The sequence below is a fragment of the Cygnus olor genome, chromosome 4 (assembly GCF_009769625.2).
Source record: "Cygnus olor isolate bCygOlo1 chromosome 4, bCygOlo1.pri.v2, whole genome shotgun sequence".
Classification (NCBI taxonomy): Eukaryota; Metazoa; Chordata; class Aves; order Anseriformes; family Anatidae; genus Cygnus; species Cygnus olor.
This window is the reverse complement of record NC_049172.1, coordinates 62,264,438-62,408,616: the sequence shown is the minus strand read 5'-3', so window position 1 is coordinate 62,408,616 and position 144,179 is coordinate 62,264,438. Positions and strand designations below refer to the sequence as shown.

The window sequence follows — 144,179 nt, the reverse complement described above, 5'->3', positions numbered from 1 at the left end:
CACATTGCACCAGATGACAGAGAGAAGAAAGAAATAAACAAAAACTGAAAAAAATAATAGCCGTTAGCATTTCTGTTTTAAGCAACAAAGTATAGAAAAAAAGAGCATCTTTATTTCTCAAAATTACAATTTCCAACAAGAAAAATCTCAAAAGAAAAATTCAGTTACATCTACTTCTTCCCTAGCTGTTTTTTTTGCACTTTGCTGACTCTAATCTTCTTCTATCACATGTCCATCTTAAATTGTAGTATGCCTATAGCAGCGATTTGCTTTGTCCTAAATGTCCTACAGACACAAAGCTGAATATAAAAATATACAGCAATAACAGCTTGGTGACCACGTGTGTTATGAAATGTCATCACTTTGACTGAGACAGAAGGGAGGACCAGAAATGAAAGATCATCATAGAAGGCAAAGCCCTGAGTCTAGGAAAACTGAAGGTCCAGTGTAGATTTAAGATATCAAACAATATGGGTTTGTTTGTTTGTTTGTTTTTATTGGTGGTTGGTTGTTGTTTTTTTTTGTTTGTTTGTTTGTTCCAGCAAGCCAGAGGTATTCACATAGTTTTGCATCATTAAGTCAGACCTTTCAGAGCCAAAATAACTCGTAAAGGACTTAAAGGCCACAATTTTGCTTGATGAATTCTCAGCAAGGAGAGCAAAGGTCAAAAACATACAGTTTGCTTTGCTGCTCTTGTTGCTTTTTTTGATGACAGAACTGAAAAGTCCTGTTGAATTTCATGATTGAATGAATACATAAGTCAATGTAATACTATATTCCAATGAAATACTATATGCAGCTGAAAGCAAAATAAGTGCCAATGTCAAGCTCATCTCTGGCCTCCCTCCCCTCTGCTTCCTAAGAGAAGTCATTGCCTAGTGTTTATTTACAAGATTGGGGAAAAAAAATCTTGAAAAAATAAAGGCTTTCTGCTCAGATTTCAGGCATGAAATGCTGTCCCACTGTGTCATTTTGGATTTGCCATTTAAAAGCTCAGTGTGTTTTCTTGAACAGTCCCTTTTTTTAAGAAAATGAATTTAGTTCTTTGGAATCTGACAGTCTCAAAAGGGCTGCTCAGATGTTTTTATTAATTAGTTAATATTTGTTCAATGCTTAAAGTATCAAGCACTATATAAATGTTAAGCTATTGAATTTGGTCCTACAATTAAATAGCAATTATAAACAATGAAAAATTCATATTTATATATTTGCTAGGAGTTTACATGGGCATGACATATTTGATAGCTTAGCAGAAATCTCCTAATCTATCCAAAGCCATATAAAGTTTAGGGATATGGCCAACAGTCTATTTAAATAACAAAGAAAAAGTCATATTTTCCCCTGTGTTTCCATGTTAGTCTTTACGGCTCCAATTGAAAGCAATTTAAGAACAGAACTTTCACATCTGATTTTCCCATGCATTTGCCATCTACTAGACCTCTTACATGCACAAAATACGGATTTGGCCCTGAAATCACATTGTGTGCAAATTCTCCCCAAAATTGTTCATGTTCAGCTTCAGCTTAAAGCCTACAGCCCTGAAAGCTTCCAGCTCTTCTGTTGACATTAGAAAAGATAAAAGTGCCAGAGCAACAACAGAAAATGCTGAGTGCCTTGTTACTTTTCCTGGCTTTTTCTTCTACATATGAATGTCAGACTGTTAATGAAAAGACTCTTAATGAATCAACACTCTCAAAACAGTGTCACTAATGAACTACTGGTAGCTGGAAATGGAGACTAAAAATACTATGGCTCCCTTTAGAGAACAGTTATCTTATCAATATGCTGTAGCCAGAACTGTAAGGCTGAAAAATGCATTTACTTAAGAAAATAACATCATGAGGCAGAACCACGGTAACAACAATACTTCTGTTGCCAGAACACGCTTGTAGTTGGTGGGTGGCTTGTATAACTTGAGCAGTTAATTAAGTGTATTTTTCCAATAAATACATTGTAGGACATTAATTTTTACTGATGGCTAAATATCTGCTAAGTAGCTACCCTGTCTCTTAGGCAACCAGGCTGGATTTTAATAACTTGCAGGACAAAAGAGCAACAGGCACACAGAGTCTGGTGAGGATGTCAGCATTTCCATTATAAACCCCATTTTAGCACTGGGGAGGGTACTCTAATTTGAACATTAAAACATGCTGGGGATAGCTTTTTTTCCAGAGTGATTTTCTGTTTTCCTAATAAGCACCATTTGCATCCATTTGGACGCATCTTAAATGTGTAGAGCTTGCAGAGAGGGAAAAAAAAGCCTAAACAAAGAAAGAAAAAAAAAAAAAAAAAAGAAAAGAAAGCTCTAAAACAGAATAAGTATAAAGGTGTAAACGCAATATATTGAGAATGTTTGAAGCAGCGAGACTGATCAGGGAAGATGCAAGGAACTTTCAGGACATGTGTCAGTGCTCCATAATCTGGTGATGCTGATTGACAGCGATGCCACTGTTAAGCTGGAAAACAAGAAGCACAACATGCTACTTATGTGATGGTGGGTAAAGATGATCCTTTGGAAAAAGAAAATTAAACCAAATCCCTGGACAGACTTTAAATTTAAGGATACAATGTACTTTCTTCAGAGAATTTTGTGTGTTAAGTTCCATTGTTGTAGGCACTTTCTAATTCCAACTCCCCATAAATTTAAAATAGCCTTCACTTCCTTTCCTAAATATATTTTCAGGAGTTTTATGTGTTCTGAATCAACTCCACATAAGAGTGTTTCAGGTATGGATGAACGTGGTCCTCATATATTCAGTAGTTTGATATATATTTTAGTCTTGTAAAGTTGTTTGCAACAAAAGCTGTTTTATAACTAAACTACATTGTTACTATGAACCAGGCCAATAATACATGTTTTAAAACTATCTGGATACAAGTTTACATCAGTGGCTCAGTCAACATCCACATCTGTAAAAAATAAAACAATAAAATATAAATAATGCATATAGGAACTGTTGTCAAAATTCATTTGGGTAGTTCCATTTTATACACAATTCATTTCCTGTGTTTTAAATACTGAAATATTGATTTATGTTGCCAAGGCATCCTCAACTTACATACAAAATAGGCTTCAGAGACCTTATAGACTTTTAAATAACTTTAAAATAGTGCAGATATAGTGGCTTTTATCCAGAGGTTCTTATTCTCAGCCTTTTTTTCCTTTTTTTTTTTTTCTTTTTTTTGGACTAACCTATCCTTCTAGCTTTTTCTACATCGTCTCTGTCATGCTGCCCCAGGCACTCTGTATTCCTTCGGAAGTGAAGCAGATAGGAGTCGCTTCTGAAGTTACAAGGCCAAGCAGTTGCTTGTCAACCAATCTCCTGTGCTCAGAGAGGGCACAAGAAAGAACTATCCACAAAATATAAAAAGATGCTCTCCTGCAGAGGGACTGTTTACAGACCTTGTAGTCACAAATATGGGCCCCAGCACTTACAGAAAGTCTAGTCATTTGCCAGTAGTAAAAACCGTGGGACACAACAAAACAGGAACTGAAAATTAGAGATTTCTAAGTAATGTTTCTCCAAAATTTCCTACACTTTATCAGAAAGAAAGACTGAAGGCAAGAAAACGAGAGGAAATATTGCAACCAGCAGGTTCTTGCAGTCCTCAGCAAGTCCACCCATTGCCTCCTGTAGATGATGTGTCCTTGCTGCACCTACCTACCTTCAACTTCATTTACAGCTGGGGCTCAGCAGCAGAACGTGTGCAATGGTTCAGAAAACATTATGTCTTTATTATCATATGTTGCTGGAGAACAGAGTCATATTATTCTCATTTTAGACAAGAGGAGCAGAGGTGCAGGGGCTATCCATCACCACAGACGGCACTGCCGGTGGCCAGAGGACTGGCAATTGCTCAGCAGGACTGTATCTCTGGAAGACTAACCTCAGCCAAAACAGCCTTGCAGACTGAAAAGCAGAGAGAGCCACTGGGGAGTAATATTCATCTGGTTACAACCTTAATTTTGCACTCCACTTCTAGAGCACAGTGAGCAATGCTTCCTGCAACTCAGCTGCCAATAGGTGCTGCAATGAACCCGTAGACTCATCCAAAGCTTGCTGTTCAGATACGAATCACGCAGATCTTCCCAAAAGCAGGCCTTGGCACACATGTTCACCAACTTGAGAGAAGGTTAAACACTTCCCTGGCTATTTGCTTAGTAATGAGAACTTCATGATTTGACAACAATTTTGCAGAGCATTTCCTCCTCCTCCATTTCACTAGCAGAAAGTAGTGGCCAATTATATCCTTCAACAGTGAACAGGAACACTGCTCAGCATGTATACTTCCGCTATCAGCTCCAAGATGAAATACCTTATATGTGTGTAAAGAAGTAGAGAGTAAGCTCCATCAAAAATGACACGCTGGGATTTCAGGAGGATTCAGCTTCTCAAAATGAAACTTGAACATCTGCCGGATGATATAACCTGAATAAAAGTAATTAAAAGAAAATGAGTTCTGCCCTCTTGTATCCTCCTGACTCATGCCTCATTTTCTACTTCAGGATTTAGGAAAGCAAACGTCTATTTCTGTGTCCATCACCAGAGCGACATCACAGCAAGTTAATTAGAGCACATGACAGAGAGGCACTATTTTTGCCTTCAAATAAAGATCTTTATGGTGCATATGAACATTTTTCTTTCTAAGCTAGAGGGAGAAACTTCTTAGCTACCAGGAAAGGATCCTCTCTCCCAAAGGTGTTTGAAAATTATGCTTTTTCTATGGCTTGCAAGCTTCAAGATTAGAATTGCCAAGCGTGCTGTATTAAAGAGGATACAGTCAGACTTGGCTGATCAAGCTTAATTTAGCCTTATGTTTGTGTTTCTGAAACATGGTAAACAATTTTTTAGCATGTACATGCTTACTGACTTGCAAACAAAAAACATTTTTCCTTATCTGAATAAAAATGAAATCTACAAATTCATGACCTGTGTATTAATTATGATCTTTATGATTTACATTCCAAAGTGTATCTCTTCATAGAGATGCCTTAAAACCTGTATATATTTATACTCCCTGACAAAGAATACTTCAGGCTTTTATTTCAGCTAAACACTACTGATGCTAAAAGTCACATTTCTCCCTCAGTTTGGTGTCCATGTTGTCATGTGAAAACAGCAATTTTTTATTATGGGGCGACTGCTCACAACTGCAGGATCCGGGGCAATCATCTGAGACATTTGTTTTGCAGGTTCTGACACTGTCTAAAACTGGATGCCTAAATCTGTATTTAACAATCTGAAACCTATAAATGAAAACATAATTCAAAAGCAGATGACATTAATCATAGGTCTTCGTTATCCAAGCCTCTCTTCCCCTGACCTTTACCTCCCTCTCCATCCTCAGAAAGGATGGCCAACGGCACCTGAGAAAGCAGACTTCCCAGCAGGCTAATAAAATGCCTTGGTCCATTAGGAGATTCACAGCAAACAAATAATCATCAGTAATTTATAAAAGGGAGTCGTGCATAAGCAGACACAGGACAGGCAGCCTGTTATTTTTTCTGCTAAGATAACAGCCCACACTCCTCCATCAGCTAGCATGCAGAAAGATTCAGCTCCAGCTTGTATTCTGTTGTGTTTCTTACAGCCAAGCAGAGGTACTTGGAGGAGGCCTTGAATTGTGGCTCTGTTATCTGCTTCTTGAGGTCTTAGAGACTCTAGACCACAAGCAAAAACACACATTTCTCTGGCCAGTGATCCAAAAAAACTCTAAAAAGCCTCTCCCTCTGGAAGACCCATATCAAACAAACAATATGGTCAGTGGTACAGAATATGGAGAAGTGTTGCTGTAGTACATGAGCAGAAGAGGAGGAAAACCAGAGCCATTATGATGGTTTTATGGACTTTCTGAATATATTCCTAAGTGTCACACAATTTTAGCATTCCTCTGACAGGTTAATATGTGCAACTTGCCTCCGGGGGCTAAGATTAAGTAGCAACAAAGCTGAAGGGAAAAGCTTTGGCAATAAATGGTGAGAAAATTTTTGCAAGCACTCTTTCTCCAGGGGAATACTATATTTAAGTAAAAGGGGAAAAAAAAAAAAAAACAAAAAACTGTAACATACATGTGATTAAAATCAGGCTCACAACAGGCAAAATTTAATTATTATTTAAACAATGTTACACATATCAACAATAATTTAATTTTTGGTGTTCCTTCCAAATAAGGTATTCGTCAAACAAAACTCCAGCACCTACTTGCTCCAACAGCCAATCTGTGGAGTGCATATCTTACTCCAGGTTCAGGGCTAAAAGGGCGTAGCGAGATGGGTCCACAGTCAGCAGAAAAGGAGTTCAGGGACCAGGGCCTTCAGGGAGATACTGGTGAAGAGCCCAAGACACGGGTGGAACCTGTGCTCTCACAGTGGCAGAAGGTCTTTTTGCTCCACTCCCTACGAGAGCAGCAGAGCTGGAGCCTTTTCACTAAAAATGAACAACAGAAAGGGTGAAAAGCAAGAAAAGGGCAATGTCAGGTTGGGTACCAAGTCACGGAGAAGGTGGGGGTGCTGTGAGCAAGAACCAGTGCTGAAAGGCAGGGAGAGGAACCTGAAGGGCCGCCAGGAAGGTGAGGGGCAGAGACGTGCCTACACTAACCCAAGGACCACTGGAGGTGGCAGCACAGGAGCCATCCAAGCAACTTGTCCCTTTAGAAAGCCATCACCACTGCTGTCGAACACCTCCAGCTATTCCTAAACATTACTGACAAGGGCAAGTCACTTTCATCAGCTGAGGAGGCATATTTTCCAGATTCTCCCAGTCAAGCCAGCTCATCTTTATTTCAGCCTTTGATGTACGGTCAGTGTGCTTTTAAAGACATTTCTAAAGAGGGAAAAGCCATCTTTTGGCACATGAAAGAAAGTAATGCTGAGAGCCAGCAGAGCCTGATGTGTAGCAAGAGCAGAGGGAACACAAAGGGAGCAAAAATAGAAGGCACCCCAAAGTGAAGAAAATAGTAAGAGTAGAAATCCCCAGCCAAGGATCCCAGTAAGGAGCCAGGAGACACACGGGGGTCAATGAGGGAAGTAGTAGAGAAGGACAAGTGCACCAGAAGTCACTGACCAGCCATGGGATGGTCATGCTGGCTGGAAAAAAAAAAAAAAAAAAAAACACAGTACTGCCAAAAAGAAACCTTCTGGGCTGCTGTAGGTGGGTTGGGGAGGGAAAGGTGGGCTTCTGTGGGTGTGAGGTGGGGGGGGTACACATGAAAGCTGCAGGCTCACAGGTAAGGTGGCCTGGGACAAATGACAAGTCTGAGCTGCAGTGCTGCAGGGAGTGCATTTGTAGTGCTGAATTCAGATGGGAGAGTAATGAAAAGCACAAGGAAAACATTTTAATACCATTAATTAATTGCTTTTACACAGTTTTCTATATTATATTTAAGGCTCTTGGATGTTTTTTTTTTTCAAAGTCAATTAACTCAGCTTTATGTTTTTAGTAAATAAAAATCTCCATTTAGAAGCAGTGCTTTTTACGCTGAGTGAAAGAGGAAATCAGACCCCTAATTCTGACCCCTACTTTGCAAATCACCAATTTTTTCCACAGCGAGATTAAATGCACTGTTGTTGTTCTGCCAGCCCTTAACACAAATTAATGACTTAAATTACCTTTCATCTCACCTTATAAATTCTACCTTGAAGCAGCAGAAAGCCCAAGGGCTCTCGCATAACCAGATGAAGACAAGTTCACTGCCTCGAATCCTTCCCGTCTTGCCCCACTTTACATCAATTCTTTATAAGAAGGAAGTCTCTAGGGCCAGCAAAGCAGCGGGCCAGGCAGCAGAAGGTGCCATGGGATTTCCCGAGGTAAAAGCCCATCTCGCAGTGACTTGGTGCACTCCATTAGTCCTAGGGAACACGGGGCACGTCGAAGGTGGCAGATGTGCCCTCACTTGCCAGGCTTGAGACAAACGCAATCAAATCTATTTTAATCATCTATGAAATGCAAATGTGTTCCACTTGCACGCCCACAAGATCCATTGTCTTCCTCACTGAAGCATACAATAATGCCAATTAAACATTGGCATTAACTTAATAGGTGTTCTGATTGCCTATGGGAAATCATCTTCACTTTTTTATTATTATTATTATTATTTCACATCACAGAGGTTTTTAAATGTTTTAATCATTGTTTTAGCATTTGTTTGGGTTCTCCCTTGTTCAGCTCTGCGGCCAACACCCACCCAGGCAGACTGATGAAATTGGGGCTTACACTTGGAGGAGCAGCACTGTGCTACCCCAAGTATCAAAAATCCCCTTCCCAAGTTCTTCCAAATGGGCCTGACACAGACGTGGCTGTTGCATTAATCTACTGGCAATCGCACTCACGCATGCTCACACACACACACATAGCCCCTTTGTTGCTCTGTGAGAAATGGCCAGGCAGCCGGAAAGATGTCTATTCTCAGGCCCACATGAAAAACGTTTGCAGTACGTATGTAGCCTACAAAGTCAAGAATGATAAGCACTTAAATCAGACCAGCTATGCAAAGTCAATATTTCGATATCAGAGGAATTGATTCTTGATCTAGTGCCAGCAATGTGTACTCAATGTACTGCAGAAAAATCCTCTCCCAGCCTTCCTGCCAGTGCACTGCTAGGGATGACAAGCATGCAGTTATCTGATAGAGCAGATATTTGTTCCAAAAGACGATTTTCATTTCAAAGACAAAACATGAAAAGAGCTTACTTGTGGGGAAACCAAATACTGTATTCTCCTCTTGATAAATCAAGCTTTAGAGAAATAAAGCCAAAGAGAGCAGGATTCTGAAAAGAACTTCTGTAGCTCTTTTCATGCTTTTTCAGCTATTCTGCTGGCTTAGCTCTGCCAACTAATAGTCTTGTGTTTTCCTCAGACATGTTGAGAAAGAGTTTATTTGCAAATAATTATTTAGTGATAAGGATGCGTGTCTGTTTGCTTTTAAGCAGACCCGACAAAACTAATTAGGGGGCTTATGGTAGAACAGAGAGTTCTATACGGTTTATACCTTAAGCTGCTAATTATGGGATTTTCAACAGCATCTCTTTCTGTCCCTTGCAGTGGACCAATACAGTATTACTTGACAACAAAAGCCCCATTTCAGTGAAAAAGGTGAAATTTCTTTATGTCACAGTCTTGTCGGCTGTCCTCATCACTGGATTTACATAAAAGTAACCAAGTACAAGTAATAGCAGGTGGGGTAGGGAAGCATCTTCATAGCCTTCAAGACCCAAGGACTAACACAATAGTCCTTTTATACTCTGAAAAGCTATCTTCCCTATTTGGATGCAGACGTCCAGATAAACTAATTGCAGTTAGCAAGCAGCATGCCCTTGACACAGCATGGAATGAATATAACCTGCCCTCTCAAGTGTGCCACTGTGCTCAAAGCCTACTTGGACTCCTAACACCACTAACCACATCTCACACAAAGGAACTTAACCATGCTTCTACCCGCAAAATTAAATAGTACCACATTTAATACTACTTTATTTAAGGACTAAGTTAAGAGGGACCGATCCCAAACCACTAGCATCCAACTACATTAACTAAGGGCCTTCCCAGCTCACCGATCATGCTCAGGGTGTAATAAATAATAATCTGCACACTTTATTTCACTGCCAGTCTTTTATGCAAGTGCAAACATGGAGCGTCTGTCCAGTTTCTAAGAGGAGAAGCAAAGGGTACACTGCAGAGAAAATTAATCAGAAGCATATCAGAACCTTACTGGGATGCAGCCCAATTAAATTCAATACACACATCCACTGTGGAGGCCATTAATAAGCTGCTAACAATTTCTGTATGTCCCTGCTGGGCTTTATAGAAAATATTGCCCCTATAATGAACTCTGCAGGCTTTACAGGTGGGATTTTCAGAAGTGTTCAACACTGACCCAGCTCTGCTCTCCTTGAAGTCAGCAGGAATTTTAACCGCCAGCTTCACAGGGGAGGTAGAGAAAGGTTAGCCTCCAATGCTCTTCCAAATCCCACCGCGCCAATCTGCTTAAACCCCATAGAACTCGATGGGGAGAGAGGTTTTGTTGCACTCATTGCACAGAGTAAAGAGACTCGGTATACAATGGGCATCAGATGACGTGCTGCAGAAGTACAGGGTATTTTTTCATTGTCAAAAGAACCAACCTTCAAAACAGTACATAAGCCTGCACGAATAAACAAATTGTTCCTACCCAAGGAGTAGGGAGGGTAAGTCTGTCTGCACTCATGTGTAGTCTAGAGACCCAAAATACAGCTATTGATCTAGTCCCTCAAGCAAACAAAACAAACAAACAAACAAAAAAATCAAAAAGCAGTTGTATGCAAGACTAATAGGCTATATAAAAAAAAAAAAAAAAAAAAGTAAACATTAAACAAAAAGGCCCTGAATTTTTGAAACCTCCCTGTGAGAATCAGACTCTGACAGACTGTAGGAAGACCGAGCAAGCAAAAGCAGTTCTACTAGGAGGATGTTGATTCAGGTTTCAAATTAATTATAAATTAATAATTAATCATGAAGTGCTACCCCTTGCTCTGCTTTCCAGTGGCCCGAGGAAGAGACAGATTCTCAAAAGCTCAGAGCCAATTTCTGTTTTATTTTTAGTCAGTCAATCTCACAAAAGGTCTTACCTACAACTTGGGGACTTGCTCTTTTATATTCCATCCATGTATAGGCTAATCAGCTGGTGCAGTGATCTGTGACACTTAAATAGGAAAGACACATATAAAAAGTGAAGGGAGAACAGAAGGAACCCAAATATGCTGCCAGGGCAATGGCAAGGGCAAAGCGAGAAGGGTGACCATCCTCAGCAGCCCATGGAAGGAGGTGTCAAACAGGGACAAAGGTCTGGTGCCCACCGGCAGCTCCTGATGTGCCCCACAGCATCCAGTGGGTGGAGGAGGATGTGGCAGGGGGCTGCGGAGTGGAAAGTGCCTGGACGCCAGGGTGTTCTGCATGGATGGGTGCTCAGGACCTTCTCCCTTCCCCCAGCAGAACCCACCTCACAGCTAGGGAGTGAAGGACTCATTTCCTCCATGGTGTGAACCTGACACAGGGTCAGGGACCAACAGTGGGCCAACAGCTACAGCTGGCCAGATCCTTACACCACAGACAGCACAACCCCTCACATGCACATCCCTGGCCCAATTCAAGCAGGATTCAGGTACCAGCTCTGATGAAGTCGAGACAAGGGAAGGGAAGGGCACGGCAGGAGGCATGGAGGTCACACAAGAGATGGCTACAGCTGAGTCACCTCCTGCTGCACAAGGTGAGCAGCTGGCACAGCAAGGAGCCTCCCACACTCAGGTCACTTGGAAAACTCTCCAAGGGCAGTCTCAAAATCCAGTTTTCAAATAATAAGGGAAGCCACTGTAGAAGCCTTTAATTCAGGAGGTCCACAATCCAGTAACAGCTTAATGAGACAAGAACCTTAGAAGAAAGTCTGTGGGAAGGATGCAGCACTGTCTTATGAATTGTGGATTACATTTAATAAATAGGTTTTAGGCTTGCAGTACTTCCCACCACACAGCTCTGAAACCACCAAGTTTTAGCAATCCTTTCCCATTTCATTTTATGTCATGTGCTGGTGGCCTGGTTGAGTTGTGCATCTCTGCCTGATTTCACCAGCCCTTTAGCAAGACCTTGGAGCCTTTGCAAAGCTGTTATATCCTAAAGCCAAAGCCAGCCTGGCTATGGGGGCTGCTCCCAAATTCTCTCAGCCACACTGCTTGTGCTGCAATCCCAAAGTCAGCTATCAGTCCCAGGAGTTGAATCTTCATGGGATGTTCATGGTTCTCCCCTCCTCGCCCAGCCACTGTCCTAGTAATGACAGAGTTCCTTTTGCCTCTCTCTGCTACTTCTCTGGCTCTATGAGTTTAAGACTGATCCCTATTAATCTGCTTTTTGTATGTTTTTTATTTTCTAGTCTTCCCACTACTATACATCTTGCTAAGAAGCAGTATCTGAGAGGGAAATGGGTGGGAGATGCAGCACAGCATATTGATGCGATCTTTTGTTTCAGCCATTATTGAAGAACAGAGTGGCTACAGCAGAGTTTTTGCTTACAATTACAAAATCAACGTACAGTATGTAATTAACCTTAAAAACTTTCAGTGCCTGGTAAACGTTGATCTCTAATCCATTATGTTTTTTCATTCCAAGACTGAGTGGCCTTAAATAAAACACTGTTCTGTGAATCAGTGGCCGTTTGGTGGACAGCAGGTGACAAAAAAGTATCAAACCTTGTGGCAGGCCCAGCTCAACAAACACAGTCTAGGAGTAATTCTGAAGAAAGATGAAATAGTTTGGGGAAGTGACACAGGGCTAAGTCTAAGAAAGGGGCATTCATTTGCTAGTCGTGCCAATGCTTTCTTGTGTGATCTCAAGCAAATCACTTATCTTGTTTTGATTTTCTAGTGAAGAAGGAATATATATATGGAACCTCCTTTGCTTTCTGGGTCTTCAGAGTAGAAATTGTCTCTAAACATATGCATATACAGCATGCACAGCAACACGGTCCTGGCATGGATTGGAGCCGGTAGCTGTTATGACAATAAAAATCAGTAAATAAATTATGATGTGTAAGAAAACCATTTGGCCTGAATCCAACAGCACATGACCTGAGGACGGTGATATCAAAAACTCGGGACTGATCCAAGAGCACTTATGGGTCATCTATGTTGCAGTTCCCCCAGATTGCCCCCACCTCCCTCTGTCAGTGATATGAAACCTCCACAACCGGCTGAAATCACCTTCTGAGCCAGGAGTAGGAGTAGGTAATTTAGTTTCCATGGTAATGCAGTTCTGGACCATTCTTAAGCAGAAGCTGCCAAGTATGACAAATGGTAGGTGCTGATTTTTTTATGTGAACAGCTATTCACTATGAATTGAAATGAGATTGCCAAATTCACTTTCCTTGGGACTAGAGCTAGGGTCAAAAGCTATTGTTACATTCAAGCCATAGTCCAAAACTAGCACTTTAGCCACCCATCTCCAGCTGCAATATAGAATTTTTTAAGTCATAGAATAAAAATGAATGACTCAATATCAGAGTTGTCAAATAGATGAGACAGATTTACATCAAGCAATTCTAAAATGCTCTGTAGCCATGAATTAAGGGAAACATATGACAAATGACTTGTATTCATTCCCTCACGGGGAAGAAATTCCACTTTAAACATTGCTGACTGTTGTGCAGTTCCTATTATATATATATATATGTATATAGATATATATAAAATATATATATATGTCTGAAACCCGCATTGGGATAAATATTCAAAATGGTAAGGGCTTGAATTCAGCTACTTTTTCTCTATGAGCCATTACTGTATAATAAACCATGGTCGGTTTTGCACTCTGCTAATCTCCCCAAACAGTATGCAATTGGTCTTGGAAAGCGCTGTAATACAGCAATTAGTAACATGACAAATAAAGGACGAAAAGGGCCTTTTATTTTAGCCTTGTTTTCCTTCACAATGAAAGCAGGAGGAAGACAGGTTGCCGGCTCAACTGATGTTTAACACCATCCCTGCCATAAAAGCAGGCAGAAAAGCCACTTGGTTCTGCCCAGGCTGGGGCATGGGAGCAGGAGAAGGGTCCCTGCAGGCTCTGCATGGGAAACCTATGGGAGAAGTGGCTTCTGAAAGGGATGGTCTTCCATTTGCTGTGTTACCTTTGACAAATACAAAGAAGGGAGCAAAACATTGGAAATGGGGGGGGGGGGGGGGGGTAAGAGAGAGAGAGAAAAATTCCCAAGTCTTTAGTCCCAGAAAGAGAAGAAAAACAGTGAGAAGCACCATGACAAAATAACAGTTTCTGCCTTCGTGGCACCATTCCTCATGTTCATACTCAATGCTTTTTGCAAACATTCATTGCACTACCCGGCATTTCTGGGCATTGAAGGAGTCGTTCTCCCTGACATCCCCTTTTCTTCTCTGCTTCTCCTCTGTGCGATGCCTGGAACAAAGGGTTGTTTGGATGTTTAGGCAATGATATGGCTAACAACAGCTGAAACTGAGGCAGGCACAAGGGAACTGAGGTGTTTGGGGCGAGGCTGTGTGCAGAGGCAGAAACAGAAATGCTGGGTGCCGAAGGGGCACGGCGGCTCCTCCAGGCTCCCGCTGTCAGAAAGCAACAGCGGGTCTCGTGTGGGACCTGCATCCCGATGTGGTAGAGGAGAGACATCTGCTACGACGTTATGTGGATTCCCCAAACGCAGGCTGTCGCTCTCGGCTACTGGGCAGGGAGGTGTGCTTCATCCTCACGGTGCCAAGGGGGGCAGGTGGTGGCTTTGGGTCTGCTGGGAAACCCAGACAGCTTACACAGGGATCACCCTGACCAGGAGTGGCTAAAATCTGAGGGAGGTAATATTAATTCAGAGCAAGCTGTTACTGCTATTAAGCAGCTAATGTCTGCACAGAACAGCAAGGCTTTAGCCAGCTAGGTGGCTTTTAACCAGCCACCTCCGAGTGCTGCAGAAATGGGAGGCAAGAAATACTGAGGGTTACACCACAGGCAGGGAGTTTAACCAACATACCTGAATAATAATAGATATTAAGGGATAGAGTTTCCCAGGTGCACTAGGGTCACTGCTGGTGCTCATGACTCCTTCAAGGGATGCCTGAACCTGTTAGTCACTGGCATACCGGGAAATTGCTAGGCAAGCCTGAGCCCCCAGATAAGTCATATTGATGTGGAGGGATGTGCAATCTGTAGTTTAGCTCTTTTCAGAAGTAGCGACTTTGTTTTTCTGCTAATGTTGTGGTTAAAAGCAGGATGTCTGTGCCCCTGCATGCCCCAGACAGCTATCGGTGGTGCTGAACAGGTAACGGGAAAACACTTACAGCCCACCGTGTAATTCCTCGCCTGTGCACAAAGAGGGAATATTTGTCACCCGCTGACACACAGCACTTCAGAAAGGCAGGAGAATTTGTAAAACAGTGAGCAGACACTGGAAATCTGCTTTGCCCATGAACCTTATTGACTATCACAAGTTTGTCCTCCATGAAAAGCTCTTAACAATTTCATCCACCAAAGTGGGAAACGCTGCATCTCCCTCTGCTCACCTAGGCAGTCCTGCTGCAAACAGAGAGCAGTAGGAAGCTGCATGCTGTTTTTCCTAAAAGACTTTTTCATTTAATTTAGCCACTGGGATTTATAATGCAGCCTGCCTGGGACAATGCATTAATAGTCTCATTCTTCCAGTGTGACAGAATGACAAAGAGCCCAGTATGTGCTGAAATATGCACTCCCCTTGCTAAGCCTGTAATCCTAGCTTTGATTTTTTTAATATATTTTTTTAAGTAATCAGCACAAACTTAGTGAGAATGAATCAGAAGTTGCACATTTAATTTCGGCTTCAGCTTGGCTTCCATCTTTGATCAGAGCCTGAACAGGATGGGCTGAGGGAACCGCATGGCTTCCTCCCTCAGATGATGTTAAAAGCCAGCCTGTCATACACAGTATCCTCCACAGTAATTATTTGCCTGGTCATAACCACAGAATCCCTCCTGCCTTCCCTGTAATTTCCTCTAGAAGGATACCAAAAGCACAGAGAGGTTTCCCTAATTTGGGCAGCTGCTGCCATTCTGCTCCAGAGCCACTCTGTCATCTGCTGCCACCTTTCCTCCAGCTTCACACAGGTTGCAGCCCCAGCACAGGGAAGGCAGTTGTGAGAGCTGCTGCTCAACCTGTTTCAGTGCCCTCGCCTGCAGCAGTGTCACCTCTGAGGGCCATTTCCACCTCCAGGGATGTCCTTCCTGCCATCCTCCCAGCTGGAAGGCAGCGTGCCTTCTCTCAGATGCCTGTCACTCACCTCGGGGACGCGACCAGCGCTGCAGCTGGGAGCACCCGGGCAATCCCTCCCACCCCTTTGGCAGAGCTTCAAAGAGGTGCAGGACTGTGGCTGCCATTTCCCATCCCTGGATTTTTAGAAGCTAAGTTTTTAATGAGCGTGTGATGCTGAGCACACAGTCCTCAACTTCTCTCCCTCTGCAAGACACCAGCAGACAGGCAGAAGGTCAGAGCCCCAGGGTGGCTCACCAGCACCCTTCTCTGATCCTCTGGCCAGCTCACAGCGCCCTGATTGAGTACACCGGGGCCAAGGTGAGACAATTACTGCAGAAATGGGAACAATCATGTGCAAAGGATGGCTAAGTACTGAACAGAGCCCCGCTTTAGTGCACAGTGGAGCAGAAAGGGTGGAAAAGGCAGCCCCAGAGGACTGAGGAGTGTAAATCTGAGCACTCTTCTGCTTCAGGGATGCTCATGTTGCAAGGTAAGGAGCTGCAACCAAACCCAATCTGGGCAAGCAGGCTTGCCTTCAAAGTGCCTATGAGCTTATCTCCCAGCTAAGGTCAACAGCAAATTCCCATTGATTTCATGAGAGCTTGGGTTTTCAATTAATGCAAGGCTACTGGACTTTATGTGCAATTATGCAGTATTTGTAATTATTATCTCTTCTCTGACTTCCAGTTGACTTCTGAAAGGAGATAATATATTATATCACTGCTTAAAACTGAATGTGTACTTGTACTTACTCCAAAGCACCATTCTCAGTGATAAAAGCCCATGAACTGACATACCCTATTTTTCTGGGACAGCCTTTCACATGAATAAAAACTGCATTTGAAACGTACTTAAAAAGTGTCATGAAAATAATCTTATTGGAAGCTTTAAAAAAATGATCTGTGACTTTGAGTACTTGAATTTAATCATTGTAATGTTTTACTTATTGTCAACTTAAAACCTTTTTCTTGTGTTAATACCTAACATACTTCCCAAATGCAAGGTGTAAAGAGTTGTTTTTTCCATTTCTCTAAAAATTTTGTTTTACAAGCAAGATTCAGATAGTCTGCACCTGCTGTTCCAAGAGCCTTGGGAAGTTGTGACACTCCCTGATGTGTCTCAACAAGTTGCTTTTACAGCACTGTTGAGCATTCAGAAATTAGATGTTCATCTCTTCCTCGTATTCTCTTTTAAGCCCAGGCAAAGAAAGTCTATTAAACTTAACTGAGTCAACATTTGTGCTTATGCATTCAGAGTTACAGAAGTCACGGGATGTTACAATGAAGTACAAACTGTTCTGGTGCAAAACGCCGCATACAGAGCTACAAGCAGAGAATGATTTTCTTCCCTTCTGCAATACAACACTTGATGCCAGCTACAGAAACAACAGGGATACAGAGGCTCTGTCGAAACCAGTGTGGCTCCAAAAGCAGGATTACTAGAAGCTTATTATTTTTGTTATTATGCAACGTTTTTGACGTTGAGTCATGAATACGGTCAAAGCCAGGCTGAAAAGGTGCTTGAGGGAGACAGGCTTGAAGAAGCAGTGGAGCACAAAGGCATTCACTCCAGTGTACCAGCCACGGGGGCTGGAGGTAGCTGGGGAAGGAGACGCAAGTTTGGGAGAAGAGGAGGAGTCAAAGGGAGCAGTGAGCAGTGGTGATAAGCCAAGTGATAAGCCACGCTGGCAGAACATTTGGCACTGCTGATAAGTCGAGGCGAGGAGAAGCAGAGATCAGAAAACAGCATGCCAGGAGGCTGGAAGGTGAAGTTCAGATATGAGTTTGAGTCAGAGCTGAGTCACGGGGGGAATGCGGGCAAGGTTTTGGCAACAGTGTTTTGGATCACCTCAAGGAATAAGCTGAGAAATTGGAAAGGCTAGATATGGAGTAGTCTGCAGTAGTCAAGACAAGAGGAACAGGAGCATCAGACTGCTCTTGGTCACACACAAATGAGAGGGACCAGTCTCTGAGACCACTTGGAGAAAGACCCATCAGCCTTGAGCAGTCACCGTCATGTTCAGGGGAGGAAGGGAATGTGCTCAAGCATGAAAGACAGACAAAGAGATGGTCATTTATTCAAAACTGAGTTTCCCTGCAGCATTTCTCACACAGGTATTAAGCGCTACAGAAATATAATGAACCGTTACCTCTTTTATAGATGGAACCTTCATGCATAGAAAGATGAAGCAATTTCTCCAAAGTTACCCAGCGGATCAGTGGCAGAGCTGGCAAATTAACTTAAGCATCACAAAGTCCAGTCCCATCCAGGACCTGAGCCTAGTCCTCAATTTGCTATCTGTTTAATAGAGGAAAAACAGTGATGGTTGCTTGTAATTGTCCAGAAACCATTGACACAATCATTTTTAGATGATGAGTTTTTTCCTATCATTTCTCTATGCTGGCTATTTGCTGCTGATCATTTGTGGTGTGAGGAGTCAACACTGCAGCATTATTTTCCTTTCCTGATTGGGTGGTTATATGATTGAAAAGGTAGCAGCTTAAAAAAGAATGTGCATTCCCCAAATGCATCCAAACAAATCTATATTCTGTACAGGTGCTTTTGACCAGTAATCAAGCAGCATATACAGACATGAGCCAAACACTCAGAATCCAACAATTATTTGAGATGCCTATTTGCTATGTTTAGGCTATTAGGCTGAAAGAGGAAGAAAAGGGAGAGGCTGTTCATATACTGTAATGGGGAAAATGGAAAGTGACTGGCAATCACTCTAAAATACACAGATCTTTTTCTTGTATCGTGCTAGAGTATGTAATCTCTTGAGCAATAGCCCTTCACTGTGAATAGCAACTTTAAAAGGATGTATCTTGAAACTAACACATTACCTATGCTATGCGAGAAAGCAGTTATTTAGGAAAAAAAAAAAAAAAAAAGAATATGAGGAAAAGAAAAGAAAAAGAAAACTTATCAGAACATCACATAGTAAGTGAAAGAGCAGACTGGGAGCTCAGTTCTGTGGCTAAATATGCCACATGAGATGCCCCTGTGGCATCCCAGCTGGCTTTCCATGAAGGCATAGGTACTCTCAGAGGTCTGTAGCATACCTGCTCCCTCTGCGGATATCATGGTCACCCCAGGACATCTCAAGGACCACCAGGCACTTACGTGCAGACAGTTGAATTAAGCTCTTGGTCTGATTCCCTCCATACATCAAGACAAAAGTAGGTTCAAAAAGCCAACTGAGGAAAAGGAGCTGAGAGTGAGTTGCTTGGTTTTCATGTACGTAATGCCTTATATTGCTTCTGGCACTTTAAAGGCCTGATCCAAAGCCCACTGACTTTAGTAAAAGACATTCTTTCCCAATGCCCCAAATTAGGGCCAGAATGAGCCCATTCATATGTTCTTCCTTTGCTTCACCATGAATTTCATGCATGCTCTGCCCTCCAGCTAGTCTAGAAATTACCAACTGCTGCCTGCAACATTAATATTTTGTCCACAGAACGAATGCGATCTGTCTTCATTGTCTCCCCAGAAAAAGTTTTGATACTTCCATTTCTTCCACAAACAAAATCAACATATAATTTATGTTTGTGAGCAAAGTGATTTTATGGTATTTCTCTTTGTTGACAGAATGATTGGAATAAAATTACATTCTGTTGACAAAAAATGTGATGAAATGTCGTTTGTGAACATTATGAACAAAAGACTTTGACAAAACACAGTTTGCCAACGGGATGTAGTAAAGGTTTTAACAAAATGAATTTGGTCTGTCTGCTATTTGTCCTAGGAATGACATGTGAAGTTTTACAAAATCCACTATGTCAAAATAAAAAGTAAACATTTCACCTATAAAAGGACACCATAAGAGTAAACATTGCCTTTACAGAAGCCATTCTATTTAGTGCTTTAATCCGTGTTGCTCTAGGTCACCTCTGTTTTTCTAGAATTCTTCAGCTTCTAATAGAAATAGGCTAGATTCACATCTTTCGGTACATATACATCCCAAAACCCACCATTCATTAACCATCCTAAGCTTTCACGTTTTGCTGCATTTTTGGTAAATTGATCAATGAGGTAGAACTTTGTGCTGGTATTTTCAGGCATACTAGATACGTTTAAAGATAACAGTGTCTGTTCTTGGAAGGCATCAAGCCTCCGACAGCAGCATGAGTACTCACATAATTTAATTCCTTCAGAGCCTAAGCAACAGTCTAACAGCATCTGGAAAACGTGTGCCAAGCTATTTTCTCTTTGAACTTTGATGCCTGACATCTTTACACGGACATGAGCTCATATGAGGATGGACAGAAAAGGAGGGGAATCTCTCTTTGGTGGGCTCAAGTGAATGAGCTGAGACAAGGCTGATTTACCCTTGGTGGCAGAGGGCCTTTAGGTTAAAAGAAATTTGATGGCTCTGTGGGGAGTGGGATATAAAAGCACAAGGCCCAGAACAAAGGGAATGGAGTTAATTATAGAAAGAAGTCACAATCACGAAATGGTTGAACACAAAGAAAAAAGAAAAAAAAAAAAAAGCACAACTAGGAAAGGTTAAAATGCAAGAGATCAAAAGCAAAGGTTGAACAAAAGTATCACTGCACTAACAATAAATGGAAGAAAAAAAAATAAAAATCACAGCAGCTGAAGAGGTCACACTTCTCTTTGTAGCTGGTGTGAACAGGCCCAAGGGCTGGTCCCTGGCCTCTGCCTGGGAGGCTGCCCACGCTCCTGAGATGACACCACCTCTGTGCCCCAAGGCTCCTCTGCAGCAAGGTGTGGGAGAACTCATCTTTCCATACGGACAGATGGCAATAAGAGGAAAGCATTGAAATCCCACCATCGCTTGAGGAATTCAGTCTGATTTCTGCCATACATCAGCTAGCCAGGGTGGGAAGCACCCCTATGACCATTAAATCCTCCTGTGGTTAAGTAAGGAGTTACAGCAGCACTACAGAGAGTCTCGTTAGATCCTACAACAAAAGCAGGTGTTCAAGTGTTCACAAGTTTGGGCTTTTTAAGCCACTGGGACTTCAAACAGCTGAAAGTGATAGATCTGAGTCATGAACTTTAATGGCTGTTGGTTAAAAAATCTGTGAGCTTGGGGTCACCAAAGATCTTGGACTTGCTTCTGGCACTCCAACACTGTGTAAATGATGTTTGTCTCAATGCTGCATGGGTTAAAAGTCTGAAGGAGACCACTATCTGTACAGAGATTGGCCAGTCTCGATACAAATATTAACAGAAAAGCAGTGAAATGAATTTACATTCATCAGTAAATGCTTCTTAGAGCTAAAAATACAATTAATTGCACTGCTTGCACTAAGGTTTTTGTTCTTTCCTCCCCTCCCTCTTCCCCCCCACCGGTGAGGAAGAAGAAGGGAGCTGATGTAGTAAATGGTTTTTCCCCTGATTTTTCCCTTACAAAAGAATAAATGAGATGAAAAGGTAAGAAATGTTCAAACATAATCAACACACACATACATTCTAAAGAAAATAGCAAATTAAATGCAAAGCCTATGCTAATGCATCATCCAGGTTGAGATTTTAATTGCAAAAAGTCAGGAAATGTAAAGTTATGGTTCTCGCAGTAATCATCACTCAACCCCTTGAACACAGTGTGGATTTGTATTCCAGGCAGTGTGCAGCGTTAACTCCAACACCAGCGTATATATGTGTTCTCTGCCTTCATTACAGTTGCTGGGGAAACCATAATTCTGCATTTGCTGACTTTTGCTCAATTAATTTTTTTTCCTTAATGCTGTGCTATGAGGTTCTTGCATTTAATTTCACTGTATTAAAAAAAAAAAAAAAAAAAGGTAAAACAATGAAAAGAAACTAGAACTTTCCACCATACATTAAAATTAAGAGACAATTCATTCTGTCTTTGCATCCTAAGGTTCACATAGGACCACACAATCACTTTAGAGCTCGGTTACATTAATAATAATAATAGTAATAGTTGTAGTAGCAATAATAGTAATAATAACAATATGCTTGCACCCAGAGCTTCACCTTATTATGAAGTGAGACCAAACAAATCAGGGAATTGGCACACTGTGGACATGGGCTTTTTTCAAACCAACATGGTAACAGTATTAATGGTACACTTCTTTGCACTGAAGGTAATGCTGAGGTCTCATCTTTCCATAGGCCTGGGGGGATCATGGCAGGTTTGTTCGTTCCGAGCCTGTCTCAGAAACATTTCACCACAAAAGTAAATCTTGTGCCCCACGCAACCTGCTCAGTGCTTCATTATCCTTCAGTATGATTTTGTCTGCAATCCTCCAACAATATTTGTGGTGGGATATACCTGTGGTGGAGCTCTGCCGGGCTGACCTGAAGGAGCAGCCATAGAAGTAATTCATTCTACTGGCCTGAGAAATGAGTCAGAAAGCAATGCTTAGAGCAGGTCTTTTCCCCCTCTGCAACAAGGGAGCCAGCGATCTCTGCATCACCTCTGATGTATTTTTGAAGGTACACCTGCAGACACTAAATAAGCCTCGCTGACATTAACAACATGGCCTTCTCCATGTCAGCAGAGCCCTGCACCACGGTGACCTTTCCTTTCCCACCTCTCATTGTGCTCCGGATGAGAGAGAAAATGGCTCCTGCAATGTGCCCACAAGGTTGCAATGGGTGCATCAATTTCCAGTTGGGGCTGAAAGATATAGAACAAGTGTAAGGATGAATACAGGTTCCTCTGAGAAGCCCACACAGAGCCTAAATAGCTGAGCATTTGGTCAAATCCCACTAATCCCACCTGCTTGTTATAGCTCATATGCATATAAAATCTCTTCCTAGGACAAGCCAGTGCAAAAAAATCACAATTTTTATGCAAAATGTCACACCAAGTGTTCCCTTTTCCTCTGGCAGTGGATCTGCAGGTCAGGCAAATCCATTAACCCCAGCTAGAAGAGCCTTCACCCAGAAGCTGGCATACATGTAACTATCATTAGCTGAGAAGATATCGGTTTTGTCTCTCATTGATAAATCTTGGCATTTTTTTCAGATAATTATTCCACATTTTATAGCTTTATGTTATTTAATGGGAAAATGGGAAACACAGATACTTCCTACATCTGTAAGGTCCCTTAAAAACTTTCCTCTCGCCATGGAATTTGAGTTTTGTACTGTTAGAGCCGCATAGACACAGGTGAGCCTTGACCTCTCAGTCTAAAAAGCGACCAGTCCTGCATGGTCCTGATCATGCACCACATTTGTTGAAAGTAAATATCTTTTCTTCTCTTGTAAATAATAAAATATTTTCTAAAAGTAGCTCTTGTAGGACTTGTTAAAAAGGGGGGACTCACAAATTTCTCACCGATAAAAATGCATTTCTTAAAAATGTAAGTAAATCTTGGCAGAAACTTTATGTACATTTTCCAGCATCTATGACCTCCCCCACAAAAAAAATACAAAATTAAAAAAAATAAAAAAACCTTGCTATTCAGATCTTCCCTCCTTTCTTTCACCTTTTTCCATTGTAAGAGGAGGGGAAACAAAATTGCTAAGAAAAGAGAGAAGGAGAGACAGAGTTATGGAGAAAAATTGTCATGGATTTGCAATTTTAACTATGAGCTTCCAACTTATGGACTTTTTAAAATCCAAGTTTGTTGTTTTGAGTTCTTTTTCTTGTTCCTTCAAATATGTTTATCTGGTTGACCTGTGAGTCTGTAAGCCTGTACGTCAGCATGTTCTTTGGACTTTGAATGCAAAGATGTCCAGCCAGGGGTAAGCATCCAAGGCACCTGGCAGGAACCAGCATCAGACAAAGCAGATGGCAGCTCCTGACCGTGTCAGAGATAAGAAATGGTGCTGCCAAAAGTGCAAAGAGTTCGTGCAGGTCTGTTTAGTGCTTTGTGCCAATTTTCCCTAACCACAGTCAGAAGAGTCCTAATTCTCTGCAAAGTCATGTCAAGAGGCCTACAGCTGATCCACAACATTGTGCAACTCTTTCTACTCATTTCAGTTAAAAGCTGGATGGTTACATAGTAGGGGAAAAATTGACAGAGGTCCACTGATCTGGAAGATGTAGGAGTCATGGCTTTCGGGGGTACACAATGTGTATATAAGACAGTGAGATGTAGAAATAGGTCTAACATAAGTCATAAAGAGAAACACAATTTAATCATGCAGACTTCAGACATAGGACCGTGATGAGCTCATTTCAGTGATAAGGAAACAGCTACCAAGGAACCAGGGCAGCTCCTTTGCAAAGGTCATCATTGAAAGGAACAAGTGCCACCTTCCAGCTCTCCATGCTGAGGGAAAGGAGCAGAACCAGCTACCTAAACAGGCCACCCAAACAGCAAATCCAACTCTTAAGTGGAGATGAGCAAACAAGCTTTTCTGTTCTACAGGAATCAGCTTTTAATTCCCATGGTTGTTAGTCAAGGACTACTCAACATCCTTAGGAATATTAAAGAGGAGATTCTGGAAATCAGTATTAGGTGCTACCTGGAGTATGATGTTTGTTTAGTGCATTGTGGCTCAAACGAAGGAGACAGAAAAAAAGAAATGAGCTCAGAGCTGAGAGATGTGTCAGGAGGGGAGTCTGTGGTCTCTCTTACTACTGGCTGTACCTATTTTTTAAACGGACAGTCCAATGACAGGCAGCGCATCCTGTGGGAGACAAGTTACTTTGAAACTAGCCATTTTCTGCTTCAGAACTCACTTTGAAAGTCCAACAATTTAAAAAGAAACAAAAGCATCTCATAAACTGATACCAAAGGACAAAGTTATTTTAGGAACACAATTTTAATCAGTGCAGTACCAGCATTTAAATCTGCTGCTGTACTGACATCAGTGGGGGGAAAAAATAATAATAATTAAAAATAAGGAGCCCAGAGGGACTAGGCAGTTTTGGAAATGAATCCACACCTGTGTCACCTTAACATGGGATTGCTGCAATTCACCCTCGATGCGGAAGTTGTGGGGAGAGCAAGAGCTGTCAGCTGGCTCATTAGGAAGAGTTTCACAGCTCATCCGTGACATCTCTGCTCTGTGGCGTATAATGGCTAACGACTGACTTCCATCTGACTCCCTGCATTAGGGATCCAGTAAATGAGTCACCTTAGTTTTTATTTCTACATGAGTCCATGGTGCCCAGATTACTGAGGGGAGAAGACAGATTAAATCAATAGCATCTTTGTTCCCAAACAGATTTACTACCAGAACAGAGTGGCAAAGGAGCAGAAGGGTGCAGGCAGGTGATCGCTCCCTACAGATGGGTGACACGTGCCACACGACACTCTCTGGTTACCCAGGGCCAGCAGCCCCGCTCATCTGAAGCACACTGATACTTCACCTGTGTGTCCACAGGGACAAACAACACCCCAGGCTTAGCCTCCAAACTGAGCCAGACAAGTGGCTGGGGCATCCCCTGGGTCTCCAGGCAGGAAAAAATCCCACCAAGAGCAAGCCCCACTCCACTCCCCATTCCCCAGCATCTCCCAAGGCCACTTGTGCTCATCAGGAGAAGGTTCTTGCTTCTCATCGCTACATCTTGTTAGAAGATAAATTCTTTGGTTTTGGCCTGTGGTGGTTTTACTCAGGTAGGCAGCCAAGCCACACCACAACCATTCTCCCACTCCCCCCCCACCCCCCCCCCCCCCCCCACCCCCAAAGGGAATATAAAGGGCTCAAGGGTTGAGATAAGGACAGGAAGATCACTCAATTATCGTCACGGGCAAAACAGACTCAGCATAGGGAGATTAGAGAAATTTATTAACTATTACTAACAAGCTAGAGAAGTGAGAAACAAAGAAAACAAACTAAAACACCTAATAATAGTACTGCAAAGAAACCATTTTTCCACCCTGTTTTTCAGCTGGGCCATCACTCAACCCTAGGATATGGTTATATTTCCTCCAGGGCATAAAAGAGCTGAGCTGTATCCACTAGGAGCAAGGCAGCAAAGTAAAACCATCTCTGTGAGTGAAACAAGCTGTGACCGTAGAAGTGTAGCTTGAGCAGCATAATATCAGCCTTAAAACCTCCTGCCAGCAGAGCTGCATTGCTTTGGGTGTCCCCCCAGGCCCTGGCACATAGCAGACTGGACACCACCTCTCATCCCCTGGCAAGGGCAGGCAGTGATGAGCAACCAGGACGAGGCACTGCTGCAGCTGATAGAGCAACAGCCCATCTACACGGGTTTTATTTCAGTGCTCCTGGGCCTGAAGGCTTCTGTTGGCTGGGGAGCCAGAAGTACTCAAGCAGCGGGGACGCAGGATTTTCTCAGTTCAACAGCAAGGAGGGAAGCAAACATCTGCAAACAGAACCCAACTTTCATTGACAAAAGTATTCTTGCACAAAGCAGGTCAAAGTCCTCTTTCGCTGGTGGGAGAATTGGAAGCATTTATGTGTCTGCAGCCTCTTTGGAGAGAGAATTCTAACCCGCTTCCATGCTGCCAAGCGCAACACTGCTGTAGCCAATAAAAATACTCAGAGGATTTTTAATGGAGCTCATGATCACTTTAAACATGAATCTGTCGTCACAACACCTCTGAAGATAAAGGAAAGGTGCAGACAGAAAAGCTAAGTGTGCTCTGGGAGGTTACTGAAGCAGCCTGCAGTAAGGACTAAGGAGCTCCAAGTCCATAGCGGGGATGCCCAGCCATGCTACCATGTGCCCTGGGTGGGAGCAAGAGCAGGCCCACCAAACAGCTACAAATTATGCATAATTTGTCACACAACCACTTCTGTAAAGCAAGGAAGATCTCCACCTGCTCTGATTCTAGGGATATGATGAACTTGTGCTTGACATGTTATTTTAAATTGAACTTTGTTCAAGCTAACAGCTTCTTTGGAAAGAGCTTGCATATTTAACCACCTCATATCTATTACTTTTACACAGGTATATAAACCAAGGTTTAGCAGGAGACAGCAATCTTCTAGAAGCCTCTGGCTCTTATTGTACATGGAGGACTCAAAGAGGAGGAGACCTCAAGTTTTTCCATCACCCATTGTCCCTCCACCCACTTTCATCTCCCCAGCCTGTTCCTTGACACATCCACAGCAGCAGTAGCTGCCAGGGGAAGGCCTCTGAGGCTTTAAACCACATGTACAGACTCACATACAGACCTGTGCAAACAGTAGGACAGGGAAAAATCAAGATAGGTACCTTATTTCCACAGAAGCACATGAAGATCCACAGGGATAAAAGTCTGAGGCTCTTGCCAGCATTACTTACAACTCACAGACAGCTGCCTAGCCGTTATCAGCCTGGTTTCTTTGTGCTGGTGTCTGATGTTTTACCCAGCTGGTGCAAACTAACACATGCCATTTGAACAGAGGAGGCTGAAAAGTCAGCCCTTGGAGCTGATGAAAAGCAAATCACCGAGTCAGTTTACTACCAACGAGCTCTATTAAGTGACTGCAAGGCAGTTCTTAGCCCTGGAGTAGTCAGTATCCCTCACTAATCTAATGGTAGTATTGACAAGGATCATTTACACAGCTTCCCTTAAAGGTTACGACTATTTGTCAGGGACGCTCTGTGCACCAGACACGCACACCTTTCCCTTTCAGACCACAGGCTCGTTCATCCTCATGGCAGAGCCGTGGTCCTGGGTGGCACCACCTCCTCTCCACACAAGGTCACTCTGCTGGGCATCCACATCGCCTAAACATCTGCTAGGCAGTAATAGGAGACGGCACAAATCTGCCCTAAGGGCTGAAGGAGTGCAGAGGAATTGGTTGTTCAACAGCAGCACCATGCCACCAGGTACCAGTGAATCTGCACAAAGCCTGCCCAGCTGCTTTTGGTGGTCAGTGGACGTATTCCCGTAATGCTCTAGCCATAGCACGGAGTTGTAGTTTTATGTTGTTGATCATTAAATGTAACTACAGTTTCATTTTACATCTTCTATGTAAAAAAAAATAATAATAAAAAAAAATCACTAGGCCCTCAGGCATCATGTCTGAGCTTTAATAAGCAAGAACTGGCCTCAGGATTTTAAATGCGTGGATCTTTCTGGCTAAAATGTCTGCTTTTCAGTCCCATTCTTTCTCTGTTTTTTGACGATGATCTGAATTGCCTAAACATCGCTGCCTCTAATTAGAGGGAATCTCGTCCCTTCGACATCCAGCACTGTCCACAAAATGGAGGAAAACCACAGCAACAAAACTCTCCTGATGCAGATGAGATGAAAGACAGGAGGAGCTAATGCAGACAATGGGCACTTTACATACTGTCTGTACTTACAGCGTAAATAGATAAATCGCAGAAACTCTATTTGAGGCATAGATTGATCTTGGTCTTTTAAAAATAGCACAAATCACTAAGAAAATAAATAAATAAAGTTGTTGATATTGTACTTAACTTCCTACCTCACTTCACAGATACAGCTGGAAGCTCCAGCGTGGTGGGGGCTTCTTCTCGAGGCGGGCTCACTGCATGGAAAGATCAAAGGATCAGAGCAGTCCTTCAGATGTAATCCCCAGCAAAGAGGGATGAGATTAGAAGAGAGGCAGTGAGGGAAGGGCTCACACCTCTGCCCCTCTCCAGTCCGCCTCCATTTCTCCAAGCTTTCCAGTGGACAGATGATTTGAGGAACTGAGAGAAAGAGGCCAGACTTACCCCATGCTTGGAGGTGTTTGCTGGAGGACCTCTAAAGCCACTGTGTAACAGAACTTGCTCACCACTTTCCCGAAGCAGCTTTCATGCACCTGCCCTGGGGTCTCTCATTGCTTGTGCAGCTCCAGGTCAACAGGTAACTACCTTGTGGAGCTACCTGAGGTCTGTGGAGCTCAGTGTCCCCATCCAGTGGTCAAGTAAATGATATTAATGTGCAACTCTAGGGCCTTCAAGAATGAACAAACTGAAAACCAAAATAGTCATCTGCAGAAAATGTATGGTAAAAGAAAAATAATAATTATTATAATTAAAGGTAGAAACTGCAGTAGGCAAAAGGCAGGGAAATCAAAGTCCACAATAGCACTTAGCAATAATCTCCCTCAAAAATATCTCCCCATTTAACAAATGTGAATGAAATCCCCCAGAGGAGGCACACACAGGGAAACGAAACCTGGAACCCATTTGCTGTCACTGAGGGTAGGCACCTTGCTGGGACAAACCAGAGAGAGGAGGCTGAGACAAGATGGTTTTCACTAAAAAACATGGTCTACACATGCATGCAAGAAGGTGACCCAGCCCTTTAACACTGAGAAAGCACCTACCTGAATTCACCTGACTTCCAGGGCTTTCTACCAACCTGTCCAGTGAAAAGCACCATCTCTCCATCATAAACTCAGTGCAGGCTCAGGTTCCAGCATCTCTCAGGTTTCAGCACAGAGGACACCAAACCTGGACAAGCCTAGCAAGAGACTCCCTTGGTCCTGGGGTCTGAAGACATCTCCACTCCAAGGTAAACCCAGGTGCTTCTTCCTGACTCTTTAGCCCAGGCTTTTCTCCTGGTACAGCTCTCCGGTGTCTGTGGGGCATTTCCCTGTTTTTTGCAGTGTTTCCTGGGACACTGTTCAGCTTCTTTCAAAGGATGTCTTTGGACAAACTGGTACACAATGTGCCATGGTAGTGGTTGGTTTTAACTGGAAAGCTAAACTAAGCATTCAATATTGAGAAGCAAAGTGTTGGCATTTGTTGAAAAATATAGCCTGTGTTACTGGAGTTGAAACACCATGAAGGATTACAGTATTATTACTCTTTGTAGCAATGAGACACTCAGGTTAACAAGAAGGTGAAGTCTGTAGAGAGAAGCAATAGCTTTTATTAGGCCGATTGGAATAAGGGAAAAGAAAACAAAAAGAAGAGAAAAGATGGGTTTCCTCACCTGACAAAAAAAATAAAAAATCCAAACTGAATCTGGGTCAGGCTTAGTTCAATCTAATTATATCCGTTGATTTGTCCACTTGAGAGAAAAGCATAGTTAGTACCTGCTGAGCGGCACAGTCTGCTGGCAAAGGGAGAGGGGGAGCAGAAGAGGAAAAGGCAGGTTAGGAGCTGAAGCATGGGGACCTCAACCAGCAGGTAACACACCACAAAAGCTGTCTCTACCTCTGGCCCTCTGACTTTCCATACCCGTTAGACTTCCGAGCTGTTCTTGTAAAGACTTTTGTGTGCTGACAAGAGCTAAAAGCAGAGGACCTGAGAGCATTTTTAAAGCTTAAATCCTTTCCTGTTAGGCCACACAAACTCCACATCAGTACTACAATATCTGAAGAGTGCCCTATTGGCTGGAGACAGCAAATTTCTCTGAGCAGAGAAACTCCCCTGCCTGCCCCGGGGCTGCATGCAGTGGTAACCCCTGCTCGCAGGGGGATCTGAACCTCTCCAAATCTTCTGCCCAGCCTCAGGGGACAAACCAGGTCCTGAAAACATCCTGCATGCACCAGGGACCAGCAGCCCGTGGTGGCTCTTTCCCGATGTGGGCAGAAGGTTATTATTTTCTCATTATTTCTCTTTTTTCTCTTCCATATCACAGGCAGCCTGCAAGATCACACCAAGGAGACAGACACATCCCCACAGAAAGCTATGGAAATCCACTCAGGCCATGATACTCTAACGGGAAGCAGTCATTGCCAAGCCTGCTCCCATTGAGCAGTATATGGGAATAGCCATCAAGTTCAATAGAGCAGGACCAGACAATTAAAGGAGAAAAGATTACCTCTCTTTTCCATTTCCTTCTGCTAACACAGAAAAAGATTTAAAAAAATAATAATAAAAACTTTCTTTTCCCCATTCCCCCATTTGCATAACTCTATACTCCAATGATCAAAGCACAGACCAGTGAGCCAAGAGCTTTGGGGTCAGATCTTCACCCCGATCACACAGCTAATCAAACCTTCACAGCCCAGCATTCCCAACAAAAGAAGAGATCTTCTGCTACCACAGACTGGAGCAGCTGGTGCAGTGGTATTCCCACTCCCCTCAACAGGGAATGAGCAGAGGATGGGGTGCCCAACCTGCCCTCCCCGGCAGCAAAGTCTCTGCTCTGTAGCAGTAGCTGAGAAGCTATAGGATGCCAGATCCAGGGCTGGGAACTGCCCGCGTTTCCTTTAAGTACTGGAAGCAGGAGCTGAGCAGAGCTGAGAAGCCAGCCATTGGCCTCCTGTCACGTTATCAGCCCACACACCCTCTTCCTCCTCTGTAAAAAGAGGGTACTTGAGCACTTACCTCATGGGGTGTTTGGGCTGTTAGCTTCAGGAACACAAACACATCCACATCCCTCTCCAAATATTCTCCACTTAATCTACCAGCACGTTTATAAGTTACTGCACAATAGCACTGGTAGGACTGCCAAGTCAAACTCTCCAAAGATAGGAAACACAGAATTAAGGCTGGTCAGTCACATGCTATTTCAGTTCAAATACAATCAGTGCCTCAGCTGGTGTACCTGGAAGGAGCTGGGCTATGCACTGAATTCAGATGTTGTCTGTGGCAGGCTTCCCACATTCGCCGCAGAAACAGAGAGGGGAACAATGCGGGAGATTGCAGGAAGAAGAAGAATACTTTCATTGCTTAAAAAGAAATGTCATTTAGATATGAGTCTCTCTGAGTGTGTGCCAGGGGACCCATTCAGATACCAGACAATGTCCTGAAACTAAGTCACATGAGAATGACTGCTCAACCATGGCCTGTTCCTAGCATCGTGCCCATCAGACAGGGCTTGACCTTCTCAGCGGTGGCTATAGGTGTGGGTGAGGATGCCAGGACTTGATGCTGTGCTCTGTGAAAACCCAAGGTCTCGGTGCCTTGGAAAGGACAGTGAACTCCAGAAGATATTTTAAGCAAGCTTGTCTTTATTTCCTCAGTTGCAAAATGTGAATAATAAGATTGCCCAAACTCTCAGGGAAGCTGCCCAAATTAGTGCCCGTAAGATTTTTGGTAGCATCAGAAAAATATCAAAATAACCAAAAAAAAAAAAAAAGAAAGAAAAAAAAAAAGAAAGAAATGAAAAAACTTCACTGAGTGAAACTAGAGCCCCGTGGAAACTGTAACAGGCAGTCAAGCAACCCAGCCTGGAAAACCAGAGCACTGAGCTCCGGAGCTGGGATTGCTCCCCTGCCACGGGCCCCACATGGGCGAGCACGCTCCAGGCAGCGGGGCCATGTCCAAGCTGCACTTGGTCTGAAAGAAGGATCAAGGAAGAGCGCTAGTCTGGCCCTTTGATGAGGGCACTGACCGAGTTGCACAAGCAGATTTTAATAACAGCGTGTTCCTAACTCCCGAACGCCTGACATCGCAACCCCCACCTTCTTGAGCCTTAGGAATTTTTTTGGCCGTGACGTATACTAAGAACCACCAAGCTCAGAGCTCAAGACCGAAGCACCTAAACCTGTCCATTCATTGTCTGCAAAGTGCTGTGAAGATTAAAAATATGCAAGGGTATTATTTTGGCAGACAGCAGGATCCAAAATGCAACTCTACTTTTTCCTAGTTCATGTTGAAGCTGTTAAAATTCTCTGAATATTAAATGTCCAGCCCCACTTTCAGGGTTGACTTAAATGCGGTTTCCAAAAAATGTGCTGAATATTATTCATTTCTCAGAGAATCAAAAAGCTGGAGGCCCTTTGATGGGGTTGCTTGCATTTTTAAACCACATACACACACACTACTTAGAAGAATTTGGCAAGTTTGGTTATATACGTCGGTATCTCAGACAAAAATGCAGGATATGAACCCAAAATTCTTGTTGTTTATAATTGTTATTTATTATATTTTTCATGTCTTTGACCTGAATCTCTCATACACTACACGGCACTATACCATTGGCTGAAGGAAGGTGAAAATGAACTACAAAATCTCCAATAAGCAAAAACTGCAAAGAACTGATGTCTGCTACCTTCAATTTCCAAATTCAATTTCCATTAAACAAACAAGGAAATAACTTTTTTTCCAGTGCTAAATATAGATCTTATCTTGCCTCTGGGTGCCAGGAAAAAAGTTTCAGTGACCTTCTTGAGGAATGTTTATGCCCCAGTTTAACACCTGAGTTGGTTAAAGTGAACTGAACTTGCAGGAGCTGATGTCAAACAAACTCTGAATGAATCAGAACATTTGCTCATGGAAGCAACATACTTGAGGGTGGCAGATAAATTAGGACATAAGTCATGATACAGGTTTATGTGTTGGCGTATTTAGTCAATGTTAGGTGAGTGCCAGCACCAAAGCTGGACTGCTTGTGGCCACAGATCACCACATCTGTGACAGAGAACTTCACATATTCTGCAAGTCCCAGTGCAGGTTTTACACCAACTCAGGTCAGATTTGACTCCACAGGTCAATTGGAAGTCAAGCATCCAAAAATACAATGCATAACACTGCAGTGCCTAACACTGTGGCACCCAAATTCCTTAGAGCAAGTGGAGGATTTGGCACTAACTAATAATTGGGCTTATGCAGGTAGGTGTAGGCAGACCTGGACTCCTCTGGCTGTGCTCCTCACTGGCTGGATAGAGGCCAGTTGTGGTTCGGAGGCTGTTTAGCTACGTTAGCACTGTGTTTCGCCTCAGCAAAAGCACCCTGCCTTTCAGCTGGATGTATTGACTGAAGTGCAGCAATGCACTAACATCGTATACACCGCTGGATCACTGCTGGGTCTCATCTGACCAGCTCAGACCACAGGCAGGTTCGAAATCTCTGTCCGAGCTTGTCTTCATAGGCATCCTCCAGCTTGCACACTGAATAGGGAGCCACTTGAATTATCTCAGACAAGTCAAGGAAAGATGCAAAGTTAAAGCTCTTAAGAGAGCTAGGTGATGCCGTGCCAATGGACATTATCTCCTTCTCCTTGACCATGAATGCTCTTTTGGCATTCAACACCTAAGACAGGCCTTTCCCACAAAACACACAATGCTCCCTCCTCACCCACTCTGCCTTTTATCCTGTAATCTAGTGATTAAAGACTTCATGTGAGAGGTGGAAGAGCTCTTTTTTTGCCTGAAGGCTTTTAACAACCAGCTTCTAATTTTCAGCAGCAATCTAGCTATGAAGGCGGTGGGTGTTCAGAGGGCTCTCAGTCCCTCCTGTTAAAATTGCTTTGCTTTTTTTCAAAACAATTAGGTATCTACTGGGGTAGAGCGAAAGAGAAAGTTACTGCATAGTTAAGTGGTTACACACTCAGCTGAGGGTAGGGGCAGCTGAAGAATGTAAATATTTAGCCAAAGTTGAAAAACCTGAACGAGAGATTTGGAGAACATCTGTCCCAGAATACCCTGAAGTAAAGTAATTAGGCTTTCCTAGGATACAAACACACGTTTGAGTACCAGCCAGCAGGGAAGGGATTTGGACGCAAGTTTCTCATATTGCAGATAAGTACTTCAGAGTGATGTGCAGGTCTGGCTGGTGGGAGTCTGGGTATGGCTCTCTGCTCTTGTGCACGTGGGGAGACCTTTGGGAGTGTTTCAGGATGGGACTTAGAGGCTGGAGAGGATGCAGAGCATCTCACTTGCCATCCCAGTGAAGCCCCAGCATAAGGTGGGGCTTGGATCTGCAAAACTTTTGGGACTGACACAATGTGGGAGTCCAAGCTGCTGCTCCCCACCAGGGCTGCTGCCACCCCACAACCATCCTCTTGCCCAAATCTCTCCATCAGTGCATGCCCAAAGGTCTGATGCTGCCCTGAATGCATGAACAGGTAATGACAGAGTTGTGCTGCCCAGCATGGACTGGCCACAGTGCCTTCCAGGTGCCACCAAGCCAGCTGGGATCTGCTCCCTGCAGCAGGCTGAGGAGGCCTACGTGCCTCCTATCTCAGGGACCAACTCCTGTGGCCTCCCAGCCTGGGAGACTGCAATCCAGCACCCACACAAGACATTTTCTGGGGCAGTCTCCAGAAAAAGCAGTGTCGGTGCAGTTGGCCTGAGCACTGATACGGGGGTATTTCTCTTGCCCGCTTCTGTGCTCTCTTTTTCTTCAAACCCACAAATTTTGAACTCTGTCTGCTCAGCGTCTGTCTGAACAGCAGTAGAAGGCACAGGAGGCACCAAGAGCAGCTCTTTAATCTCTGCCCACTTCTTATCCGTCTGACACTTCCAGAGGGAATGGAGGATGCCCTTATTTTCTTTTTATCCTCTGCCCAGACATTCTCACATGAGGCTGCATCTCTCTTCTCTTGCAGAAAATATTCACAGCTTGTTTTGCTTTGTATTCCCATAGTTGACCTTTACATTAATTTTAAGGGATAATGTTTTGTCATACAATAGATTATGTCATATTCTTCATTTTTGGTAGCATCTCCTAGTCAGGTCCATAGGGTCACTCCTTGTGGAGGCTGTCTGGAGGCTTTAAGTGCTTGGTGCTCCTCCTGCCACTTCACAAGTTTTCATTTTAAGGCTCGTTTCCAAGGACATGAACAATTTGCTGGGGAACAAAAGAAACAGTGAGAAACAAAGCACTTGGCATTGACCCAGCCCTTCATTCATAATAAACCTTTTTTAAAAAGCAGCGATGACTCAGCACAGGCATAATTCACAAACCAGAAGGGCCTGCTTCCTTGCCTCACAACTGCATTGGTAGGCACTTAATCACTGCAAATAACGTAGTGGATATTTTATTTTTGAAAACATATGCTATGTTATATTCATCTCCTGAAACTGCTGTAACACATGGCCTCTCATCTAAAATAGCCCTGTCAGATATAATTGGCAAAAGTCATCAGATGAAGCTCACGTCATATAATTAGATGTATTATATTAGGCTGAACCGGTTGCTTTAATAGTAATGCGACAATGTACGCTAACAAGACATTTTAAAATACAAATGCCTTCCAGACCTTCTCGAGGCATTAACTCCGATTCTCTGTCATTTATTTATGGCAGTGAGCTATTAAAAATATGCTGGGTAACTTGTTTGGGCCCTTTTTAAGCCTCGCTGTCCCAAACACACCTGCCAGTGCTGCTCTCTACACCCACCCTGCATGACCCAACCCTCTGCTCATGCGCCTCTGCCTGCGTGGGACAAGGGGGACGGAGGCAGGGGACACGGGCCTTGGTCCAAAGGCCAGAAGAAGACTAAATTTTCCATTCAGGAGACACCATAACGAAAAAGGGCAATGGCCTGATGATGACTCACTACTTCCTGATGATATTCAGGTTTCTGAATAACAGAGTGGGTGTGGGTGTCTGTTGTGTGTGTGTGTGTGTGTGTTTTAAGTTAACGATCTAAAAAACGCCCCTCTGCTCACCCCGGGATCTTGCTGGTTTCTTATAAGTATCATGGTAGATATGATTTTTTGATGTCTTACTTGCCTCAGTTTCTTTAGCAACTGTGTTGTAATATCAATACTTGGAACTGAATGTAACTACTGAAAGGAAAAATATCAGTATCTATTTCCAGGGTTACACATTGCTGGGCTGTCTCCGCACACAGGACTTTTAGCACTATCAGCCATCTATCTACTTTGGACTCCATTTTACTAGTGCAAAGGTATTATTACTCTCCTAGTTCATTCCCCAGGAAAGAGGTGCCTGTTCTCAAGGGTAATTATTAGAGTAAACAATCACACCCCTAACTGACCTAGTTAAACTGCTAGAAAAGCCAGGGGTAATTTCTAATGCAAATCAGTGCACCTGCATACACACTGGCTCTGCTTTCTGGTGTTACGCTGAAGGTGTAGGTCCAAGGCTCTGGCTTGGGGACAAACCTGATGGCTATGGTCTGCTGAGGCTGTCTACAGGACACTGCTGGGACTCATCTATAGATACTGCACATAACGAGTTTGGGGGAAAATCCTAAGTTTTGTAAGTCTCCGTTGAAGCTGAATGTATTGCCAAAGTCTGCTTATCATGTCTTGACAACTAGACCCATACTCATACTGCATCATCACCATCTGCAGCTTGTAATCATGTAAGCAATAATATCATATAGGGTCAGAAACTTTATGTAATGTTGCCTGGCTTCAGAGAGAAAATATGTTCTTCTAAAGTCAAGCCTCCTCCCTAAGAAGTCACAAATTCCTTCTTAATACAGCCTGGCTCCCTCCTTAATGCAAATAAATCTGATTCATGTGATGGTTGTAAGAATGACACAAAATTAGGATGGTCAGTCCCACCAGGAACTCCAACTCATCCCGAACAACTTTTGTCAAATTAGTAAGCAAATCTCCAACTCCAAACTGAAAAATTGGACACAGAAATACAAAACTGGAAGGTCCCACAGTGGAAGGCGAGCTCTGCTGTACCAGTCAGCCCCTGGCTGTGGCAGCTGCAGTCGATGCTTGTGGGGGTAATGCACGGATGCCCCTGCTCCATCCGTGTGAGACTTGCACACCTCACTGATGGGCGAAGCTTGTTTGCTATGGAGAGACAAAGCTTCCCTTTTCCATTTAATACCTTTGAGACCATTTATATTCTTTATCTTCACATCACTCGGTAACAATGAATTCTACATAATTATACAGTGTGTGAAAGAGAATTTCCTTGTGTTTATATACATTTCACTCTTATTTAATAATTTCTCCTCTGAATCTGTTGGACTAAGAAAATAGCATACAATCTGCATAATTTTCTCTCTTATACCTCTAAAATCTTATAAACATTTGCAATATTCGTATCACAATACTTTATCTCTTCCAAACCAAAGAGTACTGATCTACTGTGGTTGTCTTATAGCTCTTAGCTTTTTACCTGTTGCCAATTCTGCTGTATCATTTCTTGAACAGGACCAACTGGAACTACTTCCATTACATGGGGTGGGTACACAAATTTATAGAGTTGCATTATTATATTCCTCTATCCTTTCCCCAATTATTCGTAAAGTGCTACTTACCTTTATAATCTTTCTGAACACTAATGGGAGATTTCTCTGAAAATTATCTCCATTGTCTCCAAGAAATTTTGTCTGAATGGTAATAACTAAAATAGAACTCCTCGTTATTCACTTACAATTAAGGCTATTTTATTTAAGTTCTAGTTACCTCTGTCCTAAACAACTGTGTGTGATCTGGAAAACTCGTCACCTGTCCTTTCTTGATTATTTAGGATTGTGTTTAGCGCACACCCTAGCATAAGCTGTATGAAAATTAAATAAATGGTCATTTCAAAAACGGTCCTTTCCAGGATACTGAAATGTTTCATAGTGGCATCCTTCCATGATAATCAGCTTTGTGATTTTTCTGAAATTTTATTTAGTGTTTGTGAAATTTAACCGATCCAAACCTTTGTTGTTGCAGTTCAGCTTTAAGCTGTGTCTAGCACAGTACCCCATTGCTCTGTGGTGCATGGAGTCGAGTAGCCTGACTCTTCCCAACAGGCAGCCAGCTCCCTGATGAGCACGGGGACTTTGTTTTACGACTTCTCGCTGCAAGGCTTTGCTGTTTCATGCCATTTCTGTTGTAAGCCAAGTCAAACTGTGTGGTTCTCACTCTGGGGCATAGTCAAACACAAAAAACTAAAGTGAAACTAAAAGGGTACAAAGCCATGTATAACAAAACCCACAAAAAAAGTTTTCATAGTCCCATGCAAACAGAAACCTCTTAATTCTCACATATTATGAGACATCTTACTCACCTAATTAACCCCCCCTCTTTCCTGGAGCAACCTGCCTGTGTGGAAAAAAAAAAAAAAAAGCTATCCTGACACCTTTTAATATAAGGAAACTAAGCCTTTCACATACGTAAGTTTGAAACTAGCATTGCTTCCTGAATTTAAGGGGAATTGTTTCATTTTCCAGTAACGTGAATGAACGGGAATCATGACAGAAGTCCACGACCCCATGACAAGGCACTTCTGGTCCCTTTTAGCCTTGGCTGTGATCAGCAGCTCCCTCACCACCAGGCATGGAGCCTTGCCCTAAGTGCGGAATAACCCAGGATCCCAGCCAGTATCAGACGGAGAATTAACTGTTCCCTCACCCCTTCCCCAGCCCTCACATTCCCCCTCAGCTCTGCTCTGGGATTAAACTTAAATTTAAGACTTCTTCTAACATGAGGGCAGGTGCCACAAATGCATCTCCATCCACACTAAGTGCAGGGTAGCACATATTAAATATTTACTTTTTGATTATGAGGAACTGAAGGCATTTCTGGCAAGCTCACGGCTCAGCAGCTATGGGAGGGGCACAGAAACATAATGGGGCCACAAGACGGTGCAACCTGTGGTTGTGCTGAGCCTCTGGAGTGGTGTTGGTACCAGCTGGTGAGGTTTCTTGTGTTTTTTAAAACCAAAGCTTAATATTAAGTTGATATGCAAGGGGTTGTAGGATGTGGTTCATAGCAGTAAAAACAAGTTGCAGCTGAATCACTGTGAAAGGTAACTCATTCCCAGACTACTCTCCCCACATCAGTCAGTGTTATTCCTTCTTCACGAAGAGTGTGACATTCTGACCCTGCTGAAATGAAGGCAAAACCTCCCTGTGGTTTCAGAGAGAGCAGATTTCACCTTGCCCAGATCTGGCCGAGAGTCAGTGTTAGTCCTCAAAATAAAATTCAGGAGTTCCTGGCTTTTCTTTAAAGCACATGTTATTACCCCGCTTCTCTTCCCACAGCCATCCATCGGCTCTGGACCCTGCACATCCTGCAAGTGCTCCTTAAAGGCTGCTTTTTTTGGAAGTAAACTTCTGCCTACTCATCCAGCCTCCCCACTTGGAGGATTTGAGCACCTTTAGCAGGTTTCTGTCCAACTTTGGCAGCCTCTGTTGGAAGCAACACGAGTTATTCATCTGCCAAGGAGACATTAATCACTTTTGCTGCTGCCTCCGCTAATGGGCGATGGCAGAAATTCAAGCGGTTGGCTCCCATGGCAGCAGACCACGTGCCTGCTCCACATCTCCTCTGCTGCCCTTCCTTCGCCACCTCCCTCTCCTTCTCTCCACTCGCAGCTAACCCCAGCTGATTGATACACTTGCTTTTCCCTCTCCCCTTCCTCCCAACGAGGATTTGCAGTAATCAATACGTTCATCTCTGGCTTCGCCATGATGGGACAGCCCCTTCCCAAGCAGCGTGGAGGGCGCCAGGGGGACTTCTCACTGCTGTCTCACTTATTCCCAGCCCCTTTCAAAGAAAGGGAATTTATCGACCAAATTAAGCTGCAGCAGAGACCCCATTTCTAGCTGCAACTCAGCTCGCAAAAGAGATAAAGTGCACTTGTTTGTGAGTTCAGGTGCAAGACTAGGGAGATCCAGATGTTTTACAAAGAATATTATATCTTTTTCAGAAAATGCTTTATCACCATAACCAAATGGGTCTCTGCTTTATGTCAGTGCTTTCTGACTGGTACATTGCATACCTCTGTTAGGTATGGATTTCTACCTTTTTCTAAGGGGTCTACAAGAGTATCTGGAAAAATTCCAGCTAAAAGGATTCATACTTCAGTATGAAAATTTATAGAGATGTATAAAATGAAAACGTTTGAAAAATCTTTATACATGTGCTATGTACACAAAACAAGGTAACCACATTGTGTATTTAGCATTCAAAAACTGTAATGTACTAGAACAGATGTTGCCTGTGCCATCTTAATTAAGTTTTTTCGTGTGTGTGTTTCACACAACTGTTAGTTCTATAATCACTTCCCGCCCTCCCCCCCCAAAAAAAAAAAAAAAAAAAAAAAAAAAAAAAACTGCTGCTTTAAAATTATACAAAGTTAATCAACTCTGAAGCTGAATTAAAGGTGTGTGAGGATGCTGGCTATCACTTACAGGATAATTTGTGATTTTTTTGTTGACAAAGTCAGTACATAGCAAATATTTAATGAAATTGGATTTGTGGAAATTTGGCTTTCATTGAATAGAGAGAAGGACTGGCAGAGTTCATTCTACCCCATCTTAGTAGAGATGAAATCCACTTCCCAGGTTACTTGCTGACTAGACCAGGGAACATGATGTTAATGAAAATGGGGAATTTGAAAAAGGAGGAATAGAAGTATATTTTCAGCACAAGATAAAAATATTTGGAATAAAATTAATCACATCACTGTGAGACCTGGAGGGGAGGAATTCTCCAACGGCCTCAGCACCAGTGGTCTGAGCATGGGTTTCCATATTCTAAACGTATTGTATCAGCACAAAAAGAAGTCTGTATTACACCTCAGTCTGCCACAGAATAACTGATCACGGAATAGAAATTAGCTGTTGCTTAGGGCATTTAGCAGATGTAATTATGTGCAAACAGAATTATATGCTTGGCACTGTGGAAGTTCCAAGTTCATGAAGCTAAGAATGGTTATGCACAAAATCAACCTGGAAGAATAAATTTAAAAAGAAAAATATCAATAATAGCTGGAAAGTGCTTAAGAAAATTTCTGCTGAAAAAGACCATCATAAAAAATATTTTCATGTATAAATAGTGAACTATACTATAAACACTGTATACTAGCATAATAAAGAAAAAAGTGGGATTAACGTGACAACCTGCTTTAAAAAAGGAGATTCAAAATAACCATAAGAACATGGAAAATAATCTAAAAAACTGTAAGCAGAAACTAGGGAATAAGTATCAGCTAATAGTTTAGAACTGGAGATGGGTCACCAGCAAAAGAAGAAATACTCAAGAAGAAGTTAGATCTAGGTACATAAGGTTAAATATATGGAAATGAACTAGTCCAGGTAACTTGTAGTCTCAATGTGTTAAGAGCTGTTGAAGGCCATTGGACCTCTAATGTTGTTTTTTCAGTAAAGCAGTAGTTAAGTTCCTGTTCCCTGGCAGAGGAGGGATGCTACCCCAATGACTGGAAGTGTAAATGGCCCAGCCTGCTGCTCTGACAGAGATGCCAGGAGGACAGCAGAAGAGCAGATGAAATATCTGAATAATACAGAGTTTAAGATGAGTAATAAAAGTGACAGCAAACAACAGGTTTATCAAAAGCAGATCATATCAAACAATACTGATTATTTCTTAAAATATATTAGTTTAACTGATAAAGCCAGCAGCACTGAAATAATGATCCTGAATTTTTCTATGACTTTCAACTTCGAGTCACGTAAGAAATGGGAGTGAAACCAAACCCAGCTTCACACTTTAAGTGAGAAAGTTAGTTCTTCGACAGGTTTTAAAAGATAAGTGGAAACAAACAGGCAGCAATATTTCTAGAAAATATCCTCTAGGGCTAGGTCATAGCTCTATGCTACTTAATATTTTAGCAAAATGAAAGAAAAGTAAAATAAATTCAGAGAAATTATACAGGTTTGGGAAGAGTACTGTGAAATAAAGAGGTGAAATAACTGTTCCTCTATGCAGATAAGGGTATGCATAAATAACAAATTTTAAAAGATACTACCACAGGAAAAAGAATAATCAATGGGATAAAAATGAGAGAGAACACAAGTTCAGTAAAGACAGATGAGAAGGAGTTTGAAAACATCTTCCCAGGACGAGGACTTCAAATCTTGACAGAAGTGGAAGAGAGCATTCAGTCAACAATTCACTGCTCTGGGAAATTCTCCTTCTTCCAGGCCAAAGTAGGAAGAGGCATTGAATAGACGAAGGCAAGGGGGAAAAAAACAGCTATTCAGATGGGGTCACTACAAGAGACACAAAAGAGCTGCTTAGAACTAAGTACGTGTATTTTAAAAATAAATAAAAAAAATAAAAATAAAATAAAAATCCAACCCCCCTAAAGGCAAACATTCTGGAGAGAGGTCTGATGCCAGATCCTGCTCTGATGTAGTGGTGCACCAGCAGGGTTCTGGCAGGTGCTGTTTGGAAAACCTAGTGACATTTGTACATGTTCAACACTCCCACAGGGAGACCCTGGCTCTGCAAACTCTCACTTGGCAAACACATTTTGCTTGAAAAACGCAAGGCCTTTGGAGGGTATAAAGAGGTGCATGATTTGGTAACAGAGAGAAGCATAACAGAGCTTGTGAGCAGCTTTGGGAAGAGGTGCTGGACTAAAGCTTTAAAAAAAAATCAACTCATTTTAAAAGAAATATCATCCCTCAGAGAGGAAAACAAAAAATAAACCAACACAAAATTGTGCAGAGACTGAGCACAGCAGTAATGCTGCCATCTGTAGCATACCTACCCCAAAACACGTGAGAAGGGTACAGCAATTCCACGGGCCCCTGGACTATTAAAAAAAATTCCCATACACGTACTGGCTGACTAAAGCAACAAGCTTGTGAAGTGTCCAGTGGACATGCTATAAAAGATCTTTTAAGAGCTCAAGAAAGAAAATAGAGAGCTCTAAAACTGAGCGGCTACAACAGTGGGTGGAAAACAGTTGTTCACAGATGTCCCGAAGGATGGTGTTGGCACGGTTGTCTTAAAACCACGTAGGCAAAACGAGAAACCAGAGTTCCCCGCTTCTCTGCAGGTGTTTTTAAAATAAGTTTGCACTGATACATTCATCTAGGGAAGGGGGCCGTGCACTCAGGGAGGGCACCGAAAGGTTCACATGTCGGCTGCAGCCCATGTCAACTGAAACAAACCACAACACAGTTCTGTCGTTTCTGAAGGGGCCTGGCAAACCTCGCTGCACCACAAAAACATGGAGCTTATTTTTCAGCTTCAGACGTGCAGTTTGCAAATTGAATGCAAACCTCAGGAAGACTTGGTTGCTGCATACACTCTCTAAAGAATTAGAAAAACACTATAGAGAAAAGACAAGAGCGAGATATCAGATCAAAAACAAGTACCGCTGCAGGTCATGCTTAATGAGAGCTGTGATTTCGAGAGCTGCTGCTAATGTTACAACCCTTCAGCCAGCATTTAGGAGTTTTGGCCCTATTTTCAGTTTAAGGAAATCATCTCGTAATCTGGAAAAAAAAAAAAAAAAAAAGAGAAGAGAAAAAAAAAGGAGATTATATTTAAAGTTATGAAGATGGTTAACCCTTAAACACCGTAAGAAATCATCCTATAAGGATGAACAAAGCTTCTTTGGAGAACAAGCAATCTAAGAACAGCAAGGACTTACCAAGAGAGGGATGTTCAGGTTTGTTTTGTTAAACAAGTAAAGCAAAAGAGACATTTACTGATAGCAAGAACCCTTTGTTGTTCTTCTTCCAGTCTAGGTCTACCATCTCCAATCCAACTAATCTCCTCTCCAGGTTTCCCCAGCAGCTGCCCCGCACACAGAGGGCCTGAAGTTAACATGGAGCCCCATGGAGCAGGTGGGATGGGCTCTCCAGGCACATCTCAGGTGCTCCACCAGGCCCACCTGTATGTGATTATTTGCCCACTAGCTTTGCTTAAATCTTCACCAAGTCTGTTTTGTTTTCAAAATGTTATAATTTGGCCACAACTAGAAAGATTTTTGCAGAGATAAGTCTTAGCAAGGTGCCTCCTCAAATACAGCAGCAAAAATTACCTTTTTTTTTTTTCCTCCCCACTTTCCCTCATCTTGAGAACAGTTTGGACTGAACTTTATATCCTGGAAGGCACTGATAATGACAAGCCAGAAGCACACCACCAGCACGAAAAAGGTCAGCCCAAATGGTTACGGTTCAGTTAGCTTCCTTCAAGCCAAAGCAACCTCATAGAGTAAGACGACCAATATGCTCACAAACTGAGAGTGCTACTAAGCCCACCTTGTTTTCATGGATAAACCTGTGCATGCTAAGATAGGAATACTAGATGTAAAGCACTCCCAAATTTGCACTGCTCCTGCCTAAGAAGAGTTCAGGAAACCCAGGTACGCTATCTTCTTACAGCCTGTTTGGCTTTTATGCAAGCAGTTGCAATACAAAATCAGAGCCAGTTCCCTGGGGGATATTAAGCTTTTTTTTTTTTTTTCCCTTTTCCCTTTTTTTTTTCTTTCCTTTTCTTTTCATTTAAAAAGAGAGAGAGAGAAAAAACAGATTGACTGCCGGAGTTTATTTAGGTCTATCAGTAGGTCTTTCTCAGAGGGAAGGATACTTTCTGTGCACTAAATGTTTACCTCCTTTGCAGTAGCAGCAAATTAGATGTTTACCTCTTCAAGCAGCAAAAGGAGCCAATACACCTGTTCCTTCCAGATTGTCCCTGCTTTTTTTTTGGCATAAGATACTGTGAAAATGGCTCTGGTGATCCACTGTGGAAGTGTTAGGAGGTTCTCTAGAACAGGTTGAAGCATTTGTTTCTCAAGCTAAATATATATATATAATATAATTCTCCCTTCATTGATGCATTTTATTATGTCTGGTATCAATTCCACAGAATATTGAAATGACATTAAATAGAAAAACTGAGTAAATATGCCTGGAAAATGATATTCCACATGTACTTATTAAAAAGTTGTGTATTCCATATGTCAGTACTTGTCCTCATGGGCTAAAATGACAGCTTTGAGAGAGGTTATCAATGGCTCCATCACTGCCCCATGGATCATCCCCTCCCCAGCTCCCATCCCTGGGATAGCACCAACAGCATCAGGTGTTAGGAAGATGTGCTGGTACCCATGTGTGCCTGCTGCGTCGAGGTGCGGAGCAGGCACAAGGGCCTTGAACTTGATAACTGCAACCTGATGTTTGCATCATACCAGCTGCATTAAGCTCCTGGGGGTGATCTGGGGATTGCTTGTTTTCATTGGGTGAGTGCAAAAGCCTGGTTTTGAGCATCAGGGGTCACCAGGCCACAGTGGAGCAGCAAGTGAAATTCATTATACAGAAAATCACAGCTGGATTAAAAAAATATATAATAGTCTGCATGCAAAAAAGGTGGCTGTGGAACAGTGTTTCTATCCTGAGATGAGAACCTGAGGTTTTAAGTCATGGTAGTGTGAAATATATAATCTCCTTTAGTCTATCAGTCCAAAAATGCCTTAAATATCAGAAACGGTGCTGGGGTGTGCTGGCAACCCAGAAAGTCTTCAGAGTGAAGACAGAGACTTAAAAAACAGAGTTTATGCAAAGGATGCAGACTGAAAGGTGGATTGAAATTCTCCTTTGACCCAACAGTTGTCATATGCCTCCTAATCCCTTTTATATTCAGAGTGCAAGGGGAAAAGGGCTGTTCATCCTCTAGGCACATCTCCACTTGATGTAGGTAAAGCATTTGTCCTGCAACAGCCAACACCCTGAATGGAGAAACAGCTTAGGCCAGCAAAAAAAAGTTGTTTTGCTGGTACAAATTAAACCAGTTCGTGGTACAGATTACATTATAACAACAACAAAAAGGGCTTTTGATGGCAGGACTGAACTTACAGTAGGGATTTTGCTATTGTAATTATACCATAGCCATGCCAGCAAACTTTTTAAGTACAGACCAACTCCCTGTGTTTTTATCTTTTCAGTTGAAAAGATTGCACAGAGGCAGAAGTTATGAAATGGGTTGGCAACAGGCATGGGGAACTGACCCCTTAGAAAGCACAGTGTCTTGCAGTGAAGTCTCACAGGGGTGATTTCCTAGAGACGCAGCTCTACGTCAGCTCCAGAGGTATGCTGGGGGACGGGATGTTTTGGCCCAAACGACACGTTTGCGTTGTAAAAAAAAAAAAAAAAAAAAAAAAAAAAAAAAAAAATTTGGATGAAGATTCAGGTTGTTTTATTTCAGACTGCCTATTTTGAAATGTTTCCAGCTGATGTGTTAATGAAGCTTGAGGGTTTTTAATTGTATGGAAAGGATTTTGCTGCTTACACAGTGATGAAATAGTGTGCACATGTAGATATAATCAAGCCATAATCCTTCAGGAAAATCTTGATGTTTAAGTGCTCTCCATCCTGGATGTGCCAATTCAATAGTATACATGTTTTTTACATATAATGCAATGCAAGACTACGATAGTTAAGACATTTAAAGAGGAAAAAAGGGTGGAACGCCTTGGCAATGGCTCTAATCCCTTTGAAGGCTCCGGCATCTGCTGAGTCAGGCCCTCCTTGCCTCCCTCCCTGCCCAAGCTGTAGTTTACAATCAGCCACTGAGTCACAGCAAATTCCTGACTTCCCTATTTCATGAACTACAGCAGCATATTTTTAGTTTGGGTCCCTTTAAATAACCCCTTTTTTGTTGATGTTGCCCAATAAAAAAGAAAAGAAAAAAAAAAAAGAAAAAGAAAAAAAAAGGGAAATAAAGGAATTGGAAAGGATGTATCCGATTCTCCGCTCTCAGACCAGCTGCTGGAAACCTGTCCTCCAAGACACCCTCCTCATGCTACAAAACCTACGTCACTCCTCCTGAGTGATGAGCAGGGATGTGAGGGATGGCAAAGCGCTTTGCAGAGCAGCCACAGGGTGCCCTGGGAGGCCTCTGCAAGGCACCAGACAGACCTTGCTCCCCAGCAGACTCACGAGCCGGGGTGGAGCTCTCTTCTGCCACAAATCCCCACCAGCCGCGGCACCTTCACCCTGTGCCACGCAGGCACAGTGAGGTGGCCTGCAGCCAGCTGCGTCCTGCCTCATTTCCTCATCCCAAAATTGATGATACAACCTGCCCGCCGGTAGAAACTCCCCTTGTGAAACTCGGTTTGCTGATATTTGCAAAGTATTTAAAGGTGTGCCTTAGTGGGAAAAAGGTCTGCTCTAGCCCCAGTTAGGTAATGTGAGCAAACCTATTTGTGATCCCAGAGGAGAAACAGCAGTGAACAGCATTTCACACGCGCGGAGTCAAGTTAGGGTTCCTCTTAAACTCGGGTTTCGTTCTGAGCCCTGCCAATTATTTAAATCCTATCAAGCCACAAAAGCCTCCGACTGCTGTGGTGGAGCTGTTGACTCAAGCTGTCTGGTCTGATGGGGGTTTACACCAAAACTCACGTACGTGGATGTGGAGCAGCTCCACAGGAACGCGGCGGCACATCCTCAGGCACGTCCCTGTCCCACCACAGCAAGCACCAAGACCACAGAGGGATCCCAGAAGTGTTGCCTGGGAAGAGTTAACGTGGTGGGTCGTGAGGAGCTGCTCCAGCGACCATAGGAGGTGCCACCAGAAACCTCAGCACTGCGCAGGAGCATTCAACACTGATACCAAGGCCTTCGGGCTTCCTGGAGAGGCACCGCCATCACTAGTGGGCTTGCCCAACACAAGGGGATTTGCTCGGGGCAATTCTGCACCCAAACACGCTCTGCATTAACCCAAGTCAGGAAACCGAATGTGTCTCTACTTCACAAGATTGTTATTAGAGAGGAAAATGCTAAAGAAATTCAATGTGACTATTCACGGAACAACAATTTCTTTTATTCAAAACACTTCTGAAGTTTAATATAAGCATCAACAAAATTAGTTATTAAGATTCCCTTTACTCATCAGCTTTGTTCTGTCTCTGGGCAGAACTTGATATCTGCTTACCAGTGCAGAGCAAATTTACGGGACAGCTTAAGGTAGGCAATAATGAATACCACTTCAACAACAGATAGCACAGGATAATTATGTGTAGCTACACTTTGTTACACTGAAATGCATGATAATATGTAAGTACGGAGGCTCAGTTCGTATTCGCCTGGTATTGTTTAAATAAATAGAAAAATAGGAGTTGTTCAAAAGTTGAAATAAATTCCATTAATTTTCTAAGTCACTTCCACTTCAGTGAAATTTTCTATTATGCTCTCTTTTAATGAATCTGTGTTTCTTAAAACGTATTTCTGTGGGCTTCCTTCCTGTTTTTCTTACGCATTCCTTCTGTGTGTTTTTTTTTTTTTTCTTTCTTCTTTTTCCTGTTACTTCCATGTAGATTACAGAGGATGATATCCAAGTTAGGGGTTTATTTTATCACTTCGTTTTCTTCAATTGTTCAACATTTGTCCAGGTTTGAAAATATTACAAAATATTGAATGAAAATGAAAAACATGTATATATTTAAAAATAAAAATAATTTTTAAACTTATATTTAATGCCTTTTAGCTATAGAAAAGTGTGAAAGGAAAGATCAAAATTTATAAAAGCTAATATTACACTGTCAAAGTTTTATAATTCAATGACAATCCCCCAGACCTGGGAAAGCCCAGCTTTTCATTTAAGATCTTGATCTCTAAAAATATAGGTTGTCATTGAAAAAAAATCTCAAGAGAAGCATTGAACTTGCTCTGAAAACAATGATGCATGTATCACACTTTGGACTGCTGAGGGGATGGAAATCAAATGTGGCCATGTTTACTGAGGAGCTGACTGCAAGGGGGCAAGGTCATAATTTACACATAATTACTGGTTTGCACTATCGTTTAGCCACGAGTGAGATAAATATGTTTTTCTTCCTTCCCTCTTCCTGTGCAAAAGCGAATTTCACCACACTTCTTATGCATTAGCCGTTCTTGTGCAAATCACTGTTTTCTGTGGTTTGTGATTCAATAGTAAACACTGCTGTCACAAACAGGGTCTGCAGCTGGAGATAGCCCTGTGTTTTTGATAATGTTTTAGGTTACTAGGAATGTGCCATCAGCACACATTCAGTTGTTAGATACATATTATGACAAACAAACATGGAAATATGATTGGCTCTGGTAAAACAGGAGTATTTCAAGTTCAGGGTGTGTCTGTAATTTGTGTAGTACGTCCAGTCACACCAGACTCCTGTGAACCAACTCACACATTAAATATTCAGTAAAGTATTCGGTGTTCTGGGTGAGCCTATAAATAATTATTTTTTCCAAACATTGAGAAACATACGTACTTCTTGGACAACCTCTGAAGAGTTTGAGTCAAGATTTTCAGAACTGGACAAGGCCTGTGCCCACTTTGTCAGTGGCCACTCTGGAAATGCAGGTTTTTCAGATAGAGCTGAGCAGCCCCAGAAATCAGTCCTTGACTGAAGGAGAGAAACAAAGATACCCAAACTCTCTAATCCAGTGTGGTGGTCCAGAGATCGGCAGCTTCACAGCCAAAGCCTTCCACACCTCCAAATTCATGGGGAAGGCAGTTGGCTTGGGCTGCCCAAGCTTCTTGGTTCAAAAGCCTACATTTTAATCTCTTTCCAAAACTGTATTTAAAGAGAATTTCTAGAAACTATGTGAGTCCCAAACTGAGCTGAAATAAATTCTGAGCTTCTCCACGAGACAGAACGCTATTCTCTGCCCAGCTCTGAGGAGCTCATTGTGGGAAAGCCGGTGCAGCTCTCCCATTCTTCTCCAGCTGCTGGTGCCAAGGGCAGAATACTGTGGGCGTTGTTCACACAGCGCAATGCGCTCCGGAGCATCTCCCTGCACTAGGACTGGCGAGATAGCAGCACGGCTGGTTGTCCAAATACGCCCAGGCGGTCCCTCCTGTCTTCTGGGAGAAGCAGCGTGTCCGGACCTGTGCCATCTGATGACACCTCCGTGCTGCTCACGTACAAGGTCCCCCGCAGTTGTAGTCTGGGTGTGAGTTGTGCTGCATGTGGGTAGCTAACTGGTCAGCTGCACGTGAGAAAAAAAGAAGAAACAACAAAAACAAAAAAAAACCTACATTCTCAATGCTGAAAAGCCATATGGAAAGGCTTGTGCAACCTTAATTCTAATTCTATTCTAATCTTTAATTACAAAATCACACACTGTATTTTCCATGGGACCCTGCCTCATTCAGTTCACGGAAAAGATGGTGTTCGCTTAATGAGCAGCTATTCAATATTTTATTTTCTTCTCACTCAGCGTGTTGCCCTAGGCATGATTTACTACATGTAATTCAAACCTGGCTGTGCAGCCAAAATTATTAATTTCAGCACAGCTTTTTTTCCTTTGGTACTCATCCTCACAGCACTCCCAAGTGCTACACAAACAGTAAATATTATATTCTCATAATGCCACAGTGCGGGCGTTTTCACAATACCCCAGTGTGATTAAATGGGGAGGAGGGGTGGAATTATCCTCCATTTTTCACAGGTGTATAACAGAGGCAGAAAGAGACATTAAAGTCCAAAGAATCACAAATCTGGGGCATCTCGACAATTTGAGTCCCAGTTTTTGAAACTTCTCCATATAACTTCTCCATATATAACTTCTCCATACCCTACTGAATATTCAAGGCAGGAATCCCATTGAGTTAACCTGCACCTGTCAGTGGTCAGGGATGGAGAAGACCTTCTAAGCCATAGCCTAGTCCCCTCCTATCACAGACAGCTTTTTAATAATCTTATCAAATTGGATTGAATAGGAATTGGGTTTCTTGAGTTCCTATTAAAAGCTGAGAACTCACTCCTCTGATAGTTGGAAACCATTTTCTAATTTTCAGCCTAAATGTATTCATAGCCAGATTACACTCATTTGTTCTTATGCCAACATTGTCCTTCACCTTAAATAGTTCCTCTCCCTCTCTGGCATTTGCCGCCACTGATAAATTTAAAGAGAGCAATCACATTTTTTTCTCTCTCAGCATTTGTTGTGAGGAGCTAAATGAGCTGCACTCCCAAGGCTGTCCCTCACAAATTAAGCTGCCAGGTTCCCTGCTCATCTGAGTAACCATTTTCTAGACCTGGTCTGGTCTGCCCTTATCTGCTCTGAGCGTGGCTGATCAGACTTGTGCACAGCACCAGACCTGATCCAGGTGAGGTTGAAGTGATGAAGTGGTAACTGATGGCAGCAAAATTTTGCTCCTTTTTGGTTTGTAGCAGAAATTTTCACCACCAGCTGAGGATAAAAAAAAAAAAAAAAAAAAAAAAAAAAAAAAAGTGCTCTTTGTACCACTGAATTTCACCTTGTTCTTGTCCCAGTCCTCCAGATCATCACTGAATATCTCCACTCCAGTATTACACCCCTGATCTGATAGTGATGCTGCCCACACCATGCCACTGGCTGATTTCATTAGCAGACCCGTGAATATTTATCTGTATCAGTATATGAATATGCATACATGAAGGAGCCTTTTGAATGTCTGCTCCTGGGATCAATTTTAAAGAGTCCACTAGAAAAAAAAAAAAATAGAAAAAAAAAATCCAAGCAACTATTAGGAAAGCACATGGGTCAGATGTGAAAGAATATTAGACACCTTGATTTGATACCTTTATAAAAATTGCTGTACACAGTGGTTGTCAAATGTTGGTCACCCATTTGACATGAAATAAATTATATTTTACTTTTTTTAAAAAAAAAATATATATATGTATGCTCATCATTAAAAGTAAGACTGCTTCACTTATGACATATATGCACCTTTGGGGGATACAGGTGTTTTTTCTTTAAACTGTGATTTGATATACATAGGGCTATTTATAGTCATCTTTTTCAGTAAAACATCTATCTTACATTCACATACTAAAATACCTGGTAAATAATGACCAGACAAATTGAATGCAACTGGAGAAACATAATACAAATTTGACAGCAAAAGAGAGAGCTTAGACAAGACATTCAAGGAAGGAGAATAAAAGCAAGGTAGTGAGTGTGTGACACTGTGACTTCACTGAAATAAATCATCCCTTAGTTGCACAGACTGCTCATTTTTCTGGCTGAAAATGCTTCATATTTTAGCCCGAATAAAGTGAGGAAGAGGAAGCTCCCTACCCAGGGGCCAACAACAGACCCACCCTGGGGGAACATGGTTTGAGGGTCCTACCCAGCAAACAACGCTGCCACCAGACCATGACCCAAGGCCAGTGGAGTGACCTTATCAGGTGGTGGTGGTGGTGGTCCCCACCGGACAACTGATGGCAGGACCAACAACCCTGTGACCATGCCAGAGCTTGTGTTGCCATCCTCTTTGCAGATAGTCCTAGACACGCTCAGGAGGGAGCAGAGGCACCATGGCACCTTCAGTGCCAGTACCATCTTGCAGGCATGATGACAAGTACTTTTCATTGCTTCAGACTTCTTTCAATTTATTAACTGTCACGTGGCACTGACTGGCAGTTACAACATAATCTGATTGGCAACAAACCCATTCAGGGACCCATTGCAGAAAACTTTGGCAAAGATAGCACCAATGTAGAGTTCTGTGTGAACAGGAGGGTGCAGGTCTCCTCCCAGGAGGATCAAGTAGCACGCCAGCTCCTGGGGTGACAGCTCAGGCCTTCTGAATTATAAATGAGAGCTGTGTACCTAAGTTTATGTCCTGGAGGCTTTGAAAAATCCACACATGGGACAACAAGTGGGGAGGGAAGTGTGCAAGCTTTTCCCAAGTAGTGCTGTGGGGCCTGGGGTACGTACTAGCAGAGTCAGGACTCTCTGAGGATGCTCTCGTGTGTATATTGACTACAAAATCAACACAGAGACTGTTGGAAGCAATAGGAACCTCCCAAGCATGTCCTTGTGGCCTCTAAATTGCAGGGATTTCAGGGTAACTCAGAGGGACCCTCAAGGGGGAGGAAGGAGGAGATTTGAGCTGGGACTTTGCAACAAGGCCTTGAGCATAAGCTAGGCCCCTGACCTCAGCAGGCCTCAATGCAGACATGAAAAAAAAACACCAGCAGGATTCCCTTTGGAGAATCAAAACTTAAACACATGAAGGCATAGAGCAAACAAGGAGAAATGCGTGATCTTTTCTGTAAAGAGCTGCACCTTCTCATGTGCCAGGGAAAAGAAAGGAGGAGACTTTTGCTAGCATGAAAGGGATGAAAAGTAGCAGTCAGGAGTGAAGGCTGGGTACAGCAGAGAGCAGTTGCAAGCGCGTGGGAGGAGATGAGAGAAGGCACGTAGGAAGGAGCAGTGTTGCTGTAAGTGCTGTGGGCAAGAGGATGCACGACCTGTGCTGCAGCAGGGATTTTGGAGAGGGGAGACCTCGAGGACGTGAGCTCTGTGTCCTGCACTGCTACCAGGCTGAAAGGCCCGGTCCTTGTTTACGTAAGCTAGATCATTTTGCTACCCTCACAAGCACAAACTGAACATATCCAATCAGTTCCTTTAAAAGAGGCAATTTTGTCTGCACAAAGGTTTGCAGCAGTTTGTCTGGATGAGTTTTTTTCCAAAGATTTTAGTTAAGTTACTGCTGCTGCATTGGCAGCCCACTACTACAGCAGGCGGTAACTTCTAAGGTGGCAAGGAGGAAAAACATCTGATCCTGTGTTACTCCAGTGTGTCTGATATAATATTTAGTCTCTTTCCATCAAATGATACCTATTTCAGGGCAGGAAAAAAATCTGACAAAAATCACACTTCCTATGCCACTAATTCTTCCTTGGGAAGTATCTTCAGCTGCGAATACATATATATACCCTAATGACAGTCAGCTGTCATGTCTGTAAACAGACATGTACCTCCCATTAAGGGCTATTTGCCCCTTGTTGTGACCTTTCACCAGCTTTCCATACCCTGGCCATGTGGCACAGATGGTATAATCCTGTCAGGCTAAGGCAGGTGACAGTGCTGCTCAGTGTTTAGTAATCAGTGACTGTAATTAGCCAGACTGGACGCAGACTCAGATAATAGGGCAGGCAACCAGCTGCCAGTCATGAGGCTTTTCCTGTGGACAGGAAAAAATATAAAGAGGCCATGTATTTTCCAGCATACTTTATATAAAGATGCTAATAATGTTATACATGGTGTTTGCTAATATCAAAATGTTTTCTTTTTATACCTGAGCAACTGATAAAGCATGCTTCACATCACGTGGGTGTACGGGAGCTTTCAGTTTGTTATTAAATCTGATGAAGGCGTTTGGAGAATGTTTAACCATACCAAAGTGCTTTCCTATACAGACACTGTCTTGTCCCACTTGCCATACACGTGCATGTTCACCAGCACACAAAAAGGTGCATGCATGAAGTGCCTCAGGCTCACGACTCCTACGCCAATGGGTTTAACTCAGGAAAGCAGTCTCACTAAGCTCCTAACCGCCTGCATTCAGAGGACAGGTTTTAGACAAACAAAATTAAACTTAGTTGTAGCGAAAGGAAAAGCCTAACCTAAATGAATTATGGAGCTATTGTTAGAGAAATATGTTAGGGATGTTGAAACTACTGGCATTAACAAGTTCCAGGAAGAAGAATTCTTACTGGTTTTAGTCCTTTTTAAGGACCTAAGCGATCTTCCCCATTTCTTATCTTGTGTTAAAGCGTACATTTAGCCCATAAGCTGCAAACGCCATATCTAAGAGAACGAAGCAGTGGGCTGAGCTGACCATATTTTCATGTGAGAGATGACTCATGGTCTCCCGAATGTCACAAAATTCTCCATGCCGAGCAGTTGCTTCTACTTACAGTTTGTTCATGTGAAAGAGGTTTTATTACCAAAGAGGCAACCAGGCATCTCGTGGAAAGACGGGCATTCATTGCCTAGGAGGGCTTCCTCCCCCCAATTCAATATTTCTTTCCTATTTTTAAACATGTGCCCATTATTACAAAGACACTAATAATGAAATATATTTAATTAAAAAAAAAACAAATGCACACATAACAATGAATCAACTTCCCCCAGTCTTTCATTACATACATTCCAATTACTTTTCTCCCTCTCGCCCTCCAAAATTACGCTATTTATCTGTACAGTGCAGATACCTTAATCTTTCGGGGGAAAGCAGAGAATAATTTCAATTTCCATGCATTTATGAAAAGACATTCTTAAATAGACCACAGAAAGAGATATTGCATCTATAAATAAATTATTCGGGGCCGGGCGTGGGGATGGGGTTACACATTGCCATTGTTCGAGGAGGCTGCAAAGCCTGACCCGGGAGTGCAGCTGTTGTCTTTGTGCCGGGCACTCGGTGCTTGCCATTGTTCCCGCAACTGCAGCAGGCACATCGGGGCGAGGGGAGGGCAGGCCGGGGTGAAAGGATGGCTGTGCATTGATAACACGGGGCACCATCGCTGGTGGCAACGATGGGCTCCTCAGCAGCGGTGCTATCGGGGCGTGGGGCGACTTCTGAGTCTCGCACCCCTCCCCTTGTCCCTCCCCGAACCAGCAATTTCGGGAGATGCGAATGCGCTCACCCCCTGTGTGTGCCAGCTGGATCCTACCCAGGCACAGGCTGGATTGTGTCAACAGATGGTGTAAAAGGGGACAAAAAGGACAGTATTTCCAAGCTGAATATGTAATATTAAACAGGTGTGGAGGTAAGAAAATGTTAATGAATAAAGAACGCCATGGCACAGACAGCAGTGTCCTCGCGACTCGGGCACAAATCCCTTGTATTCACCACATCCTGCTGAGCAGGAGGACAAATGGCCATGGCGTTTCTGCCACAGTTGTTTTCCGTGGTAATGTATTGAGTGGAAGGAAAGCCAGCAGGCAGCATCCAAGCTGACATAGCCTCTCGAACCCCAAAGGTGGCAACACTCATCCCCCTTCTCCAGCCAAGGCAGAGCTCAGGACATCAGGAGCGTTGGGTGTGCAATGCCTGGTCCCAGCTCCTGCTACCTGCCCACCTGGCTTGGAGGTGAGAAGCAAGCAAAGACCCAACCGTGCTGCCAAAAGGAGACATTCAAAATGTGGCCATAATGCAAGTGGAGACTCAGATTTTGCCACTTCTGTAGCAAAAGCAGAGCTGCTTGTTCTAATCTAGGAGTATGCTGTAATTGTAAATACATCAGGGACATTTGAGCCGAAGTAATTTATTATGAGCATGAAAGACATTCGCGTCATGCAAGCTTCGCAGATCCCATACCTTCCTACAACAATGTGACTGATGCCTGTGTCCTTTTGTGGGCCTGTCAGTGTCTAGGGTGGGCTGTCACTCACACCATGCCAATGAGCTTGGCCATCTGACCTTCGGAGCTGCATAGCATGCCTGGTACAGGAGCCCAGCCACAGGGGAGGGATGCTGCAGCCAGGGGAGAGGTGCCACACGCAAACAGCAGCAGGAACATTTGCTCTTGCAAGCCAGAAAAGTGGCTGCACTCTGCTCCAGCCATGGAGTCAGTCATGGACAAGCTGTCTGGCTGTTAGTACCCCAAAATGTACAACCCAGAGCATAAATTCGTGGTAAAAATTAAGCCAACTAAACTACGTAGGAGATTTTTCCCATCCTCAAACCCAGAGGAAATCCTCCTGTTCCTCATCACCACTGCTCTCTGGTCTTGCCAAGTTCCTCCTGGACTGCTAAGGAGAAGTATTCATCTCAAACCTATTTTAATTTGGTTGTTCTATCCCTGTCTGGTTTCCCCCGTTACTTCCAATTAGCGCAGGCCTCACTATCTGGCAGGGATGGAATCACACTGAGCAAAGAACTTCAGGCTGATGGGAAAGCCATGGGCACTCTTTGCATGAGGGGGTGGAAACTGAGACGTCTATTGCTGCAGGATTGGGACAAACTAACATTATTCTGCTTTGACAGCTTCAGCTGCTGTCAAACAGCGTATGGGTACTTGTAAGTTTGTTTTCACGTTGTCCTGTTGTAAGGACTGAGCTTGTTTATTCCCAAATCTTTTCTTTGGCTTATCCTGTAGTTATAAAGTGCCTATGGTATATGCATTGTGTACAAATCCACCTTACAGATATTCATATATTTAACTTGCAATATGGTATGCATCTGTTATATGTAAAAAAAAAAAAAAAAAAAAAGAGCTTCCTGCTCTCATCACTTCCAAATTATTCTCTCCAGAGCAGTGTTCAGCCAGAATTCAGCATTGCTATTTCCCTATCCTCCATGATCTGTCAAGCTGGGTTCAACACAATTAACTCTCTTCTTGCAATCTTGCCCTCACTTACCTTGCTTGGCCACCTTCTCCTTCCTCTCCTCTAAATGGGTCAGTCAGATCGTCCTGATTCCTCCTCCAGTTTTCTACAGAGGTGCCAGCAGGTTCTCACCATGCTCCCACTGACTTTTTCCACACTCACGATACCAGCCTCCACTACAGGCACATATATTCCAGTCATCTTTCTCCCACAGCCTCTCGTTTAACATCTCTCTATAGTTCAGTAATCGAATCTAAATTACTGAAGAGCCCATCTTAACCCTCTCTTCTTCCAAAATGGCAAGAGGATACTAATATATGTAAGCTGCTGGCCAACACACTGATCAATACTGCCACATATATATATATATATATAAATACAAGTTTTAACTTGTACTCTGTCACACATCCCTCTCCCATCTGACATGTGAAGTTCTGTGCTTCTACATCACAGCCAGGGCCTCTGTCCCCCATTGTCTTAATTATGGACTCTGTGTGCTGCAGATATATAAATCATGGAAATTTAATCAGGCTTATTGCATCCCTCATCTGCCAGCACAGTCTGAAATGAAAGCTGCAATGAAATAAAGGCTATCCCCAATGAGAGGGAGCAGCAATGCTACATTCTGCTCCTGAGCATTTTCTCCAGATAAAGCATCTCTGAGCGACCCTTATAAGCACCTAGGTGTGGTGTTCAGCTCAGGCTGTCATTTACAGGGTTCCCTTGCACATCCTTCCTTCCATGTCTCTTTACAAAAGAGGGGAAAAGCAACTCACCCTGCATTGAAACCAACCTCAATAAAAGCTCAGCCATGAAACAGCAAGCTGACACCTTCATAGCCAGCTCTACAAGTCAGGGCACAGTAAATATTACCTCTGGAGCAAGCGTTTAGGCAGACATGTGGGGCAACTTGTCAGGTAATTTCCATTTGCTTAATCAGACCCTGTAATAGGCGTTAAATAGTGATGTCTACTTACAGTGCTGAGAATCAGCCTTATCCACAGGCTATTTCCTACTGGCAAATTGAGGCTGATAAAGTGAACCAGCTTAGCATGAGGTACAGCTATCGAAATGACAAATAGATACCCAAATCAGGATGGAAAAATTCTCATCTTTATATGAGAATTTGGGTGAAGTGCAATAATCATTTGTTGTCTGAGGGACACTGAAGTTTTTCATCACTGTGTTTTGCCATAGCCTGCATGATTAGCAGCTATTGAAATCAATTAGTTTAATCACAGCGGTATCCTCCAGGTCTGGATGGGTTTGTAAGACAAGCCCCAAAACCGTGTCTCTACTGGGAAAATTACCCATTACTGACAATGGCTACACCCTAACAGATGCAGATGAATAAGTAAACACATTAAGCTGCTGAGGTAGGCTAGGACAAACAGCACTCAGCACTGCTTAGTAACCATTCTGCGTTACTCATCTGCCAATGTGTTAGCTGCTATTTAACTTGTTCTGTCCTGATTGACACTTTGAGCTAAACAGCGTTCAGCCTTTGTTCCTTTTGCTCGCAAGGTATGAGGTTTGAGTAACTGTGGCTTTCAAAATACCTTCTGAAGACAAAGATGAAAGAGCCATTGTAATACAGCAGAATATAAAATCAATACTTGAAAATTATTTTAACTTCAAAATGCTCCTGTAAGCATTACTGTATGGGATGGAATATAACACAGATTATAGCCAGCATTAGCAAGTAAAGATGAAAGGAGACAGAAATTGAGAGGGGAAAAAAAAAAAAAAAAAGGAAAAAAAAAGCAGATTTAAGAACTAAGACCGGCAGAACTGTCAAATGTGTTAGACAATATTCACAAGCACTCATGTGTGATATGCAGGCACAAAACATTTGTTTAGTTTGTGTAATTTTGCTATTTAGAGTACAAGTTTTTTTTTTTGTTTGTTTGTTTTTTTGTTTTTTTTTTTGAGGGGGGGCTTTTATCTGCATGCTGGAATTTAAATGTCTTATATCCTGCTAGGACTGTTTGAAGCAGTTCCAGAAGAACTGTTTTCCATTAGCAAGTGCTGACTCAACAATCTGTATTGAGTTCATCAAAAAAAAAAAAATTAAAGAAGATTATTTGTTTTTACTTCTAAAAGGTTAAATGATTTCATTAGGACTTCATTTTTTCAATCATTATATACTATAAAAGTTAACGTTTCAAATATGTTATTACTTGAAAATCACAATAATAAAGCCAAAACATACTTTTGACTTCAGTGAAATGAAATCTTTGATAATAATTCTTTTGATAACTTCCAGTAAAGCAAGTCCCAAATGCTGTTTCTCTGTAAATTTTGAAATTTCAGTTTTTTATTTTAATTTGAGAACAACAAAAACTAAGTGTTGGCATTTCTCAAGGATCATAAGCATTGAACTTGGACAAATGCTGATATGATTTTGCCCAGCAGCCCAGTGGTTTACCTGAAGTTAACAACTGTCCAGGTAGTTATATGTGATATACATGTGCATGAAGCCTGTAGAGCTGCCAGGGCAGGGCACCAGGAGCTTTTCAAGCTGCTGTAATACAATCCAAAATCATAGCTATTGTTGTTCTGTAAAATATGCAAATCTATGTTTACATGTTTTCTCACTCGGGTCAGCTGGGTAACAAGAGTCAAAAAGGCACTCTGGTTGCACCTATAGCAAAAAAAAAGCAGGAATGAGCACATTCATTGGCCTGAAGGCTCTGCAGTATGGCTATGTCCATACCTGTAACTTTCTCACCCATCAAAAGAGAGTGGTTTGAGAGCCAAGCACCGCTTGGTTATCAAGAGCAAGGGAAGGAAAGATGCCCATTGACCATGGGCTACAAGAGAGCTTGAAGACAGCAGTTATCTTAGAGTTTACTCAAGACCTTTTTTTTGCCCATGCCCCTAGTCTGTTTTCTGTTCAGCCAACCTGTAGTAATAGCTCTGAGAAGCAAAGCTCCTTCCTCTCGTTCCTTGTGCATCATCCATTCATTAGACTTAGCTCATACCAAGCATCAACATCTGAATAAATAAGCTTACCCTTCAGCCTCATACTCTTCAAACCTGAGAAGCATCAGCTGCTCTCAGTCAAACTATCAGAAAACTCCAGTTCCTCCACTGACAAATTCTTCTAATGCTGCTATGTATCATAGGAATATAGGGATGGTCGCACTGCCAAACCAAAGGTCTACCTGGCCTGGGAGCCTCTTTCCAATAGGAATCAGCAGCAGATGCCTAGGGAAGAGTATCAAAACATACAGTGATGATTTTTGCAGAATATATCTCAGCCCCCAGCAAATTTGTATTTGGGTTCTCCTGTGCCAGCAGTAATGTCATTGTGTTTAGCTGACCACAGTGAGATCTTCTTTCACGGATTTTTTTGCTTGTTATGAACTGCTTAAGTGCTGGGCTTATAGATACCTAGATCATGTTGGGAAGAAGTGAAGAACAATCATTCTCTCTATTCTATTTCCTCAAAACCGAAGACTTACAAGTCATCATTTGTGTGATGCCATTTCCACACTTTTCTTACTGCCTTTCTCTGAACCTTCTCCAGTTCTGTGCTAGCCTTTTGAAGAAGAGGGGACGTGAACTCTGTAGGGATTTATGCAGTCTCTTTTGTTCTCTATTTCTTTTCTAACAATCCCTAACATTCAATTTACATTTTTATTGCTACTGAGCATTAAAATGATGCTTTCACAAGAACTATTCATTATAATTCCAAGATCTCATTGCTAAATGGTAAAATTCAATTCAGAGCCCACCATTCTACATGGAGAGTTGACTTTTTTTTTTTCTGGGGTATCACTTATATTTAACTACATGGAATGGGTGATATCAAAATTTGCAACACGTTCAAAACTTGAAGGTCAGTGATAAATAAAAATATTAAAAAATCAAATATCTTCTGTTTTATTAGGAAATACTCATTTGAATCTATTTCACTGAGGAATTTTCCACCAATAACACCACAACAGCGGAGAGTCAAGAGAGCTCTACGCATCATTGGTACCAGTTTCTTGTGAGCAATATCACTACTTCTCTTAGTGTAATAAGGTCTCATCATGGTATCTTAGAGTTACAATTCTTAGACACAAGGGAATACAAGAAAATCCCACCTTTCATTAAAAATTAAGCACATTTCAAGCTACCACATGTGTAAAAGTTACAATTTTAAAATGTGATATAATTGCATGGTCAAGAAAAACAGTTACCAGATAATAAGGATTTAACTTTATTATAGTTTTACATCCATTTTCCCCCATCTCATGGTTTTTGAAGCACAGTTTTTAACTAGATAACAGAATTATGATGGTGAACATGGGACTCTTACATATACTTAAAGTCTATCAAATTTATTTAGAATGGTGATATGTGATATATTACTGGAATACAGCCCAGAGTTAATTGGGTTTTTCATTTTTTAAGGATTCTGGAAAAGCTGTCAAATGAATCATATCATCAAGACCATTCTAGCTGTTGAAAACATCTTGGTGAGAAAAGATTTAACACATCCAGGACAACACCAAATAGACTACAAAAAATTAATAGCAATAGGATGATTATTAAGACTCTAATGTTGGAAATTCCTATTTAAGACTTGATGGGGATATTATCTCATTACCCAAACGAGTGTTCTGACCCACGGACTCTCTGCTAGTCACAAAAGCATTGCTTACATATCTCTTTATGGAGCTGTTCCACCACCACATATAGTGACCCTGATATGAAGCAGTCTGAGTTGGAAAAACAAAGCATGAAAAATATGAGTATTAGGAAAAAAAAAAAAAAACAACACTTCAGATAAGAATTTTATAGTGTATATACACAGATACATATGACAGTTTGTCTCTGTGTTTTTGTTTTTGCTGTTGTTGTTTTCATGTAGTTAGATGTGTGAGCAAATATATATGGACCAGGAAAGTAAATACAATGGTTTAGGCATGCAGTTAGAAATTACTAAACATTCAAAACATACCTAGTTTTAACAGTCTTGAGGGCAAGTTCTACCGTCATCTAAGTATGCCTAACTAGCTAAAAAAGAAACCTCTCAGAATTAGTGGTTGTTTTACAAAACTCTTAATTTTCTTGTTTAGATTATTCTGAAGTATCAATTTTACAACTGAGCATTCCAAAATATTATTACTTTAACTTCAGGTTGAGAATAAATATTTCCTTTTCTATGTCCTCACAAACTGTAAGCATTATAAGCTAATATGTATGCACAGATCCACTGTTCAAAAAGTCTGTTATTTACATATTTTCCCTGGCACAACGTGATCTACTTTTAAATCACAACAAAGGAAAAGCTTTTTTAGGTGATCATTACATTACAGGGCATACAATAAATGTAGAACATCTTGTTTCCATTGAATATTCACATATGACATCAGAAGCAGTGGATATGATTTTATCCTGTACAAACACAAGAATTTTTATTTCAGGCCTTTTATTTCCAGATGACCTAATAAAAGGCAGATTATCTTTTACCACACTGTATTCCTCATTCTCATTTATGAAAGCAACCCTTCTTTAATCTCTCCGTCAATTTAATTATGAAGTGTGAAATTGTCACATTTTAGTACATGTTATAATCCTCTCTCTGATAGCTTCATGATTTGCACTTTTAATAGTGCATCATTGGAGAGAGGTCGATGTGAAGACCAGTAAGCCTAGGCAAAGCATTCACTCTTTGGACCCAGTGGTGGGTAATGATGTAGCTTGATAACCAAGCCAATGCAGCTTGATAATACTAGCCAAGGCAAACACCACACATCTTTTTTGTGCAGTGGGATCTGCCTACTCACCGCCCGCCTGTCTCCTGAAAGAAAACCATGGTGAGTACACAGCATGCTGTGCTGGGGCAAGGAACGAGGACTACACTCCTGCCCATACTGTGGGGCTGAAATCTCATTTTAGTGAGACTCATTGCAGGGGAAAAATACAAGTGCCCCACCCCAAGCATCCTGTCCTGTTTCTTCTCTTCTGTTTAAACACCAGTGTGTGGGGATACGTTAAAAGATTTCTGCAACCACCTTGTTTGCTAGAAATATCTTTAGCAAGTCAACCTGAAACTAGCTGCTGCAGTATTTTCATTAACTGTTTCATTGCTGGGAATTTATTGAGATTGGTTTAGTGGGTAAAGGTGAGAAAATATTTGAACTTCACTTGCCCAAGCCTCCTTATTTGTTCTTAGGTCACTCCTGGTTTACCCTCCTCACCACTGCTTCTGTGGTGGGCTAAAAAAGCACTATCAACATTCAGGCACGTATAACATACAGCATTATTTATAAAACTCTTCTCTGACTAGCCGGTGCCTCCTGCTTGCCTGCATTTCTTTGGACATCCTCCAAATTGCAATACCATTACTAGTATACTTAAGCTCATACAAAGTTCTCAGCCATTTCCTCTCAGGTTGAGAGGTTGTTTTGAGGTTGTTTGAGGTTGTTTTGAAATTGCCAGTGTTGGGCAGATAATTGTAACTGAAATGGCCCTGTATATGTTAGTGTTTGTGCTTTCTGACCCTTCCAAAATCTGCCAAGAACACCAAGTACTAAAGACTGAGAAACAAGGGAAGCTTGGAAGTGTAAAACCTCAAATATTCATTTTCACTTTGGATTTATACAGAAGTTTCAGTCATTTCATATTTTGCCAGGATCGCTTCAGTGTGTACATATTACAGATGGTCAATGTGTAAAATAAAAACTTACTTTTATTTGTAAGTCCCAACCTTGTACTGAAGATGCAAAAGCATCACTACCAGGAAAGCTGGAAAGATAATGCTTCAGATAGGACTATAACACCCTACAGCTCTGTTGATGTAAAAAAGGATTCTGGCTTTTCCATCATTAATATGTGGCAGTAAATATGAGCAGCACTGCTAGCTAGTGAGACACGTGGGAAGGGTTGCCAAGGCACTAACACTGCATATTCCTTACACTTCAGAAATCCCAAGGATTGTCACAGTGGCAATGTGTACAACCAAATTCTACAAAATATGAGTATGTTCATTTGCAGATTTTAGAGTCTTTACAGCCATATATCTCCAGGACCTATGTGATACAGATAAGTGATACAGGTACTAGTCTGTTCTAAAAGCAAGCTGGAATACTCTTCCCCTCCTTCAAAATATACTAAGCTTTCTTGTGGAGGCAAATTTGTGTTGCTGTTGAAGTGAAATTTTATTGGATTACTTGTTAGCTCAGAATGACTTAGCATTTGGCTGTTGGACTTTTTCACAAATGAATTTCTCATGTGGCTGCGAGAAGGTTTTATGCAATATAGGAAACAACTTGTATACTATTTTGACTGAAATTCCAGATCTGTGAGTGTGTCATGTTCTGCATGACACCATACAGAACAGGCAGAAAAATACTGTTGTTTTTTTTTCTATTACATATGCAAGCGTACAGTTTAAGAATGACATAAAACTACCTTTGCCTTTTGGGATGAAGGAAAGGAATTAATCATTTACTTCTCATGAGACAGTGTTACAGAGTTGAAGGGCACAGAAGTATTAATTGTGCTAGGCAAAATAACAAACTAAAAATGATGTTGTAGAATATGCATGACTTTCTGTTTTAAAACGTATCTATGTCTAACTAATACCAACACACGAGATTTTAAATCTACATATAATATAACAGAGCATGTGAGCTTTATCTGGTTGTATTTATACACAACACAAGCACAAAACTCTGTGCTACAAAAAATACATTTCTTGGAACAAGATGCCCACAATTCACTGCTTTCATATTACATGACAAAGTCAATGCTATTGAAACAAAAACACACTATCTTCAGATGGAGTATATACCATAGCCCACCTCCCATACCAGACAAAGACCAAACTCTGTCCTGGCAATTAACTATCACAAATTATTTCAGGCTTGGTGAAAGAAATGAAAGCTTCAAAATGATGGCACTTCTACTTAAATTAAAAGACTGTGCTCGAACATACTTTATACAGGGAGGGAAAAACAACTTTTGCAGTAAGCTGCTAATAAGCAAATGCCATAGGGTTTAAAACCAACTGGTAGTTAGTGCAAAAATGTAGAGCCAGCTTCTAGAAAGCAGGGTAGGAAGTAACACCTTGACCAGCAGTGAAGTCCAAAGCAATCCTACCACACACTCAGTGATGCCTGGAGCTCGCCCCAGTTGAATTGCATCAGCTGTACTTGGCATGGGGAGGGAACAAGGGCTGTATCGACACAATGAAATCACTGCAGGTTGGCTTTCCTTCCCTGATTTTGATCCCACTTCCACATTGACAAGAAGACAGCAAGATTGCAATCCCGTAGCATTCTATGTGTGTTGCCCAAAAGAAAAAAAAAATTGTCCAAAACTAATTCTGAAATTAATTTGGTGAGAACACAAACATCATGTAGAAATAGCTTAGTGGCACAAGTTTATGTTTTCAAATCCTTCATTTGGAGTTTACAATTTCTGTCCTGTTAAAACAGAGCACACTATTTCTTTCCAGCTGATGCAACCTTTACATGAGATTAAGCATAAGCAAACAAAAAGTCAACAGTGGTGGCAGTGGGAAGAGCTTTGAAGAGTGTAACACCCAGTGTGCAGCTCCCTTCACCAAGGGTAAGGCTCTCGTTTGCCAGCTCAGTCCACACTACAGAAATATTCCTGAATTCTTCAGGGCTACAGAGCTCTCACATAGCAACATCCATGAGCAATGCTCTCTCTCAGTGCTGGCTGGACCCCAAGACTCCTTGCCAGGCCAACAGACAATGATCTGACCTCAGTTATTTGAGCCTCCGCCACCTTGGCCTTGGCTAGATGATACATCTTGGGCAAGAGACCTGCAGCAGCCTGGTGGCTCCAGCTAGCCAGGAAGACAGCAGATCTCTTCCTCTGCAACAGAAGCTATCGCAAGCACAACCCACTGGTTTTAGGATTTCTCCAGCAGCTTCCCACAGAATGATGAATGCGCTAAGTTTTGCTCTGTAAGGCATTTCATGGCCTGGCACTAAGGTCAATACATTTCCAGAGAAAAGACCATGGACAAGAACTATACAATGAATGCTACACGGTAAAATTAAAACTCACTGGGGGAGCAGAGTTTAGGGCTTTCCTGAGGACCTAATCAAAAATAGAAAGTGCTTGACACCCTTTTCTCCCAAATGCAAAGCACATTTCTTCATTTATATATATATTTGCATATCACAACATATGTTATTGGACAAAAATCATTAAACAAACCCCTGATATTCTAATATGTACATTTCTTCTTCTGTAGAGTGGAATTAAAAAAAAAAAAAAAAAAAAAGGCATTTGATTAGTCATGTTTTGCTTATTACACTTACAATAAGGTTTTCAGATACAGCAGTGGTACACCTATTTTGAGTAGCAAACATTTGCTTTATTCTGTTTTCCTACAATTTCTATGCCGGATTTCTTGACACGTTAAAAGTTACACAGTTGGTTCTAGGAAGAAAAATTAGCTTCACTCAGAGACTAACTAATTCAGATATATGGCATGCAGCACCTAAAACAAAAGCCTAATATCAACAAACTCAGAAGTAGATTTTATGACTGTTAAATATGCATGTTGCAAAAGATCAGATTTACTGTTTTGCTCATATTGTGTTAGCCATTTATAACATTTGTGCACTGAGCAACATAAACTTATTTTATGGTTCTTTCATCCTTTCACAAAGGATTGTAGACTACTAGACAAGCAAATTCAATGTAGAGCTAACACAAGGTCTTTCTGGGATATAGGCACTGCACATGCAGGAGTATTATTTCTGATGGATACTGTTCTTTCAAAGCCTAATCCTGATCCATTAATTTGTGAATTACATGGCAGAGTAGAGATTGTGAAGGACTTATTTTCAGTTATATGTGTTTTTTTTTCCTCTCAAAAAAGATTTTTATCCAAAAAGTAAGTAGGACTAAAAATAGCATGTTCTCTTAGATTGACTCTGACAGGTCTGATAGAGTTTAAATGTTTTATTCTTATCAAAAGGTGAGCTGTGGGGCCCATCCCCACCTATAAACAGGAATCTTCATTCAAAAAAGAAAAATAGCAAGGAACAATTCTTAGGCTTGCTTCACTCATTACATGGTTACAAAAAGCAATGCAGTTGCTGTGGAATAAAATTTACAGTAAAGAATGAATTACAGTAAAGAATTTATGCAAACAAATTCTGCATAAAGATTAAAATAAAAAACAACACAGAAAAACTTTCTGGCAACATACTGGAAAACTGGCTTAATGGGAGCCACAATGCAAAGCCTTTTACCTCTACCTTGTTAGAAGTCACTACTGACAGATTACTTTAAAGTTGATGAGAAATTAGTCTAAAGGTCCATTTTACTCAAAAAGAGTATTGGTACTTTTGCTCATGACTCTAAGAAGAGATCAAACAGTGATGAGCAGCTTTATGAAAGTATTCTTACCCCCAACATCCAGGCATGTTTTTCACTAGATGCTGCTCCTCCCAAGGAGTGAAGTATTGGGAAATTTCCACCACCATCATAAGTCAGTTTTATAGATAATAGCTCAATGTTTAGAGCTATTATTTATCTCTCCTCTCCTCTCCCCTCCCCTCCTCTCCTCTCCTCTCCTCTCCTCTCCTCTCCTCTCCTCTCCTCTCCTCTCCTCTCCTCTCCTCTCCTCTCCTCTCCTCTCCTCTCCTCTCCTCTCCTCTCCTCTCCTCTCCTCTCCTCTCCCTTTCTCTTTTCTTAAAGCAAGGAAAAAAAATCCAACAGCCTTCAAAAATAAAGGGGAGAAACTGCTAGTAAGCTGAAAAAAATTATGACAAAATTCTGACCTCGGGAGTTTTTGGATACAAGAGGCAGCTGTGAATATTGCTACTATAAAGAATTTGGCCAAGTGCTTGCAGTACGATATTTAAAGAAATCCAGATTAGCTCCAATTAAGAGATCTGTTTATTGCTGACAGGGTGTGGCAATATGTAAGAAACTCATGGTATCCTGAGAGGGAGTTTCTTAACTTCCTTCTCATTATATCAATGGTTTCTGTTTCACAACAAAAAAGTGTGAAAAAAATGCTGACAACATTTATGTTCAAATTTGTCTTGCAAATAATACTGGTCCTCAGTATCAGCTAAAATGCAGCTAGCATGAACTCTGATATGACCATAATCTTCCTTAACTCGGAAAGAGCAGGACCCATGGAATCCTTCCATGCGTTAACCTGGAGGCATTACCTGATGAGGTGGAATTATATCTTGGTTTCTTGAAGTTTTCACAACATTTTCAGGCATTACAATTGACAGTAATGTTCTTGCCATAAGCGTAATTGTCATCAAAAGATGAGATATTAATTTAACACTAGTATAATAATTCTTTTATCTCTTTTAATAAACTTATGAAGTAAAGAGCAAGGTCTTGTTCAGAATCGAACCCAAACCAGCCTGTCTCATAGCATTGTGTTTTGACTTTCTAAAGAGACTTCTTTACTGGTCAGCAAATCTGTGACAGCTGGAGAAAACTTAAAAAGATTCATTATGAAGGTAAAATTGTCTGAAGTCCAAAAAATCATGTAATTTTCTGGAAACAAGCACACACATGAAATTGTAGGCAGAAATGGGAAAAGCTAACTAAGCATGCCTGAAAACATTTCAAATGGAAATTGTGGTTTCTATACCACCTCTGAAAAAAACAGTCATCAGTGTACAAGCAAGTCAAATGCATTGACCAAAAGTCTTATTTTATTGACAGATTGGATGGACTCATTTCCTCAATATACGTTGATATCCTAGTTTGAGGATCAGTCACAAAACTAATTTAGTACTATTTAATAACTTCCTAGACTTCATCTGAGCATAGTAACAGACTGCATGTGCACTCTCAGATCACAAGCAAACCTATGAAAATTAATTCATTTAGACCGCTGTGAAATAGAGTTGTTCGATCTAGTGATTTCTGCCTTGTGTTTATGATGGGTTGCTGGAATGCACACAGATTTTTCTCCACTGAAACGGGGTGGAGACATGATATTAAAGCACTGTAACTCAATTTCATGTCTGACTACATATAAAGAATTGAACTTACATGGCTTGAAGAGAGTTTCACATTGTCAGGAAGGCTATGACCTTCCTTAGGCAACAGATACTTTTCCAAAAGGCAGAATGTGTTCAGCATTTCTCTGCTCTAAGGCTTTGCATACACATAAGTGTTACACTGCCCATTTTAACTCTATCTGTACAGTTAAAATGCACTCATTTTAACTATCTTTGTGTAGTTAAATGGTACATCTGGTTTTGTGTATTGCGGTTATGCTGGTATTAGCATAGCCATAGTGACATGGTTACTTCTATACAGAAGAGGGACTGCTTCATCACTATCAGGCATCTTCAGCCCTGTGTAATTATATCCCCACTTGTGCATTGTAGCTGTTGTCAAAGTAGTTGGACCAGCATAAAGAAAAAACTATTTGTTAATTAAGGAAGGTCATTCTGGAACAATCGGTGGTACCTTTCAGGTGGCATGTAATCTAGCTTTCTCAGCCATAACCTGATACACTTATAAGCCTCTTTATGGGTAAGGAAAGTGCAAATGAGAAGCTGTTTCACCTGCAAGCAGCAGGCAGTATCATTCTATTACAAATGCAGGAAAAATACGTGGAAGGTAGCAGAGAAAAGACAGCTAAAAGAGAGACTTTGCTCTCCAAAATGCTGAAATGACTCACTTCCATAGAGCGCATCATTATGAGATGAACTATCTCCACAAGAAAGTGCTGACCTAGTGTGGGAAACAAAAATGTCTTTCATTTGATTCCTGAAATTCTACTTGTTTCAGGAATTATATGTTGACAGCTTAAGTTTTTGCCTGCATTGAAATAGCTGGCAGGTTTTTACTGTTCAGAAACTAAGTCCAAATATTCATTTAGATTAAAGATCTAAAACAGCTATTAACTTATTGAAAATATGTGAAAAGCAGATTCACGCTGCTGCTCTTTACTTCCAGGACAACATCTAGTGAGTTTTTTTTGTTTGTTTGTTTGAAGCCATGCATCTGTGTTTGAAGACTGTAGACCTGTGTGCTGCTGGTATAATGTATAGGATTTTTAAAATAGCGTGGTTGTCTATTGCATGCACTTGACTCTAGTGCCAAGACTAACTGGTTTTGAAGTATACCAGTGAAACAGACACTGAGACCATCAACTTTTTTCCCATTACCATACTGTAAAGGCCATTAGGATAATGACAACCATCCCAGAAGAGCACTGACAAATTTCCATGCCAACACACTTTGACCAGAAGCCTCGGGTGCACTGCTCTGAATTGCAGCAGGATCAGGCTCCCCACTGCAGTTTTATTGATGCAGCCAAATACTGACAAGCAGTGTGGTTGAGGAAGTGACTCTTTTCCAGCTTCTAGAACTTCCTCTTCTCTCCAATGAGCAGAGGAAAAATTATGAAGGAGGCACCCAAGCTCCAGAAAATCTTGTAGGTGCTTTGGGGAAGAGAAGAATCAGCTGGGGTTTCAGAGTCAAGCAAAGAGAAGGGGGTAGGGTGGTCACCAAAGAGTCCATAGACTACACGTGTGCAGATGCGAAGCTGTATCCAGTGTTCCTCTGAAAAACTGAACTTTTCTTTCCACCCCTGTGACATCTATCAGTGTACAAAGACCAAGAGAAATGGCTAGGGAGTCAGACTTACAGGTTTGAAGATACTCTGGCAGCAGGACAGGCAGCAGAAACATGATAAGAAACTGGCAGAGTCATGATAAGAAAGGGACAATGTAGATTAATGATGCTGTCTTGAGAAGGAGCCGTGTGAAGGAAGTTGAGGAAGTAGGAACCTCTCTGAACATCAGCTGATGAGGACTTCCTCTGATATTCTTCACATCTCCTTAGAGGCCAGGAAGGAAATGTCCAATAGCAACTAAAAAGCATAACAGATAAAAATGTGGCTTTATTAGGCTAACACTCAGGAACTGTCTTTCTATAAAATTTTGTAGTGTAAGTTTCAAATATGGCAGGACAGTCTGCAAAACAAGGGAGTTGGGCAAATCAGCCACTTAAAGCATATCTTCATAACTTCTGTCACTTCGTGGAAAAGAGGCGGGGCTGGGGGGAGCAGGCTGTTCATCTAGTCCGGGTGGATCATCTCGGTAGATTATTTGGTGTCTGTGATATCCAAATCATGGCCTATTTATTTTAAATTCCAATGAAGGGCTAATTAGTGCTAATTATACTAGCAGTGACGGTGACGTGGCCGTTCACACAAAGAACTTGGCAGAGACCAAACTCCACTTACACGTAGGTCAGCAAAAAGAAAGGAGAGCACTGAGCTTTGTCACATCTCATTTGGGTTGCCTTCAAAATGCTGAGCTAGAGGCAAAAGATACCACAGTTCATTTCCAATTCCCTGTCTAATCCTCTCACCCTTAATTTATTTTAAAAGTTTAATCAGAAGTTCATAAAGCTCAGATATAAATTTTTAAATTTAAAAAAAAAAAAAAATTAAGCACCTGCAGGTAAGCTTTTTAAGAACTCATGGCAAGTCCAAGTTTCATTATGAATAGGGAGTTTAGCAGTTCACTTTTCTGCAAATGTTACAGTGATAAAATGTAACTTTCATTCCCTCACTGTTGCTTCAGGGATACGTCATTTATGGAAAATAAATAGAAGACTTCTATCACAAAGAAACCATGCTACATTCGGGGTCAATGAAAATCTGTACCTCACTCTGGAGTTTCTAGCAGCATAGCAATAACTTTGCTGCAGAAATCGTCACTAACTGCTAGAAGCCTTTATACAAATAATGAAAGTACTCGTACCTATTTTTAGTACACAAATAATGTAATATTTGCAGAAGCAGAAACCTGACTAAATGTGGGGTTTACAATTTACCATGGGTTGATGTAATTGATGATATTAATATTCTTTAAATAAGTCAGCAAGCTGGTGATTGTGGATTGCTGTAATGTTCTTGGATTTCCAGAAGTCAAAGTGTTTTGACAAGTTCTCTCTCTGAAGGCTCTTAAAGAAACTATGTTATCATAAGGATGAAAATTCTTTAGTAGATTAATGATTTGTTGAAGCGTAGTAATAAATTGTTTTCACCATGGGAGAGAAGTGATCAGGGATCTGCACTTGAACTTATTCTCTTCAGTACATTCTTAAATGATCTGGAAAAGAGGATTAATAATGAGATGGCAAAGTTCGCTGATGATGCAAATTACTTAGAACAGTCAATACTTCAAACGGTGTTGTTATGCTGAACACTGAGTGATTCAGTAACAAAAAAGCACACATCGTTTAATGTCGATAGACACAAAGTAATACACATAGGGGAAAAAAAAATACCCTAATTGCACATGCACAGTGATAAATTATAAATAAATTATCACTCCAGGAAGAATCCTGGACTCCTTGTTGAGATCTCTCTGCAAATATCTGTCCAGTGCTTTCTGGCAGACAGAAAATGCAAGCAAAAGGTTACAGTCATTACAGGAGGGAAAAAAAAAAAAAAAAAAAAAGAAGAAAAAAAAAAGGCAAAACCCGAAAATATTGCACCACTGTATAAACCCAGTCTGCACCCACATCCAAAACACTGCACGTAGTTCTGATTGACCCACGTCCAAAGGTTTACTAGAAGTAGGGATAGCATATGCTGGACCACAAGGATGAACAGCAGCATAACCCTGTAACTGTATGAGGCTGGATGAAAGTTATTTTCTACTTGGGGAAAAAAAAAAAAAAAAAAAGATAACTAAGAGGAAATATAACAATGGTATATAAAATTGAGAACAGCACAGAGATAGTAAGTAAGGAACAAATTGTTCTCTGTTTCTTGTGTCATAAGACCTAAACTGCAAATAGTGCAGTTTAAATCAAACAGAAATATTTTCTTTTCACAAATTTCAGAGCCACGCTGTATAGTTTATGGCTATGAGAATGTTGTGGATAACAAAAATATAAGTGGGTTTAATAAATAATTAGAAAAATCTATAGAGAAAGGATTCAGAAAGGGCTATTAAATATATAATGCACTTAAATCTACAGTTCAAGGACTATGTGCATTGCACACAGCTGGAAATTGGGGAAAGCATCACTCCATGCTTGCACTGTTCCTATCTTCACCCCTCAGAAACAGTTAAGAGACAGTATCCTGCTCTAATTTAGCGTGCCCATTCTTATGCTATTATTTAGACCCAAAAGCCACAAGTTTTATGATCTAATTGTGTCTGCCTTCAAGAAACAGCTTAAATTTGGCTTCTATTTTCAGCACCAGGCAGAAAAGCCATTAATTCTCTTTTGCAATATGTAGGGGCTGAAAAACACTGGAAAAAGTATTAACTCCTTCCTCCAGTAAGCATATTTTGTAGTGCTGCATGCATCCTTTCTGAATGCAGAACAAACTCCACTCCCTACTTAATCTTCTTCATCTGACAGTGTATCCAATTGGTCTCTCTTTTTTTATTATATTTATTATATTTTACTTTACTGATTTTTGCATATACACGAAGCTTTTGCATTGTTAGACAACTGAAAATATATTAAATTTAATCTTAAGTCACATTGCATTGTATTTATAAATAATATATCCAACTCTTTTATGTTCTCTAGTACCATTTTATTTTCTGAAGTGAATTCTATTCACCTGTGTATATCCAAACATTTCAGAGCATGAAAGGTACAAATCATTTGCAGGTTAGGTGTCATACAAACATATTATATATTTTCAAAATCATACTCACCAAGCTATCAATATGAACAATTTTATTGATCTGTTTCATGGAAACAACAGTTTCTATGGCTATGAAAGCAATGTTTTAATCATAAAACCAGTAGATAGATTAGCACATGAAGCTGCATTTAAAAATTAGTCTAGGTGCCTAAGATAGGACTGCACCTTAGCACTAATGAGAACACAAGGTGTGCAAAACCAGCCTCGTCTGTGACTCTTCCCTAAGCAAACTTATGCACAAATTAAACTGGAGAGAGAACAAGAGTTATAGATAATGACTGAGCTTTTTAATAGAGTTTATATGCTTCACTTCCACAGCATTTTAATGAAATTTGAATGCCTAATTCTTCTGGGTTCTTCTAAAAATCCCAGTCTGCATCACCAGATGCATAAGCTATGACTGAATGCTTGCGTTTAGCATTTTCTAGTCACAGCACAGATGAACCACATTCCATATAAATTATAAGATGCATCGACAACAACTGAGTAAAGGACAGGAAGGCCTGGATTAACCCAAAATACAAGAGGTGATTTGCAAAAACTGCACTTCCTGGCTGGCCTCAGAACATAGAAAGCACGGAAATCATTCTCAGAAGGCTGGTTCTCAAAATAAGCCAAAACTCCATTTTCAGAAACTCTACAGCCTTTTATATTGACTTTACAGCGATAGGAACAGTGATGCAAAAAATGTGCATTATCCTTCTTCGTTTCTTTGTATCAATGAATCCAAAATTATTCAGCAAAGCTTGTGTACGTATGTTCTACACAGGGCAGAAGCTCTGTGAGCAGTAGAGGGTAAGAGGAACATTGAGCAGGAAGCCTTGCGGAGCAGCAGTCTTTCAGAGATGCTGAGCTCCAAGAGCTCCAGGAGCACTGACACAGGAACGTAAAAGCCAATTCAGGCTGACACAGTCTGAATAAACAACCTTAAAGATAGAGCTTCTTAGACACCTTAGAAATAAAATGCTCCTTTTAACTTCTCTATATTCTGTAGAGCTTGGGATGGGGAGGGTGATTTTTAGGATTGGAGACTGTTATTACGATGGATACAGATGCTAAACATGAATGCTACACAGTGCCCAAGTCTGATTTTTTTTTCTTTATTCTTTTCAGCAGGTCCATTTGTTGAGGGATGGATTCTGATTGTTTAAATCAACACAGTGTTAGCACGCTCTGCTTCTTCATTTTGATAATTAATGGCAAGCTTCTCAAATGGTTGCAGAAAGTATTCCTAGGTAGATTTTTTTTTTTTAGCATGGCTTCCTGAGGAAATGAAGCTTGCGTGCATTATTCTATCTCTCTGTCAAGTCTGTTCAGCTTCAACCAAATTGAATTGAGTAGACATTTTTAAAATAGTAAGAACTAAAAACAGACGTGTACGACGTTTAGCACATCACAGAATGTAGCTCCCAAAGTCATTAATTTTTGTTGCTCACAGAGGAGAAGGGCAGTCAATTAGGTTCAGCTGGAAGTGGCTGCTGACCATACTGGACATGCACCAGTTGTAGCTAGGATGCCTGCATCTCCTCCACAGCATCTGCTGGGTCATTCCTGGTCATTAGGCCAAGCTATGGTAGCTAAAATCCTTAGGGAAAACTAGGTATAACACCATGGTGAAGGAACTACAGGGATGTAAGGAATCTTACTGTGAGGACACAGAAAGATTGGAAGGTGTCATGATGGAGTGCGCTTCAATGTGAGGAACATGGGTATACCACACCTCAGGAGATAAAAAGCAAAAGCAAACCACTCCTCAGCAGTTCCACCATTCGAGGAAGTATCTGGATCTATTGGGCTTTCCCCTTCAACTCTCTCAACCTATCTATCTCCAGGTTTCCAGACAGACTTGCTTTAGCTTGCAGCTCATGTGTACAAATCCCTGCGCAAGCACAACTAGCTACAGATAGGTATTCAGCGACCTATTAGAAGGTGGGTACAGCATGAGCCAACGACATGTGGTTAACCATATATATATCATAAGCCAACGTTATATGTGATGCAAATCAATGACGTGATAAACCGTATGATAGACAAAGTAAGGCGCCTTCCTCGATAAGCCAATGCGTATATTTACACATGCAGGTGCCAATTCCACTTGCACACAACAAATAGCAATTGCAAACGCGTCCCTCCGTTGGTCCCACAAATGACAAAAGAATACGTGATGGCTCGTGTAAGACAGAGGCTGCCCTTTCTTCACAGGCTTAAGAAGAAAACATGATGTTGATGAAACTGCAGGTCTCTTTTCACAACCTAGTGGGATGATAATAGGTGTCTGCTGACAGCCTCAGCTTCCCTTATGGAAAGAAGGATATTGTGAAGCAAGCAAGTACTTTTACCCAAGCGCAACAGGGACTGGTGTAAGAGGAGAGCTGCCTGTCAGCATGCTCACCAGGCAGGACACTGACAGACCAGTCTGCCTGTCAGGAGATGATGGTGTTTGCCTGGCTTCCACTAACAGCTTGAAATCCCTCTTTCAGCTCACCACTGTTTGTAACGCAACTGAACCAAAACAATAAGAACAACTATTGCATCCTCCCTTTCCAGCATAGTGTACGACCTGTATTATTACTAAGATTTCTTATTTTTGCCTCGGAAGGACAGGGTTTTTTAAACAAAAGGCAGAGAGCACTGCAGGAAAAAAAAAAAAATCAGAACTGAGAGGCAACGCTGCTGCAAGCACAACAAACCCTTTGTTAGCTGTTCCACACTGCCAGTAAATAGGCACTTGAGCTGTGTGTGTGGCAGCCCTGCAACTCCATCAAGCATCCAGACTAGAATCAGCCAGTTTTGAAAAAAAAAAGAAAAGGAATGGTATTTGTCACCTATAACTCTTATTGCAGCAAAATGAAGCTGACAGGATCTTTATAAATCAGTTGAATTTAAAGCAGAACAGGCAACCTGCTATCTTGTATGTGATATAACACCTTGCCCATTTACCACTGTATTCTCCAGTGAGTTGGGTTATGCAAAAAACAAACAAACAAAACAAAACAAAACAAAACAAAAACCTCAGCCTTGAAGAAATTAGGCTAATATGAACACCAAAAAACCCTGTGATGCCTCTGCTCCAGGCTCTAGTAACACTAGTGGGTTGATTATATGATTACATGAGATACGCCCAAATGATCATAATTACGAACGCAGATATGCCTATATGTCATAATGAAGAGAAAAGCAAGAAGACCTCAGAGTCCTTGTTACCCTGACTTTGGGAAGAAACAGCCTTACTACTAGCAGCTCTCTAAAAGAGAGGATTCCTCTTCGCACAGAGAACTGGCCCCATCTCTCCAAGGTTTCATTACCAGCTACGCCTGTCTCCAATGCTTCAGAGCAACATGAAATTAAAAAATCCAGAATTAACCTGGGCAATCGGCCAGCTGTAGCCCTGAATCATGAGACCTTGTTTTTTAAGTCATTGTCTTGATGCAGAGCTGAGCGTGTGGGACATGTTGAGGGCAGTGAGAGCTTTCTGTTCTCTTCCACAGCTTATGAAAGAAGGGAGTGACAAAGAACAAATATAAATTTGCAGATGTACGGATTGCACAGTAGAAATGACCTCCACAGCCATCCACACAGATACTCTACACTCACAAGCCTGTTCCCAGAGTCAGATTAAAGTGTATCCAATTGGATTAAATTCCTAGCAATGGCAAGCTTACCACCTACCTACACTGGGAAATTATTCCTACATGTAATCACCCTCACTGCATCTTTATAGTGATTGAATTTTTCAAGCTTTGATTTCCAGCCATTGAATCTGTTCTGTCTCTTTCTGCAAGACTGAAATTTATACTTGATTTAGTTGTTCTTTTGTTCCTAATACATTTGTAATGTCTTCTTATTGTCTGAAGCTCTACTGGCCACTACTAATTCCTTATTGCCTTTATCTTCTCCAGAAGTCTTTTACATTTTGTAGATTTAATTTTCATTCCCAGTTATGTCCCCCTTTTCCATATTTAACATATTGATTTCTTGTTTAATTATCACCTTCTGCCTTCTTTACTAGACTAGCTTTCCTCTCCAAGGTAACTTACTTGTGTGCTCATTAAAGCATAGCCTTAAGAATACCCAGCAGGATTTCCTTGAGAAGTCTCATTTTCCATTAAAATTTCCCCTTTTAGCACTCAGTTATGGAAACAAGATGTTCCAAAGATCTGGTCGATTTTATGTTGCACATAATACTGCCTGCTGCCAAAATCTGTTTCCACAAAGCAAAGGGTACTGCAGTACCTGTGGGTACTGGTGATCAGCAGCTGACCCAGCTCTGTGCATCAGAAAGCAGCCCAATACAGATTTATCTCATGCTCAGAGCAGAAACTTCCATCTAATGATATCTTTTAGATTTTCCTAAGATCTAGAAAATTTAAGGTGTTTTGCTTCCCCATGATGTTCAGAACAAATCCTCATTTTGGATTTACTGATGGTAAGGCATATTTGCAGACAAGTCCTAAAAAGCAGTGCTCTCCGTTCTGACGGAATTGGCACCCTGCATGCCTGTAGCACATGCCCGCCAGCCATGCTTTTGGCTTTGCTGCTGGTAAAATGGAGGGGAATTTGTGCCATTTTCATGCTAAGCTACAAATTCCAAATTAATGAGTTTCATGTGAAATTTTGAAGATACATTTTTTACATTTTTCTGGAGATGATCTTAAAAATATACTATGGTCATATTATTTCCTCCAACATACTAATCAAATTAAAATTGTCTTTGTTTTTCATGTATTGATATCTGCAAGTGCAATGTAATGTGGAGAAGTCAACTGCACACGTTTTATTGTGCAAGGAAACTGCCAGCGTTAATGGTGTTGTTTGCTGTCGGTGTGTTTTTTGTTGTTGTTGTTGTTGTTTGTTTGTTTATTCTGGCACTTGGGTTCCAAAATACAACAAAAGTAGCAACAAATATTGATCAACTTTTTATTGCCCAGTACATAAAACATTATACCCAAGTAGCTTTTGTTAAAGAAGTGCAGCATTTGAAAATATTTTTAGGTACTTCCTAGCCCCACTAAGACAAAATAAATAGATTTCTTATCTCACAAAACATACTATATTGTATAGATAAAGCTATATGAGGTATGAAAATAATAAAGAGGCCCAAGTACCACTATGTTCAAAGCAAACAGTACTACAATAAGTACCTTTTTTTAATTAAATTCAGGTAGCCCCTACTTACTCACCAGCACTACCAAAATGGAAGCATTCAAGTCATGACTAATCACCTCACTCCAGGCAAGTTCATTCACATCAAAGGAAAGAAATCTAACGCAAAGACATAGTACGTCATAAAGATCACACCAGAGCTGGGCGCAGTTTATTCTCAATTGTTTGGGGGAATTTCTCTGGACTTTTGCATTTCTGAAGTAAAAAAAGAAGAAGAGAGTGCACAGGTGACAAGTAAGCAGAGGTTAACTGAGGAGGTACGACACTTGCAACTCCTCGCCTGAGAAACATCAAAAGTATATTAAACACGAATATTACCATGGCAACAGGAAAGTTTGAAGGAACCCTGGAATATGTCACGGCTTGCTCCAGCCTCCTCCCGAGGGCAGCGCTCAGGGTTGCGAGCAACATGGGTCCAACTCTTGTAAAGATGTCAGGAACTGAACCCAGGTGTCCCAAGCTGCGGGTGAGCACTGAAGTCACTGGGCTTTAGGGTAAACTAAGGAGAGCACCTCCCTTCTCTGCATGAAGTTTCGTGACCTTCTGTGCTTTGGTTTCATTATACGTGCTCAAAAGTGAAACCATATTTTGGGGGTTAAAAGGAGGTGTTCTTCTGACAGAAAATAAACCTTGCAGGAAGCTTAACAAGGACAAACATATCTAGGGCAGCATTATCCCAGGCAGTAGTGGTGGTTGGATCTGACTGGCTGGGGTGTGGGAGCAGAAATGTCCCCAGGAGTGCTGGCGGATTGCGAGCTGAACACGAGCAGGCCCCATGCTCCCGCAGCGATGAAGGTAGACCGTGCCGTGGGCTGCCTCGCTAGGCCTGCAGGAGGATGTGGCCATACCGTTCTACCCAGCACTTGCTAGGGCACATCTGTGTTCAGCCATGGTCCATCCAGTTCCAAAGAAATATTTAAAAAAATCAGACAGCCCCTCAGACGGCTGAGGGGGGAACACAGTCTTCCAACAATTAAAACGTTGTTGTAGGGAAGATGGAGATTCTGACAGAACAAGAAGCAATAGGCACAAGCTGCTTCAGGGGAAAATCCATTCAGGTATAAGGCAAAATCCTTCACCATGAGAGCAGCTGAACATTGGGACAGGTTGCCCAGAGAAGTGGGGACACCTTCCTCCCTGGCAGTCCCTGGTCTTGGCAGGCCCCTGAGCATCTCATCTAGACCCTTGGAGCAGATGACCTCCAGAGCTCCCTTCCAGCATAGGCTTTACTACGATTCTCTAACTATCAAGTTTTTGTTCCCACTAGGAAATAATAAATAAATAAATACTCATTGCTATTAGAAATATATAATTTTTAGTTAGGGCTCCAAACTGCAAAGCAGACTTGTTGTGTAGTTTTATTTCAGTTCTGTTGATGTGTTATCTCTCTCTCAATTCACTCTCACTGAGGACTTTCAAAGATATTGTTATAAACATTGTAGGCAAATGCAATTAGAGACAATTAGCTGATTTTTGATATTGTTTATGTTATGCCTCGACATGGTGATAGTGGTAGGCATTTATCCAATGCTATCCTATTTATTTACAAAGCATGTACACTATGTACTGTTTCCCTGAACACAGTAGGAAGCAAACAGCAGGAGACGGTTTCTTTGCTCACAATTTCAAGCACCTCTCATTTTTTACTCAGGGTCATGCTGCAAGTAGTCCTCAGGCTGATGGACTTCCTCATTCCCTTTTGTGTGCACTTCTGGAGTGCTTCTGCCCCTCACACAGACCCCTGCACAACCACTATAAACTCGATCCCATTATTTTCAGGACATCAAAAAATTCTTCAGATCATCTAGCTGAGGCATTACCATGACTAGCACACAGTTTGCTCAGCAGAGAACAGTTGAGGACTGGAAACTATTACTAAGTAAATGGAAATTTAAATATTTTTTTTCATTTTGCTTGCACAGCAGGCCTGAAGCAGCTTCAGAGTGACAGGATACAACTGCAAAACCATATATTTATATGCTTTTAAAGCACTTACCTAACCATTGCATGACAGTGATTACAATGTCAGCACTATGCAAAAATCTCTGTACTCTAATTACAAAACAGATAACTTACAGAGTTCTACTCATAGTCAAAATCAGACCCGTCTTTCATTTGCATTGTTTCAAGACTGAGCTCACTGGAAAGACTTTTTGGACTAATTCTATTCACAGTCTTAGGCAAATATATTGGGACATGCTTTGAAGAAAACAAAAAATCAGTGCCAGGAAATTTTACAGGTAAAAAATTGTCAAAGTAGGAAATAAAAAAGGTAAAGCCAAGCTACCCTTGTAACCTGCATCACTTTAATTCATGTCCATGTCACAAATATATATTTTATCAATGATAAAAAATTGGTTATATATGTTGGAACAAAAAGTAAACAATTTATAAATTTGGAGATTGCATTTTCAACCCACAAAGAAATTTTAGCAGATAAACTAAATATGAAGCAGGAAGGAAGCCCTACCATTGTATGCAATGCTAGCCAGGGCAAAAACAAACATTCAGGTTATCACAGCAAGATGCCACATTGGTGTGTCCCTCTAATCAGCTTGCCTTGGGAAAGCATAACATCCAATGGAATACCTTACGTGGCATTGCTCATTATAAAAGGCTTGTGACAAGACATATGAAAAATGAAAATTTTGATAGATGCAATATATTTGTCCTTATTTCTTCCTCCATGTTTCAAAAACAGAAAGAGGAGAGCACATTTTTGTTCAGTTCCTGCTGTAATTCTCTCATTAGTAATAACCGTTGTGGCCACATACAGCCCTGATGTCCTTAATTAAGAAGGTTGTTTGTAAACTTGAAAGAAACTACAGGAAAAACTGGTGATATGGAAATCTTGCCTTACGGTTAGAAACTAAAGCAGCACAATGAAATTTGCTTAACAACAAAAGAGGGCTGAGATGCCTTGATCCCAGCCTGTTAAGTATTTTCATTGAATGATGTCCAGCGCTAAAGGCTTTTTTAATCCTGGAAAGATTCAACAAAGGAATTTGAATCCAAAATCAGACCACAAATAAAACACTTCACCTGAGTAGCGAGTGCTGGTATAGATGTGGTAGACTCTTTGTTCTCTGAACTCTTTAAATATGAACCAGATATCTTTTTAATGAAGCTCACCTTGAAATAATGGTCTTCAAGGAACAATGTCAAGGCAATGCTCTGTGGTCAATATTAAGGTTGGGCTGGCTTAGGTCACCAAAATTATTGGGCTCTTCTTGTCTTAAAGTCTCTGAAACAATTACATTGAGACATGCTTGTAATTCACTCCGAGCACATTCTGTAAATAACTATTTAAGTTTTTCTACACCCCTACCAACATACTGAAAGTTATTTTCTTGTAAATGGCTAACTTTTGTAAAGAAGACTTTGAATACTGTTCTGGTACTCACATATTTAAGCAATTACAGTTTAACTGAGATGCAGGAAATATAGAAATTCAATGGCTAATCTGCTCAGCACTAGCTGCAGAAGAAGCACTAGCTGCAGAAGACCTGCAGACACTAACAAGTATTCAAGTAATTCTCCAGTGTCATATCTGCCTGAAATCCTGGTTGCTTTTTATAAGAGCTAAGAATCCATAATATTCTACCAGTGTTTAGCTACTGGGTATATTAGTTTATGAGGCTGAGCAAAAAACAGACTTTGTTTATTAATTTTCACTAAACCCCTCACAAACTCAAACACGGGTGAGAGAATAAGAACGACAATGTACATGAATATTATCATGAAACATATATATTTATTATTTTCTGATTTCCTCAGCACTTGACAGTCTACTTGATAACCATTGAATTTTCATTACTTCCATTGATTTGATCAAGTCCTTTTAGTTTGGAACATGAATAAGCTGAAAAGTGGAGAGACAAAATAAAATTCCCTTTCATAAAGCATTTGTCTTCATACAGAATTCACCAGCATAATTACACCACTCTAGTTGTGATGGTATAACTCCCCATGTGGACGCTTGTATTCTACAGGCATTCATACAAGATTAAAGTGTCCACAAGGCATAATTATATTACTGTTGTCTCTGTTTATATGGGGTAAATTTCCTCATATAAAGAAGACCTTTCAAAGTTGAAAAAAGGGGTTATTTGGAAAAAAAAAAAAAAGAAAAAAAAAGAGAAAGAAAAAGAAAAAAAGAGAGAAAGAAATAAAGACAAAGACAGAAAGAATGAAAGAATGAAAAGCCTTTTAATTTCCTGATGTATAAAATTTATCAGCTTTTTTTTCTCTTCAGTTACAACACTACATAGGCATGCACAAGAAAAGATTACAAATAGGAAAACAAAGCTTCCCTGGATGATTCACTTTGACTGACCTCCAGTCAAAGCACATTGACCCAAAATTATATCACAATTACTCAAGGAGATTTATCAAGGTTTGAGAATTTTTAAAGATCTAAGTAATTTTCCCTTTTAATATCATGGGTACAATTGATTTGTGGCATATGTGAATATCAATTCTGCAAACTGGCTCCTGTAAACTATACTTAAATAGTAAACTGTTTTGTGCCACTGCATAAAAATGGATCTGGGCTCTCAATACCATAATGACAGAGGAAATGACATAATTACAGTAGATTTTCTGTTCTCTTTATAAAAGATGAACATAATAGGTCTGACTTTTCCCTGGTCTCTTCACCTTGTAGCTATGCAGTTAGAAGGTATGACTTCCAGTGCCAGAGATAGATTAAACTTGCAAAAAATCTAAACATACACAGGTAAAGGAGTTAACAATTAAGTTACCCAAACAACCCTAATTCTTCTTAGTAAAACACAGCATAAAGGGTTAAAAATGTAGTTTGAAGAAATACATTAAATTTAACTCCACATTCCCCTCAGGTTCTCATTATAGCAGAAAATTAAGGTTTCCTGGATGACTTTATGTATTTTCTTTTTTAATATTTCATTTTATTGAAGTACATTATTTTCACTACATTTCCGAGGTTTCAATGATTCTTTTGTACTGCTAATGCACTCTAAAATATTTTAGCACAAATATTCTAATGCGTTCATCTTTTTACATATTTCTTGGCATAATTTTCCTTGGATTTCTTTTCTTTATTTTTGTAATTATTAAAAATGTTATAAATGAGACCAAGGAAAGAACCACAAGAATAATACAGTTTTATTAATCCAAATATGAAAGAGACATATTGGTTTTCTGTGTCTTTGTATCATCACAATAGCATGAATGGTAAAAAAAGATGAAGCTAAAATTGATTCAAAATTGATTAGTAGATCAGAGAGATGTAAAGTATATGAGAGGACTTGAGAGTTCTTATTTCTGAGCCCTGCTAGGGTTAGACATATTTAGGAGGAGGGAGACAGGCAGCAAAATAACTGAAAGCTTCACTATCAGTCACCCTGCACTGTTCAGAAATTCAACATAATAGCTTTAAGTAAATAAACAGATTAAAAAATGAAAAGAAAAAAAAAATCCCAGGGGGCACATTCATTTGCTGTATGGCAGAGCTGAGTTCAAGTCTCTTCCTCGGTGTGTGCAGGCCTTCCTTTTCCTCCTCCCAGAGGCATGGCCTCATCGCCCGGCCAGTCTCAACGTTAGTGCCATGGGTGCTGGAATATTTCGTAACAGACACTGCACACCCTCCATAAACAGGAAGACGAGCATCCTTCCCTCAAGTGACCCAGCAGTTCAGACTGGTTGAGCTCTGATATCGCAATGGCCAGCCTTGGAGTTGTCGACCTCACCTCAGTTACTGGATATATAGTCATAATTAGTTACAATGATACGGTTAATAGCTTTCTTAATTTCAGTCTGTATTTCTTCAATTCTAGCCTGTGCATAAAAGTTTGATTAGTCCTACAGCGAATCTGAAGGATCCGTATCGCTAATTTCTAAGATAATTCCTAATTAAAGCAGCAAATTTCTTACAGGATCCATTGAAAATATTTTTTAGTGAAACAGTGGGTGTTCTTGTAAAATTGCTGAACATCCATCTTACACTCAAAGAGGAAATAACGTCAAGTAGAAGACAATATATTTTCACATATACATCACACAGGTTGTCTTTGCTTTTAGTACAGCACAGATGCCATGGCTCAGAAGGGGAACATGCTCCCCTATCAGCTTCCAGAGGTTTAATGAGCAAACTTTGGCAAATCTTCCCCTAGAAATTTAAAGCACTGACTTTTACAGTCTGCTGAGGTGCAAACATACTCCTCCTGTTTAACAGGCTACTTGGTCTGTGCAGTCCCGCAGAGGGGCAGACCTCGCTTTCTTGATGCAGGTGATGCAGGCTACCAACAGGATGCCATTCAGCATACACGAGCTCTGTTTCAAAACCTCCCTGCTCAAAAATTTCCGGACGTCTCCTTGGGTCTCCTAGCTGGTCTCCTAAATACGGTCAGATCATGGTATGAAAGTCTTTGGAGCAGATTATTCCAATGCTGGAATCACCACGCAGTCGCTCGTAGCACGAGTTGGCTGTACCAATCTCTGGAGACCTATCCAAAGATTGTGAGATCAGGCCCTAAAGTTTCAGAGGTAACACCACAATATTCAGGCACATAAATACACACTGAACATTCATGCAATTAATAGAGCTGCCTCGTGCGTTCCTTACAGCAGATCCCAAACTTACCCCCTGAGCTGTGAACAACACCTTCATGTTTGGTAAATAGTGGCAGCTGTGTCTGAGCTGCACATAGGAAAGAAGCTGAGAAAACAGTGTTCTGACTACAGCGGAACACACGGCTGGACATGTTGTTCTTCTGCACACAGCAGAGAGGAAAAATCAGCAGTTAAACCTTAGCAATCTCCGTCCTAGGAATCATTTTGTTTTATGTCCTAGTAATACAGCCAAATTAACCGGACATATTATAAAGACTGTTAAAAATGCTATCTGATGCATGAGTGCACCAGCAACAACACAAGCTTTAAAATCCGACATGCAATTTTGAGAATTAAACAGAGATTGACAGTATCTCTGTTGTGTAGTGCCAACTTTTTGAACACTTAGCATTTGTCACGAAACATATGATGGTGTTGGCAAGTCCCCGGTTAGCACTGGTCCCCTTTGTGAGAGCCGCTGCCCAAACAAAGAACGAGATACGGTCTCATCCTCAACAAATGTGAAGTGTGTGCTTGCTCCACCGGGGAATTATTGCTCTCCTGGACAGGATGTGGAAAGCACATAGGCTTCTGCAACACAGAATATAAGCTCTTCACAGTTTTGTAGGCTGTACACATGGAGCCTTTCTATCATTTTTCAGCAACTCGAGCTTACGTTCTATCTACAGACTTGCAGTAAGATGAGATTGTCACAGTGTTTAAACCTTCAAACAATCTACGCTGCAAATCTGCCAGCCTCCTGTTCCTCAGAATGTTTCATCTCAGCTAAAAATGATCAGTTCAGAGGGATAAGAGCACCGAGGTGTGCAGCTGACTGCAATGCATTCCACCAGGCAGCCCTTATGAATTTTTTAGCTGAACTTTCTTCTGTCCTTGTTGTTCTTGCCAACCACATGCAGAACATTTTGGAGACAATAGCAGTTCCCCTGGGTTTTACATGCAGAAGCACTATTCAATTCCCAACAATTAAAAAAAATAAATCTTCCTAAGCTGAGTTTCATCTTATACTTTCCTTCATCTTAAATTAAAACTAATACCGAGAACTTGCACTGCACAGCTGAGAAGCTAGCAGAAATTGCCACATTCAATTAGGACAGCAGGAGCAGCAAACTAGAAATAGGATTTCTTTCACTTTAATTCACTAGTTGGTTGCCATAAATACTCTTCTGTAAAACACGGAATTCTGAATGCTCCACAGACATTATTTTCCTTTCATGAAGATGTTTGTTTACTTTGGCAGTGATTCTCTTGGGAGAAACTCTAATGACTTCCACTACCAAAAAAAAAAAAATCCAAAACAAAAAAGAAACAGAAACTGCCACTAGCAAGCAAGAAAATATTAGTCTAATGTGCTGGTTAAACTCTGGGGCAAAAAGGAGAAAAAACAGAGTAAATCACTGGTTTGCATTCCTGTGAACAGAACCCATATCCTTCAAGTTCAGCAGGCAGCACAGCCCTCATGGTGTAAGTAGGGCCTTGAATAATGAACAAATGCTGCCCATCTCCCACGAATTTTAAGATTTTCTGCTTTAAAAAAAAAATGTATATGTATATATGGGCATAGGAAAAACAGAACAAAGCCAACTATGTCAAACCTTGACATATTTATATTTGACTGTTATATTTCCTTGACTGTTATATTTTCTCTCTACTTTAATTTCATTCTGATATACAGTGAACAAACAACAGTTTCTTTCCCATATTTGTTATATGTGGATGATTAATTTTTTTTTTTCTTTTAAAGAAAAAAAAGCATTGGAAAAAATGTAAGCTACTGTGACTCAACAGACTGCTCATTGCTGGAAAAGACTTGTCCACCTCCTTAGTAAGAATGCATAACTATTATTTTCAGAGTTTAAAAAAATCAAGAACAGAAAAAACAGTAAACAAAACCCATTGATATAAGTCTTTAGACATCTTTTTGCTGTGAAATGTCAAACCCCATCATCTGTTTTTCTATACGAATAACCTGCGCTCCCAGACTGCTTTCCACGCTTCCATGGGAGGAAGAAGTCATTAACAAAAATCAGCTTTAAGGTAAAGAGGAAGCAGCTCTATCAGAAGTACGTTAGTCACGTATTTTCGTTACCAGTTAGAACAATGTGCTGTTCCTGGAGTGCACACGCAGGCCCATTTCAAAGCTTAAAAAGGACAGCAGACCATGCTTCCCTGCTCAGAGGTGAGAGGGAGACAGACCTGCTAGCAGAGAGCCCTTGAGAACCCAGGACAGACAGAGCTACCTAAACACACAGCTTCGGGAAAGGAGCCCAGGAATAAAACAGAGAAGATGGAGAAAGGGAGAAGAAGAGGTAAAATAGTAAAGAGAAAAAAGAAAGAAACAACAATCGATATCTAAAAAAAAAAAAAAAAAAGAGGGGGGATGTTGTTGTAGCTGCAGAGCCTTGGAAGAAGGGTCAAACAGCAGTAAATCACTGTAAGTGGTGAAAAGCCTGCAAATGTTGTGGGCTCAGGAAAGAAGAGCTTGTTGCATTACAAGCAGCCTAGGATTCTCTGTGCCGAGCCACTCCACAACAAAAAGGTTTTTTGAAGTTGGTATGAACTACCTGTAGCAATGTTTAATTTGACTATAACACACACACACACGCACACACAAAGCAGAAAGGCAGCTTTTAGTACTGGAATGAGAGCAAAGATAATTTTCATGTTAACATGTTATTTGCAGTCCATATTCAAAATCACAGCCACTGGGATCTTCCAAGCAACTAATGGAAGGGAAACAGCAGCTCCTGGCAGCACAGTTATATTCTTTTTTTACATGTTAGGCTCCTGATATTCTGGTGTTTGTGTTAATTTACAAAAAGAGGAAACACTGAAATAACGGTGCATTTACAAGAAAGTCTACATACCACAGTTAAAATTTTTGTCTGTTTCATGATTGATCATATATTCCCCAAAATTGCAACGGGCTTAGTGGTGTCTGATTAGGAAAAGGTATGGATTCTACCCCCAAGAACTTACATTTTTAAAAGAAGCTAAACCCACAGACTGCTCAAAAGAAGGCAGCATGTCAGCACAATCCCTTTCAGCATTTAAAACTGCTAAAAGTTTAGAGCGTTTTTTTTTGTTCGAGCAGAAAAAACAGAACGGTGAGCCAAAATTCTGTCTTGCATAATAATACCCTGCCTCTAACACTGGCCAATAGCAGGTGTTATTCTACTGGTTTTATGAAAAGGCAGGAACTTAAGCCGTGCATGGTAATTTCTAGAGGAGGCGATTACCACTCAGGGGTAAAATTCAGAAGTACTGCCTTGATGATGCCTTTCATGTCACCTAAATTCCAGTCAGAAGAGGTGTTTTGGAACACTAGCAGTTTATCAGCTTTGTCTTTACGCTTTGTGTTGTGTTGCTCGTTCCGTTTGGCACACAAAATTTCACGCACAGGGGATGATGCTGAACGCAGCAAGACAAAATCAGATGGTCATTGTCTGTACGGCACTGACAAACCCAGGAGGGCTGTCAGCCCCAGCTCTGCCACAGGCCTCCCAGGTGAAGTCAATGCCCGTCACGTTTGTTACGAGTACACAGGAGCAGGTTGATTAACGGCTGCAAGAAGCATAACTTAGGTATATTGCGTTTTACCGATCCGACAGCTTGTTTTGCAACACCTGTTTTTTTCCAATTTACATGGTACGTACAGTGCTGTCGCACACGGCTCGGCACTCGCTGCTCCCGACGTCTGCTGTCTACTCAAAGCTCCTCATCTGAGATAAGTGGCTCCTCTCTAGCATCCCCAGATCATTCAGGTCAGGGGCTCTGCTCTTCAGGCCCAGGTACAGGGTCGCTTTCCAGTGACAATTGGGGAACACGGTGTCCGAGCGTCCCAGCATCCCCTAAGCTCTGGAAAAGCATGTCTCACAAAACCCTGAGTAGCAAACAGTTGAGGTAACTGAAGGAAGGTTTACACATTCAGCCTATTCTTACACATTAATTTAGGCTTCTGCTTTCACACGCTTTACTCCTTTCCTACTAGACCAATCCAAAAATGATCTCAAACCTTCCCTGCAAAGAGGCAGCTAAAAAAATAAGAAAGAAAGAAGGAATCAAGTGATTATAAGGGAGAAAAAAAAATGAAAGCAACAGGGTGTGAATAGCAAATGGTCAAAAATAGGGAAGAGGAGAGGGAAAACAAAGGACAAAGCCCTTGGAAAACCAAGGACAGGGCCCATCACTTCTTGAAGGGAGTTGACCTAGTGGAGGAGAAGCTTGAATCTCTGACCCTGGCATACAGCAAGAACGAAGGGCTGCGGGGATCCTGTACCAGAGGCAGAAGGGACAGGAGCCCCAAGGACTCTTGGTTTGACTCAGCACAGCCACTCTTGTTTGTAGCAAGGTTAAGAAGCCACACAACCAAGGAGCACCTCCGAACTCCTGGGTAAGATACAGCCTCAAAATTTTTCCTCAAAATCAGCAGAGAGAGATCAGGTTTCTCTCTCTAAATGTACCTGCATTAGAGTAAGATGAATCATGCTTTGGTAGCACCTGTCTTTTGTTTGCAGATGAGCCAACTAATTCAGAGTGGATGCTTACTTTATACATGGTTAAAAAGTGATGAGATTCCCCCCATGTAAGTTGTTTTAATAAACTTGCATGATCGGAGTAGACAGCTACCATGGTAGACATAGGCTGTCATAGAAGGTATGAGTGTTCTTGTGCACCAGGGGAGGTTTAGGTTGGAAATGAGGTGACATTTCTTCTCAGAAAGAGCAGTCAGGCATTGGAATGGGTTGCCCAGGGAGGTGGTGGTGTCACCGTGCACGGGAGTGTTCAAGGAAAGGTTGGATCTGGTGCTTAGGGACAAGGTTTAGTGGGTGACATTGGTGGTAGGGGGATGGTTGGACCAGGTGATCTTGAAGGTCTCTTCCAGCCTTAATGATTCTATGATTCTATGAGTTAAAAGCTCATGGACACCTCAATAACTATTCTGAATGAAGATATTCTAGAATTTGGGCTCAAATTAAAGGTGAGGGGACAAAAACAATAGATGAACGAGTTCCTATGCACTTTCTAGCAATAGGCAGCTGGCTGCGGGAAAGAACAGCACAGCACTACTTCCACCCTGGTCAGATGCCAGCAAACGCCCCAGGTAGAGGACAGCTTCTGTTCGGGCTTGCACATAACCGAACGTCAGGCGCATGACACAGAGGCAGAGGGAAGCTGGATCCTACCAGTTCTACAGCTCCCCAGAGCCATGTTTGTGAGGACCGGGCCATGAAGCAACTCGCTATTCAGAGCGCAACCAGTATTCGGCCGGCAACATTTCCTTAGCATGCCATCATCGGCAGGGCCTCGGTCTGCACCCTACGTTTAGTTACATGGAAGACAGCTGCGGAATTACAACGGATGCCAACGTAATGAATAATGGCGGAGCATTAAGGGGAAATACAGTGAAGGAAAATATTTATAAGCTAGTCTTCTGTGCGTGGTATGTATGTATGTGTGTGGTAACCCTGCAAGGTGGCACGGATACCCTAATGTACACCCCCACACAGACCCATGTTCACGTCAGAGATGAGCACATACACAGTATTTAATCTGCATTTTATTCACATAGAACAAGCCCACACCAATTTAACAAATAAGGGATGTTTTCAATAGCCAAGGGTCCACTGGCCCAACAGAAAGCAGCCACACAGTTTCTGACGGCGACCACTAACAGATTCCTGGAGAAGAGCCCAAAAGGCCCAGCCACGACACGCCTCCAACGTTTATTTGTATTCCCTGTCCCCTCCTTTGGGCTCCCCTCGCCGCCATAACGGCCGGGCCTCGCCAACCCCTCAGCTCGTGCCGCCACGCCCCGCCCCCTCCCCACGCCTGCGTCAATGCAAATGAGGCTGGCAGGCGGCGGAACGAACCACCACACAAGCCCCCTTTGTCCCCCCCCTCCTATAAAAATGGTAGCGCCCACCCCGCCCACCGGCGCCCTGCGTCGTTGGGCGGTGCGAGCCTCCCCCCCCCGCGGGATTGGGCGGGGCTGCCGGCACTCATGCATTATTCATGAGGGGGGCGTGACCCCCCAGCCGGCTCATTACCGAGGGCGGGCGGGCGGGGCGGGGCGCGCTGTGACGTAACTATGACGAATGTTCCGGCGTTCTTAAGGGGGTTGCGGCCGGCCGGCAGCCGGTATTGGGGGCGGGGGAGGCGGCGGCAGAGGGGGGAGCGGAGCTGGGCCCCGCTTCGGCAAGGAGGCGGCGGGACGGCTGGCCTCCCGTCCGCCCCGCGCGGTGCTCGGAGCCCACTGCTCGGTGCCCGGCCCCGGAACTGTTGTGTAGCGGGAGGAGGAGGAAGAAGAAGAAGGGGAAGGGGGGGGGGGCCGGCCTGCCCTCGGGGAGGCGACCTGCCAAGGGCTCTCGGGGATGATCCAGCGGGCGGGCGCGGCTGGGAGGGGAAGGGCTGCCCTGACGGGGGTCAATAAATGAAAAGCAGGAGGGGGGGGGGGAGGAAAAAACAGCTGATAAAATAGGGTTATTTATTATCGAAACGGTCAATTTTTTAAAAAACAGTACAGCGGAGGTTAGGGCAAGGGTTTTATTGTAGGGAGCGGGTATTTTTAGGCTTACGTAGTGGTCTACGATAGTGCTCACCACCCCCCTGACCCCCGCCCCAGGTGAATTAATTAATTATCTTTGTCTCCAGCCGGGCGGGGTGTCCTCGCCCAGCGGTGCCGGGGCAGCCCCCGTCGGCCCATGGGGGACCGCAGTCTGCCGCCGGCAGCGGCCCCCAGCCGCAGCCCCAGCCCGCCGTGGGGTGTAGGAGGCGCTGGCTACGTGGGGTCCTTCCCCTCCCCGGCAGCCGCCTCTCGTTCCTCCTCCTCTTCTTCCTCCTCCTCCTGCCCCTTCTCACCCACCGCAACCGGTTCCTCCAGCGGCGGCGTGTCCGGTGTGCCGCCGCCCTCGCCGTTCCCGTCGGCGGCCGCCGCTGCGCATCCCCGCGCCATGCAGGATGAGCTGCTCCTGGGGGTGACACAGCAGCAGCGGCAGCAGCAGCCGGGCGGCGAGAGGCTGGGCAGCAGCCCCGCATCAGGACACCCCCCTCCCGGCCACCCCTCCTCTGACTTTAAACCCAGTCTCAGCCCCCACCAGGATTTAAACAAGCAGCAACCGCAGCAGCAGCCGCCGCCTCCTCAGCTGAGCCAGAAGAGGAAAGAGTTTAAGCAGCAGCAGCCGCCGCCGCTCAGCAGCCCAGCCCAGCTCGGCAGCAGCCACCCCCTGAATAACCACCACCCCCCAGACTATCATCACCACCCCCCGCAGCAGCAGCAGCAGTTCAGCCACCCCACTGACAAGTACCAGCAGCAGGAGCACAGGCAACAGCAGCAGCAGCAGCTCCAGCTCCTCGGCGGTCACCCCCCGGAGCCGCCGCCGCCGCCCGGGGACTACCCGCGCCACCGGCCCCTCAGCCCCGCCGAGCACCGGGGGGGCTCCGAGCGGCTCGCCCCTTCCTGCCCGCCGGCACCGGTGGCCGCCGACCCCAATGTGGGGGTGGCCGCCGCCTCCTCCTGCCTGAATCCGCCGCCGTCTCCTCCTCGCCTGCAGGCGAAAGCCAAGCCGCCCCCCATGGAGTCCCCCCCGAACAGCCACTTGCTGGGCAGCCCCGGGAACCTCCTGCCCGGCGGGCTGGGCTCTGGCTTCAGCAGCCTGCAGAGCCCGGAGATCCCCAGCCCCCATCACCAGAGCGGGGGCGGCTCCTCCTCGGCGGCTTCCCCTCCTCCTCCGCCGCTGCCCGGCTTCGGCACCCCCTGGTCGGTGCAGACCTCGTCGCCGCCTCCGCAGCAGACGCAGCAGCCTCCGGCGTCCAGCGGCGGCGGCGGCGGGCAGATCAGCGCCATGCCGCCGCCGAGCCCGGAGTCCGAGACCAGCTTCTACCCGGGGATCCCGTCATCGATCAACCCCGCTTTCTTCCAGAGCTTCTCGCCGGTGTCTCCTCACAACCCGTGCGCCGGGCCCTTCAGCAGCCCCTTCTCGGCCGCCGCCCCCCCGCCGCCGCCGCAGATGAATTTACCTCAGCAGCAGCAGCAGCAACAGCAGCAGCAGCAGAACCGGAGATCCCCTGTGAGCCCCCAGCTCCAGCACCAACACCAGGCGGCGGCCGCCGCCGCCGCCTTCCTGCAGCAGAGAAACTCCTACAACCACCACCAGGTACCGGGGGCGGCGGCGGGGAGCCCGGCTCCGAGCGGGGGTCGCCCGGGGACGGGCACACGAGGCGGGCAGGGAGGCGAGGGGTGGCCGCGGCAGGTGGAGCGGCTGGGGCTGACGGCCCCTCCTCGGCTCCCGCGGACCCCGTTTTGTTTTGGGGACGGGAGGGGAGGTGGTTTTTATTTTTTTCCTCGAGGCTCCTTGTCGCCTCACCCTTGTCAAACGGAGCCCGTGGTGCTCCCCGGCCCCACAGCCCCTCACGGCTTGTGGGGAGCTGTCACCCCGGCTGACATCTCCAGGCTTTTGCCCGAAATCGCTTCGATTTGTATCCAAACGCAATACAGTGTTTCAGGTTGCTGCGGTTCCGCCGCAGATTTTCCTGAAGCGCTCAAACAGTCCCCAACAGTGTTAAAATGGAAGTTGAGGACGAAGTAGGGGTTGTGAGGGATGGGAGGGCAGCCGACGGGTGCCGGTGCCTGCCAGCGCGCCGCAGCCGCCTCTTGCGCTCACCGTCCGCCCGCTCATGAAAGGCCTAGGTTAGACAGGCCTCATCTTCATTTTTCCTTAATTCAGGCATAGCCTTATGTCAGTTTTAGGTGGTGGAGCCGGCTGGGTGAAGCATTTATTTTGACGATTTCAAAACTGGAATCTCCTTTCACGCGTGCCCCTTCGAGGTCCGACTTGGAGGCGTCGTGACGGGGGAGCTGGTTGTCGTAGCACCTAATGCCCTCTTCAGAGAAATTCCAAAGCCATTCTCTAACACTGAGGTGGTAGGGAATTTTTCTCTCTGTTACAAGTCGTAGGTAAACAGAAGCGGTGCCCGTGACAGTATAACTAGCAATATTAGAGGCTTGTTAACGTTTGGCATTATCTCTGAAGGTTCATTTCACAATACGGGGCTGGCCTCTCCCAAAATTCCAACCAAAGTATTCAAGTTTTACAACATAATTATCTATAATTATATAGAATGGGATGTTTGCCTGATTACTTGACCAAAAAATGTCTTTAGTTTTTTTTGTTTGTTTTCTCGGGGAGAGCGCGTTATAATGCCTTCTTTCTGTTTTATCTACTGCATAATGTATCAACATGGTTTAAATTTTTAAGTTACTGAAATTACAAGCTGATGGCTGCTTGCAGCTAAGCTTTGAGATAAAAGTAACGAATTTAGAATATCCTCCCCTCACACGCACCCCACTTGTATGCTTGAGAAAAGGCCTTTCCAAGAACAGTCGGGTTTTAGAGCACTAAAGATAAATGTTGTTCTTCGCTGTCAGTCAGGCTCAGTGGGTCCACCTCTTGGTAGTACGGACAACCGCTGTAGGTCAGGTTTTAGCACAAGTTGTGCTTTAGGAATAAAAACTTGTCACCTTGCGAGGTTTTTGCTCTAAAGACAGTCTACATTGTGATGTTGAGGAGCGTAGTAATAGTGCGCTTGTTAAATACAGAAATGCTTTGTACTGCTTCTAAATAGGGAGATAATTTTAAAAAAAAAAAAAAAGAGTAAGCTGCAGAATGCCAGAGATAGTCCTGTTCATTACTCCACAAATGCTTGAGCCGTGGTTTCAGAATAATGCATTTTAATGTGGAAATGTTGAGATAGCTTCTTCAAACAGATTCTCTTCTTTGCTCTTGTATAGTAATACTTAGTGATACTCAGTGATACTGGGGGAAAAAATTCAATCTGCCATCTGAATTTTAATTTTTAAATACCTACTCACCAATTTCTTTTTAATAATGGTAATTTAAAAGTGACCTCCTTGAAATTTTTGTTGTTTTTTCTGGAGATCTTTCTATGTAATACGAAATAATGTATCAGTTAGGTGGTTAAGGCCTGAGCCTTTCTGTAACATGATTTTTAACCCTAGGATTGTTCTACTGTGGACTTTCAAAGTATCCTACCGGTTACTAAAAGGATAACAATCTGAATTAGTTACACAAAGGACTGTGGGAGGAGAGTGGGAATCACAATTTTTTTATGACTCTCTATTAGATTCTTTTTTTTTGCCTCGGTAATGAATTTATACAATATTAGGAAAGAGAAGATTATAGAAATCTTCTGAGCATTGACAGATTGGTGTGTTTTTTGGTGGTTTTCATTTTTTTGTGAAGGTTGAAAACATTTCAAGTATTTTCAACATAATATAAATGAATCTTTCTTTTTAGCCTCTTCTGAAGCAGTCGCCCTGGAGCAATCAAAGTAGTGGCTGGAGCACAGGAAATATATCCTGGGGAGGAATGCATGGCAGAGACCATCGCAGAACTGGAAACATGGGAATTCCAGGAACTATGAACCAGATCTCTCCTTTGAAGAAGCCCTTTTCTGGTAATGTCATAGCTCCTCCTAAATTTACTCGCTCCACTCCGTCACTGACACCAAAATCGTGGATTGAAGATAATGTTTTCCGAACTGACAACAACAGTAATACTCTCCTTCCCTTACAGGTAAGGGTGGTATGTAAATGGTGCATTCATAGTCTTGTGTAGCATTTTGGCTTCCTTCGCTCTAAAGGAGAATTAGCGGTGGTTATTGTACTGATACTTGGTTTGAAAATTGTATAATTGTATATAATTTTTACTATTTAATTGCAACTAACCTCAATGTTTTCATTGTATTCAGAAATATGTGATTCTTACAGTTAATGAAGAATATTGACTGTCGAGAAAGATAGAAATGTGGCCATTGACACAGCAATAGAGGAGCAAAAACGTTTAATCTAGCAAGTATTTTCTGCCTATCATAATGCTCATATTCTCATAAATCCCTTTTAAAACTTAGCATTTGTTTTGTTCGCTTATCCTTGTATACAGATTTTCTTACAAACTCTTGTAGATGTCTCTCAAACTCTTGTAGATGGCTCTGAATCTTTGTCACGTTAGTCTTTTACTGATATTCTAGTCTGACACTTGCATATTAGTGAGATTTTAGTTTTCTTCTCCACATTCTACAAACTTATATTTTGGCTGGAAGCGTTAAACAGCAGGATGTACTAAGAATCTGGGCTCATCGCCTGAATTTTGCTAGTGACTTTTTATGTGACGTTAGGTAAGTCACAAAACTCTGACATCATCCATTATTTATTGGTAAAATATTAATTTTCCCATACCTGCCTGTGTTCATTTAGCCATAACACAGTTTTCTGCTACCAAGAAATTATATTTTGAATCCCAATTTAAGTTGCCATTCTAACAATTTATAGTTTTTGTGCTTTTTTTAAGTTACCAAAAAGATCTCAGGGAACTTATTTTAGAAAAGATGTGTTTTAAAATAGTGGCTTAGTCCATGAATCCTGTATATTCTTTAATTTTGTTCATGCCTGTGTCGGCTTGAGTCAATCTCATGCTCAGCTATCGTATTCCAGCAAAAGTGTTTTTTTAATAATATGGAGGGAAAATAATCAGAATTTTTCTTCATCCCCACATACGGCTATTACAGTTGTTTTGGTTAGGTTTCACACAGAATAACCCAGAGTTTGATTTGTCATCGTCGTAACTATTTGAGTTTGTATAGATGTATTTGCATCAATTAGCAAGCTAATCCTAATGTGGCTGTAATAGCAGCAAAGGGGTGCTCTTTGGGACCTGATTTCCCACAAGGGTTCTTTTTTTTTAACCATCTTGCTGGTGGAGTTCTATTTATTTGGCATGAAATGCCATGTCCTGTCTCTGTCTGAGTGAGCTTTGATACTTGCAATATTCATGAGGCTAATGGTGTTGTTTTGGCCATACTCAAGTTGCGCTGCCAAGCGTATTCTTCGGACCTGAAAACTTGAGAGGATTTGCATATCCTGTGAAGACCTGTTTCATTAGGTAGCCTTGCTAGCTGGAACATCTTAGTTGAATCATTTTTACACGGGTAGAAAGATGGAAAAAATGATGCCATTCTTCACATATTCAGTCTGATCCGTTCAGGAAAACGGATTCCAGATCAGTAATGCTTTGCGGTAGAGGGCCTCAAGAAGAGTTGAAAGTAAACACTGAAATGTCTTGTGATGATGTTAGCCTAAGAAACTGGGTTAAAAATATTAATGCCATCATATGTTGAAACTTCACTGACGTACACACTAGAACTCATGCAGCTAAGAACAAGTCGTGAATATGTTTACTTACACGCTTTACAAGGAGGTATGACTACTGCTTCAAACTTTAAGAAGCTTCTGCAGTGGTCATCTGATACAGATGAACTAATTTTTATGTCTAAACAAAAGTCTTATGCATTCTAATTATAATCTAAATCATCCCTATGTACTAGGGTAGGAAAAAATACTTAAATTCAGCTCTAGAAACATTAATGTAATTTACTAGGTTTTCATGTTGGGTTTTTCTGAAGAGTCTCACGGAGAAATGGTGGGCGCGCGTCATTGTTCTTGGCCTCATCTGTGAACACCAGAGCCACAGATTAAATCGACCTGCTTATCTAGCTGTATTTGTTATAGATCTATCAATACTTAAATCTATCTTACGTTTATAAAGTCATGGTTGTAGAAATCAGTAAAAATACTCCTATTTGAAGGCTTGCAGTGTTACCCACTGCTATTGTGGAGACACTAGATGTTTCCATAAATTATTTTGCTACACTGAACTTGTGTTCTTTTTTTTTTTTCAGTTATTATGCTATTGTTATGGTCGAGTCCTTGGAATGACTGCTAAATCTTAGAAGTCATAATGAAAAGTTAAATAGAGTTTAGAGCTTGTGGTGCTTTTCATCAGGACTTGTGCTGGCAATTGCGATGCTGTCAAAAACCCATCCTGTTAATTTGTACTGTGCTTGTCTCAGTCCATAAAAGGCTGAGGTATTTAGATTGAGAATCCTTAAAGATACAGTAGCTATTTCGGAAGACACTCAAAAATATTCACTAAATTTGTGCCATTTAGAAAGTCTTACAGGAGAGCGTTTGTGGGTATGTAAAAGTTCCCAATTTCTTTCAAGCTTCCACAGAAGGACTGCAGCTTTGCGTGCCTGTTGAACACACAACCGCATCATTCGCAGTTTTGCAGAATGCTTTTCCACATGACCACGCATCTTTGTTTTAACTGCAGTCGTCAGAGCGCATGGCAGGGTTCACAGCACCTCTTCTCCAAACTTCAGCTGGCTATTTTAAAGCTTTTCAGCCAGCTCAAGCTTAGCAGATGAAGACGTTGGAAAGCTGGTGTTCTCACTGACTTTCTGCAGATCGATAATGTTGTGTTAAGTATCTTTGAAAGTATTCTGGTTTTGAGAAGTTTGAATGGCATTCAGCGTCAGCTGCCCATCCAGTTGCCGCAGAGAAGTACCTGATGCAAAAGAAGTAAGCTACAGAGGAATCATATTCAAATTCAAAGCTAATCACTTTGAGATTTCTTTATTCTCTGGTGTTTGTATAGATGGAGGGGCCCCAATGTAGGACTGACATTAATTCTGTTGAAAGTAACATTTCTTGGTATTAACCTAATATACCAGTGACAATAAATACAAGTTATCGTTACTGATAACCGAGTAACTAATCACGTATATTACTTACAGGGTTGAAAGCAGATTTTCTGTACTTCATAGCTAAAACTGAAACATATGGCCACTGTGTATGCAACTTCACGTGGGATATTAGTGACAGTAAAGCTGCGTTTGCTTATAGCAGTTATGAAGGACATCTCTTGGGAATTTTCCAAATTTCAAGAGTTTTTCCTGTTTTTATATATATATATATTTTATTTAAAAGTAGTTAAAACATCATGGCAGCTCTGATTTAAACATGAACAAGTTAAGCCAATAGTCAAGTTTTGCTTATGTGACTAACTGTAAGATGTTCCCCCCACCCTGAAGATTTTTAAGATAAGATAAACTACATTGAATAAAGCTCTTAATATAAGATAAAATGATGCCTAAAAGCTTTAGCTCTGCCACACTGTTTGTACCATTATAGGTACTTCATATAGGGAAGGGGTTATTGCTGTGTGCTGGAATCTTTACGGAACAATTAGAAATCGTGTCAGGTATTTACACTATCTAACTTAAGCATTTTAATTCAGTAGCCTATTTCTCCTTAAAGAGAATCTAGGCTCCATATTTAGATAATCTCATTCTCTAGAAGAACATACCTGTCACCACTGGCCGTGTATAGCCCCTGGGATTTCAGTTCAGGCCCTTACATTACGTGTCAAGAAATCAGACAATATTCTCTTACACTCCCTGATCTACAGTACCAAAAAAATAGAAAAAAAAAATTGGGCATAGGGTGAAAAGTTAAAAATACATTTCTAATCTGTGATATTCTTTTCCCCCAAAAAAGTGCTTCAGGCACTTCCATGGCCAAAACAAGTACAGAAGTCAGTTTTCTATATTCTTTTTTCATTTACATTCCTTGAATGAGGAAAATAATAAACCATTTAAAAAATTATCTGCTAATCCTATTTTGATTGCAAGCTTACTGTTTCTCAGTATTGTGCAAATAAGCTTATAAAAAGCTACTATCACAGTTTAATAATACACATCAGTGTTTAAGTATTTTCATTCCAATAAAAACACAGCATTATAATGAATATGAATTTAGGTTCTGTGTTTCTTTTGACTTCAGGAAATACATTGCATGTCCGGGTGTTTGTCACCTTGATTTGTCCTTCCTGTTTGTTCAAACAAACAGTACGTGCAATGTTCGTGGTCCTGAATGCTGAGCCTTATTATTCTACATTTGAGCGCAGCTCTCCGGCTGGGTGTTTGGATGGCAAGGTACATACAGCACATACTCTCAGAAATGCAGATTTTTCCCTTTTCTATTTATTTTTGAAATTTACCCAAGAAAACAAAATACTTCCAAAGCAAAATGAATTTTAAGATTGTACTTCACAGCAGGTGTCAGTTTGAGGTATTTAATTTAAGCTGCTGTCATGTTGCTTCTGTCTTACGATCACCTCCACCCAGATTTTCAGTGGGACAGTTTGAGACTGTTTAATAAATCTTCATGAATGTCTTAAATGACTACTCCAGATGATACACATACGAGCCAATTCTAGATTAAGTTGCTGAAGTTACGTTCTTAATGCCGTATTTAGACTCTTAAATACTGGCCTGCTTATTCAGAAGTGCCAAGTGTCCTGCTGCTCTGGTTAAATATGGAAGGCCTTGGGAGTATCTACCTACAGAGTTCTTGCTCTTCAGATTAGTGTAGTTGTCCAAACACTGATTTCTAAGCCAGCATTACCAGTTTATTTTACTAGGGTAATACCTATAACAAAACGGTGTCTTCAGGATTTCTGATGCAGTAGATTGGTTACCTGGGACTGATGAAATATGTTTAGAACTTATGCACAAGAACAGATTTTTGTGTTTTGGGGACCATATTGAGGATATCCCTAACTAGAGAGAACAGTCTACTGACTGACTTTTAACTTTAGGATCAAGACTTCTGGAAAAACAGTATTGGCAGGTGCATAGATAAGCAAAGGAATTAATTACCTGAAAGTTTTGGGGGCTTAACATACATATGTTTTTAAGACTTTTTCTGAACTAGGAATTCTCACCCCTTAAAATTTCTTTCAGTTCTACAGTATTAATGCAAGTCAAAATCAGAGCTAGGAAAATCAAATAAATATATATATTTAGCAGCTCTAATATTATACCAGTGATGTATATGCTAAGTAGCGTATCTAACTTCATTCTCTGTGCCAAAGCACGTTTGTTCTCTAAAATTAAAATGAATACGTTCTCACTTAAGACTTGTCCAAAAGTACTTTTACTGTATGGTCTGATGTATTTACATTTCAGTGTTCAGGACTGTATAGACATTTACCGATTTTTTTAATTTTTTTTTTTTGGGGGGGGGAGTTTCAGTAACTCTGGATGACAACTTCCCCTTCAAATGTCTAATTTATTGTTCTTTGTTATTTTGTCCAAGTTATTCATACGCAAGCCTCCTAGACTTGCCTCATAAGTCAATCTTGCCAAGCCTTTAATCATCTCCATAATGCGTCTGGTTTGCTGCCAGTTCATGAAAGTATGTTCTTGAGCTGAAGTATTCCTGTATGGATGCAGTAAATGCTGTTGAGTCTTTTTCATTTTTAAATACATATGTAGCTGAGAAGTAGGTGTGTCTTTGCCACAGGAACTGTTCTTGGTGCATTTTAGGCTCAATTTAGCTGGCTTACATGGCTAATTTTGTGATTTTAACTTTAAAGCACTTTTTGTTGTCAGGTTGACTGTTCTCAGATGTCTACAAGATATAGCTCATCGTTACCACTAATGACACTGTGTAAAGTAACCAACCTATTTTCAGTGTCTACTTTAAGGCTTTATCCTTCATTTTTTATAGAGCTAAAATTGTAGTAAGTCATATGTTTTAAGCTCCTCATCTATGATAGTTGTAGTTTCAGCAAGGGGCTTGTGATTATAGTATGTCTTCACTAAAATGAGAATGACTTGAAGCTTAGATGTTGGCAGGGATGATAGTTTAGAACATCTATTATACCTAATTTTAAGGTTATTACTGCAAACATTAACACTGAACACCTGAACGCATTTGGGTACTTTTAAATCTGTGAATGCTTTATTATGAAATCAGCTGTCACGTTCTAGTCTTAGATCACATTTTTTATTTAGGTCAGTTTTAAGGAAAAAAATAGTTAAAGCTTTCATTTGGGAAATGATTTTTTTTTTTCAAGCAAGCTTTTAAAAAATTAAGTTGATCAGCAAGGTTGAAGTTAGAGCCCCTTTTGCAGCCAGCCAAGACCATATTCTAAAGTGACTAGAAGCTTTATGGCTTGCAAGTTGTTTTTAACCCCCATCAGATAGTGCTACGTTTCTTCTGAATGTGAAGGGACATGTAAGGGAACATATTGTAAACATATTTGTGTTTTCTGAATTCAATACCTATGTCAGAATTAGAATTTTTTACCTTGCCTTACAGATCAGTACTTTAATGCATATGCCTAAAATTCAAAGGTGTTTAGCTGCTTAACTATGAACATCTATTTTAGAGTTTGTGGTAAAGATTAGGAGAATTGTATTTAGTATTTAATAATAGTTTCTGACCATATAAGTATTTGCTTTTTGTGTAAGTGATGATATAAAAGCTTAGAGAGGTGACTGCACCGAGTTTCTGCAATTGCTCAGACAGAATAGTCTTTGCGTAAATTGTGTGGATATATTTAGAAGTCCTAAATACGTTGTGCCAAAAAAAATTATCCAACGATTTAGTGTTGGAAGTGGCTCTTCAGAGAAAGCTGCCAGCCTGCCATTCGTTCCACATTTAGATATACGGGGGGGAATACATCTGAAATGTGTTTTTGTATGACATTGTCAAAAAGCCCTAGCACTAACTGCATCCTCTAGATAGGATACTTCATGCTTCTACCGTATTGTGTATTTTTATAAAAATTCAGAAATAAGAACTGCTTTTCTGTGAACTGGCTTACATAGTCTTAACTTCTGAGGTGACAATTTCTGTCAACGCTGTATACCCCTGAATCTGTGGACAGTTGCACCAAAAACATTCAGTTCTTCCCTGAAGGAATGCAGATGCGATTACAGCACTGGGAAGGTAGGTCAACCAAGATGCAAATACTTCTACAGTTAAAAAGAGATGAAAAGCTAGCGTGAGCGTCTGGAGTGCTTGGGAGAAGTTAACTTTACCAGCTCTGGGAAAAGCTCGTGTTATGTTGTGACATTCCACTGAGGCATGGACCTTCTGACACAGCCACAGTTTGTTTGCTTCTTAGTACACGATTGATGAGCCACAGAGGTGAGGGAAATGCAAAATATTTTACAGGAATTCATCCTTGGCAAAAGGGTTTTTTTTGGAATTAGGATGGTTTAAAAAAAAATAACACATGCACTTATGTATCAGTGTCTTCATATTAGTGATAATCTGTTGTTCCATTCTTTCAACATGCTTGATAAGCAGTTTTTTTAAAAACAACCTGGAAAAAAACCTTTAAAACAATATGGAAGTAGTTCTGCTTCCATGTGCATGGAAAGCTCTGTAAAGCCATCGTGTTTGGTGGGAGTACTTCTCGTGCTTGTCGCAGAGATGCTGGAAAACAACAGCGCAGGTTCCCTGATGGAGCTGAATGTGCTGTGATAGTGTTGTCCCCTTTCAAAGCACTGTGGATGTTTTTCTGCAGCAGAACTTTCTAGAAACCTTTGTGGATGTGACCTACATTATTGACATACTTAAATTCTGCTTTGAAATGAAAGCTTCATATTTGCATAAGTTATCCTTGTGCTCTTTAAAAACATGATGTATGTTTTTGGGGAACATAAAGCAGAATTTTAGCATTATGAAGCTTAGTTGCACAAAACTTTAAAATGAACCTTTTACTAAAAAAACATCTCGCTCCTTTTGAGGTAATTACATTTCAGAAAGCATTGCAGTACAGTACATAGTTCATCAGTGTGAGTTGGAATCGATCTTACAAGTTTGAAGCACTGATTACCTCGGTGTTAGCCAAGCACACAAGTGGATAGTGACATGTGGGTTGTGAGACAGCAGGGTATAGTTCCTGTATTGAAATTCTAAATTCACAACAATTTTATATTGTATGGGGCACGTCTAATTTGTTTTCACTGCCAGAAATAAAGTAATACACTTCAAAGAAACAAAACTCTTTAGACAGTTCATTTCTATGAAGCTAATAAAAGTGTTGAGGATAGGGAAAGCTTATTGCTGCTTCCAGCAGCACATGACCTTTCAGTTTGGTAATACAAAACTTGCAAAACGGAGTGGTGCAAGGGCAAAGTTACATTAACCATGTCAGCCAGTGGAGCAGTTTACAAAGGAGTCACAAACACATTATGTTGTACTTCTCCACTTCCCCATAAGGTCTGTGATCAAGTGAGTCACTATTAGGGATTAACAGTGATGGAGCCCTTTCTTAAAAGCTTCTGCTCTCCAGAGCGAGGTTAAAGTATGTTGACAGCTCCTTACAGACTCAGCATGGCTGAGGCTGGCAGGAGCCCATCTGCTCCATCCCCTGCTCCAGCAGGGCTGCCCAAAGCAGGCTGCCCAGGACCATGTCCAGGCAGCTTTTGAATATCTTCAAGGAGGAGACCCCACAGCTTCTCTGGGCAACCTGTGCCAGTGCTCAGTCACCTGCATGGCATAAAGTGTGGCGTGGTGTTCAGAACCTCCTGTGTTCCTGTTTGTGCCCACTGCTACATGTCCTGGCACTGGGCACCCCCAGATGGTTATTTATCTCAATGTGGAATGAGCAATGATTAAAAAATAAGTAAGAAAATCTTCCCTAGTGAGCCTGCAACGATCAAATGTCACACGTAGAGTTTTGTCCATATTTTACTAATGCCTGCTCTTTTACCCCATTGGCTACAAAGGTGGCAAAATCTGGTTTCTGTTTACTCAGCACAGGGTTTTACAAGAGCGCTTACTACCTACCAAGTGGCTTTTCAAGTCAGCTGAATTTAAGACTTGATTAAAAATTATGATGAGATACCTTCTCATGCATCTGCTAGGGGACAGTAGGGAACAGATGCAGCATTGTCACAGCTCACACCTTCTATACAAAGCAAGCTTGCTAGGGTAAGCAGCTTCTTTTCATAGGTGCTATTGAGAAATAAACCTGCAAGGGCATGGAAGCTGGTGAGTCACTTCGGTTTCATTCCTCTGCTGCTTAGGACAGCCAGAGAACTGAATGAAAGCTAAGCAGTCCCCAAGTGAGATTGCTGGGAACTCAAGTACTACTGGAGATTTGTTGGCACTCAAACCACATCGCCCCACACAGTTAGTGGCACTTTGAGACGTGGCAGGAAATGAGAGAAACCTAGTTTTTAATTTCTCATTGAAATTATCTAAAGTTTTCCCAAAAAATCATCAAATCAACGTAGCAGACTGTTTACCCCATGAAAAGCCATTACTCTTAAGAGTTGCATGAGGGAGGGAGCTTAAAAAATGGCTTCTCCCTCTTTTTCCCAGCATTGTATCACATTGACTAAACTTTCTAAGAAGGAGGAAAGTCAAACATTAGTTTCATCGTGGCTTATTTTGCAGAGCTGTTAACAAGTCATGGTTTCTGACTCATAGAAAACACCTCTTTCAAAGCTTGCTTTTTCATAACCCAAACGTGAGGAGTACCTGCTTGCTGTAGGATGTAGTTTGAAATTAATCTCTGTTCGGCTGGACTGGCATGGGAGGTGTGGGTCAGAAAACTGCTGTCCCTTTATGTATGTACTGGCTGCAGCTTTAATGAATTTTAATGGTCATGGGATGGGTGTGATGTATTTCATCCTACTCTGCTGAGTTACTACAGTGCAACCAGAGAGGAGATAATAATAAAATCCTGTAATCGTGCTTTTAGTGTGATACAGTCCAGCCAGAAAGCCTTGCAAGTAGAGGAGATTAAGGTTTTACACAAACTATTTTCAGTCTCTGAAGGTATTCCAGAAAGGCCAAAGAGGTTTCAAGCAATCTTTTTTTTTTTTGTCTGTACAACTTGGGTGCATTAGAAAACGCAGGAGGAAATGTCTTAAGCATAAAATTGGTGAATACATTTATGATTTATTACAATAGCTTCTATTATCTTCAGTGAAAATATTTGTAAGGTGTTACGGTAACTTTTTAGTAATCTCAGTACTTGCAAAAATGTTCTCTGTAAGGTTGATAATCTGTTAGTACGCTTTGTGACATTTTCTTTCACAGCTTAACTTTAATTTTGCAACCTTTAACCATTTAGTGTTGACCATTTGAAACTCAAGTCTTTATGCAAACGGTCTCAGATTAATGACTCAGAAACCAGGGAGTGCAGTCTCAGCAGGGGACTGAGTGCCTAGGCAAGATACTTAGCAAAGCACTAAGAAAATGCATTCTTTCATATGAGGTGACTGTTCTTCTCTTCCTGTAGTTCCCCAGCCTACTCACTATTTAACTTCTGCATGAGATTAAATTGAAGGAGACTAATGGCTGGAGGAGCTCATTAAACAACCGAATGTTGAGTTCTGCTGTGGATCTTTAAAACTGATTCAAGCAGATCCTCTAAAGGAAACAGGCTATTATAGAGATATATAGAATATACATATACATCCGTATATACAGAAGAGTTCTTTGTAGTGCATCTCTAGTTTTATATTTGGATGCTATTAAACTTACTGTTAATAAATTAAAGTATCTTAAGCTCTTGTATTACTGTCCATCTCCAGAGTGTCTGAGCGTGCAGCCTTTAGCCAGGCACCTATGTCTTCTATCAAGTTTCCTGTTAAAAAGTACAGAATTTGTATTCCAATACTAAGGATTTTGTTCTCTTTTAGGATCGAAATAGAATGTATGACAGTCTGAATATGCACTCTTTGGAAAACTCCCTTATTGACATTATGAGAGCAGAGCATGATCCACTTAAAGGTATGTTATTATGCTAAATAAAGAAAAAAGGGTCATCCATTCTGCATATTTGAATTAACACTTATTGCTAATTTAGATTCTAGGTTCATATTAAAATAGCAAATGAATTATTAACTCATACAAAAGGTCAATCTCGATCTGTATTTTACTGAAAACATTGGTATACAGTTGATTAAAACTTAACTTAAACTTAAGCTTTAGTATCTTCACAGGTATTTCTTCCTCTCCGCAAGAAATTCATAGTTAGATTTATTTGAAATTGACTTTTCTGCTGCAGGAAGTTCTACCTCAGTTTGTAAAGAGACACTGATCTGTTGGAGCTAGCCAAGAGAAGGTGGGAGGGGAGTCAAAACACTTTTTAATCCACTTTTTTTTTAATCTCTTTCTTTGCAGTGGAAGTTGGTAAGAAAATTAAGTCCACTGATAAAGTCAATTTTTGTCCTTTCAAATATATTTATTAAAGCCCATGGAGGATAACTGCATATAGTTGTCCATTTTCTGTTAGTCTGAAGCAGTCCAGAAGTACACTTGGCTTTAGCAGGCAGGTTCCTCTTACCCTTCTGGGCTCTGTTGAAATAGCAAATATTTGTGGACTTCAGTTTTAATTCCTCTTTTCACTGTGCAGTAAGTCATTCTTTGGAATTCTGTTTTTCCATACTTATTCTCAGGTGGATTTTACCATTGAACCTTGCAGCAGGGAACCCAAGCCATTTTATTTGGCCTGATCAGATGTTACTTTATTTGTGGTATTATAACTGGACTAACACAATCTAGCTTTAAAACTACCAAATATGTCAGGATTGCTATGCAGAATTATGTCTCTGTATTAAAGCAATCCAAAGAAAATCACATATTTTTACAGTTATTTATTCCCATCCATTCTCTGTTTCTAGAGACTTCTAAGCTTAATATATACTACATTAGCACATAAGGGCCTGTGCTCTCCTGATGTGGAAGACACTTTGTCTGTCTGCTCATTTTTCTAAAAATGTTTGTAATCAGTTGGAAGATCGGTAGTATTTAGATAGCCTGTAATAGTATGATTTACAGTGTAAAGCCAAAAGGTTGTTTTGTGTGTTTTTTTCTCAAAACTAAAAATTTCTGCAAAGATCAGTAAGTAGGTAACATCTGCTTAGCCAGTTAATTTTTGCTCCTCATTAGATTGGCAGCTGAAATTAAATTTTCATAGATGTTCTTTAATCTGACTTGTTTCATAATATCAACAGAAAGTGAATTCCAGTTTCAACAATTTTATCATTGAAGTCCACTAGTAAATTCAGTTTCTGTCTATTCTACGTGTTAACAATACATTACTAAGTAACACGCAGAGGTCAAAACCTGCGAAGGTTAGCCTGGTGGTAACTGCTATGAACTAAAAGCAAGTGCATGTCATCAAAGGCAAGGTAACTAGTTAGCTCATCCCTGTTTCAAAGCATTGTTTCTTCAATTTGCCACACTCAGGTGGTGACTAATATTACTCTGGTTATCTGAAGGCAAGTAAGTCTACAATCAGGCTAGATATTAAAAGGTAAAGCTATTGTTAGGCTTAAAATTAGAGAATGCAGATCCTCTGTCATAATATACTGCCAGTGACATCTCTCACATTCCTGAAAACCAGTCAGTTTCTTCACTTGCGTGCACACTGACATGACAAATGGAAGTGGTTGCTTTGTTTCCCCACCATCTCGCTGTCTTCATTTTGGTTTTATAATGCAGAAGAGTTTTCGGAGGCATAGCAAACACAGAAATGACCTATTTTTATTAATCTCATCATTTTTTGTTACGATACACTACATGAAAACTATATCTTTCCAATAATAATTTTTCAGTGAGAATAAGACAAGACAAAGCTTTAGGATGAAGTCAAATATGTCCATATATAGACATTTTTGAAAAACTCAGTAAAGGTTCCATAGTTATTCTGTGCATTCTAGGGACATGAGTGTATGGTTTCAGTCTGCAGTTGACAGACTTTCTATTTTTTTAACAGTTTCACCATCACAATGAAAATTCTGCTAAGTTTTATGTTTGAACTAAAACAGATGGAAGCCATAGATAGTGATGAATTCAAAGGAAATTCTTTTTTTTTTTTGTTTGAGTGCCAGAGAACAATGCACGCACCAACTGAATTTAAATGGAATAATCGTGTGCTGTTATTTAAGTAGGTTGTTGAAGATCTTTTTTATTTCCTTTGGAAGTTATTATTTCAATTGAAAAAGCTACACTATTAGCAAAAAGACAAGAGAAATGTTCCTTATTGAATTTACTGACTGACAGTGGGAAGCAGAGAACACATCCAAGAATAGCTTTTCAGTTCCTCCCTATCCCTCTCGTGTTTAGTCACCATTAGTTGGCATTTTTGTAACTTCCTAACAAGTTTAACTTTTTTCTTCTACAAACTGTGAAACGCTAATTTTGTTATTTCAGTCCCTCTGGGTTTTCTTTTCACCACAGCAAATCTGACACTTATGTAAGAACCTGCTTGCATAATACACAGGACTAAGAATATAACTAGCTCTTACTTTTTATTCTTATTAATATATGACATGCTTTGCTGTAACTGAAGAATATTTTTATAACTAGAGAATATTTTTATGGCAAGTTTTTAACTAAATCTAAGCACACTAAGACAATGCATCTTTTATATCTGACCACAGCAGTAAAATGAAAGTCCCTGGAATTTTAAGCACGTGTTTCAGATTTAGCTGCTTACAATATCTGGAGTATGACTAAGCATCTTGTCTCAGATTTTGCACAATGCAGAACAGACACTGTGTGTGCTAGCTCACAGCTTTAAGTTTTGCATTTGAAGACTCATTTTAGAAGGAAGTCAGATTTCACAATTTTTGCTTTCATGAACTTGAAAAACCTTTATTTCAAATATGATTCACTGAAAGCTAAATTTATGCCTGCCAAAAGTTGTTTATAGATGTATAGTTTCAGCTTCACTTAGACTAAGTTTAGTCATAACTACAGAAGAGATCAAAAGAAAGAAGTGATTTTTAGCATTCAGTAAGACAGTTTTTCAAGGTAGAGGTGTACTTGAATTCACTAGTGATTGCAGCAGAAATCCTGATCATACTAAAACTAATCTTTCCCATGCTGTTTTCTCAAAATCCATTTTATAAAAAGATATTTAACATGGCCTTTTCCAATCAATACAATACAAACGGAAGTTAAAAATAGTAAAGGTTAAAATAAATTAATTTGGTTTTACACCATTATTGCTAAATACCTTTTTAATTTTATTAACCCTTAAAATATTGGAGGCTAGACAAAAATATTGGAATATTAGTTGTGTAATTATTTTTCAGACATAACGCTTGTGTACTTCTTTTTTTCTTTAAACTACTTTCCCCCAAATATGAGTCCTTCCTGATGTCAAGATGTAGCAAACTTGAGTTCTAGACGTTTTAGAAGCAAGAAAGCCAAAACATTTGCACTTAAAGAGATTATGGAAAAAAATGTAAAAGAACAGGTTACGTTTTTCATAGAATGTGTTCAAATTGAGAAGCAGATGATTTAATGAGATTTATTATCTACTGTATCTACTAGAAACATGGTTCTAGTAAAGATGATGATGATTTCCATGTGATTTAATGGTTTCTCGTGTGTAAGGCAAGAGTGTTGATGCTTTTCTCAATTTACAATTCTTTTGTTTTTCCTAATCAGCTCTCCTATAGCTCTGCGAGCTATATATAAGACAATACAGAACTTGAATTAGTCGTACCTATGCTAGTAGGAGTAACAAGGAGGAGTACAAAGTTTATAGGAAAAACGAGTCCAATTTCTCTTCATGCTTTTTTTGTGAGGGGAGAGAAAAGCTTTTTTTAGGAAAGCTACAAAAATACTTTTTTCTGTATAGCTAGTAATAATATAATAAAAGTGAAACACTAATGTTTGGCTTACCTGTTGGGGAAGAATAAAGTGATGCACCTAGAAGCCTTTATGTTGCTCTTTCATATTTTTATTTTCCTATTCAGTTAGTTTAGTTAAGCTTTTCACGTGCTCTGCATGTTTCTTTTAAAAGCAACCTGCCAGAGCATGCCCAGTGAAGTATAAAAAAAAAAAAGGTGATGGTGACTGAACAGCACAGTAGAAAACATTTTCTTCCTTTGGACATGGCAATTTTTGTTTTCAAATGAATTTGTTTTATATTTGGTTAGGAAGCAGTAACATTTAAAATTATGCAGTTGCTTCCTAGCGTAAATTAAATTGTGCTCAGAAAAGAGTTTCTAAGGCTGAACAAAAGAGCAAGGAAGGAAAGACTTCACTTTTTGTCATATAAAAGGCTTGAAATTCTAGTAAAAAGAACCTAATAATGTTTTCTGTAGGTTTCTTTCTTAGAAACTGTTTGTGAGAAAAAAAATGTTCCTATTTGAGACTGATAGACTCATTTGCCTAAACAGACTTATTGTAGACAACGCGTTTGGCCTCATTAAAGCTTACATAATTCTTACACAAGCATGTGAAAGTGTAGTATCTAGGCTTTCTGTAACTAGGTGTTGTCCAAACATGGTTTTGTGCTGTTGTCTTAACTACACCAAATCAAAAACTGAGCTTTCTGAAACTGCTGCAGTCCTCAGCCATTTGCCGTCTGTTACGTAGTCTGGGAAAAAGCTTAACTTGGAAGCTCTTTCTCTTTTAATCAGGAGATCTACTGGAAAAAAAAAAAAAGGGAAGGTGGGAAAGGAACTTGGGATTCTCAGTCTCTTCGTTCAATCATTTAAGACTTTCAAAACAAAGATAAAAAAAAAGGTGGGAGCAGACAATGAAACATCAAACACGTGAAACTGAGTCAGCAATATTTAAAGTGGTCGTTATAGGTTTAAATCTGTCCCAAATGTTTTAATATTTGGGGATTCCTAAAACGGTTGAATTAAATAGGAATCGAAAGCATGCATGTCCAATACTAGATACGAATTTGCCCTAAAATGAAAAGTGAGTAAGCAGAACTATGTCCGGATGCTCAGAAGAGGTTTATAAAAGAAATTAATATTGGCAGTGAAAATTAAAATACTAACAACAAAAGATTACAGAAATGTAACTAAATTTCTTACTCTTTCCGCATCATTTGGATGACATTTTCAAGACTTCTAAGTGGATGTAGTTGTTAAGCTGGCCCACCAAAATTTATTTACAAGCTTTTTATTTTTCTTCCCTTACGCAAGAACACGTTGTCAGAAATACGCACCAGCCAGTTGCGTTAACACTGATCACATTTAGATGCGGAAGAGGGGATTAAATTTCACAGAACACCAGTTACGTAAGAAATGTCAGACATACCTGCTTCTCCACAGCGGTGCTATTTTGAATTTAGCCGTGATACGTAAGAATAATGAGTGGTAACGTGCTGAAGTTGCTAGACTCAGGCTTTCACAGAGAAAATTTCTGTAGTATGATACTTTATGATACAGTACTGGAATATCAGCCATCCTATTTTTTCCAAGTAGCACCAATACTGTGGTGCTAATTTTGGATGCTGCAGAGTTTAGTTCTGTAGACAGCCAGTGAAATGATTACTTTTCATTTCTCAGGAATTAAATGCATCTATTATTTAAATAGTAGATATTCTGTAATTAATTCGTAGTTATTTTTAAGCTAGTATAGCATCTTTACATGTTATTAAAATTATTTTTAAGCAAGCAGAGACCACTGGAGTAACTAGTAGAAGTATCAAACGGTTTTCACAAATCTAGATTACTGACACTGAAGTAAAATGAGAATAGATGGGGTTTGTGATGATGGCAGTTGTTAAACTGGTACATATTTTTAAAGGCATTGAACAACAAGCAATAGAAAGAGCTGAATAGGAAAAAATCCACGATAGAAGCAAAGTGAATTGGTATAAGATGGCGCTCCTTTGTTCTTTGTATTTTATGTGCTGCTATTTTACATGAAGTTTAATACTGTATACATCCGTTTTACACTTTTTAAACAGATTTGAGTTCTCTGAACTCTGTATAAGATTGATCTTGCACCTAATTCCACACATGAAGTTTTACAAATTTATTTATATCATTAAATTCAGGTGCACTCCATAGAAACGCTGCATTTTGCCACCTCAGATTATTCTGAGGTCTATGAAACAAAGTTAGCAGTAGTTATATTTTGAAAAAGTAAGCAAATCTTCTATGTTAAATTTTTTTTAAGATTGTACAGCCCAAGTGCTAGACAAGGTAGTCAATACAAATTTTAGGATCACCAGAATGACATAACTACAGTTAAATCACAAAATGTGATTTCATTGAAATAACCTTTTGAATAAGACCAAAAAGGTTACTAATTTTCCTCTTCTAACCCTCAAATCGTTATCTGAGCTAGCAAATTCTTCTTCATAACAGCAAGAGGAGGTCTCTGTGTTTGTGTGGTGCATCGGTTTGACACCAGAGTCCCGGGCCCAGTGGATTCAGGCAGAGAGCGCTCCTTAGCGCAGCTCCGTCCTCGCGACTTCTTGAGAAGTGCTTTATTATTTCAACTTTTTCAGCTTTGTGCCTTATGTTTCAGGTGCAGCTTATTCATGGAGCTAGAGAGAGTGGGGAAAAAAAAGGTGAAAATGCAAAAATACCATTTTTAAACCTGGAATCCCCTGTCTTCTAAAGCAGATTTCCTCTAGGTACTGACATCAGAGGGGTTCTCTGTCATGATAGGACTTAAATCTGAACTCTCTTTCTGCAGTACTTACGATAGGTATCTTTTGTCCCCTTTACTAAATGAAAAAAGAACAAAATTTAGAGACAAAGATCGTCACCAGAGTCTCAAGGAGATCCAAGCTGAGAAGATCATTTCTCACAATTTCTGTCGTTATTCAAGATAAATCACACCGTTCTGCAAGAAGCAGCTCACGGTGTTGCAATTATTTCTATAGCACCGTATATAAACAGGATGGTGACAGTAAATAATCCTGTAAAATCCTTGTCTGTTAGGCAAATGAGTATTACTTTCATAGACCACCTGAGAGGAGAAGCAAAGTGACCTCTTAAAAACCAGGCTGAGCAAACCAGTGGCAGCTCCCAGATTGCAGTTTAAGGATGCCACCTTCTTAATTTCTTCCTTCTTGTACTAGAATGCATTTCTACAAGGGGTAGAATATTTATTTTTCCAAGAAACATTAGGAGTAGCTATAAATGCTTACCATGAGAGAAAAATTGGATGGTTTTATAAAACTGGGCATCCTGAAGTTACAGAAAATGAAGACAAAGGCTCCTGCAATGATTTTTTAATATCTTACCTGAGTCGTTTTAAAAGTTCTGTAAAATTTAGAGAAGACAGTAACAGTTCTTTCAGTTGGGTTCATCTGCCCTTTCCAAATCCTAAAAAAATAGGCAGAGTTCCTACCTAATTTTCAGCTGCACAAGTACCATCCATTCTAATAATAAGATCTGTTGGAAGAGAAATAGTATCTGGCTGTATAAAACGTTTTTTCTTTTTTTTTTTAAATCTTGCTGTTTTGAGTGTAAGAGTTAATATTTTTTTTTCTGTAGTTTTTGGTAGAAAATTCTCCTGTTTGATTCCTGCAGCTAACTATGTACTATTACTTAAATATTTTCTGCAAAAGGAGTTTTTATTTAACCCCAAAGGTGTGTCCTTTTAGACACAGAACTGCTATTTTGAGAAATTTCCAGTCTTGCTGCTAAACACATGGGTTCAGCAAGAGTTAAAAAAAAAAAAAAAAAAAAAAATGATGGGAGTTGTTAGACAACTTTAATATATGGATTGCTGCTTTGGTTTTTATTTTCTTTTTTTCCTGTTTCTTTACAGAAAGCCTGAGCCTTATTAGCATATGACTATCTGCAGTGTCTTACTAATATTTACTTGCATCTTACAAGCCATCTGCATCTATATTCCCCTTTAAATCTGTGTCAGTTCTCAACATGCTTTGCTTTCTGCCTTTATTCTTGTCTCAGCAAACATTCTAGTTTCCTCCAAAAGATTTAAATGTTTGTTTCAGTATGTTTGTTATACAAGCTGAAGGATTATAAATAAGCAAGTATGTTGTAATAGCAAGATATATGGAAATGTAGTTTTTTGCACATCAAAGCACGCTTCTAAACACAGCAGCTATTGAAATTTTTTCTCTAGGTCAGTGTGCACTACTGGTATGTTTGCAGCTTCCTGTAAACAGAAAAAGTCTCCTTTAATAAAAAGGAATTTGTAGTGAAGAGGCACTTCAGCTATGCATTTTAAACCAGTCGTTTAGCTATTAAAGTAAAACATGTCACCAATGTAGTAAAAGGCAACACTTGAAAAGTTCCATGTCAGGATATGAGCTTTTTCATGTAATATTTATTCAATAGGTGTTTGTCTGCGATAAAACGTGATGTATCATATTCTTTAAATTTCTTAATTTTGTAGATAAACCAGTACTCTAGATTTCCCAGACCTACTAAAAATACTACATGCAATGTTTACATTGGCTAATAAATTGTAATGCCTTAATATTAATTCCTGTTGACATGTTTTTTCTTACACTGATTCAGCAGAGAGGCCGTAAAGCGCAGAAATGACCCTCTGTTAAGCAATGTGCATAGTACAGTTATTCACAATCGCTATGAAAGACAAGGCTAAAGCAGTCAGCACTATTTCTGGGTGTCATGAAACAAAAAGTGGCTTTATCCTATTGGAGCTGATCCCAAAGCACATTGCAGATCTTATGACCAGAGAATTAAGGTTAAGAAGTCTGTTCTTGTCAGCTTTAACTTGGGTCAAGGGTATTGTTGGTTAATGTGCTTGGAGTTAAATATTAGCTCTTTATTTCCCATAGGCAAACTGGAAATAGAGTTTGTATTTAAATTCTAAGAAGTGATTTTTCATTTCATTTCTTTTTTGTGTTATTATTTTCTAGTGTGATAACTAAAACTTGCATTTGTTTTGTTTTATTCTTCGTTTTTTTGTTTTCTTTTAAGGTCGCTTGAGTTATCCACATCCAGGGACTGACAATCTTCTGATGTTAAATGGTAAGTGCTAATCTTATAACAGTTCCTAATTAACTCTAGCTTAGTTTAAATCTGACGTGTTAGTATAAAATTGCACTATTATATTCTGTTATTGAATTACTTGCCTCTAGTCCCCAACATTGATGGGACTAGTGCTTTCCATTTTTCAGAGCTGAATGGCAAGAGCTAATCTTGCAACAGCCTTTCATTATTTCTAGCTTATTTGAAATCTGAAATACTTAAAAGATGTACTATTCTTGTTTGTTCTTAAGCACATGAGCATAACATTCTCCAAAGCTCTCCTAAAACACTATTAGACATGAATGAGAAAAATACGAAGGCCAGAAATGCATGCTTTTCTATCTTGTGTAGATAAATGGTGAACTATATACTTTTTACTACACTTTTGTGGAATAGTATTTTATTTTTGTGGGTTTTTTTTTGGAACTGGCTCTGTCAAATAAGTTTCTAACTGCAAAATATGCTGAAGTTAGAGTTCATGTTCACGTTCCTCTCCCAGTAGGTCAAACTTCATGAACATCTGCTACTCAGTGAAGGCATGAACTTTAGCCTTTGTTCAAGGCTAAAGAAGGAAGCAGAGCTTGGTAATCCATCTAAGTCAATAATAAATCAGGGGTTTTGCACACAAATGTTTTCTACATAGGGAAAAATTAGAGCTGTAATACCATAGCTTCACTAGATAAGAAAAAGTGGAATCTGTTGTACACAAAGCAACTACATTTTTGTCATTGACTTCTAATTATTGGATAACGATGAGTCTAAATGTTACCAGTAAAGACCTAATTATAAAAAAGTACAAACAGAATAGTTACGTCAGGTTTGTGGGTCTGTGGAGCTCTTTTTTGATCTTGTTGCCTTACCCTCCTACACAGTCACTTACACTTGTGCAATTGGGTATAAATTGTAAAACAAACAAAAAAATAATTTCCATTATGTGACACTGTGAGTAAATGCTTAAAATTTTAAGGATATTCCTATTTGGCTGTCCGTCCACTAAAAATAAGTCTCGCACAATGGACATTTGAAGAATCAGGTCCTTTTTTTATTGGATAGTTAAGATAATGGAGTACCTTGGAAAGCAAAAATAGCTATTTACTACTGAAATAAAGTTCATGTTTAGCCCACACAATCCATATTCCTGATTTCTGGTTGGAAATTAGATTGAATGTAGATGTGCTTGATGTTAGGACATTTACAACAGCTAACTTTCTGTATTTAACTGCAACTCTACAGCCTATCCTACAAGCTGGTTTTCTTGGGTGGTATCTGTTCTGTTGTGATTACGTGCTGATTTATAATGAAACATTAGGTGGGAAGGTATTAATATTGAGCAGTCTTACGAGCAGCTGAAATATTTCAAAGCAAGAAACATTTTAAATTTGTTTGCTTTAATGCTTAGGACGGTGAGCTCTTTTTGTTGTACTGCATGCTAGAAGAATAAGTGGGAAGTGTTGTTACACTATCTGGGAAAAAAGGTTGTTGCTTTTATTGGTGACATTGGAAAAATGTGTCTCTATGGTGACAGACTAACCTGAAAAGCCTACCACAGAGGTAGAATATGCACTAAAGAATACCTTGGTTTGTTATTAATGCTGGTGGGGTTTCCACAGCTGTTTGGAAGGTAGCACTCAGTGAAAGTGCTGTCCTTTTTAAAAGCTGCAATACTACAAACAACCTTCAGTAAGTGAGATAAAAATAACAATTTGACTGTCTAAAAGGCAGGTGCTGCAAAGCCTAATTTTTAGGTATGCCCTGTAGAATTTGATTCAGAGCCCTGTTTTGGACACCGAAGCTCTCTGTAACGCACGTGGAGAGTCTGAGTGCCATCACGTATACTGGTGGGGCCACCTGAAGCTGGAGCTTCTAAACTGGAGCTACTTGCAGCTAGAAAACAGAAACACTAAGAACAGCTTCTGGGAAGCTACAGCTGCTTCAGACTCTGTCACAACCTGTCTTTCTTTGCAAGAAGTGAAGGGCTTTCTCCAAATGTATGGTAAGGAGAATCACAGCTTGAACGCTTGTTGAAAAGCTTGCAGACTTCAGTTTCCTCTGCTGAAGAGGATTCAAACGAATGTTTCACAGTATCCCCTTATCTGGTGCCTTGGAGGGAGGAATACAGAAGAGGAGAACTGATAATCCATAGATTTGTATGTATCCCGTATTTTCTCATTTAGAGTTGTACTCACTACCAGGAGGAGCAGCAGTATCAGCCCTTCATAAAAGCAAAGCAGTAACATTTTAAAGATGTGGGACCCATCTTCGTGTGCGCTAACAGCAGATTGTAACCCTCAGTGGATTTTAGTAGACTCCATTTTAGTAGACGTGTATCTCTGGATCCCAGTAAGGTTCTGACATGAGCCAGGCTGGAATTCCTCAGCCCTCTTAAGACTAAACACTTCTAGATAAAACTGATTTTTAGCTAGTTTTTGTCTTCTTAAGTGATAGATAATTTTCCAGCTCATTTAACATGTACTTACTGAACTGTACCTAATATTAATATTTACAGTTTTCATTATTTAAAATAATGAAATGAACCAAAGGAAAGCTGATTTATGTTTTAATAAATTATATATCTGATAATTATATATCTGTTACAGCTCAAACTGTAAAAAAAAGTAAAAACTAAAAAAATGGATTTTTAATGACCTCCCTCAAAAGTCAAGGAAAGATACCGTGGAATGGTTTCACTTGAGTACATCTTTAATTGTCAACTCTGTCTTACAATCTTTCTGTATCAACTAATAATGCAAAAGTCCAGTTTGTTAGGATGTAGGGTATTTTTCCCTATTATAGGGTTCTCACCTTTACAGTTTTAGTGCATTGAATTGTTTTTTTTTAATGACTATTGAAACCTACTATAATTCACCATTCAGTCAGTTTAGGAAGGGAGCATTAGACTTGCCATCATTTAGAGATACTTATAGTTGGTTGTGCTTTTAAGAAAGGTGTTCTGCTTCAAAGAGAAGTTACTGAACTTCCTAATATAGGAATCGCTGCATGAGATTCTGTGGTCTGTCATGCATGCCAAACTCGAGTGGTCATCATGAACTCTTTCAGCCTTAAAATCTAAAGGAATCTGAATAGAATTTAGGCACCCAAATGCGATAGAATATAGTGGGAATTAGGCACCTACCTCCTTTACCCAATACTCCTGAAAAATTTCAGCCATAATTATTGATGGGTTTCTTTAAATGACAAATAAGTATTAACGAAAAAAGCTTCATTTCTTCAATGTCCCCATCTGCTCATGTAAATCAGGACTGTTAAGGACAAATGGTATTTTATCTTAGTTGATATCATAAATTTCAGAGTTGTACTTAAATATAGGAAGTTGGTCTAGTAGGTCTTTTTTTGTTATACAACATATTTTTAATTCAGCTCAGCAGTTTCAGTTACTGAAATAAGTGCATATTTGATCTCTGGAGGGTAATTCAAATACATGTCTTAGTAAAACAGAAATGATACATTGACTATGTGCACGATAGCACTGCTCACAATTTTGCAAAAGTATTTGACATCAAGACCGTATAAATATAAAGGCGGAAAAAGTGTCTACTTCTGTCTGCCATATTTTTTATCTCTGAGCTGATTTAAGTTGCAGAAAGGGGGTGTTGATTTTTTTTGACAGTTTCTAGACTTACTAGTATGCAACCTAAGGGATATAGAAGCACTAAAGAGTACCTTGTAGTTTTTATCTACAAGAAAAGGGAATGTTTTTGTTGTAGCTACAGCACCTAACGTTGGAAGGTTGCAGGGTTATTGGACCCCATTTTCATTGGACATACAATCCTTCTTGCATGTGCTACCTAATTCATGTTTTCTGAGTGTCTCTCTTGCACTTTCTCACTTACATGAAATCTTTCAAAGTTTTTAGCTAATTAGGTTATCTGCCTTTACAGAGTAGAGGATACAAAATTATTTCTGTATGACTTACTCTTTGAACAAGTTCAGGAAGGAAGGAAGGAAGTGTAATCTCTCATTTTTTTAGCTGTCATAAATCAAGTATAACTACAAGTGACTGGCCTTCCCCAAAGGGCTATCTCCCCTGCAACTATTTATTTCTCTAAACACAGGCACTAATTATGTAAATGTATATATTAAATGCATATTAAATGTATATATTAAATACATATAAAACTATATTTATCTCTCTAAATATATATAATGTGTATATATTGAGTTATACACTATATATGTAGTTATATACACCACATATAAGCATGCATGCTCTGAAGGGTATACATACAGTATGTGCATGGTATTTTAATAAATAGAGAAAAATATTTCTGATAGAATCTAGTTTGAATCTAAAAGAGTATCTCATTGCTCACCTTATACTAAAAGTTTGTTTTAGTGAGACTGTTTCCAGAAGCAATATTTAGCCTTTGAAAGACAGTACTATAGAAATATGTATGTGGGGAGATTAAAATACTGAAGTTACAAAAGGGATACATTTAGTTCAATACCATATTTGTAGTGATTTGGGAAGCAGTCTGATGAGAGCCTGTAACCTTCAAGGCTTTGTAGTTGTTGTTATTAAAACAACTTGTCCACTGTGGTCATCTGGATAAAAATAATCAAAAATAACGATTTGCAAAACCATAGGGGTTGATATCAGTGGTCACGTTTATTGCAGTAGTGCCTACAGATCGTCTGAGAATGGGAGCAAAGTTTTCCAGACTTTATAGACTCAATGACAGAAGATCCCTGCCCAAACTAGTTTACAGTCTAAATGGACAAACCAGGTAAATATTAGGAGAAAGGGGTTTGCCATATGAGTAAAGTAAATAATGTGACAACATCAAACACAATTATTTTTCTATTTTCTCTGATATCATTGTTTTTCCCTAAGCAAAGAATATACAGACTACACACTTTGGTGTGTCGTGTTTCTGTTTATATTGCAACAAATATCCTTTTAAGCGGAATTGCATTGTGGAGGGGTTTCTAGCATTTTAATAGCCCTGCTGTGTTTATCCCTAAATTTACTGATATTTTAAAACACAAAAAGAAAATAGTTCATGTGTTCTGCAACAAAATATTCTTTGTCTATCAGATTGCCTTAACTATGAATATATAAGAAAATAGCTGAGCTGGTTTTGTTGGCAAAAAGGAGCAGATCTGGTGGAAAAGAAGAAAAATCACTATGGCTTGTGCTAGAAGTGCTTTATTAGTATGCATTTGTTTAGTATTCTTGGAGAGAGAACATGACATTGCAGTCATTACTGTGGGTGTGATGCACTTGAATTTTCCCTGATTACTCTGGTTTTATTGGGGGGAGAGAAGAGCACAGGGTGCTGGACAAGGGCTTGGTGACGCCACTGCTAATGCTGCCTGTGAGTCACTGTGTCCAAGAGTCAGAGAAGATCCCGACATGCTGCAGCAGCAGCAGAGCTGCTCTCTTGTCAGTGCCTGACTTCAGATGAAAACAAGTCTGAAGTTAGACATTAGTCTCCCTATCCTGCATCGACTGATAAGAGAACTAATCACATCCTCTGTTGAAGAATATGTTGCCTTTTGTGGATGCTATTTTCATATGGGAAATCTGAATTTAGGTGTTTCCAGTCTTGTTGAAACTGGGATTTCTGGTTTTGGATCACTAGTGAAAAGTTGAAGGGTATGAAAAACTTTAAGCAAAAGACTGTTCTAATCCATAGCGATTCTTTCAGGTGGAAGAAAATAAATCAGAAAGCAAGTTCAATGCAAGTTGGATAGGAATATACTTAACATTGTGTAAGAAATCAAAAGTATTAAGGGAAAAAAATACGAGAGAGATTCTCAGAATTCCATAAGCAATCCACTGAATTCCTAGTAGGAAAAAATAAAGAGAATAAAAATATATATAAACTTACCAAAAATTTTGAAAAATCCCCATGCAAATGGCAAATACCAGCATATAAGTATTCAATAATATGGAAATGGAACAGTGAATTTACTTCACGAGTCACTGACTTTGTGAGACTGCATGTGTATCAGTGTCTCGGAACCAAAGTTGCATTTTAGGAGAGATCTGTGCATGGAGTCCTAGTAAAATAAAAATAAAAAAAAATTAATGGGGGGACACAGTAATCTTTGTTCATGAATGTCACGGTACCATGGTTTATAGTGATCTGTGTGGATATTTAACTACAGTGCTATAATGATTAAAGTAATCTTTCTCAGATACAAAGTCTGAGAAACAGGAATTGAAAATACTTTGTGGAAACGTAACTAAAAATTACCCATAGCTTGATAGTTTTTGTATTAGTAATCTGTCTATTTTTAGTTGCCCAGCCTTCAGGCTGAGGAGCAGTCAGTGCAGCCTGCTGAACTGTAGCTGTGAGTAAGATCCCTTTAAGAATCTTGCAAAACTCAGAAGTTAGGAAAATCTTGGATTTACTTGCAGTCTGTCAGAAATTGTTGCTTTGCCTTTGTGCAGTATTTGTGATACAATGCCATTTCTTGTGACTTGTGCCCTGATTTTGTTTGCTACCACAAGGAGTCTTTTGTTTCAAACAAAACCTTGCGGTTAATTTTCTGCTAGGTCTTTTCATGAAAAAGGAAGGTCATGGCTTATAGCATTTGCATTGTCACTGCAAAGGACTGTACAAACTGTTCCATGGACCAGAATGTTTCTGTGATTAATTTAATGCTGGCTACATGCTTTTTAAAGTAATATTTTCCTTTTTTCAGTTGCAGTGCCCTGCGTGTTATTGAGACACTTTTCTAAGATGCAAATTGCGTTTGTGGAGATGAATTTTAAAGTTACCACATTTTATGCTTCTGTAATTAACATGAAGTTAAGATCAAGTATAAAGGCACATTGAATAATTAACATTTGTGCAATGATATTGCTGTGTTTTATAGTATATTCCTTACAGCCGCTGCTCACATCAGTTGAGTAGTAAAATAGTGGGATATTTAAGTGAGACTTCAGTTTATTTGCAGTCTAAACTACAATTAGCGGTGGCAAATACCAATGCAGATTTTTATTTATTGCTCACCCACATAGTTTTTTGTATGATAAATATTTTCATATGTGGGCATAACACAGTTGTTTGACATTTTACAATTTGTCCTTTGTTTACATGCAGCGAGGAGTTATGGGCGAAGACGAGGTAATTCACTTCTGTTTGTTACAGTACAATTAATCCTGATGGAGCTGTTACTGATCATTATGATTAATTAATCCAGATTGTTGATTATAAGCGCTTACCTGCATGTTTCCTTAATACGGGGGAGATGGAGGGCGTGAGGGGTACAGTCTGGATTGCTTTGATCATTGATCTCTTTTTCGGTTTGAATCTCTTCAAACGAAACTCTTTCAGAGTTTGAATTCCAAATCCTTTAATCAGTTAAAGCTCTGTAGCTCTAATCATAATTTTGTTCACACTAATGGTAACTGCTTGCAGTTGTTGCCCCCTTTAAAAGTATACCGTTTGCTGGTTGTTCTAACTCATCTCCCTTTGCTTCTGTGTAAATGATAGTGTACAGAGTAAAACCTAAAAATATTTCATAAACTTAGGAAGAAATCTAGTGGACAGCCCTTGGAAACGGTAAATAGATTTTCATAGTATAAATCAATATATGTTCACTGACCCCAGAAAACCAATACTGATTCAGCTGTATGAGAAAGTCACCAGTGGTTGTTACAAAGACAAGGTAAAGTGTGCAGCAAATCATAAAGATCTTTGAGAGCTTCAAAATATTCACAATATACACAGAATTTCTTGTCTGTCTGTCTGCCTTGATCTCTGCATTGGTTCATAACGGGTTGCTCAGGAGCCCCATTTGAAAGAATAATGTTGTAGACCATGTGTAATAGCACAGTTGTCTTTGGAAAGTTTCTGGTAGATTTTGCTTAATCCTTTTCACTGTCATAAAACAAAAAGAAACGAGTATTTAAAGGGGCTTATCCTTTTAATTCAGTCTTTGGGAGAAATCGGAAAGCCTAGAAAGTGACCTTTTTGCTTTCTTCAGATGAGAAGCATTTAAAAGTGGAGAGGAGGGAGAAAGAAGTGTTTGGAGTCAGAGCGTGCTGCACTAAGTGTGTTAATCCATTGTCCTCAGTGTCATCTTAGCTCTCTGAGGAGCTACAGTGCTTTTGGCAAACCTTTCCCCACATTAAAGAAAAACTGATCTCACTGAAACCTCTTCAAAACGTTTTCTGATGGTTTGATTTGTGATGGAAACAGAGCCTTAGATTCTTGTTGTCCTTAGATTTTAACATTGGTCTGTGGGGAAAAAAATAAATTACTCTGAGGATTATTCTTTTGAGTTTCTTTCCTATATATTTGTAAGTCAGAAATGGAATTATCTAAGAATTACTTTGAGAAACATAAAAACTTAATTTTCATTATCTGAAGAGATCATACAATCATCAAATGGGTTGGGTTGGAAGGGACCTTAAAAATCATATAATTCCAACCCCCCTTCGATAGGCTGGGACAGGTACCTTCCGTAAGTATAAATTGTGTCTGTGCCTTTTGTTTGCTTGTTCAAAAAAAGGGGGGGAAAAAAGAAAGGAAAAAAAAAAAAAAGAAAGATGCTTTTGTGGCCATATTGTAACCAACAGGTTAATTAGGACTGGCATATTTTTGAAAGAATATTACCGCTTCTTCATATATGCATAAGACCTGATCATCATTCTTATAACTGCGAGTTTCATAACTTGAAGCTCACATCAACACTACTTAGCTGCTGCAGTCTTTTCCTTTTTGGGTTGTCATAGTGTGGTCCTGTTCCTCTTATGTCTAAATATATCATTTGCAAAAAGAATCTCCCTTGCTGCCTCTTCCAGCTGCGTTAACCTCCTGTTTGTCCACTGCTTTCTGACTTTGCTACCCCATCGAACACAGCCTACTTGCTTCCAGTTTTCAAGGTGCTCTCCTGCTCGTGTTACCCAGCTGCTGAATGCCTCCTTGTGATAGCAAGCAGGGATGCCATCGCTTGCTTCCCACCATATTAGGATATTTCCAAACACATCACCATTTTTAATGGAAGGAAGGAGCACGCTGCAATTTCCTGGTTGCTGTGTTCCTCTCTATCAGATAAGCACTTTAGACATAATTGTGAAATGCCACCATAAAGATATCACAGTCACTGGCTTTGTTAATGCAGTACAGTCCAGCGGTCCTGCTTCTGTTTGGATCCACGTGATGATTACATTTAGTTAATTTCTATCACCTTGTGTTTTCATTCGGTGTTTTTGATGTACTGTATTTTTATAGTGGATTCAGATATTAGCTTAGGGCCTACAGGTGTTATTACCGCAACGTGGATCATTAGTCATGATGTTTGCTCTCTGTTCCTCCAGCCATGTCTTTAAGCACTTGATCTCAGGTGGTCTAACGGAAACAAATGGCCTTCCTACTGCTCTCATCCCTGGCTTATCTGCACAATTTCTGCAGGTGTCCCTAGGGGGCTTTCCTGAGGTGGGATAAAAGTTACATGTTGCGGTACGAAACACAGCTAAGATACTGCAGACTCCAGTGTCAGGAGCCCACTGCTTCTGCCTATCCATTTGCAGTGGGTGAACTTGGAATAAATTGGGTATTTGAGGTGGAAAATGAACTTGTCTCCCAAAAGTGTGCTAGGTTGGTTTTATGGTTTTGCTTGCTGCTTTTGTTTTTGGAAAGCAGCTGAATTCCAGAATGTCCTAAGTAATAACAACTTAAAAAGTGAGAGAGAAACAGAAAAATTGCATTTCAGAATAAATGCTGATGTGGGGTATTTATTTTGCTTCAACAAAAATTTTTCTTTTTGGACTTTTCTGCAGTTCAGACTAACTTCTGAATTTGAAACTTTTATTAATCCTTGTTGCACTAAAGCAGTGAAAGTTTAAATAACCTACGTTCATAACCTGACCTTCGGGGTCTTCTGTTTTGGAGTTCTCTAAAATTTGCAAATTATGAAAGTGGTTGTGTGTGTGAAAGTAGGACGGAAATACCATGTTTTCACTCCCCTTTGCCATCTATGTGTCAGTGTTGATCACTTTGCAATTGCAAAGGTGTCCTGTGGGCTTCTTGGATTTCACAGTTGCAACTAGCTTTTCAGTTTGAACATTCATTTCTACAGGGGGAGAGACGTGGAACAGCAACCACTGGAAAGCCTGGTTTGTCTTGCCCTCAGAAAAGGGTAACTGTAGTCTCACTGCAGACTGCTACATGTTAGGAACCACCAAAAGGCTTCCCTTTGCAACTGTTGTAAAATTGAGAGCCAGTATAAATCAGCATTGACTCGTTTTTCAAGTGTTACATTATGCACACTCATTAAAATTCTCTCCTGCTTTCACAGAAACTGATCTGTTCTTGCATTATCAGAATCGGATAATTCCAAAGAATAGAGAAATCGTACCTATATGAAATGTCCTACTGTGTATATATTTTTTCATTTCCCTCAGGTCACTTAAAGTGTAATTTTTAGACATGCGGTAGTCATTCATGTGATAGAAGCTATCGCTTTAACTTGAAGCTAAACCAAAGGCAAACTAATTATAAATTCACTTAAGCAGCCCTTAATATAATCTCTTTCTATGTAATACCCTCTATTTAAAAGCAAATTATTATTATCTTACTTGATGCAGCAGAGTAACTTCAATATAACGTAGTATGAGGTATTATGCTTGCAGAGATGTCAGTTTACAACCTGGAATTTCGTTTTTAAAGATTTAACATATTTTTCATTATCTTAATTTGCCTTAAACTCATGTATACTTTTCTAATTTCTTGTTGTTTTTATTTTTACTTTCCAGACTGCTATTCCCCCATTGCCCATTCTAAAATTACATAACTGTGTACTGCCACAGAATTGTTTTAATATATGTTATTTTTTTCTTTTTAAGGCCGTTCTTCCCTCTTCCCAATAGACGATGGGTTGCTGGACGATGGTCATAGTGATCAAGTCGGAGTGTTGAATTCACCTACCTGCTATTCAGGTCATCAGAATGGGGAACGAATTGAGCGTTTTTCTCGGAAAGTGTTTGTTGGAGGTCTTCCACCAGATATTGATGAAGGTGAGCTGCCCGAAAACTAAGCGAATGAAGTTTGGAGGGAGGGAGAAAGAGAAAAACCTAAATGAGGTAATGAAAGTAAACCACCCAGCAAAATAATGTTGTATAAGAGGCTACAACTACAGTTCGGTTTTTTTGTTTTGTTTTGTTTTTAATGAGATGGGTATGTTGATGGGTACGTTAAACTTAGTATCACTTGATGTCATCCATTCCTTTTGATTTTGAGAAGATTTATTCGTTTATGCTTCCACACTTCCAGATTGCAGAGTTCCATGTGAAACCTGGAATTTGTTGCTTATGCTTACCTTGCAGTGGTATGGGGCATGTATATTCCTTTCATATACAGCTTAGCCCTTCATAGTGTCCTCTACCTGAACCTACTTCATCATCTATTCACAGGAAATGTCTCTTAGTAATTGAATTTCAAATTCTATTTTACCTGAGCATCTCAGAAGTGGTTTAGAAAGGTTAATATTATTCCTGTTCCTAAATAGAGAAACTAAGGCAGAGGAAGGTCAAGTGGCAGAGCCCTGTGTGATGCATTGAATACAGAAGATAGCAGGGAAGTTCAGATTATTATGTGATGCAATTGGAATTGCTTTGTATAATAGTGCTGATCTGAAGTAATCATGCTGTATAATACTAGGTTTCTCCTGTGCAGATAACTGTAAATTGTGTGCTAGCTTTGTAATGTAAACAGAAGTCCGTTTACAAGGTTCATTGTAATCCTAGACTAACTTGCATACCAAATAAGCTGACTGTGGTTAATTATCTTTCAGACATGGGGAGACCATATTTTGGTTTCATCTTCATGACAGTGCTCTCCGGAAACGTACTAAATGATTTCTTTTAATATACTTCAGCTTTTTTGGTGCACTTTAGCTTCAAACTCAAAAGTGCACTGTTGCTTTTAATACAAATGCTAAACAAAGACACATGGAGATACCTTTTCTTTCTTTCCTGTTTATATGCTGATGACAGGATGCAACCGAAACAAATAGAGTATATTTGTGTTTGACGAGTTACTGCTCTTGTAGAGTTTAGGGCTGTGTTATTGTTTCTCATGACCAAGGTTCTTGCAGGCAATGGCAGGAAGCAGCAGCTGGTGTAGAAGGACATCATGAAGGGGCGTAGTAGATCCTGCAACAGGCCTATTCATGGTTATATTAGAAGCATTGCTAAATAGGTGATTTTCAGTTTCTGTTCACGGTATCTGCTGGAAAGTACTATCATGCTAATTGTGGTACTTATTATATGAACATCTGCCTACAAAGGTCTGGAATGTAGATCACTAAACAATAAATTATTTCGATTGTATTCAAACCAGATCCTGAATATAAAAAGGTAACACACCAGTTTTCACCACTGCCTTCAGTCGTCCACATCCTTCTGAAATCAGCTGATGCTGAGCAATAAAAAAAAATAAAAATAAAAAGTAAGCATAAAATCACCAGAAATATTTTGGGTAAATATTAACACTTGGAAGATGTATCTATTTAAGTTGTTTGCTTCTCTTTTTCCATGAAACGTCAACCTTTGCTAGAAACCAAGATCTTCATTTGATAGTACTTTTTTATTTAGTTATGTTATTGATTTTAATTTCAACTGTTGTGCCTCTTTTCAGATGAAATTACTGCTAGCTTCAGACGATTTGGACCTTTGGTAGTAGACTGGCCTCACAAAGCAGAAAGCAAGTCCTATTTTCCACCAAAAGGTAAGAGAGTTGGAAGGTTTTGACCAGTCACTGAGTGCAATTCTTAATCTGGGAAACTATCTCATCTTTTTCCAAAGGGTATAATTCGCAATCCCTGTGAACAGTTAATTCTACAGTTTCAATGCATGTTCAGACAAGGATCCTTAACATACCAAGTATAAAACAGAATTGTTTTAGTACTGTGCCTCATTCAGTGCTGGTCTTCTGAAGAAGCTCCTATATTCTCATTTCCCAAATATTAGATCAGCATTATGTAGTTGTACGCGTCATTAATTCTAAGGTCTGTATTTGCATTTCTAATTCCTAAAACTGAAATTAGATCAATTTTGACACTAAGTCGTAGATTAAAGTTCTTCTAGAAAGTTACAGACAGTATGCAGAAGGATGTATTTGAGTATATTATCAAAATACTCAATTTTATGTTTATTTCAATTTTAAGATGTGAACTTCCTATTGAAGCGCTAATTATCTTTATTGAGAACTGGATAAATATTGATTTTAGCTATTTTTAGTATTGCTCTTTGATATTCAAAATCTAAATGTTCAACAAACTATTCTGTACATTTAAGTAATCTAAATTACGTAGCTTATCTCTGTACAGGTCCGCTCATGTATTAGTACGTATAAAATAAATGCAAAAATCTGATCCAGAGGTTATTCATTTTGTAGCAAATGCAGCCATTTATTCTTCCATGGAAGTAACAAATATAGGCACTTAGTGCCTTTATAAACTGATTCTTCAGTTATTTGACCATATATGCTGTCAAAAAAGACAGGGATATTGTCCCACATCATCATCTGAAGAGTAGGGAAAGGAATTGAAAGTATTTAAATAGTTCTTATGAGCACTATATGGAAATTCAAACACAGAGAGGCTTTGGCTTTTTTGATTGTCAGCCTGATGTACAAAGCTACTGTCTAACTAAATTTAACTATCCTAAGGAGTGGATCTCCAATCATAATTTACCAAGAGAAATTCTTGAGGAACTGAAGGAGAGGCAACTCAGAGTTTTTGATGAATATATCAAAGAGGGAAGGTCTAATATATTCTTCACTGAAAGGAATGAGTTCTGGCAATAATTTCCAAGGAGATAGTCCTGCCTCAGAATCTGAACATCTTAAGGATACGTTTCCAGACTTCCTTGTTTAATAAAGCTCTTTGTGTAGTTGGAAAATGTATAATTACTATACTAAATATATATTTTTTTGTATATTCTAAGCAGAGCTTCTTAAAAGCAGAGAATGTAGATTAAAGCTGATTTAATAAAAATTAGTCTGTTGATGTAATTAATTCAGAAACACAAAGCGTTAAGTTGATTTCACGTGATTAACTGATCCTTATTTGAAGCTTGATAACAATTAAAACTTTAGTCTAATTATCAGTTTACTATAGTATTCAGCATTGCTTTGTAATGTGACAGTAGCCTGGCACATTTAAAATACAGCGTAGGTTTCTCTTTGTAGATACACTGGAAATATAATTTACTATTAACTGCTGAACTGAGTTTATATCTGGTTCTTTCACTGCACCAGATAGGAACTGTGATTATTTTGCTATAAAATATCATAGAAATTTGTCTTACATATTTGAATGTTACTTGTGCAGGCAAGAACTGTGTATATATATTTAATAAGATTTCTAAAACTGCTAAAAATAGGCTAAATGCTAAGAAATCTTTGAGCCTGACCAGTAATTGCCAATATAAGCAACATATATTAGCAGAAGGACTTCATTTTTTTGTTCTTTTAATCTTCAATGACTAGTTTATTACCCTGCATGGAGCTAATTCAATGTACATCTATTTTTGTCCAGTCTTGTTAGATATTTGAAATAGTGTTACTCTCCAAAGACATCTCAGCATTATCTGGTTCTGGGCTATTCTACGCAATAGTATTCTCTATGGTGAAGAGATGCAGCCTGTTTTTTTGTTGTTCGTCTGTTTTGCTTTTTTTTTTTTTTTTTAATATTCTTGTTAAGTTTTCCAAGCTGTGCTTCCTTCCAGGCTCTCTGCTTACGGAAAGTCCTGAGGGAAGGCCAAGTTAATAATAAGTATTTCTTTGCTTGAAGAAATACAAAAAGTGTACTGATCTGTCAAGGCTGGCTGCCTCCTGAGAAACACTAACTGCCTTTTCTTAACTAATTACATTTTGTATTGGTTCACCACAAAATTGGGCCTGAAGAAAACAGGAATTTTAAACACTTCACCCTAACTTTACAAGGAAACTCCTTTGTGAAGAAGAAAAAAATGTGATTATGTTGAGATCAAAGTACAAAGTCAGTAAGTGATCTGCCAGCTGTAATCAGGAATTCCTCCCCTTCTGTCTTGTCACTGTTTATCATAACTCCTGTTATTGGTGAGTTGGCAAAGACACTGATTTATGAAACCTCACACGTGTTCAGAGCGACCTGCCGAGCTGAGGACTCCGTTCTCATGCTAGTGAAGCTCACAACAACGTGGTACCGTGAGGATATGCTGATCCAGAGAAGGCCTTTCAAAATATGACCAGTTAGTTGTTCGTGTGTTCTGTACTACTTACAGTCTATATAAAACAGAGGATAATCTGTTTTAAAGAAAGAGTACCTCCAGCTTTTTCTAATTATCTTGGTGTTCCCATTGCACTCTCTCCCAGTAGTCATGTGGTAGCTTCATTTACTCAAGGTTAAGAACTGCTAATTTACAACTGACCGAAAAAAATAGGTTGACAATGTTCTATTTCTAGTTCAAGGAACAAAACCGTAAGTCCATCTGTGTTCTGTTGAACTTGGTATCAGCTTATTCAATGTCCCTGGGTAGGATTGAGCTATGTATTCAGGCTACTAGCTGTAGGTGTCTTCATGTGTGATTAGTGTCTGAGCTTCCTTTAATCAATGGGAATCTTGCCAATAGAGTCACTGGAGTATAGAGGGCTGTTCAGGTCACTGTAACATAAGCACGTTGTGCTCGATTCATTTACCCAAACTGAGGATATCAAAAAGATTTACACAGGGCTGGCAAATGTGGAGCGGTACCTACTGAAGTCCCACGCCACTGGGGAGCAGCAGCTGGAGGTTAGGCAAAGCACCGCAGAGGATGAATCATGCCAGACACCTCCGTGTCCCACTCGGTCAGCTGAGTCCCTGCCCAGACACCCCTGACTGCGTTAACTGGGTCTCTGCTGGCGACAGGAGGAGCTTTCTGCAGTGACTGTAGAAATATGGAAATAGGGGGTTTGGATCTTGACGTGAATCTACACCACCACCCCCTTATTGGAAAGTGCTTTTGCTAATAGCTGCATCGCAACTGTGTCAGTTTGCACTTTCTTCAAGTGTAATTTGGAGTTAATTCTCAATCAGAGATGACTAAACTGCATAAAATATTTATGCTTTAAAGATTAATTAATATGGTGATGAGATCTCTTTAAAAAGGAGTAGATTAGAATTCCTATATCTTCTCAAATGTTAGTTGTTCCCATCATCAAATGTAGTTGTCAGTATTAACCTGTAGCATGTGCTGATTTTGTCTGTTTTGAGCTGTGGCACTTAGCACCCTGTGGGCAGGAATTGCACGGGCACTAAGGCCATTAACTCTCCTCTGGGGAGAGTCTGTTGGAACAGTAGGACCCAACCGTAAAACAAAATACAGCTCTGCTGGTTCGTATGGACAGTGCCATGCTGCTGGGTTTTTTTGTTTTGTTTTGTTCTAATTCTTAAGAAAGTTTGGTAATACAGCTAGGATTCTTCAAATTTATCTGATGTTTCCTATTTCCAGTATCTTCAGATATCAGGGAACGTTGTTCTACAGACGGTTATAATCTCCGGAAAGGTTTCTGTATTCTTTGAGGTAATTGTCTGGAGATGTCACCCCTACCCGTTCCCTTTGGAAGCAGCAGTATTAGTAACACTTCCAGCAAAATGCAGAGGAATGTAGTCAACAGTTAGCGTAACACTAACAGGGGTTACAGAACTTTGTCTGCCACAAAAGGCATACATGCTGGTACACATGAACAAGACATTTTTATAAGACTTGTTTCATCTAATACTTTTCACTTGCAAACCATGTACAAACCATACAATCTGTCTCAGCAAGTAATACCTGATCGTGACCTGCTACTGTCGGTGTACACATGACCCAAAGGCATGAAGCAGCTTCCTTCAAAGAATCCGATTAGAGTAGCTTTTCTTTTCCATTGTAAACAGCCTTACGTTGCTATTGGGTATGAAGCTGTTAGTTATATGGCAGATGTGGTACAGCAGAAAAACAAGAAACTAGAGAGTTAGGCTGTTCTATAGTAAAGTACCTCTTACTCTTCACCCTACCTCCCTACCATGTTTCACAGCTCCTGCCTATACTTTCTATCCCACATAGTAATTGTAGTTCAGTACTACTACAAACCCTTCTCATCGTACCTATACGCATGTGACTTTTGCAGACATTTAACACACAGGCATTTAACATACACAATAGTTCATGAGTTGTAGATGTTGGGGGAAAAATAATTCAAGACATATAATAAGAAAGCAGAAAGAGGTGAGAATTAAGTTTGTGCCATAGAGTCGCTGGCATCTGGTAGCTGTAGGAACAAGAGTCCTAATTTCCTAATTTATGATACCTAAATGAAGTACCTAAGAGTGTAATTTCCCTTTGCAAGGTCTTTCTAGTTAATTAATAGAGAGCCTGGATGTCTGGACATCTGTGGTGTTCTTTCCAGAAGTCTGGCTAACGTATAATTGATTTGTGCCCGGAAATGTGCCCTGGTACAGGGCAAGTGACAAAGAGCGGTTTGTGTGCAGACTGTGCGAGCCTAGCCTGCCTTCTCTGGGAGGGATTGGCAGTGGCTGTGTATGTCTATAAATGCTGGACCTGGAACAAATTCTATTCTATAGCCAGGTTTCTTCACCAAAAGAACGAGTTTTCTTCCAGGCTGTACGTGGGGGCAAACTAAAATGCCTTTTAAGTCATCGAAGGACTAGAGCTGTGCAGCAAAACCACAGCCAGACCAGTTTGGTACTGCAGGCTGTGCCAGGTTTCTCCATGTCTTTAAAAGGGGAGTAGAACAACTAAGTTCATGACACAAGCCTCTCTGGTGCTTAAAATTAAGTGGAGCGAACCCAGACTTCTTTTGCAGATAGTGTTGAGAAATAAGTATTAGCGTATAGTTCTGGTTTTGCTTTCCTTGCTTTTATTTCAGGTGTGGTAGGATATAGTAACTGTAATTGTTCACTCATCGAGTTGCTGTTGGAATTGTCTGTCTTTCCACAAGCCCACAGCTAAGCATATTAATAGCTGCAGACATACAGATGTAGGTCATCTGGGGACACTGGCTATATTTATGTGTCAGGAGTTATATGGCAGTAACCTTGATATGCTTTAGGATAAAAACTGATGAAAAATCGCAAATTATTTTACTCACTTATGGCTGCAAATCTTTGTATGATGGCCATTTAGCCCTCACCTTGGTTAATCGAGTTTTTGTGTTCCTATCGCTCTTGTCCTGGCTCTTCATTCAAACAGGAATGTGTTTACCTGGCTTCTGCACAAGTGAGGAGAGTTATGTGGGTCTGGTATCACTTACCCGTGCCAGTCTGCATACACCCTGATTCAGTGAGTTTTACATGGGCAACATGTGAATTTTAAATTGCAAGATAAATACAGAAAGTTATCCCCATTAAACAGAGACATTAAACAGTAATTACTGGTTAAGCTTAATTTAAACAGATTTTTCATTGCTGAACAATATTTTTTAATGACAGTGGATTTCACCAGGAAATGCTTCAGCCAGAGCTCAAAGATTCCCTACAGAATTGTTTAAGAAACTAGCTAAGATTTACATGAAAGTGTAGCATACACACAGCTTGTCATGTGTCCCTTCTAGGCAGCTGTGATGGACCATGGTATGAGGGATAAGAGAATCAGGTATGGGTTATTAGAAACACCAGCATACGCCTTTACAGCTTTTTATTTATATCCTACTTTTGCTCCCATATATTTATAATCAGTTGTACATTAGTTTCTCTGATCTTATATTCATCTAAACACATTGATTCATTAATGCTCATCGAGATGCATCTTGCTCTGGTTTTGCCTTGACCTACGCTGTTTGCAGTATGGTATTGCCAGGCATTAAGCAGTGCCTCTCAGAAAATCAGCATCATTTCCAGAAGGCTTGGTAAAGCAGCCACACTCTCTCTTGCCAAGTCCACTCTAGAGCAGGTGCTTCAGCATTTACTTTTCCATCCAAGTAATAAAACATAATTCATGTGAAAATTCCACGCTTGCTAGTAACATCAGAAAAAAATGAGGATTTATGATCCTTTTAAAGTCCATTTTTGTATACAACCCTAATTGCGCTGCAGGGCACCTGCAAAGCAACACATTTTGTATGTATCATTATACTGTAGCCATTAAAACATGCTAATGTGTGAGGTTCTTTGCTTGTCTGTTTTTACTGTAGCATTAAATAAGCATTTTAATTGCTATTTTTGTAGTGTTTAGGAAGCTTGCTGGGTCACTTACGTAACAAAGTACTTTGATCTAATCTCTAGAATAGAGATTAGTTCTTTGTGCCAAGTCAGATTTTCATTGTATAATGTCTGTTGCTGCCAATGAATGATGCTCAGCGTAAACTTCCAGTATGTGATAGAGCAGAAACGTTTGTCTTTATTTGATTATTAGTCTCTTTTGACAGGTTGTTTTTTTTAAGGATAGAAGTATTTGCCTGGAGTTCTACTGATTACATCAAGTTAGCGCATAGGTGAAGATGACGACTAATATCAAAGAATTGATTTCACTTTGTTTTACATTTGGAGTAAGCACATTTGGTTGGAGAAGTCACTGGCAAAGATGATTAAGAAAAGATGAGAAAAAAAATTATCCTTTTTTGTTCTTTTTCATTTTTTACCCCAGGTTATGCATTCCTCTTGTTCCAAGAAGAGAGTTCTGTCCAGGCACTGATTGACGCCTGCATTGAAGAAGATGGAAAGCTCTATCTATGTGTTTCCAGTCCTACTATCAAGGACAAGCCAGTAAGTAAACAGTAGATGGCCTGCAGGCTATGGGTGCCATCTGTCTAAAGCTGCATTTGAAATGACAACGATGAAAATAATCAAAAGCAAACTACTATTGGCAGCACTCAACATCTGGAACAGTCATGATTTTAAAAACTGTAGTGTTTTGAATTAATAGGGTTAAAACAGAGCATCCAGACATGCTCAACTAATAGGATTATTTGACTGTTAACAGTTTATATAGGCTGATGAACACATATCCACCATGTAGTGAAACTTAGGGTAGCACACGATTTTCTTTAATAAACTATATAAATATACCATTCGTATTTAATAGGTTCAGATCCGTCCCTGGAATCTAAGTGATAGTGACTTTGTGATGGACGGTTCCCAGCCACTTGATCCTCGAAAAACAATTTTTGTTGGAGGAGTCCCTCGACCATTAAGAGCTGGTGCGTATAAATTGTGACTGTTTTTAAAAGTGGGAGATTATTGGAAATAATTTGAATCATGCATAATTGCATATAGATACATATAGACAGTTATAGGTATGTAGCTATAAAAATAAAAGACTGCCTTGATAGTTATAACCATAGTACAGTATTAATTGTTTTCATCTGGTGTTGCCCACAAATTACTGTTCATCTTTTAGATTTACTGGAAGCTGCTACATGTCTAAAGCTGTAGAAAATGCATTCATCTTATTAGCAAAAGTGCTGGTTTTTTGTTTTTAAAATAATGGTATGAAAACATCTCTACCATGCTCTATTTGTACTTGACATTGTACATTAGCTACTCTTCTGCTACTATCAGGTGGGTAACATGGATAAGGAAAAACATAGGTAATGAGTAAGAAATAAAGGCAAAAGGGAAGAAATTCAGACAGCTACCACAGTCGGTATGTCACAACGCTATGCAAGATTGTGGGACTCTTTCTAGCCTCTTGCTGAAGTGCATGGAGGAAAATGTAGGTGTTTCTGTAGCTGTGAAATGGTCGATCTGCAACCTTGACAGTTTGCTTTGTGAGATTGACTGCGGTAGATTTTTACAATATTTTATGGAGGCCTTCTAGTAAGTAGGTTAAAGTGAATGTTGGAAGTTGCATGCAGCATTTCAAATCCCAGCTTCTTTTAGAATGACTTCTGGACTTCATTAGTCTTCCATAGTTTGTACCACGTTGTATTCTTACAGAAAAATGAGCTTTCGGATAAGAGGTGCAAGAAAATCACAAAGTGATAGTGCAAATTTTGGGGTATAAACAATTCTAATTTTTTATATCTTGGACCCGCAATACTAAAGCTTTTCTGTTATTTCACTTTTAAGACTATACCTTTGACTCTGTTACAAGCTCTGTACATGAGCATAAACATAGTATGTTCCAACTGCACATGAATTTTCTGTAAATTCAGTCCAAATACTCCAGATTGCTTTGCCGAACGTCTGTGGTAAATTTAATGGACACATTCTTATGTTTAGCTTTGCGGTCCCCTGTATATGTGAAAATGAAACCTTTATGGCACTGTGAAATAAGAATCATGCAGAAAAGCAGTAAAACTTCAGCAGGCTTTTCAAAAAAATATTGAAAATCAATGGCTGCAGACAACTATATATCCTAATACAGAGGATACTAATTCTGAAAAAAAAATATTTTCCACCTAAATGAATTGCAAAACTGAATTCAGTGTAAAATAATACTAGAGATTTGGTAAAACATTTATTTGGGAGTTTTGAGAATTTTGGTTCTATGAACTTGAGTTTCTGTGATGTGTCATGCTGTGGAGATTATCAAGCTCTGCATGGCTGCTGAAAAGATGCTAACTACATCTTTAAATTCAAGTAGGACATAGAGCATGTGGACAGCCAGAGAACAAGGACCAAGGAATTTGTGGCATGGGGATCTATTTTACGCAGCTTGCATTCCATGCCTGCCCAAAAAGTCTTTTGCTGTAATCCCTTGAAGAAAACTGTCCTGGAATTTCAGTTCCAGGTTACCAAGGACTGCAAGTTCTTACAATTCCATTGCTCCTTGGATGTGTGTAGCCACAGCGTGAAAGATCTGTCTGCTGAGTATTTCATGACTTAATTCATATGTTTTTCTATTTCTTGTTATTACTGTTACATAGGTTGTTGCAGAATTAATTACTAAAATTAACTTTTCTACTATTTTTAAATACAAGCATACTATTTAAAGTTTGTACAGTAAAAACAATTTAAGTGAACATTATTTTGTTTCCTAATAGTGGAATTGGCTATGATCATGGACCGTCTGTACGGTGGAGTTTGTTACGCAGGAATTGATACTGACCCTGAGCTGAAATACCCAAAAGGTGCTGGACGCGTTGCTTTTTCCAATCAGCAGAGTTACATTGCTGCCATCAGTGCTCGGTTTGTTCAACTTCAGCATGGCGATATAGATAAACGAGTAAGTTACACAAAATTTGTTTGTTTGCTTGTTTGGTTTTAGATATTTGAGAGCTCTTAGGGTGCGGTGATGTTGTATTCTCATTGGCTTTTATGCCAGTTCGTACATTTCTTTTAGTATTCCTGAAGCTCCACAGGTTCCAAGAGTTAAACCGTGAATGCCCCTGAACAAACAACACGCATTCCATGAAGCAGCAGTTTGTTCCTTGGACATATGTTAGGCCATATGTTCTTTCCGTTCTGAAGTTCCTGGTTTTGTTGTGCGTGGGCAATGGATTTGAAAATCTTTTTCCGTCCCTTATTCTAATGAAACCAAATACTGTGATAATTCCTCTGTCATTTGTAGGAAACTCTGTTATTCATTGGTTTCGGACTAGGTCTAATTTGCAGTTGCCATTAATTTCAGCCATAAATATCAGAGCTCAGCACTTCGGAAAATCAGTCAGACTTGACACTTAAAATGTGAAATGTCTTATCCTTTCTGTTTAAGAGTGTCTTGAGTATTTACCAATGTGTGTTTCTGGTTGCTATAGATGCTTATTGCTAGCTAAAGCAAAACTAACTTCTAAGAAGACTAGTCCACTTCATTGCTCTTAATTAAAAGTATGAGAGTAGCAAAGAAGACTGACATCTAAATTATGTCAGTTTTAAGTGTCACTAGTTTGGGTGTCGAGAGCTGCAGAGGTAGTCAGTGGGATTAATAGGTGTTCTGTTAAAAAAAAAAAAAAAAAAGTGCCTTAGAGGAGGAAGGATTGAGTAAGTAGTTCAAGGTCCAGCCTCCTCTACAGATCAAAGACACAGGAAGAAGAAAGTAGTACAGTTAACTAAAGTCTGCTGTAGGGAGGTGGTGTGTGGCTTCTCTCCCTTCAGACAGGCAGAGCAATGCAGCCTTTACATGTGTCTCAGGTACCAGTTGCCTACTGAGCTGAAATCCCCAAGCATGATCCTTTCCAGAGGATGAGCGGGTCTGAACGTGGATGGTCTTCACATCCAGATGTGATGGCTATATTTTGGCGGTGGGACTGCTGGTGTTCTTGTGACTTACAGCTGAGTTTGTTCTTTACAAACTTTTGTTTGTTTTTAGTTCTACCTTTTCATTAGTTCCATAACAGGAAAAATGCCCATTATCAAAACAGCAGGCATCTGCAGCAGGCCACTTGGAAAATGGACAATTAGGAAAAAAAAAAAAAAAAAAAAAAGAATCTACCCTAAGAGTTATTAGTTCATAAGCATGGAATTTGAGTTACATCCATGAGACTTAATTTATGCAAACAGAAATTAAATATTTGAAGTTAAACTTCAGTCACTATTACACCCCTGCCCCACCCCAAAATTACAAGCCCTACCCCAAGTATAAGTAGTATCTGCAGATAGCTTTCTCTTTAAGTATCTAAATGCTCATAGTTTCTTTTTTAATTGTTATGATTCAAGGATTCATGGTTTTTCTACAGTGTTCCTTTCCTAATTCTTGAAAACTAATTTTTTTAGCAACTAGTTCCTTAAGCTCTATAATTCAGGCATCTTTATCTTCCTTGATGTTTCTTCCTTCAAAATGTCTGCTGTCCCTGAGGTGCTTTATTTGCAATATACAGCAAGGCCAAATCTAAATATTTTAACAAATTTGTCTTTAAACCTTATCATGATGGAGAGGGTTTATGAACTGTTCTGTTCATTTGCCAGAGGTTTTTCAATCTTGTCATTTTTAAAGGATTTTCTCTATATCTAAATCATATGTTCAGTCCTGTTATTTATATACCTATTTATATAGCTCTGTTGTGTACATTAATATAAAGAACATTTTACAAATGCAGGAGGCAATCCTACTTCAGGTTCTGCCTTCATTTGAGATACGAATACATGGAAATACATTTACGAATACATTGGAAAACTTAGTGTCACAGTGCCTTTACAGACATTGTCTGTGATCTTAACTTCTTCCCTACCTAAGTATTCTGTAGCTTCTCTCCAGTTCTTTTGATGCAGATATGTTTAGTTTCTCTAACAGATGTTTTCCTTCAGCAAAGTGCTCCTCATCCTGTTCCATCATATATGAAAGCTCAGCTCCAAACATTTTATTGAAACTCATTTGGCGTTTCAGCTCCAAACAATTCTTTCAAGCATTGTTAACTTTCATATGCCAGCAGTCTCCATCCACTTCATGTGATATTTCCATTCCCCAAAATATGTATCTAATACATCTGAAATCATCTTCATACTAAACTTGGTGCATCAATGCACCAACGTGTGCAATTCGTGGTGCTTCATGCTTTCAGCAATTTTGAACCACAGTCAGAATTACTGCATAAAGTAGCTGGTTTTTGGAAAGTTTGAGTAAATTCTGATAAGGAGGGTCGTTGTAGTGAAGTAATAAGTAGAGTTCGTACTGAATATATACTATTGGAAGAAGCATACTCTTTTTTCAGACGTATATGTACTTGATATGTCAAGTACGCATCTACTTCTGAAGCTAGGAACATAAAGACTATTCTTTTGCAAAACCTTTGGGTGGTGGGTAGCTGTATTTTGTAGCTCTGGAAATACAATAGAAAAATGTCATTTTATTTTGAAGTTCTTGCTATTTCAAACATTCTGTCTGAGTATGGTACATAAACTCAATGTCTATATGTAGGATTCTTCTCAATTAGTAGTTAGTATCTCAAGTAAAATCTTTGTACAGTGATGAGTTTTAGTATAAGCAGGAATACCTCTTTAGCAACAAAAGTCAGAAAATACTGTCTTTAAAAAAGAGTAAGGAAAATGTGGAAGACAACAATACATTCCTTAATAATGGAGTCAACTCATTTTGTGTTTTATTATGAAGTTCTTCTTCCTGTTTGAGCGCAGTCTGTAACAGTTCAGTTATGCAGAGACATAATGCAAATTTACCACTGGACTCCTGCCACTTTTCCACTCTGGCAGTCGGATGAGTTTGGGAAAAAGAAGCTGTGTAAGACAGGTGTTTCTAGCAGTCTGTAGACATGCAAAATGGTCTTTTAAAAATATTTTCAGAATCATATTCAATACAAATTCTTATACAGCTCAAAGCCACAAAAAGGGAAAGCAATAGATGACCAAAATCCGAAGCTCCAAATTTGACCATATATTGAGTGTATTAGAAATTGGGAGTGGAATTACAGAGGACAGGAGTACTAGGTCTGTATTTCAGCCTGCTGAAAGTACTTTTAGCTTGCACACAAGGGTAGTGCATGCAGAGACTTCTCGCTTTTTAAAAAACAAGTTAATATGTAGATGGTTACATTCTTGTATGTTTATTATTTTCTAAACAGCATAAAACTGGGTTTCATTTTGGGTTATATTTGGGAGCTGATGAGATTAGTCTGGAGAGCTTTGGACTTGCTGGTTTATTTTCTACACATACTTCTATTTTATCATTTGCCAAGAGTATCCTTCCAGAATAAATTAAGTGGAGGTTCTGACGCAGACATTAATTACATATTTAGTGCATTTTATAGGTCCACCTTGAACTGTTTAGTTTTCTGGTGTGGATAGAGCAGTAACTGATAAATGGTAAACAGTAATAAAAAACAGTGAATTAAATAAAGACATAAACGTAGCTGATTTCAGACTTCTGTTTTTTCTGGAAAAGGAGAAAAACCTGAACACGCTCAAATATCTTTAATCAGGAATAATAGGTATTAACTGGAATTGTTTCTGTTTTACTCCAACAGGTGGAGGTAAAGCCATATGTGTTGGATGACCAGATGTGTGACGAATGCCAGGGTGCACGATGTGGTGGAAAGTTTGCTCCTTTCTTTTGTGCCAATGTCACTTGCCTGCAGTATTACTGTGAGTTTTGTTGGGCAAATATCCACTCCCGCGCAGGACGTGAATTCCATAAGCCATTGGTAAAGGAGGGGGCTGACCGCCCACGTCAGATCCACTTCCGCTGGAATTAAACATGGTGAACCAGCATCTACATAAGGAAAGAAGGGTGCATGTGGCTTACTGTGTTTGAAGATACTGACATGCAGAAGAAATAAGTGCATTCTTCTGCTTTTCACCCCAGCTATCAATACATGCATCTTTATCAGCAGCCAAAACACTACAAGCCTCTTGTTTTTCACCAAAACCCTACATCTCAGGCTTACTAATTTTTGTGATATTTTCATGTTAAAATAAAATGTTTTTTTGTATTTTCTCCAAGTTATTTTTATATGTAAAGTTAAAACTAGATATGAGAATGTTTTTGCGTAGGGGCACACAGTCTGCTGCTATATTTAGTGGGTGAAGCGTGCACTTATTTCTAAACATGGGTTTTTAACTTCAAGATCTGCCCCAGTAATTTACCAAAGGTAGCAAAATAGTGAAGATGGAATATGTCTGCTACAAAAAGCTTATTTTTATTGTTGTTGCTATTTTCAGTGTATACATAAACTAAAAATTAGGGTTGATTTTTTGCTCTCCATTTTGACTTGCAAGAAATAATACCTCAAGATAATCTGATTTATTAGCTATTTTTAAACATTTTTAATCACAAGCTGTATTAGCTTTGCTGCTATATAGGTGTTATGTGTAATGCCACCTATTAATACGGGATTGAAACGTTTAAGACACACTGCATTACAGATAAAATGCAGGCAGCACAATATGGCTTAAACTGCCATAGTTTTAGAATGTGAAAAAATTGCATGTTTACTTACCTGTATAAACCATATGCATGCACTAGAACTATTAATTAACAAGAGGTGAGTTATTGCAAATGTTCAAAAAAAGGCTCTCTTGAAACTAGGTAGCATGAGCAAATTTACAAAATTTGTTACAAAAAAAAAAACAAACTTGCATGCATTATTGTGACTGAAGTAAAAAAAAATGTCCTACATGTGTACAATATGCAAATTAGTTTTAGACTAGAAAGTGCAGCCATTTTGTGACCTGGTCAGTAGTGGAACTCAATTTTATGCAGACTGGATGTAATATTGTAATCCCTGTGCAATTTTGTGATGTGTGCTTCTACTTAATGTGGCGTGTTGTAGTATAGATACAAGTTTGAGTAAAAAGCTAGCATTTAAAAAATTCTTTTCAACCCCCTTGATTGTTCATGGTTAAGATTTCCTCTACAAACCAAAGATGGCCAGCACACTGCTAACCAGTCACCAAATGTGAAACCCATGACAAATGCATACAAAAATATACTTATATAAGAATGCGTAATGCTTTAGAAATTTAATCCAAGTAAAGTCAAAATGGAGAAGGTGTAATATACAGACGGCTAGTTGCATAACAAACTAAATTTTACCTTTAAGACAACAGTGAAATTTGGCTTAAAATCTTGCTTACATGTTTGACCTGTGTGCATTGTGGTCTTCTGTCAAACTGGGGTCACTGTTGCATGAAAAGTAGCTACTTGACAGTCAAGGATAGTGTTTTTTATGTTAATGAAGGAGTTCTTGTAACGACATTGCTTGCGGATTTTGAGAAACATAGTTACGACAGAGGCAATATTTACCTGAACACTAAAAGGAAATCATAGCAGTGTTTTTGTCTATCTCAGAGCATTCTTAATGCAACTAGCCCCGACTTTTTAATGGAACAAACAGTTATTCTGCAGTCTAAGCAAGCACTCAATGGCAAATGTTAAAATGCAGAATTAAGAGCCTGATGCTAGAGTTGAAATTACAAGGGTGTTGTTCTTTGCAATCCCTTGGGACAATCCTTCATGTAAGCAAAGTGTTGATCTTATATTGGTTGTCTACAGTGTGCTTTTTTGTACTGTACAATATGTGGTTCATGTCTAACTCTGCTGTTTTATTGTGGTTGTGGTTCAAGTTTTTAATGTTTAAAGTTGATGCTGTTTTAAGAAGAGCTTTTTACTAATTTATTTGTCAATGTTCCCTATTTGTTACCTAACCATGATCCTCCAGATTTTTTGGAGTATTCTTTTCTAACCTTAACCCTGCCAAACCTTGATCCATTTTGACATTTGTTATGCACTATTTTTATATCTCTGTGAGAGATTTTTCCAACAGTCAGCTATTTTAAGGCACACTTTTTTTGACTGATGACATCTCCTTTGCTATACCTCAATTTTTGGAATTTAGAAAAGAAATCAGTAGTTTTGCAATGTTAATTATTTAGATATAATTTAATTCTGCAGATTTTTTTAAACTTTATTTTCATATTTTCTGCTTAATGTTTAAAATTGAAGAGCCTTTAAATATATTAAATAATGAACACTAATATGAAAATAATAAAAAATTGAAATAATTGGAGATGTTGA

General features: G+C 40.2%; 1 protein-coding gene across 3 annotated transcripts; it reads left to right on the top strand.

The window, feature by feature from the left end:
* The first annotated feature begins 91,499 nt into the window (after nucleotides 1-91,499).
* CPEB2 (cytoplasmic polyadenylation element binding protein 2) lies at nucleotides 91,500-142,812 on the top strand. 3 transcript variants are annotated; one of them, XM_040555007.1, is made up of 11 exons: nucleotides 91,500-93,564; nucleotides 95,725-96,003; nucleotides 106,784-106,874; nucleotides 115,781-115,831; nucleotides 122,905-122,928; nucleotides 126,654-126,824; nucleotides 128,446-128,535; nucleotides 135,420-135,538; nucleotides 135,858-135,972; nucleotides 137,761-137,942; nucleotides 141,631-142,812. In XM_040555007.1, the coding sequence occupies exons 1-11, from the start codon at nucleotides 92,113-92,115 to the stop codon at nucleotides 141,856-141,858; spliced, it is 2,802 nt and encodes a 933-aa protein (XP_040410941.1). In that variant the 5' UTR covers nucleotides 91,500-92,112; the 3' UTR covers nucleotides 141,859-142,812. The 3 variants fall into 3 exon arrangements, with proteins under 3 accessions (XP_040410941.1, XP_040410942.1, XP_040410943.1); XM_040555008.1 differs by lacking the exon at nucleotides 122,905-122,928 and having other exon boundaries at nucleotides 91,503-93,564; XM_040555009.1 differs by lacking the exons at nucleotides 91,500-93,564; nucleotides 95,725-96,003 and adding an exon at nucleotides 116,331-116,415 and having other exon boundaries at nucleotides 106,818-106,874.
* The last annotated feature ends 1,367 nt before the right edge of the window (nucleotides 142,813-144,179 follow it).

What these genes read in the sequence shown, in the direction of transcription:
- CPEB2 (XM_040555007.1), top strand. Translation starts at nt 92,113, where the DNA reads ATGGGGGACCGCAGTCTGCCGCCGGCAGCGGCCCCCAGCCGCAGCCCC. An exon ending in TCCACCAGATATTGATGAAG is followed by an intron (nt 126,825 to 128,445) that starts GTGAGCTGCCCG and finishes GCCTCTTTTCAG; the next exon opens with ATGAAATTACTGCTAGCTTC. An exon ending in CCCTCGACCATTAAGAGCTG is followed by an intron (nt 135,973 to 137,760) that starts GTGCGTATAAAT and finishes GTTTCCTAATAG; the next exon opens with TGGAATTGGCTATGATCATG.